This window comes from Pinus tabuliformis, chromosome 9, assembly GCF_031772625.1.
Source record: "Pinus tabuliformis cultivar Carrire ecotype Pingquan chromosome 9, CPIR1, whole genome shotgun sequence".
Classification (NCBI taxonomy): Eukaryota; Viridiplantae; Streptophyta; class Pinopsida; order Pinales; family Pinaceae; genus Pinus; species Pinus tabuliformis.
The window spans coordinates 968,487,451-968,631,629 of record NC_142307.1 but is presented as its reverse complement, the minus strand read 5'-3'; positions in this window follow the sequence as shown (position 1 = coordinate 968,631,629).

The window sequence follows — 144,179 nt, the reverse complement described above, 5'->3', positions numbered from 1 at the left end:
TCGAGAAGTACATCAAATCATGCACTGCCTGTGACATTGCCAAACCGACCATCAAGAAGCAAGGCCTCTATACCCCACTGCCTACCCCTAGTCAACCTTGGGAATCCATCTCCATGGATTACATGTCAGGCCTTCCTTCCACTAAGCATGGAAACGACTATGTTTTTGTGGTCGTCGACAGGTTCTCGAACATGGCCATTATGGCGGCCCGCAAGGATAATATCACAGCAGAAGCCACTGCTAAACTCTTGTTTGAACGAGTGTGGGTACACTTTTGGATCCCACAGTCTATCATCTTAGATCGAGACAGCAGGTTCCTTAGTACATTTTGGTCCAGTCTATGGTCGATGCTAAACACCAAACTCACTAAGTCCACAGCCTTCCATCCTCAAATTGATGGCCAGACAGAGGTTGTCAACAGGATGATTGTACACATTTTGTGCATGTACAACTCAAAGCATCCATGCACATGGGATGAGAGCCTCCCCTATGTTCAGCACAGCTACAACCGGGCTCTTCACAGCTCGACTGGCCATAACCCTTTTCAGGTGGGCTTGGGATTCCAAACATTATGTCCCCTTAATGTGGCTATGCCATTTGAAACTACTCACGCAGATTCAGCTCATGTCCATTCCAAAACAGATAAGGAAACCAGCTTCATTGAGCACATCCAACATACTCACCAGTAGGTCCATGACATTCTGGAGAAATCAAATGCCAAGTACAAGCAGCGACATGATCAACATCGGGTGCCACACAAGTTTCAGGTGGGTGACAAAGTCTGGTTGCATTTACAAAAGGAACGCCTTACTAGAGCCTATCGGAAACTGAGACCACTCTGATATGGTCCTTACACTATTACCAAGGTTGTGGGAGACAATGCATTTGAGCTAAGCATTTCCCAATTCCTTGGCCTGCACCCAATGTTCAATGTGGACCGCCTTCAGCCATACTTTCCACCATTACTAGACACATCCGACATTGTAGAACAACTCACACCCATAGAGTTAAATCTAGATTGCATGGAAAAAGCTGCAACTGATCGGATCATGGACACATAGATCAAGCTCACCAGGGACCAAGTTTAGCAGAAGTTTCCTCATCTCATGGAGGAACTCAATGCAATGGGGACCATTACTTCTTAAGGGGGGAGGAATCATCCAGGTGGATATTGGTGGCCACCTGCCAAGTCCACTTGGACCCCCACCATTGTTTCTTTCAGCTTTTCATTTTCCTTAATTGTAGCATAGTTTACTATTTTTAGCAATTTTTTGGGTCCTGAACTTCCGGAGCCATTTTGAGGCCATAAACGACATTTTTTGGGGGAAAATGGGAGCAACATGGGTCCCCAAAGTTGGATTTCTCGGATAGATCTTTCTAACGAGATATTGTGTGCATCAAACAGAGATCATATGCCAAAGTTATGACTCCGGGAAGTTGATGTACCAATTTACCCAAACAGGGCCCATAGTTTGGTATTTCATCCTCTAGGGTTAGGTTTTTGGATGTTTAGGGTTTTCCATTGTTTCTCAACAATAAATAGGCCTTCAAGCCTCATTGTAAGATAGTTCAGAGGCATGTAGCCGCTACATCTCTTCTCAGAGATAAGCTACCATCGCCCTAGCTAGTTTATTTCCATTGTTGTTTGTAAACATATTTCAGTATTTTACATTAATGAAATGAAGTATTATTTCCACTGCATCTTTGTGTTTATGGTTATCTCTGTAATTTTTTATGTTCCTGTTTAAATCCGGATCAACACAACACCTCTGATCTTTGACAACTACAACATGGCATCAAGACCATAGATAAGTATCCCACTCACTCACTCATATGCATCAATTTATCAAAAGTTGTAAAGGTTAAGAGGTAATTGGTTTTTAAGTAAAAAGGTGGCCAGTTAACTTGACCACCTTTGCTCAGTCATCACATACAAATCAGGATGTCCTCTCACATGTGGTTGCGGTCAACTCAAAGAATAGAGGAGTAGGACAAGAAGTGGTTAACTATGGATTTAACAACTGTGGGCACTGATTACAAGGAGTGGGAATGATGAAGTGGTATAAAGGGAAACAAAACATAGTTTGCATGCATTCATGCATTCCACCTCCTTGAAACTCCCTCACACAAGTAGCTCTCATAACTCTAGCCACCCACTGGAAGCAAGGATCCATTGTTCTACAAGAGAATTTCTATAGGAGCATGCACAGGAATTCCTATAGAAACAATATATAGAGGCAGTCTATAGGATAGGAAGAGAAGGGTTCAAGAGGAAATATCACCATTCTAAAGAGGTAGGATCTAAAAATCCATCCCCATTTACAAGCAAATGAACTAGAAGTTCTCTAAAAGCTAGTGGATTACATACACAAGAAACTCTGTTTTCTCTTGAATTTAAAATTCTTATGTCACACCTCTCATTTCCTCCTCAAGCCCCACAAGCAAGATGACAGGAGGGTTTAATAGGTGAAGAACCCACAGAGGATAAAAATGGAGTAAAGAGGGACAGTCTGCCATACCCATGGAGTGAGGTAGGCTACCAACTCATCAAATACATCTCATGTGAGGGTAGATACAATGTTTTTTATGGCTACCATTTTAGGATGCTTGAAGAATTAATATTTGGGGTAGAAACACCAGCTCACCAAAGACTCAAAATACCCTATTTTCTGATGCGATCACTCATGGACTCCAACCACAAAGTAAAGAAAGGAAATTCCCAAGAGTTAGCTCACCATGGGTTGATCAGGATCCTCATCAAGTATTCCCTCCAAAAACTCAGGATCCCTATAAAATGGTTAGTCTTTAGAGACTTACCAGCATAGGATGAGATGGATGAAGAATAAACTAATAGAGAGGAACATGGTGAAGCAGAAGAGAAGGAGGATGATGCTGAAACAGAGAGGAAGAAGGCATTGAAACAGAAGGGGAAGAACACAAGGAGGAGTCATCTAGGATATCTCTAGAGGCCCCTGAGAGGACAACTACATGAAAGGGAAGACCAACTAGCACATATGGCCAGCCTCTCCTTGGAGGCCATCCAGTGTAGGATTCCAGCTAAATCCTATGCTCTTTACCTCAAAGAACAATGGATGCAATTTCAGATTAAAACACTAGCATAAAGGGGCACCATGCCATTTCAGGACTATAGGCAATTTATTGATCTTTGTGATCAAAGTGCACTAGAGGATAGGGCAAAAATGGTTGAGTTTTACTTGCACAACATGGCCCTCATAGACATGAATATTTGGGATCCTAATGCAGAGCTGGGAGATCTACAATTAATGGCTTTCGCATCATTAATGAACCATGAGAAGTCAAGGGCTACAGAGATGAAAAGAATATTGGCCAGAGAGAAAAATGAACCTCTTTTCATCAGAGCTGAACAATAAAATCCCATGGTCCTAATCAACACCCATAATCTAATTGAAAATGATCCTCACCTGGCACCTAGATATCTTGCTGCCCAAGAGCAAGCAATTTCACATTTTGAGGATATGTTTAGGCTGCTAAGAGATGATAATATACATGCCTGCTAAAGGAGATGGAAAACACTGCTGCACAGCTTAAAGATCAGAGAATATCACTCTCCTCAAAGGTTGAAAGAGGCATGCAACATGACACCTATGTATAAGAAATCAATGCAAAGGTTGAAGGTCAATTGGATAGGCCTAAAACTCAGTCCACCACTACTCCAAGGGATGATAAAAGGGAGAAAAGAAGAAGAGGAAAAGAGGCAGTGGGAAGAAGTAGAAAGGAAAGAAGGCTTCTATAAACAAGAAGAAGAGACCACAACAGAAGTAGGGGATGTCAGAGAGGCTACCAGAGCCATGAAGGACATGGACATTGACTAAGCTACTTAGAGGATGAGCAATAGTTTCAGTAGGGGGTGATGATGAGCCTCATCATTGGGTAATTATATGGGCCTTAATTGGCCTTAATTCACCTCCTAGCTTAGTCAAACCAGCTATTATCACAACTTATTGCGTACTTTGATTATATTTTGTTTATGAGATGAGTTAGAGTTGGATATTTTCTTTGTGGTCTAATGTGCATGTAATGTAGGAATAAATGATAAAAGCAAGGGAAAATGTAGGAATAAAGAATAAAGGAAAGAAACTATGGAAAATACCTTGGTCAAAACTCGAATGGGATAAAGGAGAGGAATTATAGGAGGTAAATCCTCCTCATTTACTACCCCTCCATTCAAATATTCCTCCATCATCTCAGAGTGCAAACAACCAAATTATGAGGACTAAAAGACAGCCGAATAAGTGAAAGTGACAGAAACCAATTTATCTTGAGTGGGGAGCCAAGCCTCCCTAATGGGAAGGAAGTCATTAGAGACTTTCAATGTATAAGTAGAGAGGCCTAAGACCTCAATAGGATTCAAAATTCTATTGTAAAAACTCTACTTTATTTCTGAGCTGCAAGACTTGTGACAATTTGTTCTGTAATCCATGGTTTTCATAATGAGAACGAGTTCTGTTTTAAGCCAAATCTGAGTTAACTTTGAGAGCTGAAGCTCTTAGGTTAGGGCCCGACCCGAGCAGCCAAAGCTACTCTTCATTGTACATATTTGTTAGCATATATTTATATTCATTTGCTTAAGTAGTTTCATGGATTTTTGTTCATTTACTTAAGTAGTTTCATGGTTTTCTATTCATTTGCTTCAGTAGTTTCCTTTTCATTACAGTAGCATAGAATAGATCAGTTGTGTTGTAGTTTAATTCCATTTGTGACTTCTTTCAGTTTACAAGTTACCTAGGAGAAAAAGATCACCATAAGGTTGTGCGCAGGTGTCTCGACCTCATCTCCTCCCTCTGGGACCATGACTTGAGGAAGAGACCCTTCAACAACCCCAAAAACACAAGTTTCTGGTTCTCGCATGAGCCATGGAGTTTGTCGTTTGATGCAATTACTTGTTCTCCCTCACTGGTTTTTCTTTCGTTTTCGTTTGAAACCGCCTTCAACACGTTCTTCATACATAGCTTCTGCGCCATCCGATCCACAAAACACCTTCACAATCACCATCTAATTCATTTTTTTCTCCAACTGTTGCCTCGCATGAAGTCTTCCACTTACTTTATGCACTTTAAGTCCTCACTGTCAATCTGCCTCACTTGATCTGATGGCTATCACATCACCTCAACACTTTAAGCACTTTAAACCCCCTCCATCGATGTGCCTTTCTTGATCTGATGGTTATCGCTTCACCCAATCACCAACTAGCTTGGTCGATCTCCATCATTGATCAGCCCCGCTTGATCCAACGGCTATCACGCAATCTCGCGTAGATTCTCGCATGACCGTTATTTTCCCGAGACCATGCAAGAAAATTGGTTTTGTCGTGCTACGTGTCACGCAGTAAGGCTAATCGCGTGAAATTTCATAATTCCACTTACGACCTTGAGGGCACGCAAGAAACTACTTATTGCCTTAGAAACCCACTCCATCATTTCCACACATTTCTTTTTCCCGCGTATGATCTCCGTTGTCCATCTCTTGAATTAATCCACGCGATAAGATCTCAGTTGTTCATCGCTTCGTTACCTTGCCCATCCATCTCTTGACTTAATCCGCACGATAAGATCTCCACCGTTCATCTTGTTTGTTCATCTAGTTCATCCATCTATCCACTTAACCTCTACGATAAGACCTCAACTGTTCATCCTATGCATTCACCCTATTCATCCATTTTTTTGCTTAAGCCCCCACAATAAGATCTCCACCATCCATCTTTTGTTTGTTTATCGATCCAACGGTCACTATGCACTATTGCGACCTTACATCCTCCTTTCACCAATTTCGACCTCCGATTGCTCTTCCGCTTGAAAACCAATTTAGCTTAAGTTTCCTTTACTTGCACCTTAGTATAGTTTAATGCTCTTTACCTCTTCAACTTATATAGAAGCCTTAGGTTAGTGATTGTTTTAGCAATTCTGCTTATCATAGTTGTTTAATTGGTTAGTTAGGTTATGGTGTGATTTAGCATTACATGCTGTTTTCTTCATTACTGCAGTAGAGTAACTCTCTCTTAGAATAATTTTTCTCTTCTTCCATCAAATAATTAAGCTTCTTCTGACCCTATAGAAGTTTTGCTTGGAACCCCTAGGGTCTCTTTCCAGATAAACAGTGACAATAGGTAGGACCTTCACTTCTACTTGTGCATATACCACTTTCACCTCCAAGTTTGTACAAACCTCAGGTTGATAAGTAAAGCTGGTAGCCCTGGGAGTTGTAGCATTCGTGTTGCAAACCTAGGCAAAATCATGTTGTTGCTTCTAGCATTGTACCATGGACCATTGTTCTTCTTGAGGAAATCTTGAGCATAATGAACTTTCTTGATGATGCTCTATCATTCCTTTGATATCATAACATTCAATTTGAGATGATTCTCTATCATTCCTTCTCTTTGTATTTTGAGGAGGAGGCTTCCTTGAATTTGATGGACCTCCTTTTCCTTTGTTCTTCTTGTTTTCAGTGACAAATGAAATGGGCTCTCCTTCTTCATGCTTTTGTATCCTTCCTCTTGATATCATCCTTGATTCTTCTTGAGTGAGATTTCCAAAAATCTCATCAAATGACAGGAAGGAATTGTTGTTTCTTATAGTAGTAATGAAGTTTTCCCAGATGGGAGGGAGACCTCTAAGAGTTACAAACACTAATTCCTTGTCAGGCACATTTATCCAACTCTCTGTAGTTGATCTGTAAGATGATATACCCTCATAATTTATGATTGCACAAACTCTCCTTTGTTCATCTTCATGTCTTTGAGTTGATATTTCAAGGAGATGGTTTCATTCAAATTGTTGACTTCATACATGTCAGCTATCTTATCATACATGTCCTTAGACTTTATAAAATTTCCAACATGTAAATTATCTTGTAAACCATCAACTATAATTTGATTTTATTTTAACTCACCTTTCTTGTACATGTTCTTGGCAACAGTGGAAGCATTCTCTAGAGGGTTAAGTACTTTTCCTTGAATGTATTCCAAAACATCATTGTTATCATCTATGATCTCGAACCTAATCTTCCATGCAATAAAGTTAGATGATTCACCCAACTTCTCATGTTTCCTGAAGAAATAGGAAGACATATTAACTTGACCAAATAGGCTCCTTCAAATTTCCAAATATGATTAAATGAATGCTTGTCTACCTTTTGGCTTGTCCTTCACCTTAGCTTTGATACCATGTTAAAATTCATACTGCTCTATGCTATTTCAATCACTTTAGCCCAATGCAATTGCTCAATTAAAAATATTTTCAATAATAATTAATATTTCCAATCATCAACAATAATTGAAGATAGAACAGTAAATGCAATGAGAAAGGAGACAATCAACACATCAACAAGAGACACCAGATTTGGTCAAAGACCAAGAAGAAACCCCACAACGGGGAAAACCCTTTGAAAATTCTTCTTCTATTAAATTGTCATAAAATGTTAAACAAAGAGCACAATAAGCCCAATATAAAGTCATCTAGAAAAATTAACCCAATAATGTTCATAAATCTGTTTCCAGCATCAATATAGATCAGAGATAACTTTTCTTGTCTATGGTTAACTACAGTCAATTGCAGTCAAATGTCAAATTTCAGCCTTAGATCCCAACCACATGGAGGAAGAGGGATGTGGGTGAGACCTTCCAACCACCTCTTGAGCCTGCTAGCTTGTGGTTGTAGCCAAAAATTTACTGTGTGCATCCTACAGTTGTGACCCAAAACCCTAGAACATGTGTGAGATTTGGACCCTATAATTTCAGACATGTATAAGCCACTTTCGTCAACCCAGACTCATACTTGTGCAAACTAATCCATGAAGAAGAGAATAATGTGATGCTTGGTGATGTCCAAATGAGCTTGAGGTCACTTGTATTTATAGGCTTCCAAGGGTGACCAATTTCCTATTAGGGCCGACCTGTCCAAATGTGCATATGTGGGCTTTACTTCATAAGTACACTTTCGCTTGTCCAAATTGAGCACTTCAATAATCAAAATTGATCCTCTCAAAAAGAGGATTTTAGTCCCATGGTTGGAATTTGTCAATGAGCTTTCAAATAAAAATTCATATGCTTTTCTCCATAGTACGAACAAGAAAATATCCTCTGCTCCTTTTTAGCCTCACAGGGCCTCTTCCTACCAATGTCATCTTTCCTTTTTGAGGATTCAATTTGATATGTCATTTATTGAAACTATTTTTGTAGTTCAACATTCCACTTAGCCAATTATTGGTATTTCTTGGTGAGCTTTCTAAGTTCTTCCCTGCAGATATTTTTCTCATCTTCCAAGTCCTTTAGCTCAAGCTCCAAATTCCTGAAGGTTCTTTTCCTTTGGAGGGATTTCCCTCTTTCTTGTTCTCTTTGGACTTGGTCCATATCCTGTTGCACCATGCCATGATACATGTTTCCTTTCACTACCATTGAGTCTCGTTATGTTCTCGCACAGACACTCAATTGTTAGTGCATTAGTAGATATAAACAAATATACCAGTTTCCTTGCCCTGTTGTGCCAAGCATGTTGCCTTGCAACTGCACACATGTCTCAATTTACATATTAGTCACATGTCTCAAAATCTAGGACATAAATATCTCAACATAATTTTTCAAAAACCAAAATTTCTACATGCACATGCACATATAAGCTCATTTATAACCATGCTTTCAAAATATTCCAGTTTCTTTGTCAAGTTTATCTATAATTGGAAACCAACTACTATGCTAAAATCAACATTATTAATTTCTTTTGAATCAGTGATCGGAGAATCCACAGTATAAACATTTTTATACCAACGTTTCAAATCCCAAGTGGGATCCATCATCAGGGTTGAAGAATGATGATAAAAGAAGAGCAATAAGGCAGAATAAATACTAATGAGGAAGAAATTTAAGGAAGAACACACTGTCGGCTAGAATTTTTAATTTAATATAATTTTATTTTTATTCATATTAATTATTATAAATAATTAATATTTATAATAAATTAATATAATAATTCATACATTAATTAATAAAATAACTAATATATAAATTAATATAATATTAATATAATAAAATCAATTATTATATAATAAATAATTAATTATTATTATATAATAATAATTAAATATTATAATAATAATTAATTAATATATTAATTAATATAATAATTATTATATAATTTAATTAATATATTTAATTCATATTAGTAATTATAAATGATTAATATTTATAGTTAACTAATATAATAATTAACTAAATAATATATTTAAATCATTGTTTAGATAATCTTCGGCAAAATCACATAACCAATCTTTTGTCCACGCGTTTCGAACCAACCAGTGTGGTTCATCGTCAGGACAAGTTGAAGAACCAATCTGGCTTAGCTGATTAAATAGAGTGTGCAGAGACTCCAACGGCTATAATGCCAACGGCTAATTTTGACCTAATGATCCTAGTCAAACCACTAATTTAATTATTCCTATAAATAGCTAAAACAGGTAAATAAAGGAATTCATTTGTTAATTTAAATAAATGTATATGTATATCTAAAATTAATATAATTCATTATTATTAGCTCATATATTAAGAGAATTCATTTGATAAATTTGAGTATATCCAAAATTGAAAAATATAATATCCCTATTTATTATTTAAATATAATGGTCATTAATAAATTATATCTCGTATATATTTATTAAATAATCTATAATTATTATTATTCTAATATTATTTAAATACAAATAAATGGTATTAAATTACTATTACTCTTAGAATTTAGTTATATTAGGTAATTGTGTGTTTATTTAATAATAATTATTTAATGGTCCATTGGTAAGTTAGATCTTCTCTGTTTGTTCTTTAAAATATATCATTTTTATTTATTATTTAAATATAATGGTCCATTCGAAATTAAAATAATAAGTTATATACAATAATATATGTTTATTAAATAATCTAACTTATTATTTAATTATTATTAAATAAACTTACCAATGGACCATTAAATAATTATTATTAAATAAACACACAATTACCTAATGTAACTAAATTCTAAGAGTAATAGTAATTTAATACCATTTATTTGTATTTAAATAATATTAGAATAATAATAATTATAGATTATTTAATAAATATATACGAGATATAATTTATTAATGACCATTATATTTAAATAATAAATAGGGATATTATATTTTTCAATTTTGGATATACTCAAATTATCAAATGAATTCTCTTAATATATGAGCTAATAATAATGAATTATATTTAATTTTAGATATACATATACATTTATTTAAATTAACAAATGAATTCCTTTATTTACCTGTTTTAGCTATTTATAGGAATAATTAAATTAGTGGTTTGACTAGGATCATTAGGTCAAAATTAGCCGTTGGCATTATAGCCGTTGGAGTCTCTGCACACTCTATTTAATCAGCTAAGCCGGATTGGTTCTTCAACTTGTCCTGACGATGAACCACACTGGTTGGTTCGAAACGCGTCGACAAAAGATTGGTTATGTGATTTTGCCGAAGATTATCTAAACAATGTTATGGATCACAGAAGTCTAAATTCCTTAATATTTAAATCATACTAACTAATTAATATATTTAAATCATATTAGTAAATATAAATAATTAATATTTATAGTTAACTAATATAATAATTCAAATATTAATTAATATAAAAAACTAATATATAAATTATATAATATTAATATAATAATAATCAATTATTATATAATTGATTATTATTATATTAATAGGGACAAGAATTAATACCATATACTAATATCTATATAAATTAAATTAATATATTTTTAATCATATTAATTATTATAAATAATTAATATTTATAATAAATTAATATAATAATTCATATATTAATTAATAAAATAACTAATATATAAATTAATATAATACTAATACAATAATAATCAATTATTATATAGTAAATAATTAATTATTATTGTATAATAATAATTAAGTATTATAATAATAATTAATTAATTAATATAATAATTAATATATTAATTAATATAATTATTATATAAAATAAATTAATATATTTAAATCATATTAGTAATTATAAATGATTAATATTTATAGTTGACAGATATAATAATTAACTAAATAATATATTTAAATCATATTAACTAATTAATTAATTATTATTATATAATAATAATTAAATATTATAATAATTAATTAATATAATAATTAATATATAAATTAAATTAATATATTTAAATTATATTAGTAATTATAAATAGTTGATATTTATAGTTAACTAATATAATAATAAATATATTAATTAATAGCTATATATAGATAGAAATCAAATTATTATAGTACTCTAATGATATAAAACTGGGTCAAAAAATAGAATAAGAATAGGAGAGGGGACAACATACCAAAGGGATGCATTACCTGGGGATGGGTTGGCGACTTTTAATTTCTTTGATCAAGGGGACCCAGCTTCCGCTAATTTCCATACCATTGTCTCTGTTCAGATTCTGAGGATGCTTAATAATTTCAAGAGCTTCTCTGATCTTTCGTCTTTGATGATGTTCCTCTCTTGCGATAATAGATGCGTTTTCCAGGCAAATATGGTGCTTAGTCTTCAAGGAGTGTTCTGCCAATGCTGAGGTACGAGATCTTCCATTCCTGATATCAGCGCCATGTTCTTTGAGCCTTGTCTGGAGGGAGCGACGAGTTTCACCTATGTAGCTTTTTCCACAAGAACAGTCTATTTTATAGACTCCTTTAAGCTGAAGATTGTCAATATCATCTTTAACAGACTTCAAACCTTGTCTGATGGTACCGGGGGCTGAGAAATGAGTGATAATGTTTTTCTTTCTTAGGATTTTAGCGATTTTGTCTGTAACACCAAGGATATAAGGTAGAAAAATCTTACCCTGAGGTTGATCTTGCGCCTTATGCTCATGAGATGACAACTTTCTTTCAGCTCTCTCAATGGCTTTTTTAATCTCATGCTCTTTGTAGCCTATACTCTTAAAAGCTGAAACCAAATGCTTCTTTTCTTCATTCAGATGCTCTGAGTCGGAAATTCGAAGGGCTCTGATGGCAAGGGTGTTTAGAACACCAAACTTTTGGGCCGGGTGATGGTGGGAATCCGCATGGAGGTAACTTTCCGTGTGGGTTGACTTTCTGAAAACCTTGTGGCCTAGAGAGCCATCTTCCTTTCTGATGATTAGAACGTCCAAAAATGGGATGCTCATGTTTTCTTCAAGTTCCATCGTAAATTTTATTTCTGGAGAGATGGAATTTAAGTGAATGAAAAACTTATCAAGTTCTGCTTTACCATGCGTCCATTTTATGTTGGTGTCATCGACAAAACGCTTCCACCATGCCGGCTTTAAAGGATAAGATTCCAGGGCCTTCTTTTCAAAGTGTTCCATGTATAGGTTGGCTACGATCGGTGATAGGGGTGATCCCATTGCCACACCTGAAGTCTACTCATAAAATATTCCTTGGAAGGTGAACACTGTTGACCTTAAGCAGATTTCAGCCAGCTTTGCAGTCCCTGGATCAGTAACATCTTTTATAACCTGAATGGCTTCATCAAGAGGAATCTTCGTGAATAAGGATACCACGTCAAAGCTAACAAGAATGTCATCACGCTCCATCCTTTCATTTTTAATTAGATTCACAAAGTCCTGGGAGTCTTTGATGAAGGAATCAGTATTTCCGACAAGGGGTTTAAGGATTTTAGCAACATATTTAGCAAACTCATTATTAATTTCATTTAGTGTCTATACTGAGACCAAAGCAACAATATAAATTCAACCGTTATACCAAGGCTAGTAATTAGGGAATTTGCAATCTTAAGGAAATTAATTAGAAACCCTTTAACACATCAACATCATTTCATGCATAATCATGTCTTTACAGGATTAAATTTCAAACTTTTACCCAAAATTATCAACATTGATTACTATCAACCTCTTTACCGATACCCCCATTATCAATTGTTAAAAGCAACCTTTAAAATTAAAAAGAATGCTAGCCTTCATTGGCTTCATTCAGTCTCTTTACTGAGACTATCACCACTAATCAAGAGGTCAACTTTTCCCACAAGAAACCAAAGTATTATGTATATTCAACCTCTTTATTCATGGCCAGTAGCAACAACACATCTAATAAAATTGACTGTCATATGAAACAATATAATCAAAAACTTTAACTGTGTCCTCATACCTGAGCCACATTCTTCAATTTATTTGTTCATTATACTAGAAGAATACCTCATACAAACAAAATAAGTATTTATTGAAGAGGATGATGTAACACAAGGGACTCTTGATAATTCAAGATAAACTCTAATATTGTAGTCTCTTTCTCTAGCATAGCTACAAATTCTTCATCTATAAGGTCTACACAAGACCCTTGCCTTTGAAATCATCTAGTTGAGTCATTGAACATGGATGCTCTATATGATAGTGAGATAACAACCTTTACAGGATTCAACCAACCATTTTTGTATGCCACACCCCATTCCTTAAACAAGGGAGGCATTGACCATGAAGACAAGAATTCATAAGGAAAAAAACCACAATTATCATAAAGAAATAGTTGACCTCCATCGAGTTTCTTTTCCATATAATAATTAGGCAATTGGATTCCCCCATCCTAATCAATATATTGACATACATATACTTACATTCAATTAGAAACAAAAACCATGCTATCTAGGCTACAACAAAACAAGGATTCCCCCCACATCCTCATATCATAGGAACATTTACATGCACAATCATTCCATAAATGAAATATCACATCACTCAACCAGTAGTGATGGTATGATACAAATAAATATACTCACCGCCATGTAGGCAGTAATGCAAAATTATAGAAAATGAAATATTTCCAAGGTCAAATCCACTGGATGTCTAGAGCTTCAGGGTGCAAGATTTAGTTACTACACTTAGAGTTGATCTCCACTCACTTCTGGAGGTACAAGTGTTGAACCTGGAAATCTATGATACTATTTTGTAACACACCCCTTCCTAATCCCACCCCAAACATAGGTTAGAAAGAGGTTTTTACTATGCTGACACAACCACCAAGGTTCAGTAATGGAGACGGGGTTTAATTTTTTTATTTTTGATCTTTTTCAACTTCCTAAAAAATTCAAACGAATGACATTGTTGCATTCATCTCATCGAGAAAATTGTGATGATATAAATTTTGTCCCAATCTTACCTCTAGATCGAAAAGTAAAGCATTTAAAATCTGACCTATTAGACGATGTCATGTCACTCCGATTTGCCACATGTCACTTATGTGGTCCCCACGTGGCATCATTGATACATTCCACTTAGAAGTTTCTAATCCATTCATGCCAGGTCATGCCACATTAATTTGCAACTCATTCATAAAAGTCATGTAATAATCCACCAAGGGTCGCATATACAATGTTCGAAGGGTAAGCGAGCATGGGCCCTCGAAGGCTGTGTCACCTAGGAGATAACCATCTTGGGAAAAACCCATAATTGTGAGAGGAGTGTGAGAATGGACCATTCTTGTGGAAAATTATTATTGTCGAGAACTAACTCCCCATGAGGATCGTTTCCTCCAAGAAACATTACTGCAGAGAACCTTCATGCTCCCACTCTTACACAAGCACACCGTGCAGCCCCTCTCCATGTGTCCTTTCATGATAGGAAACAATAGCGGCACTTGGGCCCACTCCTAGCACATCATCCTGGAGCTATCCTTCTTGGAGGTTTCCCTTGGCTTGTTGAGTCATCTTGGAAGGAAAATCCTAGAAGAAACTACCTTCTTGGGAGAAAGTCAAAGAAAGCCCTTTCTCAGAAATAATTATCTCAGAGAAAACCCTTTCTTGGAAGAAACTCATCTTAGGGGAACTCCTCTTGGAGAAAACTCTATCTCGGTGAAAACTCTTTCTTGGAGAAAACTAACTTGGACATTTCTTCGAGAGACCATGCTCCAATTTTCTAAGACCGAGATTTTGCTGACAATTAAAATAGGAGCTATCATTAAGAAACAAATATCACTCACCACCATAGATTTTTGAAAATTCAAGACACATAGATAGGACAAAAGTGTTGCAGAAGACGAGAACTTTTTTCTGTTTCAGAATAGACTCTAAGAGGAAACCTCTTAGATATTTCTCTAAGAGATCTTTTGTGTAAACACTAAGACTCAAGTTTTGGGACCCTTCGGCCTTTGTAACTTTATATATCTATTTATATAAGCATCTACCTTCTGGAATCCAATGTCCTACACACCATTTAATCAACAATTGGTGTTAGACATGCTACCCTCAAAATCTTGGTTCTAGGTCAGTGTTCCCTACCACCGATCCAATGTTCTATGTTGTTAACATTTAGTCTGTGGTTAATATTTGATAGTGCGACCCTTGAAGCCACATTTTCCTAAAGATATATGTCTTGAAAGAGTCTTCTTCTTGGAAGAAACTGTGACCTCGAAAGAAACTTGCTCGGTGAAAACCCTCCTCGGAGGAAACACACCTTAGAGGAAATCCTTTCTTGGTGACAACCTTTCTTGGGGATTTTAGAGGAGCGACACTGTGAAAACTTCCACGATCCGAGATTCTAAGATTTTGGTCACCAATGAAAGGTCGCATGGGTGGTATTTTTGAAAGCATCGATGGCTAACCATAGTAGGTCTATGCCTATCATACATTATACACCACACTTACAAATAATTAGTCTACACCTCAGTTGCAGTGGTTCTATAAATGTCGAGCCTTCTCTAGGACTCGTTCCGTCTCCCTTAAGGTGATTATATGACCTACTTTGGAGCTATCTCTCCCGAGCTTTCCAAAGGAGTATTTCCTAGCCCATTCAACTTGTCTATATATATATGTACGCACACATACACTATCCTTCCTAATATTCACAATAATGAAACAATATCGACATAATGAACAAGACATGGACTTGTGCATTCAATTTCAATGAGGCCATTGAGAAATTATCGACCCATAACAACTCAAAGGTCTATGATCCTCTTAGGTTAATTGTAACAAGAAAAAAAATAGCATGACAACCAATAGGACACCATTAAATTCCAAAATTACCACAAGAAAATCATCATTTCACAGGCAGACATGAAATCTCATTCCTAATTCAATTCATAGACAACCACACATCTAAGCGTTAGCATCATTACAAAGTTGTAGCCAACATAGTGAACACATTTTAGACATTTAAATACAAGGGATAGAGAAACATTTATCTTATACAATGCAAAAGTGTTCCAATTGAGAGTGGGACTTCAACTCTCCATGCAACGATAAACAGTTGCACACAAGTCTTACTTGCAAATGTCACCCCTTTGCGAGATTCTAGTGGTTGAGGTGGAGTGCTTCTGAGAATTTTAACTAACAAAACAATCAAAACAAGATGTGATAAGGCCACACTTCCTTCATCCACCAGCTACTTGCATTAACATTAACGCTTTTCAGGCATATTCACATCTATGCCAACATACCACAACGCAGAGAACTTCAACTCACTTTTAGGAGAAGAGAGTCCACAATAAGGAAGGTTAATTAATGGATAAGTTGTTGATGAGTAAGGAAATCACTCTTCAGAGCTCAAAAACAATAAACTCTAGACAGGGAAAATTTTAAGAACCCCCCCTAAATTTATAAATATAATAAATGGGCGAATCTCCATGGTATATAGGAAAAATGGAAGGCGATTTTATCAATAATATAATATGTATATATAATTTTTTGGCGAATCTCTCACCAGGCATGGTGAATATTTTACTCAATTATAAAATCTTGTAAGATCTTGGCGAGTCTTTCACTAAATAATAAAACTTTGTAAAGTACTATTGAATCTTAGCATAGGCTACATGCTGGTTTAATTCCCCCATTTAAATAGGCTACATTCCAGGTGAATACCATGGGTCAATACCATGTGCCATTTTGGTGAATACCATGGGTCAATACCCTATGCCATTTTTATTTTTAATAATTCTAATATTAGGGTTAATAATGGTTTTTTGCATGGTATTAATAACAATCTAGTCCATTGTATTTGTCCCATAGTATTTTGGCCATAGGTTTCACCTAAATATAACCCATTTTTTGAGTGTTCGTAAATATAAGGTGAATTATGGAGTAAATATAAAAAAATGTTTTATTTGTTTACCATACCTCTCGTTTATTTATATTTTTATTAATTTACCATACCTCTTTTACAAATATGGTATTTGGCCCATAGGATTCACTTAAATAAAACCTCTTTCTTGAGCCTTCATAAATAGAACGAGGGTTATAGACTAAATATAAAAAGAGGTTTTATTTATTTATGATACGTCTAGTTTATTTATATTTTTATTTATTTACCATACCTTTTGAGTAAGTATAAAAAGACGTTTTATTTATTTACCATACCTCCACTTTACTTATATTTTTTTTTGTTTACACCCTTACATGTATATAAGGTGACTTATGGAGTAAATATAAAAAATGTTTTATTTATTTACCATACCTCTCATTTATTTATATTTTTATTAATTTACCATACCTCTTTTATAAATATGGTATTTGGCCCATAGGATTCACTTAAATAAAACCTATTCTTGAAAATGGGCGAATGGAAGGTTGTAAGTCCTAATTTCAAGGGCTAAATTTATCTTTTTTACCCTCTCCCTTAAAATAAGGTGGGCTATTTGAGGTGATTTGTAAAAATGTACTATGATACAAAATATTCGCCCACTAAAAATTTAAAACCCCTTAATTTCGCCAAAGGGCGAACATTCGCCCCTAAAATTATCCTTGACTCTAGATGTTGTATCCTATGTGTTCTCACCTCCCTCTCTTAGAGGATTTTTCCCTTTCTCACACAAAGTTCATGCAGAGGAATATTCATCTGCTCTGACACATTCTTAGAGAGCTTGTTATCCCTATGTATATCCCACAATGTTGGCATGTTCTTCTATTGAGAGAATTATCTCAAGAGCCTCTTTTCAATTTCATTTCCTTGTGCACCTTCCCTGCATTTCCTCCAAAATCTTGTTCTCACCCTCTCCATATGCCTCTGTAGGTGCCTAATATAGAGTGTTTGTATCCATCAAATCCCTCCTTTTCCCTAACAAGTTAACTACCCATTCTTTTCCATGATCACACAATAGTCCACCACCGACAACATAGTCCATGCTGCCCTTCAATGTTTTTGTCCTCTTCCTTGCTTATGGTTAGAGTTAAAGGACACCTACCCCAATCCTTCTTCTTTTAGTTAATTTATGGCATAGTCAACCCACTCAACCAACCAGGACTGATATTTAAAAAAGTAATTCCCTCAAGCAATCTCCTATCTCAAGCAATGGAATACATGTCCCACTCTGAGCCATTTAAAATAATTTCAAATATTTACAATAGAGAAATATTAACCAAAGGATGTGACGCATGATTCACATTATGATTCAGGGTAAGATGCACATTATGATTGAGGTAATAAGAAGCTAGGGTTGAAAGAGTAAAAGTTTAAAATAAATGGGCCATTAATTAGCTAATAATAAAAGTGGACGTTTGTGAAAAAAGAGCAACTAGCCCCTTGAAGATACACAAAATTATTGGTGAATCTCTAGCCCACTTTGTTACAAAAAGGAAGCCAAAGATATGAGACTCAAAAGGAGAATAACTGAGCTTGAAGAAGCTCTTAACCCAACACCTTTGGTCATGACCCCCTTAGCTATAAAAGCACCCAAATCTACGACAAATACACTTGACACATCCTATCAAATAAGAAAAATGACACACCTACTAACAATAATAAGGTCATACATTGTAACTAACATTAATAAAATAATGGAAATTGTTGTGCAAATATGGGAAATCACTTTTCACTTTAGGAATTTGGCACATCGAATTCATTCATTGACCGATTATCTTGAGAAGGATCTTGAAAATGATAAAAAAATGATTGATAATGATATTTCAACCTTTGTGAACAAGATCAACTTAGTTAGCGAATTCTAAAGGGCACAACAAAATCTTATAGGTCCTAAAATACTAAAGTAGATAAAACCTAGTTGGTTTGATAGAATTAAGCTGTTGGAGGAGGCTATTATTGATTGCTCAAACATTGATAGTAAAAGGAGCAATGCCTTTTTCATGGCTATTCAAGTTTTCAATGACCTCAAGGGCCCTTGCATTATCAAAGACTCTATGCTCATTTCTAAAAACGTACAACAAGAATATCTAGAGTTTATTAAGAATTCAATGGGTTCCAAATTTGAAAACTTGACCAATTTTCTAGAAGTTGGGATGAAAAAGTGGTGATGTCGATCTAGTCTTTCTAATGCCCCTACCTAACTTAGTGATCGATCTACTATACAAAGTTTTCAAAATGAAGAATACCCGAATGTAGGTCAAGGCTGACCTACTCCATTTACAATACAAAGTTATTACACAATCTTTGACTGGGCCCTACTTGGGGGTGGAGGCTTCTACAAAATATTCATACACTGTCACTCTGACAGTCTGGTGGCAAACGGATCCCAACTATCCTTATTTCTTATTCCACTACGTGAAGAAATTTCCTAATTTGCTTTGGTCGCTAATTACGAAAGGTTTTCTATTAAATATTGTTCCTACGAAATATTGTCATAATGGAAGAACCTAATGTTGAACTATTTGCAAAGGAATTCGAACTGTAATCCAAGAATACAATGGCTCCGTTTGAACCTAAAACTGAAACTTATATAGAGATATGAAGCAAATCTGTAATAAAAACTTGGAAGTAAATTAATTTAAAACATAGCACAATTAATTCAATAACAAAAGAGGAGAAAATTTCTTCTTTTATTCAGTCCATTTCTTCAAAAAACACACTTAAAACCACACTTACACACTTCCAACCCTCTCTAACTATATGAACCCTCTCGTAGCCTATAAAATATTTTTTAATACAACATAATAATCAGTTTAGATTCCCTAATTATGGATCTAATTTGTAACTCTAGAAAATATCTAATCCATTAAAACTAATTACAATATCTCTCATAAATCAACTACAAAAATTCCTATTTTATATAAGTACATAACAATTCTAGCTAAATACTATTTTTCCCTAAGTATTTCAAATAATTAAAATAAATTCACGAAACCCACTTCCTGTAGTAAATGAATTTTTTACCATCACGGTTAGAATAAATTTACTGATGGTGATGCTCTGACATCAGACTCGTAGGGAAGGAAAGTCTTCATAAGGATTTCCACAATAGTACCATTCTTCAAAATTTCTACCTTTGTCATCCAAGTAGAGTCTTCAACTAGTTGACTTTTCCACTTGATTAAATATTGATAATATTCTTTGCCTTTGGTTCTTTTCATTAATTTTTAGTCCAACACTGCTTCAATCTCCTTTGGGATTACTTTTGGCAGTTGGCTTTCCCATCCACGAGTCTGACTTTCATTACTAGCAGTTGCATCATTTCAAGTGTTGTTTACTTATTTGAAAGGACATAATTCAACTACATTGAAAATAGGTGAAATGCCAATATCTTGAGGGAGTTCTATTTCATATGCATTGGAGGAAAATTTCCTCAAGATTTTACAAGGACCAATCTTCTTCATTTTCATTTTATTATATGTTTTGTTGGAAATATTCCCTTTCTCAAATGTACCATGACTAAGTCACCAATATGAAATTTTTACTATCTCCTATTCATGTCCACCCACTATTTTTTTTTGCCTACTTTCTTGTAGTTGTTGTTTCACCATTTCCTGCAACTCCTGCATACTAATTGCAAAATATTCTCCTGTTACACTTCTAAATTATTGATTACCCAAATTTCTTAATTCATATACACCTCTAGGATGCATTCCATATAAAATTTTAAATGGACTCATAATTGTACTCTTGTTGGGTGAATCATTATAAGAAAATTCAGCTTGGACAAGTACTTGATCCCATTGTTTGGGATGATCACTTACCAAGCTCCTTAAAAATAATTTCCAGACTTCAATTTACCACTTATGTTTGACCATTTGTATGTTTGAGATGTTATGTTGAACTAAAATTTAAATTGGTACCTAGATTCCTCCATAATTTCCTCCAAAAATGGCCCACAAATTTGGTATCCCTGTCTGACACAATACTATGAGGCAATCCATGTCGTCTCATGATTTCTTTGAAAATAAATTTGCCACATTAGATGCATTAGTGGTTTTGGTGCAAGGAATAAAATGTGCCATTTTTTAAAAACGTCCACAATAAAAAAATAAATTCATTACCTCTCTCAGTTCGAGGCAAGCAAAAATAAAGTCCATGTTGATTGAATCCCAAAGCTTGCTGGAAATAGGCAATGGATGATATAACTTAATATTCTGACTTCTTCCTTTTTCCTACTAACAAATCCTGCACCTTTCCACAAATCTTTTCATATGCTCGAGTTTCCCACATCAGAAAGGTGCAGGATTGGATGGACATATGCTCAAGTGCAGGATTGGCTTTGGGCAGGATTGGATAGAAATATGCTCGAGTGAAGGACTAGATGGATATATGCTCGAGTACATGATTGGTTGTGGGTAGGATTGGCTGGAGTAAACTCCTGCAAATGAAACAATTTATGGAAATGTGTAGGATTGGTTGAACATATGCTCAAGTTTCCCACATCAGAAACATCTAGGCTAATTTTCTCTTCCTCGACCTCTACCTCTAGAGAATGATCTTCTCCCTCTCGAATCACCTCCTCTTGTTGATTGAATGTTGTAATTTCCATCATCTTCTCTTTTTGCAGAATAAATTATTCCTCTTCCAATCTTCTTTCTTTTTCCTCTTGCAGGACTCCTTCCTTGACTTCTCTGACTTTCTTTTCTAGCAAGATTTTCTTCTGCCTTGAAGGTAGTCTGATATGATTCTTCAACAATATCTAAAAACAATAAGCCAATTTCACCTTGAATATCAGAACTCAAGCCATTAATATATCTAACAACTTTCTCAACATTGTCTTCTACCTGACTAACTCTGATGTTTAATTTATAAAACTCCTTTGTATATTATTTAATTGACATGGAATTCTCTCTAAGATTCTGTGTCTGTCTGAAAAGATTAATATAATATTCTTTGGGTAAAACTTTATCTTTGAGTTTTTCCACCATTCTGTCCCAGTCTTTGATTTTAGCTTTTCCTTTCCTCTTCCATTCAACTTATACTTCATCCCACTAGAGTGTAGAATGACCCTTCAATCTAGTTATGACATACTTAACTCGCTTATCGACTTCAACATCTTCATAATCAAAATATTTATCAAGAGCATTTATCCAATCCATTAATTCATCAAAATCTAAATTACCTTCATATGTTAAAATCCCCATCTTTGGTCTGACAGATATCTTAGCAAACATCTTCATCATCCTTACATCTTCTAATTCTTTCGGCTCTTCATTACTAAAAGAATCTTCTCCAACATCACTAACATCTCTTGTGTCAGTTTCTCTCCTTTGTACAATCTCCATAAATGCTACTCTGTTATGAAACCAGCTCAAGAAAAGATAGAAAATATAGATCTACGCCTTAGAATTCAGCCTCTTCGAGGGGGCAACCTCCTTTACATTACATAAATGAACAATTCTTGGATGATTCAAATGACAAAACCTCCTTTCTATATATAGGAGTCTAAGGAGTCACAATATAATCCAGCCGACCTAACAATAATAATATAAAGCCACAAAAATAACAATAGAGGGATTCTATGGGGCACAGAAATAACAATATGGGGGTAATAGGGGCACAACAATATAAATAATGGGTATAACTACAATAGTAATGGGGTAATCACTAGTATTATAGGGACCCAACATGCCCCTCTCCTTCAAAAAAGTGTTGTCCTCAACGCTTGAGTAGTTCTGGATACTTCTGCATAAAATTCTCATCCTCCCATGTGGAATCTTCAGCGGATAAGTTCTTCCACTTGATAAGATACTCTGAAATTGATTGATTTCGTAGCTGTCGAGTTCTTGTTTCTGTGACTGCTTCCGGTTCCAATATAAATTTTCCTTCCTCGTCAAGTTCTGGCAATATTGTTTGAATTGGGAGCTTGTCACCTATAGCCTTCTTTAAACATGAAACATGGAAAACTGGGTGCAATCGAGAAGCTGCAGGAAGCTCCAATTTGTATGCCATAGTACCAATATTTTGCAACACCTTGTACGGACCATAATACTTTGGTGATAATTTATTATCCTTCTTAGCTTGCTTTAGGGACATTTGCTTATATGGTTGTAGCTGTAGGAATACCCAATCACCTACATCAAAACTTCTTTCACTACGATGTTGATCTGCCTGTTGTTTCATTCTATTTTGTGCCAACACGAGGTTATCCTTTAAGAGTTGGAGGACTTGTTGTTGATGTTCGATGTGATGTTCCACTGCCTGAACCTTAGAATTTTCTCTTAAATATGATGTGATGGATGGTGGTTGATACCCATAAAGTGCCATAAATGGGGTCATTTTTGTTGCTGTATGGAAGGAAGTGTTATACCACCATTCAGCAAGAGGCAACCATTTGACCCATTGTGTCTGTTTATCAGATACAAAGCAACGAAGATATCCTTCCAAACATTTGTTTACTATCTCAGTTTTCCCATCAGATTGAGGATGATAAGATGAGCTATGAGCTAACTGAGTACCAAGACAAGAAAATAATTTTGTCCAAAAATTTCCAGTGAAAATGGGATCTCTGTCACTTACAATAATCTTTGGGTTTCCATGTAGTTTTTGAACTGTTTCCATAAATGCAGTAGAAACTGTACTGGCTTTAAATGGATGTGATAATGCACAAAAGTGTGCATAATTGGTAAGTTTGTCAACTACCACCATGATGACACTCTTTCCCTCAGACTTGGGTAAACCTGTGATAAAATCCATTGAAACCTCCTCCCAACGTTGGCTTGGAATGGATAAAGGTTGTAATAGACCCGGTGTCTTAATTTTTTCAACTTTATTTTGTTGGCAAACCAAACATTCTGCCACAAACTTTTGAATATCTGATTTAAGGCCATCCCAAAAAAAGTCCTTCTTAACCCTGTGGTAAGTTTTTAAAAATCCTGAGTGCCCTCCTAAGGGAGAAGTGTGCAATTCCATAAGAATCTTTTGTTTTAGCTGGGAATTCTTACTGAGATATAAGCGATCTTTGTACCATAACGAATCATTTTGCCAGCTAAATGTATCAGAAGTACTGGAATCTTGTTGTAGCTTTTGAATAAGTGCCCACACTTCTTCGTCATTCTTCCATTCCTCCCTTGCTTTGTTTATCCAATTTGGTTGGATAATAGAAATGGCACACAACAATGCTTCCACATCCTCATCCTTTCTTGAGAGTGCATCTGCCACCACATTTTGCTTCCCTTTTTTGTAGATGATTTCAAAGTCATAACCCAACATCTTTGTGACCCACTTTTGTTGCTCTTCAGAGGATAATCTTTGTTCTAAAAAGTATTTAAGGCTATCATGATCCATTTTTACCTTGAAGTGCCTTCCCATTAGGTAGGGTCGCCATTTCTTAAGTGCATGGAGTATTGCCAACATTTCCTTCTCATAAATAGCTTTGCTTAAAAACTTTCCCTTGATTGGACGACTTTCAAAAGCAATGGGTCTTTCATCTTGCATTAGAACAACACCAATTCCATTTCCTAAAGCATCACATTCCACAATAAAGGTTTTTGTGAAGTCCGGTGTAGCTAAGACCGGTGCTTGGCACATTGCCTCTTTAAGATGTTCAAAGGCCTTTGTTGCTTCTGGAGTCCATGAAAATGAATCTTTCTTCAATAATGTTGTTAGAGGTGCTGCTATTCTCCCATAATTCTTAACAAACTTGCGATAATACCCTGTCAACCCAAGAAATCCTCGCAGATACTTTATGGATGTGGGGATTTTCCATTCCTTAATGGCTTTAATTTTGCTAGGGTCTACCTTAACTCCTTCATGAGATACAATATGACCCAAATATTCCACCTCCTGGACTCCAAAGAAACATTTGGATCTTTTTGCATATAATTGTTTCTCCTCCAATAGTTGTAGCACCCTGTCAACATGTTCAACATGATCCTTCCAAGACTTACTGTAGATTAGTATATCATAAAAAAATACTAACAAAAATTTTCTAAGGAATGGTTTGAAAATTGAATTCATCAAACCTTGAAATGTTGAAGGTGCATTGGTAAGGCCAAAAGGCATGACCAAAAATTCATAATGACCCTCATGAGTTCTAAATGTCATTTTCAGAATGTCTTCAATCTTCATTCTGATTTGATGATATCCCGAACGAAGATCCAACTTGGTGAAGTAAATTGATCCATGCAATTCATCCAGTAATTCATCAATGACAGGAATGGGGAACTTATCTTTAATAGTGAGCTTGTTGAGCTCCCTATAATCCAGACACATGCGCCATGATCCATCCTTCTTGTGCATCAATACTACTGGAGCTGAGAAAGAACTTTGACTCGGTTGAATTATACCAGCCTCTAGCATTTCTGCAACCATACGTTCAATTTCACTTTTTTGGACATAGGGATATCTGTACGGCCTGATGTTTGGAGGAACACTTCCTGGAATCAGATGAATAGCATGATCATGATCACGCATAGGTGGGAGACCTTTGGGAGTCTCAAATACCTTGGAATGATTGTCCAGGACTTTTTGGAGATCTGGAGAAATAGATGATTCCAATGTGGAAACATCTAGCGAACATAATTGTGCAATTACACCTCTTTGCTCCTTTTTTAGAAGCTTAGTCATGCCATTAGAGCTGATTATATTTCCTGGTTTCCCTGCAATACCCCTTAATTCAACTTCCTTTCCTTCCATAGAAAATTTGATGAAAAGTTCTTGAAAATTAAAAGCTATTGTACCCAAGGATTGTAGCCATTAGACTCCTAGTACAACATCAACACCTCCCATTGGAATGGAAAGCATTAGGCTAGTCAATACATATTCTCCCATGGATAGCTTGATATTATGGCACTTTCCAGAGCAATTTATTGTTCCTCCATTTGCAATCATCACTTGACAATCTGGTGCTGGATATAGGAAGCAATTCAATTCTTTTGCTACCCTACAATGAATAAAATTGTGGGTGCTTCCTGAATCAATCAACACTATTACCTTTTTCTTCTTGATTTTTCCTTCTATCTTGATGGTTTGAGGAGTGGTAATTCTCGCCAATGCATTACAAGATATGGTCGGATTTATTTTTTCTTCATCTAGGCTTTGTTCCTGGAGTATATCTTCTTCTTTTGACCTTTCTTGCTCCTTTTCTTCTTCCTCTTCACAATCTATGTAGAATAATTTCTTCTCAGCACACTTATGACCTTTTGTGTATTTTCTATCACAACTGTAACAAAGCCCTTGTGCTCTTTTTTCTTCCAATTGTTGTGGTGTCAACCTTGTAGGTTGTGGAAGACTAGGGGCAACAACACTTCCGTCTTTATAGTTGTGAGTGGTATGCTTCCTAGTTGCCATAATTTTGCTTTCCATTTTTCTTGCTAACCTGAATGCCTTCTCTATTGAATCAGGTTCCCAAAGGCAAACATCATGTTGGATATTATCCTTTAAAGACCCTATGAACACATCAATCCTATGCTCCTCTGGAATATATTTTACCCTTATGTTCAATTTTTGGAACTCCTCAATGTGCTCCATTATTGAACCCTTTTGTTTGAGACTTATCAATTGGCTAAAAAAAGTGTTGCTTTTTGTATCTTCATAATGTGCTATCAATTCTTCCGAAAAAATTGCCCAAGTGATAAATTGTTTACGAGAACAAAGCCATTGATACCATACAAACTGATTTGGTTCCAAATATACAGTTGCCATACGTACCTTTTGTGTGTTTTGCACATTATTGAGATCGAAGAATTGCTCCATCTGTAATATCCATGTGGCGGGATCCTTGCCATCAAACTTCAGCATATCGATTTTTGGAACATGGTGAGTCTTTGATCCAACATTAGAGTCTATGGAATCATGATTAACATTTCTTTTGTTCTCATCATGAGTTTCCTTTAGTACCCTTTCACCCTTAGTGACCATTTCTTGTAGCAACTTATTCATATTTATCTTCAATTCTTCCATCTTATCATCCATGCCATCAATTTTAGCGTCCATGCCATTCACCTTAGCTTCCATGCCATCCATCTTAGCTTCTACACATTTCTTTAAACCATCCATCTTAGCTTCTACATCTTTCCTTAAACCATCCATTTTAGATTCTGTTGCTTTTTGTGCAAGTGACACTCGTTGCACTTGTTCTTGTAATTTTGATATATCATATAGCATTTCTTCTTCTTCTTCATGAGTCATGCTAGAGATTTCAGGTTCCTTACTAGGTGTTTGCATTTTCTTTCCTCGGGGCATCAGTTACTGATAATAATTCTCTATTATGCCCTTTGAATTCCTTCAAAATAAATTTTCAAACCAAGCTTAAGCAAAAATTTAAGAAAATCTACACACCTTTTTTCACTTTGTAGGAGCTCAATATTGCCTCTGATGTATCTCTATACTTTTCGATCATCTAGTTCTGAATTTGTGACCTGTAGTAGCCCTCTGTGTCCTATTTCTAATGCCACAAGTCTGACCCAAATTGGATTCTCCAAGGAAGAGTTATGCGAAATCTCCCACAGTGACTTGATTATAGACTAGTTCAGTAGAGCGAACTTGTACGACGTGCCACGAGTCACTGTTTCGATCTTTGGATCTGAAAAATGCAAACAAGAAACTACAGTCCGTCCTCTTTCTGTACCTTCTTACGAAATTTCAATCCGATCCCCAGAGAGAAAGTTATGACGATTTTCCCCAGGTCACCTGTTTTGAATGTAATTCGGGAGTTTGAAAAAAGACCAACTTCCTCAGATCATATCTCCGCAAATATCGCACAAAAAAATCTGAAATTCAAACCCAAGGTTCAACGTGATTTCTTCTCAAATGGGTTTTTTTGCGACTTCTGAAACGTCACAGAAAAAAAAGTTATAGCAAAAATTCGACGATGACCTGTTTGGAGCAGCGAAACCCTAGAATCCAAAGCTCTGATACCAAATGTTATGAAACCAGCTCAAGAAAAGATAGAAAAGATAGATCTACGCCTTAGAATTCAGCCTCTTCGAGGGGACAACCTCCTTTACATTACATAAATGAACAATTCTTTGATGATTCAAATGACAAAACCTCCTTTCTATATATAGGAGCCTAAGGAGTCACAATATAATCCAGCCGACCTAACAATAATAATATAAAGCCACAAAAATAACAATAGAGGGATTCTATGGGGCATAGAAATAACAATATGGGGGTAATAGGGGCACAACAATATAAATAAGGGATATAACTACAATAGTAATGGGGTAATCACTAGTATTATAGGGACCCAACATACTCTCTCTTGAATTCTTCTTACTTAAGCTTGCAAAGTCACATTTGTTGCAGGTCTCCCTCGGTGATAATCCATTCTTCCTTTTAATTAAAAGAGATACGCTCTAATATCACAATTGATGCAGATATAGTCTTTCCGATGCCTCTACTTAAATCTTTGCCTCCAAAATACAATTATATGCAAATTCAATTTTATTAATTAAAATCAAAGAAAACCCTTTGAAAACCCACTTTTATTAAATATTATACAAAATGGATGATTTGTTGTACAATTTTATGAGGTCGGTTTGGGCTTCAAAACATTTTTTTTTCAACTCCCGATTAGGGTCAGGGATGACTTCACTGTAACTAGTCGGGGATTGATCTGATATACAAAGTTTTCAAAATGAATAAGGTCTAACTGTAGGGCGGGGCCAACCTACTCTAATTACAATACAAAGTGCTTACATGATCTCCAACTGGGCCCTACTTGGATGTCGACGATTTTGAAAAATTTTCATGCATTTTCACTCTGATAATTCGACTGCAAAGGGGTCTCGACTATCCTCGTTTCCTATGCTACCTCTTGAAAACTTAAGGAAATTTCTTGATATCCTTTGGGTGCTATTTACAAAAGGTTTTATATTAAACACCATTCATACGTAATATTGTCATAATGGAAGAATGCAACACTAGACTACCTATAAAGGAACTTGATCTACAATCCAAGAATATGGTATTTCCATTTGAACCTAAAAATGAAACTTAGATAGATATCCAAAGAAAACATATAACATAAACTTGGAAGAAAATTAATTTAAAATAGAGCACGAGTAATTTAGTAACAAAAAAGGACAATTTATTATTTTATTCAATCCATTTCTTTATAAAACACACTAAAAGCCACACATACACACTCGCATCCCTCTCTCACTATTTGAACCCTCTCTCTGTCTGCATAAGCTATTTTAATACAAGATAATAATCAATTTAGATCCCCTAATTGTGGGTCTAAGTTCTAAATCTAGAAGATATATAATCCATTAAACTAATTACAATATCTCTTGAAAATCAACTACAAAAAATTCCTATGTTATACAAATTCATAACAGTTCTAACTAAATACTAAATTTCCTAAGTATTTCGAATAATTAAAATAAATTAAGGAAACCCATTTCTTGTAGTAAATGAATTTTTGACCATCATGGTCAAAATGAATTTAATGATGATGATGCTCATGCATCAAGTGGTTAGTTACATTTGTAAATTATAATGAAGAATTTTTAGCTACGATTACACAGTTGCAAGAAGATTCTCTAAATATCTAGGAGGAAACCTTCGACTTACCTGTCAAAAAGGACGTAACGGTTCCTCACATGAAATAATATATTGAAGAATCGCTAAAGAAATCATTGCAATATATCACCAATTTGCAATAACTATCAAACAATTGGAGTGATGACTTGATTTCTTGGAATGAAACCTTGAAAAGATGATTAGTACATTATGCATTATTTGTAATTTTAAAAATGATAAATTAATGTTTCTCAGACTAGAAGCAAAGAACCTCCTTCTACTTTGGGATCACCAATTGTTTCATCTCCTTCCAAGAAATATTCATCTATTGATAAATCATCTTCAAATTCAAATAAGTCTATGATTAATATAAGCCTAATTGGGGCCTTGAATGGGTGATGATCCCATGTTGTAGGACAAATTATAAATGCTAAATTTGTAATAAAAAATTTATAAACAATCCAAAATTATTAAAAAAAAGTATAAAATAAACTATTGAAATGAGATGAACTTAAAAAAAACCAACATTCCAATGATCATAACAAAATCAAGGAAATATGTGCAAATAAAAATATTAACATGTCATAAGCCAAAATAGAAAGACAGAACTAGATTCTAAGGAAAAATCCTTATCTTTATGAAGGTTTGAACATTCAAACCTTTTGAATAAGTTCTTCCTTTTATAAATTTAAGATTGTGGTAGATAAATTTCCTTTTTTCTTTTTTCTTTTGTAAGTCGAAATTCTATTCATTCTTCAAAAATATGTACATCAATAGTAGCATCAAAACAAGTGGTCTCACCCCGACTTGGTTTTTTGACCACCACATACAACATATAACAGAAGTAAAAAAGGGAAACTAAGGACATTGTCTAAAATCGAGAAGGCCAAAGGCACTAGAAGACAAGTAAAAACACCTGTAGTCATGCTAGTCATCCGACATGATGGAGGCTGGGTTGTTCGGGGCTATCTCAGGAGGAGTTGAAGGTCGAAAAGAGCATTGGACGTGCTACTCAAAATGAGCCATCCAAGACTCCAGCTTCTCCACTTTATCCGATAACAAGTTTTTTCCTCGCCAGACCAACACAATACACTCTCGGATGTGGCACTGAAAGTAATGCAATTTATCCAAGGTAGCTCCTAATTCTGCATGTTCCTCCTTTCAGATCCTTTCAGTAGTTTCCAATCTCTCTAGCAGGGATTGAATTAAGTCTCTACAATTTTCAAGGAAACAATGTTGAATGACCCTCAAACCAGGAACCAAATATTTTTCACCCCCTCGCCGTCCTGAGCTACTATGCCACCGAGCCTCGTCCCTCGCTGGTGTTCGTGATGATCGACGCCCGCAACCTTTCGTCGACCTGCCATGCCCAAAACCAACCTGCACACCAAACACCATCCTTCAGGAGCTTTCCATCGACTTTCCACCTCAACGAGCCACAAACACCTCCACCCCTTGCTCTATGTTCTGTAATTGAGAAGTTCGGTTCCTACGTCCCACTAAGTAGGGCTTTGGAGGGAGGGATAACCACCATATTCTTGAGTTTGGATGCATCGACATTGGACTAGTAGCTTCACCTACAATGTAGAAGACCCTCCAGGAACTCCCGACCCACACCCACTAGGCCCACCGCACCTAGTGTAGAAACCAACAACCTCCCAAAGAGGACCACGGGCTTGAACCAACCAAAACCACACAACACCACACATACTAAGGAGATCTGCCACCCCACTAGTCGTGCCACCCTAGGCTCGAACATAGAGAGGTACTGAAATTTGAATAATTCGAACACAGGAGGGCTGGAAGAAGCACAAAATTGCCCACCACACTTTGAGGACCTCCCCCCAACCACACCAGCAACAAAAGATCACTTCTACCTCCAAGATTCTTGCTCCATTCCCCCAAAAATACACAGAAAACCTCATGTGGAGAATCTAAAAAATCCAATTATAGGTCCATAAGCCGAAAGGTGAAAGCCATCTACAGAACTACCACCCCTCCCAGGAGAAATGCCGCCTACGCGGTCCACTCCAACCACCAAAAGACCTGTAACCACAGAACACCAATACACAAATCAGCTAGAAGCTCTCGAAGTCCAATTCCACTGGGAAGCATATTTAGAAACCACTCAAAAAACACTCTTGCAGCAGAAAATTTACCAATTTACAGAGCCAACATCCTGGGGTTGAACCATGTTTCCAGGGGCGCCACCCTACCCAATAGAAGCGACGTTGCTTCCTTCTCTGATGAGAAAAGAACCAGGAAAGAACATGAAGCTGAAAAGATATATGAATGAAGTCCCCGTCAACCACCCTCAATATTAGAATGACATCTCTCGTGCTGGTCGAGGTGCTACTAAATTCCACACGCATACCATTAATCCTCCCCGTACACCAGGTAAAGAGAGAGGGAGGGGGGGCAACCCTCGACCCGCACGCCAGCTGTTGGTCATCATGGGCCACGAGGTGCCCCGTGCAATATCTACATCACCCCCATTGAGAAGTAGATAATTTTAGTTTTACAAAGGCATGCTATGTTTAATTAATTAGGCCATTTTTTAATTATTAAAAATGAACAAAATAAATTTAAAAGAAACTAGACAAATTTGAAAATAATTTGTAAACTAACTGTATAATTATGACATCAATTTTAAAATCATGAGAACCTCATTAATTTACTATAGACTAAAATCCCACAGGATGTGGAATAGACGATGATAGGGTGTTTCGTAGTGTAAAGGTCACCGATTCGAAACTCCATGGGAAAAAATCCAGCCATGGTAAGGGTTGGTGTGGTCCAAACCAGGTGTGATCCTCAAGTGATTTTGATGGCTTATATGCCCTTGGGTCGCAGCTACTCAAGCGATAGGTTAGGTGTGCTGGTCATCTTAGGAATCATGTAACCTAGCAAAAAAAAAACTTATTATAAACTAAAAGAGATTTGGAAAAATGTAATAGTGAAGTGTAAGCACAATTTTATTTCATTTAACTCTCATAAAAGTATTCTTGCTTCCTATTGTTGTAAAAGATCAATTATACTAAAACGTTTTAAGAAAAAATCCTTAAAAAATGTCAATTAAAAATTAGAAGGCTAAGTTAGAACTGGAAAATAAAATGTTTAATCAATATTTTTGTGAGCAAAACAATTAGCAACCAAGAGAGAGGAAGGATAAATGGGAACATTTTCTAAATATATTTCGATGAAGGTTTATGTTATGCTTGAAATTGATGTAGCAATTCATAGCTATTTATTTCTTAACAAGAACAACAATAAAATAATAAAACTGTACAAGAAACAAATTGAAACAACTAAGTAGTATCCTCCTAAACCTAAACTATAGTGAATGATAATGAATTAGGGGAAGTCATTTCCAATGTAGGCATTCATGTAACTCCAAACTTACAATCACATGTTCATCACAAATTATTAGTAAAAAATGGAGTAATAACAAACTAAAGGTAGAAAAACAAGAATATATACATCTATATCCATCATGTGCAAGATAAAAATATTATTTTTTTATAGGAAATCTTGCATGAATTTTTTGATCTAACCATGTTTCTATATTATCATGATATATACAATGATTGTTGTAGAGATATTGGAAGGAGCATACAAATGAGTGTTATACTAGATGAGAATCATGTGAAAAAATGCTTTGAATAATACCTTGTGGAAGAATATTTACATTATTGATATGATTTAGTTTAGAGATCGAAGCAAGATAATGAGAAATTGTCACAACCATTGGTTTAAAACAAAGTGCCTCATATTCTTAATAACTCTCTTTTCACTCATCTTCAAAATAAAAACTTGTGATGAATTAATACAATCAAACAACGTGTCTAGGCTATCTTGCACCATTATATAAGGTCTTTTGTTAGTTATTGGGTAGAAACCATTAATGCCACTTGTTTCATCTAAAACTTCAATCTTAACTACTCGATTACTAGAACATCAAGACTCTTTACTAATCATGTAGGCATTTGAATCAATAGAATATTCTTTTTAAAATATGTTTTCTATAGTAATTCCTTCTTTCCATGTAGAAAATTGATAAGCCTTAAAACCAAAAGATTCAATTTTTTTTTCAGCTCCTATATATAATTTCTTATCATCTTGTACCTTATTAGAATTTGGTAATGTAGAATGAAAGTCAAAAGGTTATGTAATGATTACTTGTGTAATAGAATCATAGAAAATATCAGGGTACAAAGAATAATACATGGAAAATGAAATAATATGGAAAATATCTCTTGAAAAAACAACCTTTTTGAAAGGTAAATTTTCTTCTATTAAGATATCTATGTTTGATTCTAATTTTGAATATTGTTTATTTACTTCTTCTCCTATATTTAGTTGATCAACATCCATGATGTGCTCTATATAATTATGTTGATTATAAAGAGATAAATGTGAGAGAAAATCATGAAACTTTTCTAAATGAGAAGGTTCAAGACTTAACTTTAAGAGAAAATCAATAAACTAATCAATGCTGGAGTTCTCAAAAAGTTGCTATGGAATCTCTTTAGTCAAATTAAGAGAAGATTTTTATCATGAACATAAATTTTAGATTCAATCTCTTTCATTCTTGAGGTGGTGGTTATATATTCTAGAATGTAATAACTTTCTTCATTACTACTCGAAATTTCTTCTTTCCTATGTTCACAGATAACTGAAAACCACATTGTCTAACAATACATTTCTTCCTCATCTAAATGATTATCTTAAGTTATATGTTGTTTAATTGAAATATCATGTTCCATTTGATCCAAATCTATTAAAGTGGAGAAAGTTGTTTGTTCACCTACAAATTCCAAATCCTTGGAATTTTCATGTAAATCCAAATCATCATATGAATGGTAATTAATACATGATTAAGCTTTATTAATGATTATTTGATATTGTTTTCTAGAAAGAGAAATAATATATTGAAACAATCACAAATTGAATGGATATAATTTAAATGAAATCTATAGGAAAGATGTATAAGCCTTATGGAAAAGGTTTTGAATGATTCATCTGGTTTTATCCCCAGATTATTAAATTCATTGTATAATTTATTACTATCATAATTCTCAAAATCAAATAAAAACTCATCTATAAATTTTTCCAATGTATGAATATCAGCAACTAGTAATATCCCACACTAACTCTTGGCCCAACCCTCGAAATTAAGAGTGAACAACCTGCACATGGCACCTTCATGAAGAATAGTATGAGAAATACAATTTTGAATAAATTAAAAAGCATGTTTAGATGTAGTTGGTTCACTTTCTCTATCAAACTTAACTTTCAACAAGATATTAACTATCTTTAAAGGAGTGTTGCATGATACATGTTCAAAAACACATCTCCGAATAGGCGTTTCGGAAGGAGCCACTAATAATAAAAAACATTAAAATGAAAAGCTCCATAGGGTCAACTTGTCACCTCGACCTCCTTCTAGAGACAATTGTTGATAGGTGGAAAAATTTATCCTACAACATGGGATCATCACCTGATCAAGGCCCTAATTAGGAGTATACTCCTTTGGTGTGGTGATGTCCATCAATATGTGGGCCCAGTTGCCATTGAATGAATTTCTCCTTGAAATAAGACTTTCAAATACGATTTTCTAAACCTAAATACAACCTGATCTAATAACAAAATTAAAACTAATCTATTTAAATATACCTCCTATTCTAAATCTAACTATCCCAATTGGGATCAAGAAGTAGTTCATAGTATCCCAATTGGGAGCAAAAGCACCTTAACTATAAGATGTTGAGAAGAAGATAAATTATTTTAGACAAGAAATAGTTCACTTCTTGAGAAATTTTTTAGGTAAAAGGATAATTATATTAGCATTTCAATATCTAAATATAATTAGCAAAAGGAAAAAAGGATAATTCAATTCAAAGACTGAAAATAGTTCATAATCTTATAAGTGAATATTATATCACATTTACAATAAAATGTGAGAATAGTCCAAACATCATTACCAAGAATATATTTTCATTAAACATAGGCTTTTAATCCTTTATTAAATTCAAGTAATAGTATACAAAAGTCAATATTAGATTCTTCAACCAAAGGGAACACTAGCAATTGAAATATACATGATAATAATATACAAGTCTGAGTTCTTCTATGTTTCCTTCCTTTTTAGGCCATTAAGCCTTCCTCTATCCTTGTTAGTAGTGCACAAGTCTCAATTCTAGATTTCAACCTTCAGCTATAGTTTCAAAATTAAAAATTCCATGATAGTGCAAGGTTCTCCTTCTCCTAGTTGAGTCTTCTTTAGGTATTCAATTATTTTCCTCTTCTTAACAATAGTGCACAAGCATGAATTCCATAATTTCCAATCTATTAACTCTAAAGTGATGGATTTTTTATAATAAAATAAAATGTTTTTCTTAAACCTTTTCTTCACACCCAAAAATGAATTGGATATTCATTAAATTAATTTAAGAGAGCTATATATTAAAAAGGAATACAATTTTAAATCATTGTATTATCAATCCTTCCTTTCCTTTCCAATTCAAGATTTAAATATTAATTGAAGATCTTCTAGTTGATAAAAATCACGTTCACATTAAATCATTAATACTTGAAATTTGTTTGAAAATAAAAACAAATTCATTAATTATAGACACAAAATAAATAACAAAATACTATAGTTAAGTCCCGAGGGTTATCTCAATTGGTCAAGTCCCTGTCATTAAAGAACCTTTGCTATTGAGAGGTCATAGGTTCAATTCTTTCGACACTCTCAAGGTTAGGTTGTTGATTTTCTAGTGCTAATTAGATTAGCATAATTTTTTACAACTGGTAATTACTTCCAATGATATATGATATTACTTTAACACACCCGAAAACATCATTAAGTAATTACACTTAGAAAATGACATCATTAAGCATTTACACTCAGAAAATTCAACTTATTAGAAACTTTGGCCTCTTCCTTAGATTAATTTCCACATGAGAGAGAGAGAAATATGTGATTGATGAGTGAGTCAGTAAATGAGAAGTTCAAGTCTCTTTGCAAATTAAATTTAAAAATAAATTTAAAATATATTTCTTTTAAGTTGCGTAGTTGGGGAAAACCTCCTACAACTACCCAAAAAAATAACACTCCCTCTTAGCTAGGGAGGTATTCACCTTGACTTCCTCAGATGTCTACCTCACTAAAAAAAAATTTCCATCTCAAGAAAAGATTGAATGAGCCTGCCATGTTAATGCATCCATCCACTTCATGCTCCATTCCATAGCCACATGGAAAACATCTTATATTAGCATCATGAAAATGATCTAGTCACCCACTATCCAAATACCCTCTAACAATATGGTCAAGTACCCCTTGACTGGGGTAAATCTAGCCTTGGGTCACCAACTAACCAAGTCGTCACTTGGAAATAGGTCAATTCTCCTTGACCAATGATGAAATCCTAGGCCCATTTACGATTCCCCCATGTCATTACATAACACGAATGGTAAAAATACTTGCTTGATGCTTTGAGGCACTTTACCCACTAGCCAAGAAGACCTTGGAAATATGGTCATAACATTTTGACCGGGGGACCACTCCAGGACTTGATGCTATCTGGGCCATTCTCCCTAGCCACATTACATGGCACCCATTCAATACCCTTGAACTAGGGATAATATTTGTCCTGATGCTACAACATCAACACTCCCTCTCAATGAGGGAGGCATTCTCATCCACTCTAATATTGTGCATGAAGTATAAAAAATTCATCTAGGATAGAGGATTTGTTATAATGTCAAAACCTAATTGTCCATATAAATGTATTGGAGCCTCACTACTCCCTGTTGTACCATGTCTCGTATGTAGTGGTACTTGATCTCAATGTCCTTCGACCTGTCATTTGAAATTATATTTTTTGAAAGCTTCACATAGTTTTGATTGTCACAATGTATCACAATTGTCTCCAACACCTGATTAAATAATCCTGCGAGCAGCTTCCGAAGCTACATTTCTTCACAACTTGCCAAACTAGCTGCAATATACTCAGCCTCTACTATGCTGAGTTCAATAGATGTTTTCTTCTTGTTCATCCACGATATCATAACATAACCCAAACTAAAGAAAAATCCTGATGTGCTCTTCTCGCCTTGGGCACTTCCTTCCCAATCAGAATCTGCGTATCCTTGCAACTATACTTCACCATATGAGTCATATCTCAATCCATAACTGAATTTACCACACAAATATCTCAACACATGCTTTGCCAAAATCTAATGTACATGCCTAGGTTCCACCATGAACTAGTTTAGAGTGTTCACTGCAAAGAAAATATCAGGTTTGGTATTAACCAGATACATCAAGGATTCAATCGATTGTCGATACATGGAGGGATTCACCAAAAATAAGTCAAATCCTCTCAACTTCTTTAGATTAGTCACCATGGGAGTGGCCATGGAATTGTAGGCCATCATCCAAAATATTTGAAGGATCGTAATAATATACTTCCCTTGACCAAATAATATCTCACCCATATTTTGCCATACTAATCCTAAGAAGTAATGCATCAAATCTAGATCCTTCTTCTCAAACTTGGAGGTCAACTTCCTCATACACTGATCAATGAGATTTTCTTTTCCTGGTGTCTAGATCAAATGTCTCTTCATATTCCTCTCCTCTTTTTGGGAGAAGCCTCTTGCCATTAATATTGCTTTGTACTTCTATTGTATTCTTTATCTTGTAGATCCACTTGGAAGTCACCATTGACTTTCCCTCAAGTCTTGGCACAATTTCCCACACATCGCTCTTCATGATGGATTGATATTCCTCCATCGCAACATCCTTGTGTGATTTCCTGGCTTGTTTCCTCCTTATAATTGGATGGCTTGAAATAAATGATGTGTCTTATTACACAAAAATATCGTCACTATGATTATTTACAATCAGTATGGGTCTATCATCACTTGTACTGTCCTCCTAAGCAAGTCTAAGACCTCAGCTCTTCAAATCAAGCTTTGGAAGTGGGAGAAAGACATTAAAAATCAATGTAACTCTGGTTCCGCACTTTCTCTCATGGTCACCTGCGGTCCCGCACCTTCTGTGTACAAAAGCTGCGTACCTACCCGCTCTGTCCCTAACGGTGTAGGTGCGGACCCCTGTGAAAGTCAAAAGGCGCAAGTTTTATCTTAAAAAACTCACTTTGGGTTAATTATAGAGTTTTCTAGAAGGAATTTTGACGTGGATTGTTTGCTCTGAGGTGGTTCATGCATCCCAAAAGAGAAGGAGCTAATCTCTTGACTAAAGGAGCTATCCCTTTGAAGGAGGGATTTATCCCTTTGAAGGAGGACCTAGTAACTTCCCTCCATTGCACTATAAATACAGGCATTGGGGTGAGGACTAGAGAAGTTAGAAGCTGAACATTTTGAGGGTAAATGTTGGTGAAATTAAGACTCTTTGGTTGAGCTTGAGAGGAGAGATCACATACCTCTTGGTTCCATTGGAGAGTGAGTGAAACTTGTCGAAGTAGAGGAGACATCTTGTTGGACCCTGGGAGGAGCTTGTACAACGTCAAGGCAAAGGTTGTAAAGTTCTTCTTCTTTTGAATTAATACAATCAAACTCATTTTTCTCAACAAGTATCTTATGTTATTTGTTTCATGGACTCCTTGACTTTCATGTTAAATATGTTTTATGCAATTGGTTTTTCAGGTGCTATTTAATTTGTTTGCCTTTTTTGTGTTTGCAGATTCGCGAAAAGGAGCTCATTTGGATCAAAGGAGCGAGGGCATCCACAAGCTTGCGTTGGACCAAAGGTAGGCCCTAAAAACACTTGTTTGCTATTGTTTATTGAAGCATATTTAGAGAAAGATAGTGTCTGGTTGGTTTGCTTGTCATTAGGTCTTCTTTAGATTCTAGGAAGGTCTATCTTGTCCGCAAGATCGACTCATTCCGTGCGACAAAATGGCGACCATACTGGGGACTTGATTGTTTTCCTTGTCTATACTTTGACCTGAGAAACTGTATTTTCTGTTTCTGTTTTTGACTTGATGATTGTGGGATTGGGTGAATTTAGTTAATTTTGAGTCAGTTTTTATTTTTCATAGTTTTGGGAGAGGTACGCACCCTTTGAGTTAAGCACAGTGCGTACCTGTACGCACTTTTCCTTTGTGCACAGAGCGTGGACGCACCTGTGTAAACAGGTTGCCTGCGTACCCTGTCAAAAATTTGAAAAATTTTAAATTTTTCTCTTTTTTATCAGTTTAGAATTTGTTTATAGGTTTTAACCATTGCCCAGACCTGCTTGTTCCCTGTCAAAAACTTTCCTTGGTTTAATTTCATTAGCTTTATGGTTTTAGGTGGAATTCCTAGGAATTTTTCTTGTTGAGTTTGTTTTTCGTTTTTGGTTGTGTAGTGGCTCTGAGCTTAGAAGCCGTAGGGACCTCAAATTACCTTGGTGTCTACCAGTCTTCTTATGAGTCTGACCATTTATGAAATCTCCCCTTGTTGAGGAATCCGCTTTGTGTTTTCTCATTTCAAAATTTCGAAAAACTTGTATTTGAAAGTTGGAATTTTCATTTTTAAAAAAGAAAAACGAAAGATTGGTTGTTTTTTGACTAATTGTGATTCTGCATAAATTAGTCCTTAGCTCACATTTAGCTAAGTAAAACATCCTCAAAAAGACTTTTAGTAGGCTTTGACTTCAAGTAGATTTTTATAGTTTGTAGCTCTCAAAGTTAGTCATTTTCATTAGTTTTGAGTGTTTTATTTACAAAATATAAAAAAAAAAATCTCTTTTGGAAAAAGTTTGTTTTTGTAGTGATTGGGTGCTTTGAAAAGAAAAGGGAAATTTTTGTGAAATAACTAGATGTCTCGTTTTGAGTGCTTTGAAAAGGAAAAAGCTCTTCTTTAAATTTGTTTAATTGAGAAAGATTTGTCTTTACAAAGTATTTGCATTCTCAAACTCTTTCTTAGTATAGAAGTTCATCGAAGAGAAAAGATTGTTTAAATCATCTTAGGTGCATCTTTTTAGTGATTTCGAGTTGAGTCTTTACACCACGAGTTTCATCTCCGCCACCTCTTGAATTAAACAACAACCACTAAAATTAACGCTTAAAGTAAAATTCACCTACTAACATTTTATTTCTAGGTCTCTGATACACCAACTTAGCTTAGGCTAGTGTCTTGGAGTAGGAGAGTAATTAACTCTCCAAGACAGTAAAAACAAACAAGTAGCTGTATCTTGTGGTAGGAAGAAATCCAATTGTTGCATTTATGCTATGGGAAAGCTCCTCTTAAAGGAGAAGCACGAGATCATGTCTGAACCAGTGTGGGAATCAATCCTTCCTCATTGGGAACGATGCCAGATATTCACGTATCAAAAACGGTAAACCTCAGATTAACCATTGTCGAGGAGCCTGGGGTCACTTGTTGGTAAACCTTGGATTATGTCAAGGAGCCTTCAAGGGGATTGAGCTTACTACTTTGCCCTTGCGTGCGTATCGGATCATAGACTGTTCCCCCAGGTGTATTTGTCTCAGTTGGTAACCTTAGTGGCCATATTCTTTAGGATTCTTCCTAAGGTGACAGTGGTGGGAAGATCCCACTGTACCTGGAGCAGACGTCGGCTAGACTCACTTGGATTTTCTGGGGGGTTCACTTCACTCGAGACGGTTAAGTGGAGGAACTTGGTCCAGTCTATTCATTAAGTAGGTTGCCGGGGTAACTATTCCAACTGCCATTTCTGTACTGAATTCTTCGACGTTGGATTTCATCACCAACTAGTGTTTTCGGTCCGGAAAGTTACTGTTTGTATGTGTTTGATCTCTAGATTCTTTAGGCGTGTGATTCAAATTTGTTTGGTTCTTTAGAGGCTTTAGGTGGTTTTCATTGAGATTTTACGTTGTTTGCATGTGAAGTAGTTAAAAGTTTTTAACTGTGGCTGAATTACCAAAACAATCCCGTAGACTTCAGGGCCAGTCTCCTGAGTTTGTAACCGTGGCTGATTTATTGAGGAAGTCCCGTAGACTTCGGGGCCAACCTCCTGAAGAAGTCCCGAGCCAGCTTGAAGGCTTGAAATTCCTCGTAACTCCTAGTGGTAGTAAAGTTGGGTCACCTGAAGAAGGAGAGTCTTCATTGGTTGTACATCCTGATTACCAAACTCTAGTAACAGGTTATAATCCTGAATCTATTTAGGTCTGCGAACTTGCTGATAGATTTTCATCTACTAGTGATATAGGTGAAGAACCTGAGATATCTAAACATGTTACTCCAACATCGGGGTTTGTCTCTCCAACTTCTAGTGGTCCTGATTCACCTAGGGTAGAAAGAGTAATTACCCAAGATCTTCCTTCTGGACTTATTGCTATTGAAGAACTTGCTCCGGAAGAAGAAGTAGGCATCCCTATCCCTGAAAATCAACCTGTTCTTGATCTAAGGGAGCGTGAATCAATTTTTTACAGTTCGCCTAGGAGTACTACTTGGTATCTTTCTTTGACTAATTATTTGGAAAACCCAGTGTTAAGTTTTTCACCACCTCGTGATCCTTATCATCCTAAAGGTTTTTATACTCCTGTAAATATGTCAGGTCAGTCGTCCATGTTTACTCAATCGCCTGAATCTTTTTTGTACGGTGGTCCTTCTCTTCCCTCTGGGTATCAGTCACTTTCTGGTACTTTTTCGGGAGCATCTCCTCAACCCATTGAGCAAGGGTTATTAATTGGAAACAATAGTACAAAGTTGTTGAGCGTAGAAGACATTCTTATGATGTCAGGTTCTATTCCCAATTCTCAACCTCAAGGTGGCCAGTTACCGCCTGGGGGGCAGCCTCAATTAACGCCTGGGGGGCAACCTCAAGGTACACAATTTGCATCTGGGGAGCAACCTCAAGGACAGTACGTACCTACGATACAGTACGTTCCTTAAGGTCAACCCCAGACTCAATATGTACCCCAACGTCAACCCCAGTATCAATTTATACCTCAAGGTCAACCCCAGTATCAGTACGTGCCTCAAGGGTATCTACCCCAAGGTCAGTACGTGAACCAAGGTTTCCAACCACCCCAAGGTCAATCTTATGTTCAAGGAACGGGAAATGTACCTGTCAATTATCAATCCTACCCTCAACCCGGTTATGGTCCTCAATAATCTCAAACTGTTATGGGTCAGTACCCCGGAATGAATATAGTGTGGGATCCATCGCAAACCCAACAGGTGTTGTAGCCAAGTGTACAGTTGTCGTCTCAAATTGGACAACCCTTAGTTTCTGGTACACCCCAGCAACCAGTCCAGTCTAATATTCAAACTTCTGTACCTTCAGTAGTTTCTCAGTCTGGGCCTACTGCGCCTTGTACTCCATCTCAAACGACTGCTGCAACTGCCGCAACATCTGTTCAATCTACCCCACCTACTTCTGGAGTATCGACAACTCCAGTTTCTACTGTTCCTGTATCTACTCCTCAGACACCTTTACCACCGTTTGGATCCACGATTCAAACTACGGTTCAAATGCCTGTAGGACAACCTGGTTTAAGTACGGTTGTCACAAGTCAACCACAATTCACCTATCAACCATATCAGGGACAGTACCAATTCGGTCCTACTGTCCAGCAGCCAGTTTATCAGTATCAACCGTATCCTGGGTACACTTATCAACAACCTCAACAACCCCAGTACGGTCCGGTTAATCCTAGTTTTCCGGGAGGATACAATATCCCGAACGCGATTCCTATTCCTAGTTATCCCGAATATCCTCCTCCTGGGGCTGGTCTCATGACCCAGAGTTTTAGGGATCCTAATCGACAGTTACCATTTATCGCAACTTTGGACTTACTAGACTTGTCGCGCATAACGAACGATCTGATTAATTATCTTCCGTTTTGGCCGCCAATGCCAAATACGTTGCCCAGTGACATTCCCAAGTTCGAAGGTAAATCAGGAGAGCACCCGTCGAACCATGTGATGACTTACCACCTCTGGTGTGCATCTAACTCCATCACAGATGATTCGATCCGTCTTAGACTTTTCCAGTGCACTCTAATTGGTCTCGCGGCCAAGTGGTACATTGAGTTACCACTAGGCACTTTTAATAATTTTAGTTAGTTAGCTACCTCGTTTTTAACTCATTTTCAGTTGCCAGTCAGATATGACAATGGAACGGAATTGTTAACTTCGCTAAAACAATCGACATCCATGTACATTTTAGATCATATTCATGAGTGGAGACGTCGACAACGTTTAGTGAAGGTATTTATTCTGGATCAAATCTTGGCTTAGTGGTTTGTAAAATCTTTGTTGCCAAGGATCACTGAAGATGTTGCTAAAGCCGGAGTTGTTACTGAGGAGCAAGTGATTGCTCAAGCACAGTACCTTGACTTGGTCTATACTCAGTCAAGTACGTTACACGAAAAGATCCCCGATCTTCCCAAGTCAAATCAAATCACTGCAGCTCCTTCGGGATCTCATGCCGCTGACGGTATGATTGGTACGGTTAACACTAAAAGTAAGAAGAAGTCTTCCAAGAATTCTTCTCCTATCATAACCTTGCCTGATTCCCCAATAGGAGATTCTTCTGCAGAGGTTTCCGCCGATATTCACGTTGTAGAGTCATCTACGACTAAATCAAAATCCGGTGGGAAGAAGAAAGGAAAGAAGAAGAATAAAACGGACAAAAGTTAAAAGGAGAAACCTGAAAAGGCGGAATCCAATGATGAAAAGCGCAAACCTCGTTATCCTTGTCTCATTTGTGACGAAGAACATTCTACAAGAGACTGCCCTCATCGTGTAGAGGTTGCGAAGATCGTCAAAGGTTCCCAAACTCCTGCTGTTTTGAAGGATCCATTTCCAAGTCAAGATAGCAAGATGATAGGTTCTTCCTTGAGTGCCAATGAAGAACCCATATTGATGATGTCCCATGTAAGGATTGCGACTCGATCGCAAGATTATGGCAGTAAAAGTCCTGTTGATGGTAAAGAAGCAGAATCTTCTCATTCTAATCCATCAACCTCAACTCCCGGTTCCGATCCACCACAGATCGAGAAACCTAATCCAGACTTAGTAATCAAACCACCCGCTAAGGGTATACTTCGAAAATCAACTTTCAATCCACATGCGAGAGCGACTCAGAATTATAACATTGTTGAGGATTTAGCTGTTTCACCCTCACCAATGTCAGCTTTGGAAGTGCTGCAATCATGCCCAACACAGCGTAAATCATTTTTGTCGGCTATAGGAGCTGTTGACGTTCAGGACCCGAACCTAATAATTTTCGATCTAGAAAATAGTACACCCCGTTTGCCTCATCAAATGGCTTTCCAGATCCCAGTGATAGTCAAAAACAGGTCTATCCATCGGACCGTAATTGATGAGGGAGCCTCAACATGTATTATGTTGATACAGTGTTGGAGATCGCTTGGTTCTCCTTCACTAAATCAATCCCCGACAATTCTTAAGGCCTTTGATGGCCGTGGGTTTCATTCTTTTGGCATTCTACAGGATTTGCCTATAGGGGTTGAAGGAAAAATCGTTAGTCTAGATGTGGAGGTGGTTGATGCCCCTCTAGACTACAACCTTCTCTTGGGTCGAAGTTGGTCTTACGCTATGACAGCGGTCGTTTCATCGGTCTTTCGAGTAATAAAGTTTCCACATAATGGAAATATCGTAACAATAGACCAGCTGGCTTACTTTTCATCCGACCCAGCCTCTTCAGAGAGTATTCAGCATGTCGGTAAATCGACTATCCCATATAAGGATGTTGGAGTAGGATTAGTTAAAGATGTCGGTTTACTGGGAACTTTTCCTTTTCCTCCAATCAACACATCATCTTCATTTGCAACCATTCATATGATTACATCAGACACCATTTTTTATGACGATCCTTGGATCGTTCCTTCTGAATATGAAATAGACTCATTTGGTAATTCCATGCCTTTGAGTCCATATGAAATTGCCTATGAAGCCGTGCAGTCTTTTGCCAACCCGTGTTCAACTGAAAATGACTTAATGAATGTGGTCCGTGAGGAATCACTTTTCACATCAACCTCGGATTTAACTACGTTTTCTGAACTTGTTCACTATGATGAGAAAAATCGTGAAATCTTATGTGTAGATGATTTACCATGGGAAGATCTCCATCACAGATCTTCGTTTTTACCTGAGGATGATCGTTTTGAAAATGATTTCTCATCAATCTTTACAACTGAATATGTCAAGGAACCTCAGAATCCAATGAAACATCCCGACTCAGAGTTAAATTTGGGAAACATCTCTCGAACTATCCCCATTGACATTTCGGTTAAGCCCAGAATTGTTGAGAACATTCATATAGGTGCCTCGTGTACAGATGACGAAATTCAATTATATAAGGCCCTATTTCAAGAATTCTGTGACGTGTTTGCCTGGTCCTATGAGGAAATGCCAGGAATTGATCCCGTGATTGTTGTTCATGAGATCAAGACTTACCCAGACGCTAAACCCGTCCGGCAACGTTTGCGTCAGATTCACCCACGAAAAGCTGCTGCAATTAAAGCAGAAGTTGAAAAACTGTTGAAAGCAGGTTTCATTTATCCGATCCCGTTAACGGATTGGGTATCGAATATTGTTCCGGTTAACAAAAAACAGGGAACAATAAGAATATGCATCGATTATAGGGACATTAATCGAGCCTGTCCAAAGGACAATTACCCAACCCCCTATATCGATCAAATCATTAATGACTGTGCCGGCAGCGAAATATTTTCCTTTATGGACGGTTTTTCCGGATACAATCAAATCAACATTCTACCTGCCGATCAACCAAAAACGGCTTTCATTTGTCCATGGGGGACATTTTCTTATTGAAAATTGCCTTTTGGGCTTAAGAATGAAGAAGCAACTTTTCAAAGGGCGATGTCTTATGCGTTTCATGACATCAAACACATTGTGCAACCGTATCTCGATGATTTGCCTACTCATTCATTACATCGAGCTGATCACCTCGTCCATTTACGAGCAATCTTTATGAGGTGTAGGCATTATCGTATTCGGTTGAACCCACACAAATGTGTCTTCTGTATAGAAACAGGTCGATTGCTGGGATTTGTAGTTTCGAAATTCAGCATTCGCGTTGATCCCTCAAAGGTCGAAGCTATCATCAAATTGCCTCCTCCTTCGAGTCTTCGCCAACTCCAAAGCTTGCAGGGGAAAGCAAACTTTTTACGACGATTCATTCCTAACTACACCGAAGTTACAAAGGGTTTACCCAGTTGTTGAAACAAAATACTCAATTCTCTTGGGATGAGATAGCTCAGAAATCTTTTGATGCACTCAAACACGCGTTGACCCATGCACCGTTGTTGCATCCTCCCAACTACAACCAGGATTACTTCTTGTATCTTGCCACCTCCCATTCCACCATTGGAATGGTCTTAGTTCAGGAAGATGAATTCGGAACGGAACATGTGATATATTACCTTAGTCGAACGTTAAATCCAACTGAGCTAAAATACTCACATGTGGAGAAATTGGCATTGGCAGCCGTTCAAGCTGTCCAACGTTTTCGTCACTACATTTTACTACGTAAAACTACGGTAATTTCGGATTGCAACCCTATGATCTACATTTTGACCAAACAATTGCTAGGGAGCAAGTACTCTAAATGGATCGTTATCCTGCAAGAGTTCGACTTGGAGTTTGAGAAATCTAAGTCTAAGAAATCTTTAGTTTTTGCAGAATTAATGTGTGACTTCCTGCGTGCTGACACGGAAACTGTGGCATAGGAGACCATTGCAGACGAATCTTTGTTTCTAATCAGCACTTTAGATCCGTGGTATGGGGATATCATCATCTATCTCCAGACCCAATCCTTTTGGCCAGAAATTTCAAGGTCGGAATGTCGGAAAATTCGATTCCAGTCCCAACAATTCAAAATTATTGGAGATACTCTTTATTGCCGTGGGGCGGACTCTATTTCGACGTTGCTTAACTCGCGAAGAGGCTGAAAGGGTTCTAAATGACTGTCACTCTGGAGCGTGTGGCGGTCATATGTTTGGGTATGCCACAGCCCAAAAGATATTGCGCACTGGCTATTTCTGGCTGTCCTTGTTTAAAGATTGTATTACGGCGATCCGAAAATGCCACAACTGCCAGATTTTTGATCGTAAGATGCGCGCTCCACCTGCTCCTCTCCACCCTATAATTGTCATTGGTCCTTTTGCCAAATGGGGTATCGATTTTATTACATGTAACCCTCACTCGACCGGGGGGCATGCGTATATCATCCTTGCGGTAGATTATTTTACTAAGTGGGCCGAGGCGATGCCTACATTCGAGGCAGACGGCAAAACAGCTGCAATTTTCGTGTTCAATCATATTATTTCTAGGTTTGGTGTCCCACAAGCGATAATCACTGATCATGGGCATCATTTTCGCAACGTTATGATGACCGAACTTACAGGCCAGCTTGGGTTACGTCACGATAGTTCAACCCCTTATTATCCACAAGCGAATGGTCTCGTTGAATCCATCAACAAAGTTTTAGTTATCATGATCCAACGAATCATTGGGATTCATCTGTCGAATTGGCACAACATGCTATTTTCAGTGCTTTGGGCGTACCGAACCTTAGTAAAAACATCAACAGGGTTCACTCCTTTCCAACTAGTCTATGGTTTGGAAGCCGTGTTACCCATTGAATGCGAAATCCCGTCACTGCAAATGGCCATTGAGTTACTTCTAGCCACTTCCGAAGAGGAGAAGCGACGTGATGCTGCATTAGCGATCGAGACTCACGCAAAGCGAATGAAAGCTCAGTATGATTGAAATGTGACCCCTCGAAATTTTTCAGAAGGGGATCTAGTCTTAGTTTATGATCAAGCTAATGATAAATTAGGCGCTGGAAAATTCGTTCCTATGTGGCATGGTCCCTATGTTGTCAAGCGAAAGCTAGCCAAAGGGGCTTATGAATTGGTAGACTTTGATGGGGACTCTTTGGGTAAACCCAGAAATGGCCTTTACTTGAAGAGGTATTATGCTTAAAAGAATGGGGTATGGAGATTTTTAGTTAGGATAGTTTTTCTTTCTAGCTGGTGTGTTTTAGTTTAAAAAAAAGTGTGCTTAGCTTAGAGAGTGTTTTTCCGTCATTATTCCTGCTTATCTTGGTTTTACTCTTGATATTGCAGATGTCGATGCCTCTCCAAACATACATTGGATTTGTTGATGGTGCTTGTCATAATACACGGAACATCTCTTCCGCAGCTTGGGTTATCTATTCGCCCTCTGACGAGTTAGTTTCTATGCATGGGGTAAGCCTCGGTCAAACAACAAACAACATTGCAGAGTACAGTGCAGTGATTGAGTTATTGTCTGAATCTATTTCATTTGGGATTCAGAGTTTGATAGTGAGGTTAGATTCTAAACTCGTTGTGTTACAGCTTAATAGAGTGTATGCCATTAGAAATCCAGTGTTATTAAGATTATTTTTGAGAGTGCGTCTCTTGGAACGTGAGTTTGATTATATTGAATATCAGCATATTCCATGGTCTTTAAATACATTAGCAGATGCAATTGCTTCTCGAATGTTAAATAGACATTTGCAATAATCATACATGTAAATTTAAAACCATTTCATAACAAGATTTACGAGATAAGCCAGTAATAGTGAGATATATATATATATATATATAGGAGTGTGTCAAAAAATACATCGTCTTCGATCATAGGTTGAAAAACACGTTATGATCAACAAAAATGATAAGTACAAAAAACAAAAATGTCACTTGTGCCCACAAAAGGCGATCATCCTATCACTGGTGATGATCTCTATAAGAAACCACTGCTCGGGCCACCTTGCAAAGGAACCTCCTAAAAGGTCCCGGGACTCCAATCACATAGCGCTGAAGTCGACGAGGAATGTCGTCTATAGTGGTCTCAGGAATATCCCCTGTCAAGCGCTCAAGATGACCCTCCAACTCGGCCAAAACCTCTGCTGATTCATCCTGTGGGGCTAGCGCGGGTGCAACTGGTTGCCTCCTCTCGAAAGGCCGGAGAGCGGCTGGTCGCTGTGGACCCACATCTGCATTTGAAATTTTTACTATTAGTTTTGAGACGAAGGAAAAATAAAAAAATTAAAATAGGAAAAGTTGAAAAGGATTTTACCTGACTCATCCCACTGCTCTCCTGGTGGAAAAGCCATGTCTGGGTCACCACGGAAATCTATCCCAGCGTAAGGGAAGTCCTGAATGGAAAAGACCTGACTTTCCAACCATTGGAAATACTCAGGTTTGAACCGAGCAACTTCTGTCCTCTCGTCCGGGTGACGGGCCATGACTGCGACCCATCGCATCAGTTTGGGCTCTCGAGGAAGCCCAGCTCCAACAGTAAGGTGCTGTGGGATAAGCATAGGAACCCTCTCCAGGCCAAAACTCACGACCAAAGCCCCATAACCAAAGGTCTTTAGTTGTCCGCTCTTGGCCCTGGCCAGTTGGCCTTTCACATTGGCCAGCACAGCATTGCAACAGTTGAAGATGGTGCCTCAAAAGCAATCAACTGCCATACGCATCTGGGATCTGGTGGCAATATGTAATGCGGCAGCTCCGCAAAGTCTGGTGACAGTAAACGCAATCACCATGAGCTCAGGACGGGATATGGTCTTTATGTCTATCCCTTTGTCTTTAGCTTGGCTGTTGCAGTACTCTAGCCGGAGGCTATCGACAGACTGGCCACCTGGCCTAGTCCTGTACAGAGTCAAGTCTTCGCCTCTCTTAGGCAAACCAGTCAAGAAATAAATGTCCGCCTGCTCGATTTCGAGCCGGTGGCCGCCAATGAAAAAACACTGGTCCTGTATGCTACATCTGTCAACCAGCCACTGTAAGAAATCCACCTGAGCCCTCATGCCAGGAATGGTCCAGAATTTGTATAGTCCGCATGCCCTCAAAGCATCAAGTGAAGGCTGATGATTCCATGCGGTAGTATCCACGTCCTCATGCTCTCGTTCACACCAATCTAGCATGATATACTCTCTGCATCAAGTATAAAGATTAATTAAATTGTTAGAAAACATTTTGATTGGTCCATTTTTGAGAATTTTTGGGTTCAAAACCATTGCGGCGGGGTACGCACCCTCCGAGTTAGACACAGTGCGTGGGTCTGCACTTTGTCTACACGGAAGGTGCGGACCCCGAGCTTTTTCCCAATGGAGAAAAAGTCGGGGTCCACGGGTCCGCAATGGTAAACCTACGGACCCCCGCGCACAGGTTTTGAGCCTAAAAACCCTCCCAAAAAATGAAATGAAGGACTAAATCAAAAAACTAAATGGTTGAAAATGAAGAGTAGGATGATGTGGATTACCTGGAGAAGGCGGCGCTCGATTCCGACGGTTGGATTTTCCACAATCTTCACGGGAAGTTTTCTAAGCAAAAGCAATATTTTCTCACCCAAACTCGAACGGTAAAAATGAATCGACAAAGGCCCTTTTTATAAGTTTTTTGAGTAAATAAATCGCAAATTTTTTTATGTTTCACTTTGAAAAGGTATTTTGCAATGCTTTTATGCATTTCAAACAGGTATGAGTAATGTTTGTGTTTTTGTGCAAAATAAAGGATTATTCAGGCGAAATCTATCATTTTCGATAGAAAAACATGTAGAGTCATCTTTAAGCTCTTTTCTGACTCCTAAAACATGAAAATATTGCCGAGTGTTTCTTTTAAACTCGTTAAAACGGAATTAAAAGACGGTCCACTTACAGCTCTTTTCCGACCGTAAAAACATGAAAAGATTGCCGGATTTTTGTCGTTTCGAATTCGATATTGGTTATAAAACGATGTGCCATTGATCGCTTTTTTACTTTTTCGGGTCAAGGGCACTATTAATGAAAAGTACTCCTTGGTCGTAAAAGATCAAGTGGTTCTCTCAAGTATTATTTTATACTTTTTCGGGCTTGGGAGACACAAATTTACGAAAAAGGTCAACCCTGGAGTCTTCTTACGTTTTTTCAGACTCTCTAAAATTGAAAAATGCCGAGTTTCTCCTATACTGGACTCGTTAAAATTTCACAGTAAAGGACTTGTTAAAATACAAACAGGAACGAACCACTCCTTCTTAGGGTTCGAATTTAAACTAAGTTGGACTCATCCGAAGGATGAGCTTATAATCAAGCAAATGTTATCCTCCTCAAGCTTGTCAAAAATAAAGAGGTACTTGCCAGAAATGGTGGGGGAAAAGAGAGAAAAATGAGTATGTTTGTCATACTTTGTAACCACTCTTGAACACGACACTTTTATTCACCTGGGTTGGGAAATGCTTTGCCTAACAGTTGATCAAACCACATTGAAAGTCTTCAGCCGGTTTCTGGGTATTAACTTTGGGTCAATTGTCACCAAGCCATCTGTCGTGTCATTATGTGTTCAAGAGGTCACTGCCAATAAGCCATTCATATGTAAAAATATCTGTCATCCATCTTGACCATCCCTGAGTCAGTCCTTGCAACTAAATTTCTTCAACTTGATCTATGATTTCGTGTTGTGGGCTTGCCTACGACGGATCGCTTTCTATCGACATCAGCTCATTATCTAGAAAGATGATCTGGGAATCGTCAGTACCTTGAGATCTGCATGCCTCAATGGCAGGTTTCTCGCCTTTGACGACAGTTTATATCATTGACTTTCGATCGAAGGATTCCGTGATATGTTCGACATCAACACATTTATTCACATCTCATGGATTGTACTGGGTACTTTGAGAGCCATTGACATCACTGGTGGTTTCTCTCACACTTGTTAACAGTTTACATCATTGACTGGTAATCAAGTGGTTTCTACCATGTTCGACATCAACACATTTATTCGCATGGATAGAATCGTACTTTTTCGGGAAGTAGAAATGAAGACCCTGGATCTAGTTTCTACCATCCAGGCTGCGAGGAATTTTGTATTCATTGTATTGTGGACTATTCATAAACAGATGGCTACGTCCATACTGTGTTCACATGAGTCTATACTTGTGATGTTTTACAAGGTCATTCCTATATCAGAGCAGTAGATAGTTTTCTAGTTAGTTTTGATCTGAGTATGGGAATGCCTACCTCAGCGATGATATGATCTCATATATATATCTTGCATTGAATGTTTTTACAGGTTCCGACCGGGCTCTCCACAAGATGATCCTCGAAATGATAAAGTACTTCACTCTTACTATATGATAAATGAAATCCTCATCTACTACAGACTTCGCACTTTAGGGGGCAATCTGTTACACAAAAATATCGTCACTATGATTATTTACAGCCAGTATGGGTCTATCATCACTTGCACTGTCCTCCTAAGCAAGTCTAAGACCTCAGCTCTTCAAATCAAGCTTTGGAAGTGGGAGAAAGACATTAAAAATCAATGTAACTCTGGTTCCACACTTTCTCTCATGGTCACCTGCGGTCCCGCACCTTCTGTGTACAAAAGCTGCGTACCTACCTGCTCTGTCCCTAACGGTGTAGGTGCGGACCCCTGTGAAAGTCAAAAGGCGCAAGTTTTATCTTAAAAAACTCACTTTGGGTTAATTCTAGAGTTTTCTAGAAGGAATTTTGACGTGGATTGTTCGCTCTGAGGTGGTTCATGCATCCCAAAAGAGAAGGAGCTAATCCCTTGACTAAAGGAGCTATCCCTTTGAAGGAGGGCTTTATCCCTTTGAAGGAGGACCTAGTAACTTCCCTCCATTGCACTATAAATACAGGCATTGGGGTGAGGACTAGAGAAGTTAGAAGCTGAAAATTTTGAGGGTAAATGCTGGTGAAATTAAGACTCTTTGGTTGAGCTTGAGAGGAGAGATCACATACCTCTTGGTTCCATTAGAGAGTGAGTGAAACTTGTCAAAGTAGAGGAGACATCTTGTTGGACCCTGGGAGGAGCTTGTACAGCGTCAAGGCAAAGGTTGTAAAGTTCTTCTTCTTTTGAATTAATACAATCAAACTCATTTTTCTCAACAAGTATCTTATGTTATTTGCTTCATGGACTCCTTGACTTTCATGTTAAATATGTTTTATGCAATTGGTTTTTCAGGTACTATTTAATTTGTTTTCCTTGTTTGTGTTTGCAGATTCGCGAAAGGGAGCTCATTTGGATCAAAGGAGCGAGGGCATCCACAAGCTTGAGTTGGACCAAAGGTAGGCCCTAAAAACACTTGTTTGTTATTGTTTATTGAAGCATATTTATAGAAAGATAGTGTCTGGTTGGTTTGCTTGTCATTAGGTCTTCTTTAGATTCTAGGAAGGTCTATCTTGTCCGCAAGATCGACTCATTCCGTGCGACATGTCTCATAAGTGTTACATATCCTAAGTACTTCTTAGGACATTTGATTTTCCTGAAAGGGCCTCAAGGAGTTGCATGCCCCGCTCCATCCTACAATGTACTTCGAAGCCATGTTGGCCTCTTCTTAGATTTTGGAACAACAACCCTAAGTGGTTCCACTAGCTAAATTTATACTTGATGATCTAAAGGATGTTTCGTAGATATAGAAGGACCTCCATCCACATCCTTGGGAGCCTTCTACTCCTCACCATCATGAGAGACCTTTTGGTTCTTTAGTATCTTGTGTCCTTCCACTCTACCTAACTGTCTACTTCCTCTAAACTAGAGCTTTTCTGTTCATCGAGCATAGTTCTAAATGTATGTACAATTTCTCCCTCTCGAACACAAATCATTATTGCTGAGTTTATGCTTTATCATGGGAGAATCCTATGAGATGCCCTTTAAACATCCTAGGTTAATTTCTTATGAACATTAATGGATCTATGTCGCTATTCACCCCACACATATTCTGCAACCATTTACTCATTAGTGCTATGAGGTTAAATCTATCCTCACATCAAAATTTGAAATTTACTTCATTGGAATTAGGCTATAATCCACCCACATAGTGTTTGAATTTGTTAGATTGTTCCACCATAATTTATGTGATTCTTGCATAAATTGAGGTAGAAGTAAATAGTAAATATGCAACACATTCTTTATATTTCAGTAATTAAACATATTTGCTAGGGTTTACTGCCCAACATAATTTATGAAGTTCTTTGCATAAATTTGGGTAGGAGTAAAAGTAAATATGTTGTACATAAATATTGTAACAAGCTCTGATACCATGTTGTTTTTCTAGTGCCAATTAGACAAGCATAATTTTTGGCAACTGGTAATTATTTCCAATGATATATTGTATTACTTTAGCACACCCAAGGACATCATTAAGCAATTACACTCAAAAAATTCAACTTCTTAAAAACTTTGGCCTCTTCCTCAGATTACTTCCCATGTGTGTGAGAGATACATATTTGAATTATGAGTGAGTGAGTAAATGAGAAGTTCAAGGGTCTTTTTATAGTGATTTTAGGGTGTCTTAAGAGGCAGGCCTCTTTTCAAATTAAACTTAAAATTAAATTAATTTTTCTTTCTTTTAACTTGTGTAGTTGGGGAATACCTCCCACAACTACCCAAAAAAATAAAATAGGCTACATGAAGTGATCCCTTCGAGTGGATTTGCCTGGTACAAATGTTATGTGGGTGTAGCAATCACCAATCTTCGGGGTCCGTGAACCACATAAGAAAAATAAACTATATAGTAAGAAATCACTAATTAATATGAAATAAAATTGTCTTTCTATTCTACATTTTGGAGATTTTTTTTTTTGTAAGGGATATTTTTTGGTCAATTTTCTCAAAATCCAGTAGATATTTATTAAAATTACAAATTTGAGTTGTCTAATTTGCACAATGTAGGTGCTCCAAGGGTTTTTTAGGGCGTTGTATCCATTTATGTGGTCAAAAAGCATTTTTAAACAACCAAAGATTAGAAATCTCGCCCATAATTGTAAGATTACAAACAAAAAACCCAAAACATAGAAATATAATTAGACAACCCCTAAAATAAAATGTAAAAGAAGAAAATGATGGACATATAGTTTAGTACTTTTTTAGTATAAGAGGAGAAGAAAAATTAATACAAGAGGAGAGGCAATAACTAATGGAAGCTAAGAAAGCATAGGTGGAGCTCAACAATACCTCAACAAAGCATCAACCATCACCAATACCTTATTTTTGTAATTTTGTTGCATATTTTGAAATATAAAGTTTTAAATCTCCCCTTTTCGGGATGAAGAAGGAACTAAGGGTGGGGGAGATGTTGGAGGGGCTAGTCGACCTAACCAAATAGACCCAACAAGTTGAGATATCCAGCTAGACTCTTTAGTCAACATACCAAGTTGTAAGTTGGGGCAACTTCCTTGTCAGGTTGACCAACTAAGTTAGATATTTAATTTGTTGTAACTATTAAAATATATTCTAAATATTCCAGTTGTGGATTAATATAAAAGGTGCTAATATTGGTTTACCACTACTTCTTGTTCTCTTCTATTCTCTCTTCCATATATGTCACATATATATCTTTATATAATATGTACTTGGTGTATAGATATGTTGATAACACTTGTATACAATTCACTAGCAACACTTATATACAATTCACTAAATTATAACAATTGTTTCTAAACTACTCTAATCTAAAATAGTCTATACAATAACAACAAAAATCTATTTAAACTATAATTATCCCAGACAATTTTTAACTATCCCAACTAAAAGCATAGATTAATTGTATTAGGTACAAGATAAAATAATAGCCTATTAGATTTATTGAAATACTCTTAAACTCAAATAAACTGTAAAACCATATATATATGTATAGATATATAGATATATATATATATCACTTTCAAATAAATAATTATTCAAAAAACAATATATACACTCTTATAACTCAAATGAAATCAATTGATAACTCAAACCGATTAAGGAAATAAATTTTCCATGAAAAGAGAATAAACATTAAACAACGTATAAACTCACGGAAATACTTAAATACAATTTTCTATTCATCCAAGGCAAAATTCACCACAATTTCTAGTTTCCAATATTATCTTCAAAATTGATAAAAGTATAAAGTCTTGATTACAAAGCTTTCGAACCCTTAATTCTACGAAGATAATTCATTTAATACATTATAAAATTAATTTCCAAAAATAATCTTCTTTCCTATTCTTCTTCAACGAACTCTCTTAAATATATAATTGATTTGTTATTATGCCAGTGAAGAGGGATATTTTTCTGCCAGTGAAGAGGGATATTTTTCTTATGAATTCACTTCTTTGCTCGTTTTATCTTCTTCTTTGATATATTGTTCCCATTGGTTGATTTTTTTTATCATATATGGAATAAATGGAGGATTTGGGATATCTTTACTTGTTTATCTTCAAGTTTAAACTTTGCAGAGAAATATAATAAAATTTTGGAACATTTAACATGAGTACAAATAAACCTTTTTGATTACCTTACTGCCAATTTGATTAATTTTCTTTGTGTCATCCTCTCTCCTAGAATTTTCTTTGTGTCATCCTCTCCTAGTATTTCAAATCTACGTTACATAACTCTCTTGGAACTACATGTCCTAGGAATTAGATATATAACACTTCAAAATCTTCATAATATCTATTGCAAAATCCATAGATCAAAACATGATTGCATGATTGATTGGTATTCCTAATTAGATCCTTAGATACTTGTAACTACATTTTATCTTCATTAGTTAATTTGAGAATTGTTTCCCAAGCTCTAACTTATTCTTGAGCCTTTTTATGTTTCTTAATATTTACTTATATATTATCAAAGAATTGAAGAAGAGTGTCATGTGATGCTTGAGTGAGACTCAATTTGTTATAAAAGTATTTTTGTAACTATTGTACTTTTGAATTAATAGAGAATACATCTGTTTTAATAAATTCCACATTAGCTTTTTTTACTTTATAATTATTGAACTTTCTCTTGTAATTTATTTAGCATTAATTTCTATTTGATCCTCACTTTGTTGTTTATAAAATCCTCGATTTTGGATATTTCTGTTTGATGTTGTTCAACAAGAAAATTCAATTGCTACAAATGTTCCTATTTCCTTGAGGCTCTTTGACTTTTAATTTATTTTTTGAAGAATCAATTTGTTCTTTTGCTTCTTTAGTTGTTCTTTCATATTGCTAATAGACTATTTATTTAGCAGAGGCTTCTAATGCATTAGTCATTTTTGTAGCAAAGTAATCATCATTGAATTTGACTGCATTCTACAATATAACTTGTTATATAGGAATTTCTTCAGATTATCCTATATTTCTCTTCTTAGATCTCCCTTTGATAATCGCTGCCTTTGAGTTGCTAAATAAATAATCACTTAATCAAATAATAGTTTCTTATATAGGCTCTAAGTTATGTAGATCCATTATTGTATACATGAATCAACAAATGAGAGTTGTATTTGGAGGATCTTGATTAGGATTACTTTGTTTAGTAAATTCATCTTTATCTCCAAGTGTTTGCAATCCCACATATTTTGGCTCATTAGAAACTTGAACTTGCTCTTCTTTATCTTATTTTGGATTAATTTGTTGATCTTTATTTCAATATTTAGCTTGACCCTATTAATCACTTATCACTAAGGATTTTATTCTCGTTTTGTTTAACATCATTAATTATGTCAGATCTGAAAATTATAAGTCCTGCTTTTTGGGGATCTTCTAAATTTTTCTCACTTCTTCAAAATTCAAATCTCTTTGAAAAAATATGTTAAAAGGAGAATCTTCATGAGTGTAGACTTAAAAAATTTTACTGAATTGCAATGTTTTTTAATAATACCTTTTAAATTGTTCCTCTTGAAATTTGCATAAGATAACTAAATATCCTTTAGTTTATTTTCTTCCATTGTAGCATGCTTAGGATTCAATAAGGAGTAAATTCACACTAGAATAGGTAAAATAAGCCAAATTTTCTTTTATCAATTGGCCAAACAGGTAGTAATACATATGACTATTGTGTGATATGATAGCTCTTACTACCAATCTTTTAGGGGTATAACTTGGTAGTATTTGAAGGTATGATTCACACCCATATATCCTGATATATGAAAATTTCTCATCCAAAAACTAGTCCCCTAATTCTTTAAGTGAATTCAAGGCCGCTTGTGTGAACGTAAGAGCTATCTGGTTATACATTAGAGTATACAAAGGAACTTTAAAATTATCAGAAATTTCATAAAAATAATTCTTGCATTCAAAATTCCACAACTTTGAACGATATATGTGCACAACAACTTGAGTTGATGACCAACTCCACTTCATTTGATTGGGGTTATACAAGGAATGAAATGAAAGTAAAAAAAGGAAATGAAACACACAGAGAAAAGTATAATAGAAAGTACAACGATATGGTGAAAATCCAACTTTTATTAATAAATGAAATAACAAAATACTATAGAACACAAATTGGCTAGAATGGTGGTAGCTATCTATGAACAAAAAATATGGAAGCTATGTGCATTCACCAAAGCTATTACAAGAGGCCACAAGGTTGGATTTTTAACATAAACAAAATAAATAAGCCTATAGGCACAAACCCCTAACCCTAGAATATGAAATGCCAAAAGTTTGCGGCCCTATAGGTGATTACTTGGTACATCAACTTCCTAGGGGCACAAATTTTGCATACAATATCTGTTTGGGTTGCATAATAGTCCATTGGAAAGAACCATATCAGGAATAAAAGTTTTGACCAAGTCCAGGGTATTCCATGGAAATCCATGGCTCCTTGAATTGCAAAAAAAAAAATCATTCAGGGCCTCAAAATGACCTTGAAAGCTCGAGACCCAAAACATATAAAAATTGACAAAACGATAGAGAAATATTGAGACAAAAAAAGAGGTAGGTGGCCATTAATATCCACCTAGATCAGTCCTCCCCCCTTAGGAAGCAATGGTATATGTCACATCAAGTTCCATCATCTTATGGGGAAACTTCTATTGAATTTGGCTCCTAGTGAGCCACGTACCTTGGTAAAGAAGTCACCCTGGTTTGACAACCTAGTAGAGTGGTATGTGTTGATGGCATATATCCTTTGTCCTGGTATCCATGATCCGATCTATTTTATCCTATTAAATGTATTTAGGATTGAGTTCTAAGGGGTCCAATTTCTCAGTTGTCTCTAAGGTGTCCAATAGAGGTGGAGAATATGGTTGAAGCATCTCAAGATTAAATGCTAGCTGCAAGCCAAGGAAAGAGGGAATACTTAGTTCAAAATAATTTTCAGCCATAACCTTTATGATTATGTAAGGCCCATATTAAAGTGGTATGATACTCCCATGGGGCTTATGAGGCACTATTTCTATAAATGTAACTACACCTTATCACCAACTTGAAACTTGTATGGAAACTTGTGATGGTAATGTCATTGCTTATACTTGACATTGGATTTCTACATGATGTCATGAAAATGTTGTTGGAGTTGTTGGATATTTTCAATGAATATTATTGTTCTACTAGCCTCAACTTAAGCATTGGAAGAATTTGCTAATGAAGATGCAATGGGCATAACTACATCAATTGGGGCCAATGGTTGGAACCCCAAGCACAGTTGAAAAGGATTATGGCCAATAAGGAAGTGGAGGGTTATGTCATAGCTATGTTGAACATATGGAAGGGTTTCTTCCCATGTATGTGGATACTTAGAGTTCTGCATGTGTAAGATATGAACAATTATCCTACTACCTACTTCTTTTCGTCCATCTGATTGGGGATGAAAGGCTGTCAGTTTGGTCAACTTGGTATCCATCATATACCATAGGTTGGACGAAAAGGTGATAAGTGTTAGATCCCTATAATACTAGTGCAACCCCCATATTGTAATTATTATGCCCCATAGAAGCCCACTATTGTTCCCTTACATTATTATTGTTATGTAGGCCCTAATTATATTTTGACCCCTTAGACTCCTATATATACAAGGAGGCCTTGTCATTTGAATCATCCAAGAATTGTTCATTTATGTGATGTAAAAGGAGATTCCCCCTTGAATAAGCTTATTTTCAAGTCGTTTATCTATCTTTTTTTCTGTTTTTGTGATCTAGTTACATAAAATTTGGTATCAAAGCTTTGGATCCTAGGGTTTTGTTGCTTCAAACATGTCATCTTGGTATTTTCATTATATATATATATATATATATATATATATATATATATGTATGTATGTATGTATGTATGTATGTATGTATGTATGTATGTATGTATACATACATACATATATATATATATAGATATATAGATATATATATATATATATATATATATATATATATATATATATATTATGCGAGGCTTAAGAAGCTAAAATTTTTACCACATGGATTCAAAATCTTGACAAACTTCATGTAAAAATTTTAGATCCTTTTTCACTATATTTTCGAAGATATGGTCCAAGGAATTTAGAGTTTCTGCATGCTCTAGAATTCAGTCGCAAATAGGTGACCTAGGGAAAATTATAATAACTTTCTCTTCGAGCATATGATTTGAATTTCGTAAAAATTGAATGAAATTAAACAAAATGTAGTTTATAAAGGATGATTTTCAAGGCCAAAGTTTGAAACTTTGACATGTGGCGGTTTGTACAATTTCACTATACTAAACGGTCCATAATCAGGTCATTGTGGGAGATTTGGTATACAATTATCTTAAAGAATCCAATTTTGGTATAAATTATGGGGTTGGAAGGAAGACCTAGAAACTACCTTAGGATGAAGTTTCATACCTTTAGGGGCCTAAATTACATAGATACAATAGTTTCAACATCGATATCCTAAAAGCAAGAAAAATGTGTGTATATTTTTAAATTTGCATATCTTTTGTTTGAGAAATAAGTTTGAAGTGATTCAAAGGGAATATTAAAGCATAGATATCATTATTTGGTTCTAAAAAGTCTCGAAACAAAAAAATGGATACACATAGTGAGCCAACATAAAGCTCTACTATGACGCATGAAGAAGAGGAAGAAATGCAACATGACATATCAAAATTACGTGATCAAGTGCAAAAAAATCTGGTCTCGCAAAGAGTAACCACAAATGAATTGGAACTGATGATGAACATTAAGATGGATGGTTTAAAAGGGGACATGGATGGTTTAGAGGAAAAAATAAAAATGGACATGGATGGTTTAGATGCAAAAATAAAAAGGGACATGGAAGGTTTGAAGGATGGTTTAAAAGCATAAATGGAAGGTTTAAAGGAAGGTTTGATAAAGTTGCTACAATAAATGCTTCCTAATGGCGACACGTATTGCATGAAACCCATGATGAGAACAAAAGGAATGTGAATCATTATTTTAGAGAATCTAACTTTGGTTTGAAGATCAACTACATTCCAAAGATCAATATAAGGAGGTTTGATGGTAAGGATGCAGTAACATGGATACTATAGATGGAGCAATTAATTGATTTACACAATGTGAAACACACAAAAAGGGTACACATTACATCTTTGTATTTATAACCCAATAAATTTGTATGGTATTGATGGCTTTATTCTCGTAAAGCACTAGTCACTTGGATAATTTTTATGGAGGAATTGATAACACATTATGAGGATACAAAGAGTAATACCTTCTTTAGCCAAATGATAAATCTTAAACAAAAGGGACTTTAAAAGATAACATCCAACATGAGGTTCGCCTTTGGGAACCTAAGTCATTGAAGAATGCATTCAGGGTGGCAATAAAAGTTGAAAGAAAAATTATGGCAACAAGGAGGTTTACCACTCACAAATATAAATATGGACATATTTCCACTCCTTTCTTCCCACAACCTACAAGGTTGACACCACAACAATTGGAGGAAAAAAGAGAAAAAGGGCTTTCTTACAGTTGTGATAACAAATACATTAAAGGTCATAAGTGTGATGAGAAAGAAATTATTTTACATAGAATGTGAAGAGGAGGAATAAAAGGAAAAATAAACATCAAAATAAGAATATATATACCAAGAACCAACCCTAAGGGCTGAAAAAGAAGAAATGAATCCGATAATATCTTGTAATGCATTGTCAGAAATTACTACTCCTCAAACTCTCAAGATAGAAGGATATATCAAGAAGAAAAATGTAATAGTGCTGATTGATTTAGGTAGTACTCATAATTTTGTTCATTGTAAGATAGCCAAGGATTTGAATTACTTTTTGTATCTAGAATCAGAGTGTCAAGTGATGGTTGAATGTAGGAACTATAAAATGCTCAGGGAAATGCCATAATATCAATCTAACCATGGGGGAATATGTATTGAATAGTCCAACGCTTTCCATTTGAATGGGTGGTGCAGATGTTGTTTTAGGAGTTCAATGGTTACAATCCTTGGGGGCGATAACTTTTAATTTTCAATAACTATTCCTGAATTTTTTATTGAAAGGAAAGGAAATTGAATTAAGGGGTATCACAGGGAAATTGAGGAACATAGTCAACTCTAATGTCATGAAACATATTTTTAGGAAGGAACAATGAGGGATAATTGCACAATTACATTCACTAGATGTTCAAACATCTAAGTCATCCATTTATCCAGATCTCTAAAGAGTCATTGACAATCATTCCAAGGCATTTGAGACTCCCAAAGGCCCCCCACCTATTTGTGATCATGATCATGTTATTCAATTGATTCCAAGAAGTGTTCTTCCAAATAATAGACCTTACATATATTATTATGCCCAAAAGAGTGAAATTAAACTTATGGTTGCAAAAATGCTAGAGGCGGGTATAATTCAACATAGCCAAAGTTCTTTCCCTTCTCTAGTAATATTGGTGCACAAGAAGGATGGATCATGGCGTATGTGTCTTTATTATAGAGAGATCAACAAGCGCACTATTAAAGATAAGTTTCCCATTCCTGTTATTGATGAATTTTTGGATGAACTACATGGAACAATTTACTTCACGAAGCTGGATATTCATTCAAGATATCATCAAATTAAATGAAGATAAAAGACATTCTGAAAACACTATTTAGAACTCATGAAGGCCATTATGAATTTTTGGTCATGTCTTTTGGCCTTACTAATGCACCTTCCACATTTAAAGGTGTTGTTACCCTAGAGACAGTTCTTGGTTGCAAGGGAACCAATGCCCAAGACATCTACAAGGATTTAATACAAAATTTTAAATAAATGTCTAGAGAAGGAAAAACCATGAGAGTTGCAATGATTTCTCTAATTCAAAAAGCTATCTTTCAAAACTAGCTTGTTCAAAAACAATGATGATTGCATAATATTGACTTAAAGAGATTAATAGAGGAAAATAAAGAGGGATAGGGATTTGTCTTAGGCATTCAAGAATATGAACTTAAACCCTGCTGAGAGAATGGTGGGAAGACCAGAAATGTGAAGGAATTTCTAGCGTGGTGGAGGGCCCATTAAGACTTTTTAAATCAGAACATGAGTACCTTTCCTAGGCAAACTCAAAATCAGACTTAAAAACCCTACACCTACATTATACTCATGCCAATAGAAGAATAAAATAATGAATACAAAGAAAAGAAAAAATTTATGCAATTTTACCAAGAGCTGGAACCAAAATTGGCTTTTATTATTTTGTCTTAGATGTATTTGGTGTTTTGTTGATCAAGGGTCCCAAAACACCTTTCCTTGTAGTTTGGTTGTCACCTACAAAGAGCATACAAACAATTGGGTGATGTTAGTGCTTAAATAAGAACCAACAAAGAATGGAATGAGATAAGAACAATGCATGAGCAAGATTAAACCAAAACTAAAACAAATAACATGAAACACTACTTAAATGAAGCAAAAACACATCAACAAAGGCATAAGAATAAAATTCCTTTTATTGATTGCTAGTAGAAGAGCTACAAATGATATATCCAAACACTTGAAGAGAGTTTTTTCTTGAGAAATGGTGCTCAAGAGCTCTCAACAAGGAACTCCTTTCTTCAATCTCCTATGAAAACTCACACTCTCTCAAAGAAGCTAAGAGAACTCTCAATGATGATGGAACTCTCTCAACAATGAAATGCAGGATTGCCTTGGGATAATTTTGCCAGCATAACAATGCTCAAACTTCTTCTTCTCCTTGGTCTTCCAATGCCTTGTTTATATAGAATTTGAACTCCTCTTTCCCTCCCTTGGCTCACTAATGATAAAATTACTTGATAAGAGGATGGGGGTTGAATATCTCAAAATCGACTCAAAATCAATTTCCTTGGGTGGTACATGTCAAGGAATCCAAACTCAACTCGTGTGAAGTGGCCTTACATTCTTGATTTGAACTTTGGGCTACCCACATGACTATCGAAAAAATAGCCGCACGATAGTGGATTTCGGCCTTTGAATAGCCTACGCGGGTTGATTTTTTAAATGTGACCTTGAAAAACCTTTGATTTTTAGCTTCTTATGATGTCTTCGACTGGAAAAGCCTCACTTGTACATGCTACTGTCTGATTCTGGGTGCCATATGACCTATTCAAATGTGTGTATGATTTTTCCATGCTAATAATTTCTCCCTGATGTATGAGGTTAGGAGTAAGCGTATAGCCAAAATACATCATGTTTTGTTGTTCTGACAATGGGTTTGATGCTATTTTTTAAGAGAGATGAGATCACTGTGGAGATGATTGGGGAGATGTCCTTAACTAAGAACTCATGAAAAACCAATTCTTTCAGGAAATGATAATACAAAAGTCTTTATACGAGGGGGGCATGTCCCATGCTTGTTATGATGACTAGGACTGGCATAGTACAAATGCACAAGAAAACATCCTGTCAATTCTACGATGAGATAGCTGACATGCTAATAGATGATGAAGATAAATGATTTTTCCCTCGGGGGTGTTTTCGAAAAACACGTTGATCTGGATGCCCCCATGCATCTTATTTAAGGCACTGTTGAAGGGGGGTGTGATGGGATGCTTGGGTCTTTGAATTAATGAAAGAAAATGCAACAATTACAATGTATGATACCACCCTGACATGAAAACTTTTATTGAGGTTGAATGTTAAGGAGAATGATGACATTAGTGGGAAAATCATGGTTTCCACTATGCCACCCGAGATTATCCCTATAGGGTGGGATTAACCAAGGCACTACTTCAATTTTCGAAGATGAGTGTTGGTGTTGACAAAATGAAGCATCAACTATTCGAAAAATGATTCGGGGTAATCCTCGTGAAATTGGTACAAATATTGCAATAGGAAGGTTCCATAGACATGATGGCGAGAATTGATAGTATGTGAGAGAGATGAAAAACCCACTCAAGGTTAGAGCGTTGATGCAATTGACAGAAATCAAAAACATAGTGCTGACGTAAGTCACCATGGAGTCTGTAGGGTGTCTAGGGGGGAAAAGATTGTTTTAATTGTCATGGTATGGTGTGAGAAAATGATGATCATTGAGATGGATATGAGATGTTTGAAAATCTAGCTCAAACCAAGGATGACTTAGGACTGTCGCTAGGTAAATGACACGAAAACATGGGTGATAATTTTGTTCCTTAATTTTTTTTGTACACTTGCCAAAATAATTTAAAAAGTGGTTTGGGATGTAAAAACATGGAGATGGTTTCCCCAAGAAAGTGATGGCCTACATGATGTTGCAAGTGGGTTTGTTGATGTGGGCGAGGGCCCCATTGGCTGGTCTCAGTGTGGGGTTGATGAGGCAGATGGAATGATGCATATGGTCTACTACAATATGGGTGGATGGTAGGCCAAGTGTAGCATGTGATGGTGCATTCACTTTGACTCATCTGTAAATAAGTGTTACAGTAAAATTTGTCACCATGACTATTTGTAGTTAGTATGGCTCCATCAACTGTCATACTATCCTCCTTGGTAAGCCTCATACCTCTGCTCTCCATGTCAAACTCCAAGAAAGAGAGAAAGTCATTAAAAATCTATATATCTCTAGGTACGCAGTTTCTCTTAGCCTTACCTGCGTGTACGCACCCCAAGTTCACAATACCTGCGTACTTGTACGCTCTGTCTATAAAGCAATGGGTGCGTACTCCTGTAAAGGTCAAAAGGCGCAAGTTTCACTCCCAAAAAGTTACTTGTGGTCATTTCTAGAGCATTCTAGAAGCTTGTTTGACGTGTATGAAGCGCCTCCAGATGGTTCATGTATCCCTACCAAAGAGGAACTTATCCAATCAAGAGGGGAGCTATCCCATCCAAAGAGGGGCTTATCCCATTGATGGTGGACCTGAATAACTTCCTCTAGAGCACTATAAATACAGGCATTGGGCCAAAGGGAGAAGAGGTTGAAAGCTGAACATTCCTAAGGGTAGATGCTGCTAGAATTAGGACTCCCTTGTAAAGCTTGAGAGGAGAGATTCCCATCCTTTCCTAGCCTTATTTGAGAGTGGGTGAGCTGATCAAAGTAAAGGAAAACTCTTGCTGGACCCTAGGAGGGACTTGCACAACACCAAGGCTCAGGTTGTAATGGTTCCTTTTGTTTCCTCTTAATAAAAATGAACTCATTTTTCTCAACAGATCGTTATTCATGATTTGTTTCATATACTCCTTGGTCTGTATGATGGATATGTATTGTTTTATGAGTTTATCAGGTGCTATTTAATCTTTTGGCTTGTTAGTGAATGCAGGTTTCGAAGAGAAGGAGGAGCTCATCCGAATCGGCGAGGCTGGACTACTACAAAGCGTTGGACTAAAGGTATGTTAAGTTTCCCTGATTACTTGTATTCTCAATGCATGTTTAGAGAAAGGTAGTGTTTATTTGTCTTGTTTGTCACTAGAAAGATTTTGCTTCTAGGGAGGTCGGTTGTGTCCACACTATTGACTCTTTCCGCATGACAAAATGGTGACTCCGCTGGGGAATCCATTGATGTGAATGTTTTTTCCTTTGTATCAAATTTTGATCTGAGAAAAGTCATTTGTTTTCTGGTTTTTGGTTGTCTGACTGTGTATTTGGGTGGGCTAGCTTAGGGTTAAATTAGATTTTAGTTTTTCTTTGTTTTGCTAGAAGTACGCAGCCTCTGAGTTGAGCATAGTGCGTACCTGTACGCACTGTAGCTTTGTGCACAGAGCGTACCCACACCTGTGCAAACAGGTCGCCTGCGTACCCTGTCAAAATTAAGAAAATTTCAATTTTCTTCTTTTTGCCTATAAGATTTTGTTTTTAATTTGTTTTTTCTGCCCAGATCCACTGGCTTTCTGCCATAAATCTTCACCTAAGCTTGTTTCGTCAGTGTCAAGAGTTTTAGTGAAATTCATAGAGGTTTTGCCTTAGGGTTTGATTTTTAACTGGTCCTGTAGTGACTTTGGCGTTAGAGGTTGTCAAACTTTGGATCTCCTTGGTTTTGTTCAGTCCTCTTAGGAGTCGGGCCTGTCATAGAATTCACCCTTGTGAGAGACCTACCTTTGCGTCTTCTCTTTGCGAATCTCGAAAAAGTTTGTTGTTTGAACTTTGAATTTTATTCTTGAGAAAAGAACAAAAGATTTTGATTTTTGTTTTTGACTGGTTTTTGGTTCTGCATTAACTAGTCCTTAGTTACATTTTTACTAAGTAAAACATCCAGGAATCATCTTTAGTAAGCTTTTGACTCGTTAGATTTACTTTTAGGTGCTTTTTCTCTTAGATTTGCTTTTGAGTGAAATTGAGTTGATTTGATTGCCATAGCTTTTTAACTTTGATTTTTGTTAAAGTAAGTTTTACATGCTTTATAAATTAGGGAAAAATACAAAAATATCTTTTGAAGGAAGGTTTGCTTTGGTAGCATTTGAGTCTTTGAAAGAAAAAGGAACTTCCGTGAAGTGATTAGTGGTCATGTGTCGTATGTTTTGAAAAGATAAAGAGTTTGTTTCTTTATTTTTCATTGCCAAGAAAGTTGTCTTTATATCAAGTTTGCATTCTCCAACTCTCTTAGCTAGGGAATTCATTGAAAAAGAAAAATTAGTATAAATCATCCTAAGTGCATCTTTTTAGTGGATTTCCTTCGAGTCTACACACCACCAGTTTCATCTCCACTACCTTTTGTCTTAAAGAAAGCCATAAAAATTAACGCTTAAAGTAAAATCGACTTAGTAACTTTTATTTACTAGGGCTCTGAAACACCAATATAGATCAGGCTAGTGTCTTGGAGTAGGAGAGTAATTAACTCTCGAAGACAGCAAAACCAAACAAGTAGCTCATCTTGTGGTAGGATAAATCCAACTGTTTCATTTGTACTCTGGGAAAGCTCCTCTTAAAGGAGAAGCACGAGCTCGTGTCCGAACCAGTGAGGGGATCAATCCTCCCTCGTTGGGAACGACGCCAGACACGCACGTATTACAAACGGTAAACCTCAGATTAACCATTGTCAAGGAGCCAGGGGTCACTTGTCGATAAACCTTGGATTATTGTCAAGGAGCCGGCAAGGGGATTGAGCTTGATACTCTGCCCTTGCGTGCTGTCGGAGCATAGACTGTTCCCCTAGGTGCATTTGTTGTTGTTAGTAACCTTAGTGACCATTATCTTTAGGATTCTACCGAGGTGATGGTGGAGGGAAGATCCCACTTTACCTGGAGCAGACGTCGGCTAGACTCACTTGGATTTTCCGGGGGGTTCACTTCACTCGAGACGGTTAAAGTGGAGGAACTTGTGCCGGTCTATTCATTAAGCAGGTTTCCGGGGTAACTATTCCGCCCACCACTTCTGTACTGAATTCGGCGATGTTGGGTTTCATCTCCAACTAGTGTTTTCGGTCCGGAAGGCTATTGTTTGTGTATGGTTTGACGCCCTAGATTCTTTAGGTGTGTGATTCAAATTTGTTTGGTTCTTTAGAGACTTTAGGTGGTTTGCTTTGAGATTTTACTTTGTTTGCATGTGCAGTAGTTAAAAGTTTTTAACTGTGGCTGAATTACCGAGACAGTCCCATAGACTTCGGGGCAAGTCTCCTGAGATTGTTATCGTGGCCGATTTGTTGAGGAAGTCCCGTAAATTGCAGGGCGAACCTCCTGAAGAGGTCCCGAGTCATTACGAAGGTTTGAAGGTCCTTGTAACTCCTAGTAGCAGTAAAGTAGGTTCACCTGAAGAAGGAGAATTGTCATTGGTAGTCCATCCAGATTACCAAGGTCTAGAAACAGGTTATAATCCTGAAGCTGTTGCAGTTTCTGAGCTTGCTGGTAGTTTTTCATCTACTAGTGATATAGGCGAAGAACCTGAAATATCTGAACCTATTACTCCAACTTCTAGTGTTCCTGATTCACCTAGGGTAGAAAGAGTCATCACCGAAAATCTTCCTTCTGGTTTGATAGCTATTGAAGAACTTGCTCCAGAAGAAGAAGTAGGTGGCCCTATTCTTGAAGATCAACCTACTATTGATCTAAGGGAGCGTGAATCTATCTTTTACAGTCCTCCTAGAAGTACTACTTGGTACCTTTCGTTAACCAATTATTTAGACAACTCAGGGATAAGTTTTTCTCCACCTCGTACTCCTTTTCCACCTGGAGGTATTTATACTCCTGTAAATATGTCTGGTCAGTCGTCCGTGTTCACTCAATCTCCTGAATCTTTCTTGTACGGCGGTCCTTCTGTTCCCTCCGGGTATCAGTCACTTTCTGGTACTTTTGCGGGAGCATCTCCTCAACCCATTGAACATGGGTTATTAGCTGGAAACAATGGTAATAAACCGTTGGGTGTAGGAGACATTTACATGATGTCAGGTTCAGTTCCCGGTTCTCAACCTCAAGGTGGTCAATTACCGCCTGGGGGGCAGCCTCAATTAACGCCTGGGGGGCAACCTCAAGGTACACAAATTGCGTCTGGGGGGCAACCTCAAGGACAGTATGTACCCATAGTACAATACATTCCTCAAGGTCAACCCCAGCCTCAATATGTACCCCAAGGTCAACCTCAGTATCAGTGTTTACCTCAAGGGTATCAACCTCAAGGTCAAGGTCAACCCCAGTATCAGTATTTACCTCAAGGTTATCAACCTCAAGGTCAATACTCGATTCAAGGTTATCAACCACCTCAAGGTCAATCATATGTTCAAGGTACGGGAACTGTGCCTTTCAGTTATCAATCCTATCCTCAATCCGGTTATGGATCTCAATATCCTCAACCTGTCATGGGTCAATACCCCGGAATGAACATAGTGTGGGATCCATCGCAAATTCAACAGGTATTGCAGCCAAGTGTACAGTTGTCATCTCAAGCTGGACAACCCTTAGTTGCTGGTCCATCCCAGCAACCGGTCCAGTCTAATGTTCAAACTTCTGTACCTTCGGTAGTTACTCAGCTGCCAATTGCACCTAGTACTCCATCTCAAACGGCTGCTGCAACTACCGCAATATCTGCTCCTTCCACCACACTTGCTTTTGGAGTATCGACAGCTCCGGTTTCTACTGTCTCTGCAACTACTCCTCAGACATCTTTACCATTGTCTGGATCTATGATTCAAACTACAGTTCAGATGCCTGTAGGACAACCTGGTTTAAGTACGGTTGTCACTAGTCAACCACAATTCACTTATCAACCGTACCAGGGACAATACCAATACGGGTCTGCTGTCCAACAGCCGGTTTACCAGTATCAACCGTATCCTGGGTACACTTATCAACAACCTCAGCAACCCCAGTACGGTCCGGTTAATCCTGGTTTTCCAGGAGGATATAATATCCCGAATGCGATTCCTATTCCAAGTTATCCTGGATATCCTCCTCCTGGGACTGGTCTTGTGACCCAGAGTTTTAGGGATCCTAATCGGCAATTACCGTTTATCGCAACTTTGGATTTACCAGACTTGTCACACCTAACGAACGATCCAATAAATTATCTTCCGTTCTAGCCGCCAATGCCAAATAAGTTGCGCAGCGATATACCCAAGTTCGAAGGTAAGTCTGGAGAGGATCCATCCAATCATGTGATGACTTACCACCTCTGGTGTGCTTCAAATTCCATCTCGGATGATTCGATCCGCTTACGTCTTTTCCAGCGTACGCTCATTGGTCTCGCGGCCAAGTGGTACATTGAGTTACCACGGGCCTCTTTTTACAATTTTAGTCAGTTAGCTACCTCGTTCCTAACTCATTTTCAGTTGCCGGTCAGATATGATAATGGCACGGAGCTACTAACTTCATTAAAACAGTCGATGTCCACTTATATTTCCGATCATATACATGAATGGAGACGTCGATGGCGATTAATGAAAGTTTTTATCCCGGACCAAATCTTAGCTGAATGGTTTGTTAAATCATTATTACCAAAGATTACTGAAGACGTAGCTAAGGCCGGAGTAGTTACTGAGGAGCAAGTAATTGCTCAAGCGCAGTACCTTGACTTAGTTTACACTCAGTCAGGTACGTTACATGAAAAGATCCCAGATCTTCCAAAGTCAAATCAAATCACTGCTGCTCCTTCGGGATCTCATGCTGCTGATGGCATGATTGGTACGGTAAATACTAAAAGCAAGAATAAATCTTCAAAGAATTCTTCGCCCATTATAACCTTACCAGATTCCCCGACAGGAGAGTCTTCTCCTGAAATTTCCGCCGATATTCACGCTGTAGAGTCATCTACGGCTAAATCAAAAAACAGTGGGAAGAAGAAGGGTAAGAAGAAGGGTAAAGCAGACAAGACTCCAAAGGAGAAAATAGAAAAGTCGGAAACCAATGACGAAAAGCGAAAACCTCGATATCCTTGTCTAATTTGTGAAGAGGATCATTTTACAAGAGATTGCCCCCATCGGGCCGAGGTTGTGAAAATCGTCAAAGGTTCCTTAACTCCTACTGTTTTGAAAGATCCATTTCCAAAGCAGGAGAGTAAGATGATAGGTTCTTCCTCGAGTGCCACTGAAGAACCCATATTGATGATGTCTCATGTAAGGATTGCGACTCGATCACACGATTATGGTAGTAAAAGTCCTGTTGATGGATCGAAAGAAGCAGAATCTTCTCATTCAAACCCATCAACCTCAGCTCCCGGTTCCGATCCACTACAGATCGAGAAACCTAACCCTGACTTAATAATAAAACCGCCAGCCAAGGGTGTACTTCGAAGGTCTGCTTTCAATCCACATGCGAGAGCGGCGCAGAATTACAACATTGTTGAGGATTTAGTTGTTTCACCCTCAGCAATGTCGGCTTTAGAAGTGCTGCAATCATGCCCAGCACAGCAAAAATTACTTTTGTCAGCTATAGGAGCTGTTGATGTTTAGGACCCAAACCTGATAATCTTTGATCTAGAAAATAGTACACCGCATCTCCCTCATCAGATGGCTATCCAAATTCCAGTGATAGTCAAAAACAGGCCTATTCATCGGACTGTAATTGATGAGGGAGCTTCCATGTGTATTATGTCGATTCAGTGTTGGAGATCGCTTGGTTCTCCTTCGCTGAACCAATCCCCGACAATTCTTAAGGCCTTTGATGGCCGTGGGTTCCATCCGTTTGGCATTTTACAGGATTTGCCTATAGGGGTTGAAGGAAAAACCGTTAGTCTGGACGTGGAGGTGGTTGATGCCCCTCTAGACTACAACCTTCTCTTGGGTCGAAGTTGGTCTTACGCTATGACAGCGGTCGTTTCATCCGTCTTTAGAGTAATAAAGTTTCCACACAATGGCAAGATCGTAACCATAGACCAGCTGGATTATTTTTCATCTGACCCAGCCTCTTCAGAGAGTATCCAGCATGTCGGTAAAACGACTATCCCTTATAAGGATGTTGGCGTAGGATTAGTTAAAGATTCCGGTTTACTGGGAACTTTTCCTTTTCCTCCAATCAACGCAGACCCTTCATTCGCATTCATTCATATGATTACGTCAGATACTATTATTTACGATGATCCTTGGATTGTCCCATCTGAATCTGAGATAGACTCATTCGGTGATGCAATGCCTTTGAGTCCATATGAAATTTCCTATGAAGCCGTGTAGTCTTTTTCCGACCCAAGTTCAACCAAAATCGACCAAATGAATGTGGTCCATGAGGAATCCCTTTTCGCGTCAACCTCGGAGTTAATAACGTTTCCCGAAGTTGTGTCATCTGACGAACAACTTTGTGAAGTCCTGTGTGTAGACGATTTACCATGGGAAGATCTCCATCATAGATCTTCGTTTTTACCTGAGGATGATCATTTTGAAAACGATTTCTCATCAATCTTTACAGCTGAATATGTCAAAGACGCTCAGAGTCCAATGAAACATCCTGATTCAGAGCTGAATTTGGGAAACATTTCTCGCACTATTCCCATTGACATTTCAGTGAAGCCCGGAATTATTGAACACATTCATATAGGTGCCTCATGTTCAGATGACGAAATTCAAACATACAAGGCCCTATTTCAAGAATTCTGCGACGTGTTTGCCTGGTCCTATGAGGAAATGCCAGGAATTGATCCCTCCATTGTTGTTCATGAGATCAAGACTTACCCGGACGCTAAACCCGTTCGGCAACGTCTGCGTCAGATACACCCTCGAAAAGAAGCTGCAATTAAAGCAGAAGTTGAGAAGCTGTTGAAAGCAGGTTTCATTTATCCGATCCCGTTAACGGATTGGGTATCGAATATTGTTCCGGTTAACAAAAAGCAGGGAACAATAAGAATATGTATCGACTATAGGGATATCAATCGTGCTTGTCCCAAGGACAACTATCCAACGCCCTATATCGATCAAATAATTGATGATTGTGCCGGCAGTGAAATATTTTCCTTTATGGACGGTTTTTCCGGTTACAACCAAATCAATATTCTACCTGCCGATCAACCAAAAACGGCTTTCATTTGTCCATGGGGGACATTTGCTTATTGCAAATTACCTTTTGGGCTTAAGAATGCCGGAGCCACTTTTCAAAGGGCGATGTCTTATGCATTTCATGACATCAAGCACATTGTGCAACCATATCTCGATGATTTGCCCGCTCACTCCTTACATCGAGCTGATCACCTTGTCCATTTACGAGCAATTTTTATGAGGTGTAGGCATTATCGTATGCGGTTGAACCCACACAAATGTGTCTTCTGCATCGAAGTGGGACGATTGCTGGGATTTGTAGTTTCAAAAGCCGGCATTCGCGTCGATCCCTCGAAGGTCGAAGCTATCATCAAATTGCCTCCTCCTTCGAGTCTGCGCCAACTCCAAAGTTTGCAAGGGAAAGCAAACTTTTTACGCCGATTCATTCCTAACTACGCCGAGATTACCAAGGGTTTTACCCGGTTGTTGAAACAAAATGCTCAATTCTCTTGGGATGAGATAGCTCAGAAATCTTTTGATGCGCTAAAGCACGCGTTGACCCATGCACCGTTGCTGCATCCTCCCAACTACAACCAGGATTACTTTTTGTACCTCGCCGCCGCTCATTCCACCATTGGAATGGTCTTAGTACAGGAAGATGAATTCGAAACGGAACATGTGATCTATTATCTTAGTAGGACGTTAAATCCCACTGAGCTAAAATATTCGCATGTGGAGAAATTGGCCCTGGCAGCTGTTCAGGCTGTCCAACGTTTTCGTCATTACATTCTTCTCCGTAAAACTACAGTCATTTCGGATTGCAACCCTATGATTTACATTTTGACTAAACAATTGCTAGGGGGCAAGTACTCTAAATGGATTGTTATCTTGCAAGAGTTCGACTTGGAGTTTGAAAAATCTAAGTCTAAGAAATCTTTAGTTTTTTCAAAGTTGATGTGTGACTTCCCGCGTGCTGACACGGAAACTGTGGCAGAGGAACCCATTGCAGACGAATCTCTGTTTCTCATCAGCACTTTAGATCCGTGGTATGGGGATATAATCGTCTATCTCCAAACCCAATCCTTTCGGCCCGAAGCTTCAAAGTCGGAACGTCGGAAAATTCGATTCCAGTCCCAACAGTACAAAATTATTGGAGATACTCTTTATCGTCGTGGGGCAGATTTGGTTTTTCGTCGTTGCTTAACTCATGAAGAGGCAGAAAGGGTTATGAATGACTGTCATTCTGGAGCGTGTGGCGGTCATATGTCTGGGTATGCCACAGCCCAGAAGGTGTTGCGTGCTGGCTACTTCTGGCCGTCTATGTTTAAAGATTGTATCATTGCGGTCCGAAAATGCCACAACTGTCAAGTGTTTGATCGCAAGATGCGCGCACCACCTGCTCCTCTCCACCCTATAATTGCCGTTGGTCCTTTTGCTAAATGGGGTATCGATTTTATTACATGTAACCCTCACTCGGCCGGGGGGCATGCGTATATCATCCTTGCGGTTGATTATTTTACTAAGTGGGCCGAGGCGATGCCTACATTCGAGGCAGACGGCAAGACAGCTGCGATTTTCATATTCAATCATATTATTGCTAGGTTTGGTGTCCCACAAGCGATAATCACTGACCATGGGCGCCATTTTCGAAACATTATGATGACAGAACTTACAGGCCAGCTTGGTTTACGTCATGATAGTTCTACTCCTTATTATCCCCAAGCAAACGGTTTGGTTGAGTCCATCAACAAAGTTCTAGTTATCATGATCCGACGAATCATTGGTATTCATCGGTCGAATTGGCACAACATGTTATTTTCAGCGCTTTGGGCGTACCGAACCTCAGTGAAAACATCAACAGGGTTCACTCCTTTCCAACTAGTTTATGGTTTGGAAGCAGTGTTGCCCATTGAATGCGAAATCCCGTCACTTCAAATGGCTGTCGAATTACTTCCAGCTACTTCCGAAGAGGAGAAGCGTCTATTATACTTAGCTAAATTAGATGAGACTCGACGTGACGCTGCATTGGCAATCGAGACTCACGCAAAAAGGATGAAAGCTCAGTATGATCGCAACGTGACCCCTCGTAATTTTTCGGAAGGAGACCTAGTGCTATTATATGATCAAGCTAACGATAAATTAGGTGCTGGCAAATTCGTTCCTATGTGGCATGGGCCCTACATTGTCAAGCGAAAGCTAGCAAAAGGGGCCTATGAGCTGGTAGATTTTGATGGGGACTCTTTGGGTAAGCCCAGAAATGGACTTTACCTAAAGAGGTATTATGCTTAAATGATGGGTATGGAGATTTAGTTAGGTTAGTTTTTTCTTTCTAGCTGGTGTGTTTGTTAGTATAGACAGTGTGCTTAGCTTAGAGAGTGTGTTTTTTGTCGTTATTCTGGCTTATCTTGGTTTTACTCTTGATATTGCAGATGTCGACGCCTCTCCAAACGTACATTGGATTTGCTGATGGTGCTTGTCGTAGTACACGGAATATCTCTTCCGCAGCTTGGGTTATCTATTCGCCCTCTGACGAGTTAGTTTATATGCATGGGGTGAGCCTCGGTCAAACAACAAACAACATTGCAGAATACAGTGCAGTGATTGAGTTATTATCTGAATCTATTTCATTTGGGATTCGAAGTTTGATAGTGAGGTTAGATTCTGAACTCGTTGTATTACAGCTTAATAGAGTATATGCCATTAGAAATCCAGTGTTATTAAGGTTATTTTTGAGAGTGCGCCTCTTGGAACGTGAATTTGATTACATCGAATATCAGCATATTCCAAGGTCATTAAATACATTAGCAGATGCAATTGCTTCTCGAATGTTAGACAGACATTTGCGATAATCATAAATGTAAATTTAAAAACATTTCATCATACATGTTTAACAAGATAAGCCGGTAATAATGATATATATATAGATAGGAGTGTGTCAAAAAATATACATCGTCTTCGATCATAGGTTGAAAAACACCTTATGATCGGCAAAAATGATAAGTACAAAAAACCAAAAATGTCACATGTGTCTACAAAAAGTGACTAGCCAATCACTGGTGGTGCTCTCTATACGACACCACTGCCCACGCTACCCTACACAGGAACCTCCTGAAAGGTCCCGGGACTGCGACCACATAGCGCTGAAGTCGGATAGGAATATCGTCTATAGTCGTCTCTGGTATGTCCGCCGTGAGACGCTCTAGGTCCTGTTCCAACTCGGCTAAGGTCTCTGCGGCCGCATCCTGTGGGGCCGGTGCTGGTGCAACTGGTACTCTTCTCTCGAATGGCCGAAGATTGGCCGGACGCTGTGGACCTACATCTGCATTTTGAAAATTGTCACTGTCAGTTTTGAGACGATATAAAAAACAAAAAAAAAAGTAAATAATTTAAAAACTTGTGAAAAATGAAGTACCTCTGTCGTCCCATTGTTCTCCCTGTGGAAGAACCATGTCCGGATCACCGCGAAAATCTACTCCGGCATAAGGAAAATCCTGGATCGCAAAGACCTGGTCCTCCAACCAGTGAAAGTAACCCGCAGGAAATTGGACAACTCCCGCTCCCTCATCAGGATGTCGGGCCATCACCGCAACCCATCGCATCAACTTTGGCTCCCGAGGAGGCCCAGCTGCAACAGTGAGATGCTGTGGGATCAGCATCGGAACCCTCTCTAGGGCAAAGCTCACAACTAGAGGCCCATACCCAAAGGTCTTTAATTGCCCGTTCTTTGCCCTAGTCATTTGGCCCTTCATATTGGCCAACACAGCGTCACACCAATTGAAAATGGTGCCTCGGTAGCAATCTATCGCCATCCGCATTTGGGACCCGGTGGCAATATGCAAAGCGGCTGCGCCGCAGAGTCTGGTAACTGTAAAGGCAATTACCATAAGTTCAGGCAGGGATATGTATTTGATTTCTATCCCTTTCTCCTGGTGTTGATTATTGCACCACTCTAGCCGGAGGCTAGCAAGGGATTGGCCACCCGGCCTAGTCCTGGACAGAGTCAGTTGCTCGCCCCTATTAGGCAAACCAGTGAGAAAATATATGTCTGAGGGCTCTATCTCGAGCTGGTGCCCTCCGATGTAGAAGCATTGATCCTGAACGTTCCACCTTTCAACCAGCCATTCTAAGAATCGCACCTGGGCCCTCATGCCAGGTATGGCCCAGTATTTGTAGAGACCGCATGCCTTCAAAGCATCAATGGAGGGTTGATGATCTATTGCGGCCAAATCGACATCTTCGTGTTCTCTTTCGCGCCAATCAAGCATGGTGGGCAATCTACACACCAGAAAACATTCATTAGAATTCATTAAATCAAAAATTAATGGTTTAGTTTTGAGATTTGGGGTTTTAAATTCACTTTGCGCGGAGTACGCACCCCGCTTTCAGAAAACAGAGCGTGGGTACGCAGCTGTTCTGAAGGTAGGCTGCGTACTCCTGCCATTTTCCCATTAACGAAAATGTCGGGGTACGCAGGTCGCCCATGGGGCACCTGCGTACCCCGAAAAGCGGATCCTAAAACCCCAAAGTCCCCAAAAAAATCAAACTAGGGCTTAAAATGAAATTCTAAACGGATGAAAACAAAGAGGAGGATGTTGTGAAATACCTGAAAGAGACGGTACTCGATTCCGACGGTCGGATTCTCCGCAAAGTCCACGGGAAGTTTCTTGCCAAAAGCCCTTTTCTCTCCCTCAACAGTAAAATGGTAAAAATGACATGGTAAAAGGTCTTTTTATAGGTTTTTTGGATAAATGAATGCTAAGTTTGTTTATTTTTCACCATGGAAGGATATTTCTCAATGCATTTTTGCTTATCTTAAACAGGTATGAGTAATGTGTCGTTTTTGTGCAGGACAAAAGGACTTTCAGAGAAAATTATCATTTTTTCACGAACCAAAACATCAGAGTCATCTTTTAAGCCCTTTTTTGACTCCTAAAACATGAAAAGATTTCTGAGCGTTTCTTTTACACTCGTTAAAACGGAATTAAAAGACGGTCCCCTTATAGCTCTTTTCTGACTGTAAAAACAGGAAAATATTGCCGGGTTTTTGTCGTTTCAAACTCGATACTGGAAATAAAATGACGTGTCCTTGATCGCTTTTTACTTTTCAGGTCAGAGGCACTAATCATGAAAGTACTCCTTGGTCGTAAGACTAAGCGGTTCTCTCAAGTATTATTTTATACTTTTTCGGGCTTGGGAGACACAACTTTACGAAAAAGTTCAACTTGGAGTCTTCTTAAGTTTTTTCAGACTCTCTAAAAGTGAAAAACGCCGAGTTTCTCCTATACTGGACTCGTTAAAATTTCACAGTAAAGGACCTGTTCGATTACAAATAGGAACGGACCACTCCTTCTTAGGGTTCGAATCAAAACTAAGTTGGACTCATCCGAAGGATGAGCTTATAATCAAGCATATGTTATCCTCCTCAAGCTTGTAAAAAATAAAGAGGTACTTGCCAGAAATGGTGGGGGAAAAGAGAGAAAAATGAGCCCATTTGTTATCCTTTGTCTCAGAAGAAGCCTTATTACCACTCTTGAACACGACACTTTCCATTCACCTGGGTTGGGAAATCCTTTGCCTCACAGTTGATTAAACCACATTGAAAGTCTTTAGCCGGGTATTAACTTTGGGTCAAATGTCACCAAGCCATTTGTCGTGTCGTTATGTGTTCAAGAGGTCTCTGCAATAAACATTCATCTGCAAAATACTCGTCATCCATTTTGACCATCCCTGAGTCAGTCCTTACAGCTACATTTCTTCAACTTGATCTATGATTTCGTGTTGTGGGCTTGCCTGCAACGGGTCACTTTCTATCGACATCAGCACATTATCTAGAAAGATGACCTAGGAATCGTCAGTACCTTGAAGTCTGCATGCATCAATGGCAGGTTTCTCGCCTTTGACGACAGTTTACATCATTGACTTTCGATCGAAGGATTCCGTGAAATGTTCGACATCAACTCATTCATTCACATCTCATGGATTGTACTGGGTACTTTGAGAACCATTGACATCACTGGTGGTCTCTCTCACGCTTGTTAACAGTTTACATCATTGACTGGTAATCAAGTGGTTTCTACCATGTTCGACATCAACTCATTTATTTGCATGGATAGAATCGTACCTGTTTGGGAAGTAAAAATGAAGACCCTGGATCTAGTTTCCACCATCCAGGCTGCGAGGAGTTTTGTATTCATTATACAGTAGACTAACTATAAACAGATGGCTGCGTCCATACTGTGTCTACAAAAGTCTATGATTATGATGTACTGCAGAATCATTCCTGTATCAGAGCAGTAGATAGTCAATTAGTTAAAGTTTTCAATTTGAGTATGGGAATGCCTACCTCAGCGATGATATGATCATATATATGTATTTTGTGTTGAATACTTGCAGGTTCCGACTGGGCTATCCACAAGATAATCCTTGAAATGATAAAGTACTTCACCCTTCCTAGATGATATGAAACCCTAACCTACTACAGGCTTCGCACTTTAGGGGGCAATCTGTTACACTAAAATTTGTCACCATGACTATTTGCAGTTAGTATGGCTCCATCAACTGTCATACTATCCTCCTTGGCAAGCCTCATACCTCTTCTCTCCATGTCAAACTCCAAGAAAGAGAGAAAGTCATTAAAAATCTATATATCTCTGGGTACGCAGTTTCTCTTAACCTTACCTGCGTGTACGCACCCCAAGTTCACAATACCTGCATACTTGTATGCTCTGTCTATAAAGAAATGGGTGCGTACTCCTGTAAAGGTCAAAAGGCGCAAGTTTCACTCCCAAAAAGTTACTTGTGGTCATTTCTAGAGCATTCTAGAAGCTTGTTTGACGTGTATGAAGCGCCTCCAGATGGTTCATGTATCCCTACCAAAGAGGAACTTATCCCATCAAGAGGGGAGCTATCCCATCCAAAGAGGGGCTTATCCCATTGATGGTGGACCTGAATAACTTCCTCTAGAGCACTATAAATACAGGCATTGGGCCAAAGGGAGAAGAGGTTCAAAGCTGAACATTCCTAAGGGTAGATGCTGCTGGAATTAGGACTCCCTTGTAAAGCTTGAGAGGAGAGATTCCCATCCTTTCCTAGCCTTATTTGAGAGTGGGTGAGCTGATCAAAGTAAAGGAAAACTCTTGCTGGACCCTAGGAGGGACTTGCACAACACCAAGGCTCAGGTTGTAATGGTTCCTTTTGTTTCCTCTTAATACAAATGAACTCATTTTTCTCAACAGATCGTTATTCATGATTTGTTTCATATACTACTTGGTCTGTATGATGGATATGTATTGTTTTATGAGTTTATCAGGTGCTATTTAATCTTTTGGCTTGTTAGTGAATGCAGGTTTCGAAGAGAAGGAGGAGCTCATCCGGATCGGCAAGGCTGGACTACTACAAAGCGTTGGACTAAAGGTATGTTAAGATCCCCTGATTACTTGTATTCTCAATGCATGTTTAGAGAAAGGTAGTGTTTATTTGTCTTGTTTGTCACTAGAAAGCTTTTGCTTCTAGGGAGGTCGGTTGTGTCCGCACTATTGACTCTTTCCGCATGACAATAAGAGTGGTGGCCTAGGAGTGGGGGTAGTAAGAAATGTGCGAAGAAGAGAAGTATGAGGCTGATCTTCTAGACATGCATATGAAATGGCTCTTAAGCTTGGGGGGATTGACATGGATACCAATAGTGTGAAGGGAACTATGAACTAGGGTAATCCATGTGGGTGAGGATATATCGACTGACATGGAAGTTTACCATGTGCAAGTGGAAGGTGATGGTAACATGGCCGAGATGGTGAACTCTATGGTTTATTTTAGAGAAATGATGGTAGGATATGCAAAGCTTTGGAGGAAGCATATCATGCTGAGTGAAGAATTATACCTTAACTGTTGATTTCGACTAGGGGAATTGGCTTGCTATGAAGGTGTTGATATCTTGAAACTTCTAAAGCCAATAACCCAAGTGAAAACATCCATCTATAAAAATATGGAAACTCGAAAGAAAGATGTAAAAAAAACATAGGAAGGCACACCTGATGGGTTCTCTAAATGGGTGGATATGACGTTGCTTTTTCCTAACTGGGTAAGAAGCAGGCCATGTGTTGGTGTGGTGCTCCATGATCGAAGGGCTGATACTTGGCATCTCAGAATATGACCATGCAAACATTTCCCTATATTCATGTAACAAGGCTTTGGAGGAGGCAATTTCTTCAGGAGAACATGTCGACCCCAACAATATTTCTTTGAATATGCCCGGTTTGGTGGATATGTCTACCTTGATGGTAGGGGAGATGTTGGACAAGTTTCACTCCTCAAACACATTTTTTGTGGGGATGGGATTCTTGAACCAATCTACCTACCCTGTTGATAGGAATTCACTTGTTTCTATTGAGCAAATATTATGGAATAGTGCTTCAGTAGGTGAGATAGTTTTTTTAGGTAAAAATAAAGAGTGATGGTGCATGGCATCCCAAGGACACTTAGGTTCCGTCATGGACTCCATAATATCTTCGTATGAATGAAAAATATTTTCTAATGGTGAAAGCGGGTGTGAGGGGTCATGAGGCTGAGATTGGCACCTAGTGGTGCTAGTGGACAAATAAGAGAATGATACAATGGTTGCTTCCATAGAACCCAATGATGTGGACAAAGCATAGATTAAATGGGCCTGCATAGTCATGAGTGGTGCAAAATTCAAAATGGGTGAAGCTGTCTCGACACCAAAAAACAATGAGTAAACGACATGAATTAGGGTTCCTACAGATGAGGAAATGAATTGTATATGGTGTTGGGTGTCATCAACACTAGGTGGTGGGAGAATCTCCATGATGGGTGCCTAAGAGTACCTGGGTACTAGGATCCAAGAAAGTTGGATTGAGAACACTTGTTCTTATGTGGTATATTGTTTGTGTCCCAACATCTCTCTTAGCTGCTAACAATGGCCTTGATGGGGTGCTAGTGTAAGGTACATGCCACTGACTGGTATGAGGTTTAGCATTAGTACGAAAAGGTGCCTAGGTTCTAGAGTCATGTTTCTACAATAGAACCATACCTCTCGGAATCGAGGGATGTGTGGGAAAATCCAAGTATGATGGTTTCTCATGCAAATGTGACAACTATTTTGTTTTCACCTATGTCTGTTTGTATGGACAACCTAAGGAACCTGGTGCCACTTCTTAAGTTTCCATAAATGGGAACACTAGTTAATCAGATGTCTAAGTTCGTCACATAAGAAATAAGTGCAGGTAGGTTCAAGTGGTATTAATTCTAGTTTCCTCCTTGTATGATGGGATTTTGTATAAAAATTTGTGCAAGGGGAATATGAGCATGAAGCTTCTTCCTCGAAGACACAATAGATGGTTTGAGACATATTGTCTGCCACTAGGGTGTTGGGGAGTGATGGTGTGATAATATTAGTTTGGGCAATGTCTCCCAATGCATCTCAATAGCAAGGGAGTTTTGTACAATGACATGTGTAGTGTCCATGCTATGTGCATATAGTGCATGGATAGTTAGTATGTAATTCCTTATTATGTGTCGGTGTGACCTTATCTCTTGGAGGTGGAGGTGGGGCCCCTAGTGTTTGAGGCACATGAAGAAGGGCTTTTAACTCTTCCAATTCTGGGAAAAAATTGGTAGGGTGCCCTGATACCTCGCATAATTCACATGGTGGAGGTACCCTATATGATCCGTAAACTGCCATGGATATTCCACTGGACAGTTCGTCACATCAAATCTTATAATAATATATGAAAATATTAAAATTTTACACTATTACAATTTTATTAAACTTTAAGATCTGTGGATTTAACTGTAATTAGTGCATGCATGCGAATATAAATTCTGCATAAAAGAGAATGACAAAATGAGTTCACACACACACACATAAGACAAAAGATATGCTCTCTGGGAAACCCGTCTGGGAGAAAACCCAACTGGAAGGTGAGGCCACTTCACTCTCTTTCTTTGTTTGGAAATATGGTTGTAGGTACAAAGAAGTAATTCTTGTGGCCCGTGGGCTGCTACAATGCACATATCCTCTTTGTTTTCTCTACCTCCTATCTCTCCTAGATATCTTTTCTCAGCTATGGAACAAAATTCTCTCGAAAGAATGGAATGCCTCTTCCTCCTAGTGGCCCGAATATAACACATCCCGATATCCTACTAGTGGTTAATTTTGACTACATCAACTCTTAATTAGAGTTACAATATAGAATCTTCTAGAGTATTTTACATAAGAAACAAGTGGCTAGCCATTTTTACATGAATAATTGGGGCTGACGCGACATCCTCCCAAACTATAGGTGTGAAAACAAGAAGGTCAAGTTCAGAGTGGCATAAATTTTGCGTACAGACTTCGTTTGATGCACTTCTTGCGCCATTGGAAACATATCTATGTGTAGAATAACATAAAAAGATTCTAGGCTAGAAAAATAAATTTTTACCCCCAAAAAACATCATTTTATGCCTGAAAACGCTCTCGGAAGGTTTCAAACCCTATTTTTCCAAACTAGGTCCCGCCAGTAAAAACAGAGTCGTGAGCTGATTCCTCCACTTTTTCCTCTCCAAATGCATCGATATGGATGAAAAACAATATAATTATCCAATTCGGATCACTAGAAGATGAATTATCCAAGGTTTCAACATTTTTACCTTTTTTGTCTCCTTTTTGGTGGCCCTTACTGGTGTTGCCACAGGTGCAGTTCCTTAAGGTGTGGCTAAAGCAATTTTCATTCCTATTAAATTGATACTCGGGCTTGTTGACATGGCTTGCAGGATCAAATAATAATCAGGGATTTCAAGAGCCATATTGGGCAAGGTAAGTGTTTCCATGACTTGGTGTGAGACAAGACCGGGTGGGGGATACAAGAAAGGCATTTGGATTATTGCACATGGTAGGAATGTTCATGAGTTTGGGAATCACACCAGGGTGATGGGAACATGTTTGATTAGAGGTGGTTCTCTCGGGTATGTTCCCAGGAGTGATCGTTTTTTTAATATCCCTAGGCCTGCTTCAGTGTAGGAAGGGATGGACTCGTTTTGGGATGTTATGAGAGGTAACACACCATCAAGATTAGCAAGTGTCTGTTTCTTGTAGTATGTGAGTTGATCGATGGTGATGATATTTCCTTCATGGGAAAACATCATGATGTAGAATATTGATGATGCTATTGTGGTCATGGCATGCATGTAGTTGCAGCCTGTAGAAATTTTGAATAATATGACACATATTCACAGAGATTATCCTGATTATACACTTATAAGCGGAACATGCATAATACATAACCTCCTCTACGTTGATCATCAATTTACAGAATCAGAAACATTCACAGGCGTACATAGAAGCATCAATCAAACTCATTAACACAGTATGTATCCCGGGGAAAGCAACTCGCTAAAAACCCCAACTATCTGCATATTATATTGATTGAATCATGTAACATTACAAAGTATAATGCTTATCACAAGCAATCCAGTACCAGCTCCACCTGTTACACATAATACATCTAAGATCTGATCTCCAAATCTATTCCACTGCTTGCCTGCCTCCACAGCTCAATACCTACTCAAGGATGAATGAGAATGGTTTAATACTAGGAAAGACGTGAGCAGAGGCTATAATACTTGGTATTGGCCAATTCATTGGCATACTCAATCCCTTTGATTATGCAAATCATCATGCACAACTATAGTCACAACTGACAGCAATCTGATCCTCTAACACCTGTCCCTCCTGAACTGAACATGTACCGACATGCAACTGAGTTAACTGATGCATTCTATAGTTGCATTATGATTTAATAGTTCGTTTAACAACTCATCATTAGTCTATTTTCAGTTAGACTAATTACAACTAGTTTAACCAAGTCAAACTGAACACAACTTCATTAACTTTACAATCAACTCCACCAAACTCAACTGCTTGAGTTCTAACTGAAGTCATGCATGCAACAACTCAACTGACCCACAAAGAAAAATGTATTTCCTTCTGACAGCTGCATGTGCCACATTTGTAGCTCAAACTAAAGTGCTCCAAGAAAATAAGATTAAGTTTATAGTCCAAATATTATTATTATGAGACAATAATATTTGACTTTTCTATTTTTGACAGCCAGTCTAAAAATAGACTTTGATCACTCCTGTTGTGATCACTCCTGCTGTGATCACTCCTACTATGATCACTCCTGCTGTGGTCACTCCTACTGTGATCATCCCTGCTGTGGTCACTCCTGCTGTGATCATCCCTGCTGGGATCCAAAAATAGAACTTGCGCCATAATTTTCCTGCGGGCCCACTTAGTGAAGGTGACTCTTTTCACTAAGCTCCATCATCTTGTTGCATTCTCAACAAGCATTTCTTGTTGCACACTTTTCAACACTCCCTCTCAACAAGAAAGGCTTCCTCTCAAACCCGATCCTGTAACTCTGGAATGTTTTCCATGCAACACATTTGGCCAGTCCACTTGCTCTGTCATCAAAGTCTCTGACTGCTATTGCCTCTGTCGACTGAAAACTCTGCATCTCTGTTCTCTTCAGTATCTGACTGCTCTAGCCTCTGTCACTTTGATCTCTGACTGCATCTTTGCTGCTGCTAGTTCTATCTCCCAGCATTGCATCCGCACTGCATCTCCCAACTAACCTCCCTGTTGGGCTAGAAACACCCTCTGATGCTGAAGCTCTACCTGCTACTGACAAGTGCTCCCTCTATGACATCTGCGTTACTACAACATCTCCATGCATCTCGCACCATTGCACACCTCTTTGTGCCACCTAGCACTGTGCAAAACACTTGTGCCTCTCGCATTGCTGCAACCTGCTAGCTATGCACTGTCCTAGGATTCCCTGCACTGTCGCTCTCTCTGCCGCTCCATCCGCATCTATCTCTACCCAATCAGTCAGTTCCTGCTACTCCACATCAGGGCTCCTGTAGCAAGGTCTCATCCAAGAGGTTGGGTACCTCAAGGATTCAACCCCTCCTCCTTGGGACGATCACTCTATATCGCCCCACCTCCTACCTGGAGGTATGGCTACATGTGATCCCTCAGCCCACCTGGCTCGAAGTTTCCCCCTACTGGAGGTCTCTGCATGAGTAGATGTCTCTACTCGATCTCCTCTCAGCTTCCCTTGTTGTGGCTCCTCCACAACCTCCTGAAGTTGCTGCACCAATCGTGGCTCCTCCACAATCGTTTGAGACTTCTTCTGGCTCTGCATGTTGAAAGGTAACATACCTTCCCTCTCAACCACCAAGTCTCCATCAATTGCCTCGGTGCTCAAGGCTTTGCATGCATCTTGAACCTCAAGAGCATACAGGTTCTTGACCCGTGAACCCTCCTCATGACAACGAAAGCATCGCACTTTCGATTTGTCAACCTTCTTCCCACCACTGGAAGAACTGGATTCGGAAAGAGAACCCTTCTCCTTCCCCTTCTTCACCTTACTCACTAAGGCACAGTTCTCCTCATCCTGCATGGATGAAGAACCGTCTCTGGTGCTCCGTCTAATCTCCTCCTGCACAAGATCCGACCAAAGTCTCTCCCAGCCTGGCAATTTCTCCCTTCCATTCACTGAGTCCTGGTAGCTATGCCAACTCTTAGAAAGGTCAAGGAGTGCTAGACTCACCATCCTCATCCGACAGTCACCCCCACATTTCCCAGCTCATCCCGACATTGGGTGAACTTCGTGAAATACTAGGGCATACTGTCTCCATTCTAACACTTAATGTTTCTGAGTTTTATCTCTTGCTTTGGAATTAAATTCTAATTCCACCAGCTCAAAAACTCAATCACTTCCGATCTAGAATTCGTGAGAACAAAGTATTTCTTGTACAGAGATCATAGAAAATTTTAGCGGCAAATGTTCGCCCTTTGGCTAAATTAAGGGGTTTTAAATTTTTAGTGGGCGAATATTTTGTATCATAGTACATTTTTACAAATCACCTCCAATAGCCCACCTTATTTTAAGGGAGAGGGTAAAAAAGGTAAATTTAGCCCTTGAAATTCGGAGTTACAACCTTCCATTCGCCCATTTTCAAGAATAGGTTTTATTTAAGTGAATCCTATGGGCCAAACACCCAAATACCATATTTATAAAAGAGGTATGGTAAATTAATAAAAATATAAATAAATGAGAGGTATCATAAATAAATAAAACATTTTTTATATTTACTCCGTAAGTAATAAATAAAATGTCTTTTTATACTTACTCAAAAGGTATGGTAAATAAATAAAAATATAAATAAACTAGACGCATGGTAAATAAATAAAACCTCTTTTTATATTTAGTCCATAACCCTCGTTCTATTTATGAAGGCTCAAGAAAGAGGTTTTATTTAAGTGAATCCTATGGGCCAAATACCATATTTGTAAAAGAGGTATGGTAAATTAATAAAAATATAAATAAATGAGAGGTATGGAAACAAATAAAACATTTTTTTATATTTACTCCATAAGTCACTTTATATTTACGAACACTCAAAAAATGTGTTATATTTAGGTGAAACCTATGGGAAAAATACTATGGGACAAATACCATGGACTAGATTGTTATTAATACCATGCAAAAAAACATTATGAACCCTAATATTAGTATTAATACAAATAAAAATGGCACATGGTATTGACCCATGGTATTCACCAAAATGGCACATGGTATTGACCCATGGTATTCACCTAGAATGTAGCCCATTTAAATGGGGGAATTAAACCAGCATAGATCCATCTTTACTCTGGATCTACTAACCCCCGAGAGGTATCAAATATCATGATATGCAAACAGCATAGAGTGAAAAAATATTTGATCCCATCAAGAGTAAAAGTGGATGTTGTAATTTAATGTATGTTAAACATTTTAGATTGGTTAAAATAAAAAATAAAATAAAAATCAACTATTAATTTTATTAATTTTTATAAATTACTAATAGTAATTTTTAAGCTCCAGGTTTATGATAACCCATGGTATTGACCCATGGTAATACCATGGTATTCATGTAAGCATAGACTATTTAAAGGGGAAATTCTATCATCTTAGATCCATCTTAATTCTGGGTCTACCAAGTGCTCAGAGGGATAAATAGATTTCACCCCCCAAGTGTGGTAGATGTGGAGTTAAGATGGATATAGGTTGGTTTTTATGATAATGAAGATATTAAATAGACTTAGGAAATTATATTGTAAAAACATCTTAAAGTGAATGGTTAAAGCATAGACGTTGGACAAGTATATTTGTATACTTCTATTTTAAACTGAAACAAATCCAGGGCTAAAAGAATGGATTGATTGCACTAGTCATCCTTATATAACTTTCCAACATACGCTGGAGTAAACATTGTAATTCGAGTAATTTTTCTAATTGCAAACAGAAACATAATTGTGTATTCGCAGGGTGGTTACGAGGTCCCTAGAAGTGATGAATTTGAATTTTTCTTGGTTTTATATATAGTATTAGGTTTTTTCTCATGCTTTTTGTGAATGGCACGGGTGAATTTTATCCTACACCCACTAGGTTATCGATATGTAATTTCGGTAATTTTGATTTCACAAGATATTTTAAAGAAATGCAATGATTTCATTTGTGTATTCAATAAACACAAGATTTTATAACTGAGTAAAATATTCGCCATGCCTGGTGAGAGATTCGCCAAAAAATTATATATACATATCATATTATTGATAAAATCGCCTTCCATTTTTCCTATATACCATAGAGATTCGCCCATTTATTATACTTGTAAATTTAGGGGGGGTTCTTAAAATTTTCCCTAACAGAGATTGACTCTCTGGGCATTCACCAAATATCTCACCTTCCAAAATAAGGATGAATCCAGAGGCTACTTGGCCCGATTACAGACTCTGCCTGAAGAAATAAAATGTAAACACTTTCTGAATAATAGATCCGATGATCAATCCTCGCTTGATATCCTGTAAAAATCTCTTCTACAAATCAAACAGCTCTGATACCATGTAGAAATTTTGAATAATATGACACATATTCACAAAGATTATCCTGAAATACACTTATAAGCGGAACATGCATAATACATAACATCCTCTACGTTGATCATCAATTTACAGAAGCAGAAACATTCACAGGCGTACATAGAAGCATCAATCAAACTCATTAACACAGCATGTATCCCGGGGAAAGCATCTCGCTAAAAACCCCAACTATCTGTATATTATATTGATTGAATTATGTAACATTACAAAGTACAATGCTTATCACAAGCAATCCAGTACCAGCTCCACCTGTTACACACAATACATCTCAGATCTAATCTCCAAATCTATTCCACTGCTTGCCTGCCTCCATAGCTCAATACCTGCTCAAGAATGAATGAGAATGGTTTACCAAACTCGTATTTAACCTCCAAAGAATCACTCAAACTACGAAATAAGTGAGAAGAGGCTATAATACTTAGTATTGGCCAATTCATTGGCATAGTCAATCCCTTTGATTGTGCAAATCATCATGCACAACTATAGTCACAACTCATAGCAATCTGATCCTCTAACACCTGTCCCTCCTGAACTGAACATGCACTGACATGCAACTGAGTTAACTGATGTATTCTATAGTTGCATTATGAGTTAATAATTAGTTTAACAACTCATCATTAGTCTATTTGCAGTTAGACTAATTACAACTAGTTTAACCAAGTCAAACTGAACACAACTTCATTAACTCTATAATCAACTCCACCAAACTCAATTGATTGAGTTCTAACTGAAGTCATGCATGCAACAACTCAACTGACCCACAAAGAAAAACGCATTTCCTTCTGACAGCTGCATGTGCCACATCTGTAGCTCAAACTGAAGTGCTCCAAGAGAATAAGATCAAGTTTATAGTCCAAATATTATTATTATGAGACAATAATATTTGACGTTTCTATTTTTGACAGCCAATATAAAAATAGACTTTGATCACTCCTGCTGTGATCACTCCTACTGTGATCACTCCTGTTGTGATCATCCCTGCTGTGATTATCCCTGCTGGGATCCAAAAATAGAACTTGCACCATAATTTGCCTGCGGGCCCACTTAGTGAAGGCGACTCTTTTCACTAAGCTCCATCATCTTGTTGCATTCTCAACAAGCATTTCTTGTTGCACACTTTTCAACACTCCCTCTCAACAAGAAAGGCTTCCTCTCAAACTCGATCCTGTAACTCTGAAATGTTCTCCATGCAACACATCTGGTCGGTCCACTTGCTTTGTCATCAAAGTCTCTAACTGCTATTGCCTCTGTCGACTGAAAACTCTGCATCTCTGTGCTCTTCAGTATCTGACTGCTCTAGCCTCTGTCACTTTGATCTCTTACTGCATCTGTGCTGCTGCTAGTTCTATCTCCCAGCATTGCATCCGCACTGCATCTCCCAACTAACCTCCCTGTTGGGCTAGAAACACCCTTTGATGCTGAAGCTCTACCTGCTGCTGACAAGTGCTCCCTCTTTGACATCTGCGCTACTGCAACATCTCCATGTAGCTCGCACCATTGCACACCTCTCTGTGCCACCTAGCACTGTGCAAAACACTTGTGCCTCTCGCATTGTTGCAACCTGCTAGCTATACGCTGTCCTGGGATTCCCTGCACTGTCGCTCTCTCTGTCGCTCCATCTGCATCTGTCTCTACCCAATCAGTCATTTCCTCCTACTCCACATCAGGTCTCCCATAGCGAGGTCTCATCTAAGAGGCTGGGTACCTCAAGGATTCAACCCCTCCTCCTTGGGACGATCACTCTATATCGCCCCACCTCCTACCTGGAGGTATGGCTGCATGTGATCCCTCAGCCCACCTGGCTCGAAGTTTCCCCCTACTGGAGGTCTCTGCATGAGTAGATGTCTCTACTCAATCTCCTCTCAGCTTCCCTTGTTGTGGCTCCTCCACAACCTCTTGAACCTGCTGCACCAATCGTGGCTCCTCCACAATCGTCTGAGACTTCTTCTGGCTCTGTATGTTGAAAGGTAACATACCTTCCCTCTCAACCACCAAGTCTCCATCAATTTCCTCGGTGCTCAAGGCTTTGCATGCATCTTGAACCTCAAGAGCATACAGGTTCTTGACCCGTGAACCCTCCTCATGACAACAAAAGCATCACACTTTCGATTTGTCAACCTTCTTCCCACCACTGGAAGAACTGGATTCAGAAAGAGAACCCTTCTTCACCTTACTCGCTAAGGCACAGTTCTCCTCATCCTACATGGATGAAGAACCGTCTCTGGTGCTCCGTCTAATCTCCTCCTGTACAAGATCTGACCAAAGTCTCTACCATCCAGGTAGTTTCTCCCTTCCATTCATCGAGTCCTGGTAACTATTCCAACTCTTAGGAAGGTCAAGGAGTGCTAGACTCACCATCCTCATCCGACAGTCAACCCCACACTTCCCAGCTCATCCTGGCATTGGGTGAACTTCGTGAGATACTGGGGCATACTGTCTCCATTCTAGCACTTAATGTTTCTGAGTTTTATCTCTTGCTTTGGAATTAAATTTGAATTCCACCAGCTCAAAAACTCAACCACTTCCGATCTAGAATTCGTGAGAACAAAGTATTTCTTGTACAGAGATTGACTGTCTGGGCATTCACCGGATATCTCACCTTCCAAAAGAAGGATGAATCTAGAGGCTACTTGGCCCGATTATAGACTCTGCCTGAAGAAATAAAATGTAAACACTTTCTGAATAATAGATCCGATGATCAATCCTCGCTTGATATCCTGTAAAAATCTCTTCTACAAATCAAGCAGCTCCGATACCATGTAGAAATTTTGAATAATATGACACATATTCACAGATATTATCCTGATTATACACTTATAAGTGGAACATGCATAATACATAACCTCCTCTACGTTGATCATCAATTTACAGAAGCAAAAACATTCACAGGCGTACATAGAAGCATCAATCAAACTCATTAACACAGTATGTATCCCAGGGAAAGCATCTCGCTAAAAACCCCAATTATCTGGATATTGATTGAATCATGTAACATTACAAAGTACAATGCTTATCACAAGTAATCCAGTACCAGCTCCACCTGTTACACACAATACATCTCAGATCTGATCTCCAAATCTATTCCACTGCTTTCCTGCCTCCACAGCTCAATACCTGCTCAAGAATGAATGAGAATGGTTTACCAAACTCGTATTTAACCTCCAAAGAATCACTCACACTGGGAAAGACGTGAGTAGAGACTATAATACTTGGTATTGGCCAATTCATTGGCATAGTCAATCCCTTTGATTGTGCAAATCATCATGCACAACTATAGTCACAACTCATAGCAATCTGATCCTCTAACACCTGTCCCTCCTGAACTGAACATGCACTGACATGCAACTGAGTTAACTGATGTATTCTATAGTTGCATTATGAGTTAATAATTATTTTAACAACTCATAATTAGTCTATTTGCAGTTAGACTAATTACAACTAGTTTAACCAAGTCAAACTGAACACAACTTCATTAACTCTACAATCAACTCCACCAAACTCAACTGATTGAGTTCTAACTGAATTCATGCATGTAACAACTCAACTGACCCACAAAGAAAAACATATGCCTTCTGACAGCTGCATGTGCCACATCTGTAGCTCAAACTGAAGTGCTCCAAGAGAATAATATCAATTTTATAGTCCAAATATTATTATTATGAGACAATAATATTTGACTTTTCTATTTTTGACAGCCAGTCTAAAAATAGACTTTGATCACTCCCACTGTGATCACTCCTGCTGTGATCACTCCTGTTGTGGTCACTCCTACTGTGATCATCCCTGCTGTGGTCACTCCTGCTGTGATCATCCCTGCTGGGATCCAAAAATAAAACTTGCGCCATAATTTGCCTATGGGCCCACTTAGTGAAGGCGACTCTTTTCACTAAGCTCCATCATCTTGTTGCATTCTCAACAAGCATTTCTTTTTGTACACTTTTCAACATAGCCTAGTAAGATATTGTAATCTAACTATGCATCGAGGACTTCGATGTCTATGAGCACAATTTTACCAGCAAGCTCCATCAGTACATTTTTGAAAAGTCCGACGGGTACAGAGGGGCGTCTGTCATAAGCCATTAATGTAATGGGGGAAGAAGTAAGCTCAGGGGATCCTAGTTTCTGCCAAACTGATTTTGACATTATACAGGTGGATGCCCCTTAATCTACGATGCATCTATGGATGGTGATGTTCGGAATGGTGACCAATATCTAAAAAGAAATGATAGATGGGAGTAATGATGAAGCATTTTCCAAATCAAAGGCCATCAATCACGAATCAGAAGGGTCGATTATGCCTAATGCAAAAAGTAGGGCTTTCCATTGAGTTGGAAAGGTTTGCAAGACCTCTAATGCTGATAAAGTTGAAGGAGAATATGATAAACCATCAACGATGTTATAGCTAGTGGTTGCCTTTGAGTTATGGGCATTATGGCATAATGGTCCTTTGACCATTCATGGAATAGGTTCAATAGGGGGTTGTAGTATCGTCAAATATGGCATAGTAGCATTGTTAGATGATGTGGATGGATTAGTTTTCGGGGGATTTCCATAATCCTAGTTTCGTGTTTGTAGGAGAACATCTGTCCCTGCCATGAAAATTTCATGATTGGATGGGTCTTGAGAGCTGCCCCCAGAAGGGTTGTGGTACTGGAGAGAGGTGGGATCATGTTGCATGCCTACTACCCCTTGGTGGGGCAATGGGTTTTGCATTATTGTAGGTTGTCACGTTGTGCCCCCTTTCCTCCTAGCCTCTTTCATCCTTTTCAACTCTAGTAGTCGAGGACAATGATGGGTGTATTGCCCGTATTCCCCACAAAAAGTACAAGAATGGTCGAATTGAAGATTAACATTTTTATTTGACTTTTGTGGGTTGTTGGTACCCTGATTTTGAGTTTGGTTTTGATTGGGGGGGTTACCCCCAGTTGGTTCACATGGAGGTTGGTTGTTCCCCCCTTTGTAAGTTCCCCTTTTGGTTTTTTCTTTCCTTTTCTCTTGTTGGTGTTTAAGGGATTAACAGTGTCGATACTTTCAAATGCTTGCTATTGTTGGGAGAAAGAAAGTTGCAAAAAATTAACCCTTGCATTAGGTTGAGGTGAGGGGTTAGTTTTTTGAGGTGCAGGAAAAGGGTTATAAGGGTTGCCTTGTCCTGGGTTGATGTAAGGGGTTTTGGGAGTCGACACAACCTCTGTAGTGTGTGGAGGATAGTTGCCAACTTGCATGGGATGGTACTAGTTACTTGGTATAGTAGGGTACTAGTTCCCCTACATGGGAGGATTTTGGGAATGTACGTGATGATTAGGATAATATCCCATGCTATATGGAATTTGGGTTGCGGGTGGATCCCCAAATGATTGGAAATGGGGTGGTCCATTGTACACGTATTCAGATTGTTGGAATGTGTTACTAGGTTTATTTTGGGATATGATTCCAATCAAATGGTCTGCAACATTTGATGCTCCTAGCTTGTATTGGGAAAAATAATCATATGGGGAGAATTAGGTAGGACAATGCATATGTATCTTGAATGAGTGTAGATGAGGTCAAACTCCTGAACTTTGGTGATAACTTATTCCTCTATCTGAGGCATTATTGTAGTCACATATTTTGCAATCGCTGATAGAAAATATTTCAAAAAGAAATCCAGGCGAAGGTCTTATGTTACATTGACTTTATAGAGGTTATGACACTTTCACCAATCATGGATATGGTCTGAAATATGAGTGGAGGTGGTTTTCTAAAAGTGGGTTAGTAGTTCTAGCCTAGTGTCATGTCACACTGGTAGTTGGAAAAAAGTGAGGAATGAATGAGCTAGGGATTCAAACGTGTGATGGGAATCGAATGCCTCACTCACATACTATTTCGCGGCAGGGCCAATGAGGGTGCATTGAAATATCCTCAAACGAACATATTCCTCAATGATGTTGTTAGATGAACCCCATAAGTGATAGGTCATGATGTGGTTAGCAGGATATTCTCCTTGCTTTCCTTCAAACTTGGGAATGTCTGAAGGCAACTTGGTTGGCATGGGAGGCCAAGTTTTATTATGGGTAATTGGATCATTGGTGAGCTTAGTTAATTATAGTAGGTTTAAAGAAGCAAAAAATGGGATCTTGAAAAAAGTTCCCTTTGAGAACCAGTAGGGCTACTTGGAGGAGTAGTATGAGGACTCCCTACAAGGGTAGTAAAAGGGTTTCCTTTATGGGGAGGTGTCCCCAACAAGGTTGCTCCAATAAAGGGTGACCCAATCACAGTGGCTTAATGGTGTCTTCTATGCCTTGATGGTGAGAGACCAAGAAAACCTCCCGGTAAAGGGGGGAGGTTTAGGATGTGACAAGAGCAATGGGTAACCCTTAGTTACCCTATGGTGCCCTTTTTGGGTGAATGTTACTTTATATTGTGAGAGGGGAAATTTTATCAAATAAAATGATCCACATACATACAACTAAGTGAAAATGAAAGATTAATTCTCCTTTTGACTTTATGATATGCGATCAATTAAGCAAAAAATGGTTTCATGTTGTTTGCGTATGAAAAAAATTCATAGTAAGACCTATGCATCCTTTCCTCTCAAAAGTAACTAGGCCTTGAGAGGATTCTTATGGAAGGCTATTGGGGCCACGTCCCAAAAGTACTAGCGATGCTTCTAGCAACAAGAATCAAAAAAGGTATCAAGAGGTTTTAGTGCTTCCCACACCTCCACCTATAGGGAAAGATGACATAAATTTTTTGCCACTAAATTTACCTTCGTCCCATGGGGGGTAGTCAAGTCTTGAGGTTCTTGGTAGTTAGTCAACAATGTGGAGCCCTAAACGAGTCAAGTAGCCTCATAGAGAACCACACAGACTAATACCTAAGCCTAACTCCCTCTAAATCGGGTTTCTGGCATGCCCGAGTATTCTTTTCCATGGGATGATGAAGGATTTTAAGAACCCTATGAGACAACTTCTATGTTTCAAAATGTAAAAAATCAAAACAGCTTATGGGATGCCTAGCCTTGTGGTCAAACCTGAACTATAAATTATTTTGTGACTGTTATGGGTAAGTTAATGTGTTTAAGTGTTAGAGTTGTTTTTAACGAGGCTTATTCACTTAGGGTGTGAAAATTGTAAGCTTCCAAGAAATTAAGTGTCAAGATTCCAAAAGGTGGATACCCTTGATACAAAGTTTAGATGTGCTTAGTGTGTGAGGTGAAAATGTGTGCAAGTGAACTTGTGAGAATAAAAGAGTGTGAGGCAAAGAGGATATGTGGTGGTCCTTTACAACTTCTCTAATTATGCTATGTTATGGTTGTTCATTGCAAGAAAATAAGTCATGTGTGGATGATGGAAAAATTGCTTCTTTCCTAATTACACCATGTGAGCATATCATGAGATGGAAAATAAGTGCTTTGAGAAATCCTTCAGATGAAAACTCAGGATCGTTACAAGGACACAAGGGAAGCAGGGGCTACTCCCTTTCTTACTAACACTTGTTCCTAGTCTGAATAGTAACATTTGAAAATTGAAAATATTTGGTTAGTCAAAAAGATGTGTGGATAATGGGCCACTTACTCTTCTCCTAATTAAGCTATGTGTGATGATTGAATTGAGAAAAACAAGATAGAAAAGATGTGTGGATTAGGGCCACTTACTTTCCCCTAGTTAAGCTATGTGAGTTGTAATTTTTCTAAGTAAAAATAAGAAATTACCTTACTAATAATGGTTAGCAAAGTAATTAAGCAACCTATCTAAACTATGAAAAAATATAGGAGTGTAGGAAGTTCATTAGGTGCTTCCAAAACACTTAGGAAAGAAAATGTACAATGATTTTTTCATCACTCTATGAACAATGTGGGTTTTTCTATATACAGATACACGACTCGTGCGTCTATCTGTTGTAAAATCTACACAACTAACTCGAAAATCAAATTGAGGTACTTTTCGGGCCGCGAAAAGGTCTGAGTGGGACTTGCAAAATTTTAGAGAAATTATGGATGCTAAAAACAGTGAAAATGTAGAGAGAGAGGATCTGCAACACAAACAATTACATGAAAGAAAGTCATGCACTATGGTTGCCATTTTGTATTTGGTGTTTTATTGATCAAGGTTCCCAAAACACCTTTCCTTATAGAACATACCAATAATTGGGTGATGTTAGTGCTTAAATAAGAACCAACAAAGTATGGAATGAGATAAGAACAATGCATGAGCAATATTAAACAAAAACTAAAACAAAGAACATGAAACAATTCTTAAATGAAGCATAAACACATCAGCAAAGACCTATGCACATAATTCCCTTGATTGATTATTGGTAGAGGAGATACAAATGATATCCAAACACTTTAAGAGAGGTTTTTTCTTGAGCAATAGTGCTCAAGATCTCTCAACAAGGATCTCCTTGCTTCAATCTCCCATTCAAACTCACTCTCTCTCAAAGAAGCTAAGAGAACTCTCAATAATGATGGAACTCTAACAACTATGAAATGTAGGATTGCCTTGGGGAAATTTTGCCAGCATAACAATGCTCAAAATTCTTCCTCTTTAGTCTTCAAATTCCCTTTTTATATAAAATTTGAACTCCTCTTTGCCTCCCTTGGCTCATTAATGAGAAAATGACTTGACAGGAGGACACGAGGATTCCCTTGGGGTTGAGTATCTCCAAATCAACTCAAAATTGACTTTCCTTGTGTGGTGCATGTCAGGGAATCCCAAATCAAATCATGTGAAGTGGTCTTAGACTGTTGATTTGGACTTTGGGCAACCTGCACGACTATCGAAGAAATAGTCGCATGATAGTGAATTTTGGCCTTTCAATAGCTCGCATGGGTTGATTTTTTAAAAGCGACCTTGGAAAACCTTTGATTTTTAGCTTCTTATGATTTCTTCAATTGGAAAATCCTCACTTGTACATGACGTTGTTTGACTCTGAGTGCCATCTGACCTGTACTATTGTTTGTACAATTTTTCCACGTTAACATCAAAGATATATTTCTTCATTAAATTTCTCCTTGGAATCCAAAATCCAAGCTCTTACAAAATCTAATTCTCTTACTTTTATATTTACCTTGGTCTAACTGTTCTTGAATCAGTTATAAAATTGTTCTTGAATTAGTTATAAAATTGATTTGGTTAAAAAAAAACTGAATCTTTATATTTTAAATAATCCCCTTTTTTAAAGATAGTAATAAAAAAAAAATGAGTTATTAAAAATAACTCATGTAAATTTTTAATCAAGCCATTAGAAGTGGAGCCCGCCCGTTTATAATAACATTTAAAAAATATACCATCAAATTAGATCTCAAGCTTTCGAGTCTATCATAAAGATACAAAACATATCAAACCTTGTTTAATACGAACTGAATAATGATGTGGGCTTCCATCTTGTCGTTATGTGTGTCAGCAAGCCATGCGTGGTTTTAAAGAAACTGGAAACCACTTTGTGAAACCTTCAACAACAATTTTGAAAGGAGTTGTCTAATGAGGCGAAGGAATTGCCCGAACGGCTAAAAGTGGTCGGAGTCCGGGTAAAAAAATTTCAAAAAATCTTGTAGAGGTAGTGTTTGAATCATGTTTTTGATGGTGGAAATGGATTCAGCACCATCAAAAACATCTAAGACACCTAAAATTTTAAAGTTTAACAACTATAACTTGGATTTACAAAAATCCTTGCCGGATTTTCTCTAAATATGACTGGAATTTCCATAACTTTCTGGGCAACTCCTCCGCCTCGTTAGACTACGCGATTTTGAAAAAGTGAGATGGGGATGGAGGAATGAATCTTGATGGTTGATTACTGTACTAGGCAATTTTATGAAACAAAATTGTGACACCTTCCCATCCATTAAATTTTGGTCGTGTAAACCCACCGCAATTTGTTGATCTAGAGAAGGAACACTATGGGCTGTCGATTTGTGTTTAAATGTACATGGATCATAAATAATTAGGACATGTCAAAGGCTCATTTATAACCTTTCCCAATCTCCGCCAATTAAATAACATTCATCCATAGTGACAAGGTACACTTGCTAAATAAATTTTCATCTTCATGATAAAATAATTAACTCACCATGACTTTATCAGTGGTATTTTTATGACCTTCTATCTTCTCCAAACTCTAGTCACTTTCAAATTGACCTCGTAGACAATCTTGCATGAACTGGTCCTTTCAGAAATTTTGGCATAAAAATGAATTTTGTTGTTATATGTTGAATGTGACAAGTCTATACACTTTTATTTATAACAAATTAGAAGGCTCCATTGCATACAGTGACCAATTATGAAGATGTAGAGCATATTAAAAACAAGTTTTGCAAATATCCCTCAAAATAAAAGAACTTAGTTCCAACAATAGAAAACTCTGTCCATGACCAAATTTTTTCCTTGTAAATTTTGGTTACAACATCGGCTCTATATGTGGATAATGTTTTTCTTGCAAAATAATGATAACTATAGGTTAGTAGCTTAGTTGGACATGGAGTCAAATTTGAAATCTGCTATAATGTGAAATCTCTTAGTAAACTTATTCTCTAAATAATGACACTTTATCCATAAAATGAAAATACTAAACTAAAATCTTCTGCAAAATGAAAATTGAATGCTTCGTTTCTGAGCTTATTTATGTACAAATATTTTATGAACAAGTTAACTGATTTCCATAAAGTGAAATCAATTTTCCAATGATACCATTTTAACATTCGAGTACTTGCCCTCATTGCAGCTCTTTGTTGAGATTTTAAAATAACTAAAATATATTTATTAAAAGAATTTGATGCATAACCGGAAAGAGACACTAGTTTCAAAATATGAATTTTTTTGGGTTGCCAATATACTCCATATATTTCACTATAGGATCATAGAAAGAATGAAGACACATGTCTTCTTGTTTAGCAGCTTTAAGATTTTCCTTGCGTTGTATGAAAAGTGGTTTCTTTGCAAAACCAGATAAAAAGGATTTTGCTTCAGAGATGTGCTTGAATAACTCCTTGTTCAATTTCTCACACACCTCTGCTGAAGCCAAATTAATCTGAAAAGAAAAATTTAGAGAATCTGACACGTTCTCTTTCTCACCAATTTGCAAATTAGCAATTTTTCATCACTGTCAACAAAATGCTCTATACAATGTGACTATGCACCGCTAATTTCAGTAGCATCATCTTCAAGAAACCCAATGTCAAAACCATTCATCATTTCATGAAAGGGAAAATCACCTACTGCACATGTAAAAGTATCTCCTTGGAAAAAAAAACTTGACTAAGAAAAAGATGATTTGCAAAGTGTTAGATTAGAAAAATGGGAAATGCTTGAAGATGGCGCATCTTTATTTTTAAACACATACAAACTTAAAATCATATGGTTATTGTTTAGATTCCTTCTCTTGTTGGTTTTCTTCTAGATTTACATGCAAATTTTGACCTGGAAACTTCCCACAAGCCCAGAAGTTATCCTAAATATCTTGGGCATCAATCAACATCTACTCCAGAGAGCAAGGCCTCCTCTCCCTGAGATAAAGTGCCAGATTGAAATGATGGGCCACTGAATAATATACCATGGCAACAACTTTAGGAGGGTGAATTTATTTTGGCATGCTGAAGTAAATTTTTTGGAACCTCCTATTGAATTTGGTAATTGATTCAGTACTGTTCCTTTGCATAGTCTAAAATTATAAGAGATATTGTTCATAGGGCTTATGCTCACCCCAATACATAAGAAAAATATCTTGAAAATCCTGCAATGAACTAATGGAACTAGCCCTTAAAGATTGGAACCATTGTTGAGCATATTCTTTTAATGAATGACAAAACAATTTCAAAGCTATATCTTCATAAATAATACCATCCATAAAATATTCAAATTCCAAGACATGTTGTTCTGTTGTACCATCATTGTTTTCTCTCCACAAAAATTTGGTAGAAACTTGAAACTTTTTGAAGGATAATCATGAAGGATCATGTGCAACTTTAGGGGTTTAAATATTTCCCTGATTTTGGATTGAATGGCAGTGGGTTGTTTGCGAAGAAAGGTAGTGATTGTCGAAGGAGATGAGTTATAATTTCTATGTTTATATTGAGAAGAGTGGGCATGTTTAGGTGGAATAATAATGCAAACTTCATCTTCCTCTTTGGAGTTAGGAAATGAAATCAACCGAAGATCAATAATACATGAAGGGGGAAGATCCTTTTTTAATGAAGAATTTAGACTTTGGGTTTTATGTTCATCTAAGAATACGAAGTAAGACATTATCTTTTTAACACGTAGAGGAAAATAGATGACAAAGATGATAAAAAAGAAAAAGAATTCTTTGAGAAACCTTAGCATCTGATACCTAGTATTTCCTTGTCCATTCATCATTTCTATTTACAAGATTTAGTTTCCAATGAAGTCTTTGCCAATGTGATCACCATATGAATGATTAACTACCAATAATCTAAACCTTGTTCTCTTTCAAGTGTAGGTTTTAACCCTGTACAGAAATTACCTGCATACGAATTCTTAAACAAAGAAAATAAAAAATGCGAGAGCATGATCCATAAAACACATATGTACAGAGATTTTTCCCTGGATCCCAAAACCGGGACTACCAGCTTGATTTTTCATTATATTCCTTTCAATGTTACAATACATATTTATACATGCCGAAGCATCCAATACCATGGACTGAATCCATCGCGTCCAATACCATGGACTGAAAACCATCGCGTCCAAAAAACATGTGCGAAAATCATGCACAAAACCATAGGTGGGTCCGCCCAACCTAACATATGGTCCAAAACCAAAATTTTCCGGGGCACTGCCCCGGACCCCATAAAGTGGGGTTACAGGTGCCCTTCAAACCCCCTATTAACTACGTGGAAAGAATATAACACAACCCAACAATCTCCCACTTGTTGTTTTCTTTCCACAGGGGGCCACAGGAGAGCTTAGTCATTTTTTTTTTCAGCCCTGAGATTCCCATTGCTTCTCTACACCAAGAGAACTTCTCAGAGCTCACAAATTTTTTCAATGCATCTGCAGTATTCTCCAAAGTGTCCACCTTTACCAGCAACACTTTTCTGTCTTCTATCATATCCCTCACAAAGTGATACTGAACATCAATGTGCTTTGTCATTGAATGATAAGCAGGTTTCTTTGCCAAGAAAATTGCACTTTGGCTATCACAGTCTATTCTTATAGCTCCCTGTACTAACCCCATACTTGAACACAATCTCTGCAACCAAACTGCTTCCTTGCTTGCATGAGTGGTTGCCATGTATTCTGCCTCTGTAGTTGATAGTGCCACTACAGATTGTTTCTTACTCATCCAACTGACTGCACCTCCAAATAGGTTAAACAGATACCCACTTGTACATCTTCTCTGATCCAGATCTCCAGCCTAGTCTGCATCAACAAATCCATGAATATCCAACACTCTGTCCAATCATGGTCTTCCTTGGTAGCACAAACCATAATCACTAGAGCCACGCAAATACCTGAAAACCCGCTTCACTGTTGTCCAGTGCTCCTTCCCAGGTTTTGACATAAACCTGCTCAATACTCCCACTGCATGTGCAATGTCTGGTCTAGTACAAACCATTGCATACATCAGGCTACCCACTGCACTTGCATATGGAACACGAGACATTTCCTCTTCCTCTTCTTGTGTCTTGGGACAATGTTTAGCAGATAACCTCACACCTACAGGAATAGGAACCTTCACCGGTTTACTATCCTGCATATTAAACCTCTGTAGTATTGTCTCGACATACTTCCTCTGGTTTAACCAGAGCTTCTTCTTTGACCGATCTCTTTTAATTTCCATGCCCAAAATATAGTTTGCAGCACCAATATCTTTCATGTCGAATTTGGAGGATAATTGGGTCTTCAAATCCTAGATAATTTCTTTGTCATTTCCAACCAGCAACATATCATCCACATACAAGACCAGATAAATAACACGGTCACCAATTAATTTAAAATACACACAATGATCTGCTTTGCTTCTGGTGAAGCCAAGTCCCCGTATAAATGTATCAAATTTCTGATACCACATCCTTGGTGATTGTTTTAACCCATACAGAGACTTCTTTAACTTGCATACCAGTTCTTTCTTACCCTTCACCGCAAAGCCTTCGGCTTGCTTCATGTAGATTTCCTCTTCCAAATCCCCGTGAAGAAATGTTGTCTTCACATCCATCTGTTCTACCTCAAAATCAAAAGCAGCAACAACAGATAAAAGTAATCTAATAGAAGTTACCTTGGCAACAGGAGAAAAAATATCACCAAAATCAATTCCCGGCACCTGGGAATAACCTTTTGCTACCAACCGAGCTTTATATTTCTCCACCTTTCCTTCCGCATTTGTCTTCTTCTTGAACACCCATTTGCTGCCAATGGGTTTCCTTCCAGCCGGCAACTCCACCAGATCCCAAGCCTCATTTTTGTGCAAAGATGCCATTTCATCAACCATGACCTCTTTCTAGAATTTTCCATCCTCTGAATCCAATGCTTCCTTCACAGTTCTGGGATCATCATCAGTAACAGACAAAGCAAAAGCAGATGGACTATACCTTTCTGGTTGCCTTCTTTCTCGAACTGATCTTCTCACAGCCGGAGTTTGTGGCTCTTCATCTTCTGATTCCTCCTCTGCTGTAGAGTCTGATTCTTCCTCCTTTGGCTCAAACTCTATCTTCTCAGGCTCCTTTGGTTGGACTTCATGTTGAATAACATCTTTTACCTCTCTAAACACCACATCTCGGCTGTACACAACCTTCCGTGTGACTGGGTTCCAAAGCTTATAACCCTTTAAACCATCCTTATACCCAATAAAGATGCACTTTTCAGATTTACTATCCAACTTGGTTCATTTCTCCTTTGGAACATGTACATATGCATCACATCCAAATACCCTCAGATGTGAAAGAGAGGGTTTCTTACCAGTCCATACTTCTTGTGGAGTCTTATCCTCCAACGCTGATGAAGGTGACCTGTTGACCAGGTAACATGCAATATCCACCGCCTCTGCCCAGAATTCCTGTCCTAATCCAGCACCACTGAGCATGCTTCTTGCCCTTTCCATCAACGTCTTGTTCATTCTTTCTGCGACTCCATTTTGCTGAGGTGTATATGGAGTAGTCTTCTGTCGTGCTATACCACACTTCTTACAGAATTCTTCAAATTCCTTGCTGCAAAATTCTCCACCATTATCTGTCCTCAACACCTTTATCTTCTTCTCTGTCTGATTTTCCACCAGAGCCTTAAATTCTTTAAACCTGTCAAAGACTTCAGATTTCTTCTTAAGGAAATATATCCATGTATTCCTTGAGAAGTCATCTATAAATGATACATAGTACACAGACTTACCCAGTGATGGAACCTTCACAGGTCCAAACACATCACTGTGCACAAGCTCTAATATCTGTTTCGTCCTCTTACCACCAGAGGGGAAACTCACCCGATTCTGCTTCCCATATACACAATTTTCACAGAAATCAAAATCCAGAGAGCTATTATTCATACCTTCTACCATACCTTTACCATGAAGTATTCGAAGGCCCTTCTCTCCAATATGTCCAAGCCTTTAATGCCACAACATGGTCTTCTCTCCAGAGACCACTAGATTCTCTACTCCATTTTCAGGAACCATAGAACTATTGCACCCATCAACAACAGTGCTACCTTGCAGCTTGTACAGAGTTCCAATCCGAACTCCCCGCATTAATATCAGTGCTCCTCGAACCATCTTGCAGGTATCTTTCTCGAACACCGTCTTTACACCTGCATCATCCAACTTGCTTATAGAAATCAGATTTCTGGCCAATGCAGGAATATGTAGAACACCCAGAAGTGTTCTAACCCTTCCACCTTGCAACTTCAACTTTACTTTTCCCCGACCAATGATTCTAGCCTTCCTATCATCTCCTAAGAAGACATCACCACCATTGTATTTCTCATACTCGCAGAACCACTCTCTATGGGGAGTGAAGTGAAAGGATGCACCTGAGTCAATCAACCATGCCTCATGATCTACATGTGTACTTAAAGAAGCCAAGTACACATCCCCACCTTCATCTGAGGTGGTTTTCGCCTCTGCAGAAGGAGCATCATCAGATCCCTTTCCTTTATCAGGAGCTTTAGATTTACAATCCCTTCTGAAGTGCCCTTCCTTTCCGCATTTCCAGCACACCACCTTTGTAGGTTTTCATGGAGATTTAGATCTCCCTCTAGATTTAGATCTCCCACTCGATGACTTATTTTTGTTTCTGTTCTAGGACCGTCCTCGTACAGACAAGGCATCACCATTTTGGTTGTCCATATTTTTTCATCTCATCTCCTCCATCAGCAAGGCTCAGACTATTTCATCAAACTGCAAAGCAGTTGCATTGCTACCTATTGCAATAACCAGACTATCCCACGAATCTGGTAGAGAACACAACAGACTGATGCACTTATCTTCATCTAAAATTTTAATATCAACAGATAATAACTGACTTACCACAGTATTAAACGCATTCAGATGCTCTGTCACCGAGTCTCCATCTTTCATCCTCAGGTTATACAGCTTTTTCCGCAGGAATAGTTTATTCACCAGAGACTTAGATTGGCACAAAGTCCCTAACTTGACCCACAAAGCCTTTGCCGTAGCTTCCCCTGATACATTTAGCAATACTGAATCTGAGACACACAATCGTATTGTGCTCTTTGCCTTCCGATCCAACTTCTTCCATTCTTCATCGGTCACTCTCGATGGTTTAGTACCCAGATCTACCGTGATCCACTAATCTTTATCCACCAACAGATCCTCCATCTTGAGTTTCCACAACTCAAAATTCTGACCATTGAACTTCTCAATCTATCTTTCCACTGCTCGCCATCTTCTTTCACCACCAGAATCGATCTCGCAGATCTCTTATTGAACAGGGTCTACCACAGGCCCGAGCGAAACCCCTCAGCAACAAAGGCGTCCCCTTGAAGCCAAAATAGCTCTGATACCAAATGTAGGTTTTAACCCTTTACAGAAATTACCTGCATACGAATTCTTAAACAAAGAAAATAAAAAATGCGAGAGCATAATCCATAAAACACATATGTACAGAGATTTTTCCCTGGATCCCAAAAGCGGGACTACCAGCTTGATTTTTCATTATATTCCTTTCAATGTTACAATACATATTTATACATGCCGAAGCATCCAATACCATGGACCGAATCCATCGTGTCCAATACCATGGACTGAAAACCATCGCGTCCAAAAAACATGTGCGAAAATCATGCACAAAACCATAGGTGGGTCCGCCCAACCTAACATATGGTCCAAAACCAAAATTTTCCGGGGCGCTGCTCCGGACCCCATAAAGTGGGGTTACGGGTGCCCTTCAAACCCCCTATTAACTACATGGAAAGAATATAACACAACCCAACAATCTCCCACTTGTTGTTTTCTTTCCACAGGGGGCCACAGGAGAGCTTAGTCATTTTTTTTTTCAGCCCTGAGATTCCCATTGCTTCTCTACACCAAGAGAACTTCTCAGAGCTCACAGATTTTGTCAATGCATCTGCAGTATTCTTCAAAGTGTCCACCTTTACCAGCAACACTTTTCTGTCTTCTATCATATCCCTCACAAAGTGATACTGAACATCAATGTGCTTTGTCTTTGAATGATAAGCAGGGTTCTTTGCCAAGAAAATTGCACTTTGGCTGTCACAGTCTATTCTTATAGCTCCCTATACTAACCCCATACTTGAACACAATCTCTGCAACCAAACTGCTTCCTTGCTTGCATGAGTGGCTGCCATGTATTCTGCCTCTGTAGTTGATAGTGCCACTACAGATTGTTTCTTACTCATCCAACTGACTGCACCTCCAAATAGGTTAAACAGATACCCACTTGAATATCTTCTCTGATCCAGATCTCCAGCCCAGTCTGCATCAACAAAGCCATGAATATCCAACACTCTGTCCAATCCTGGTCTTCCTTGGTAGCACAAACCATAATCACTAGTGCCACGCAAATACCTGAAAACTCGCTTCACTGCTGTCTAGTGCTCCTTCCCAGGTTTTGACATAAACCTGCTCAATACTCCCACTGCATGTGCAATGTCTGGTCTAGTACAGACCATTGCATACATCAGGCTACACACTGCACTTGCATATGGAACATGAGACATGTCCTCTTCCTCTTCTTGTGTCTTGGGACACTGTTTAGCAGATAACCTCACACCTACAGGAATAGGAACCTTCACCGGTTTACTATCCTGCATATTAAACCTCTGCAGTATTGTCTCGACATACTTCCTCTGGTTTAACCAGAGCTTCCTCTTTGACCGATCTCTTTTAATTTCCATGCCCAAAATATAGTTTGCAGCACCAAGATCTTTCATGTCGAATTTGGAGGATAATTGGGTCTTCAAATCCTGGATAATTTCTTTGTCATTTCCAACCAGCAACATATCATCCACATACAAGACCAGATAAATAACACTGTCACCAATTAATTTAAAATACACACAATGATCTGCTTTGCTTCTGGTGAAACCAAGTCCTCATATAAATGTATCAAATTTCTGATACCACATCCTCGGTGATTGTTTTAACCCATACAGAGACTTCTTTAACTTGCATACCAGTTCTTTCTTACCCTTCACCGCAAAGCCTTCAGGTTGCTTCATGTAGATTTCCTCTTCCAAATCCCCGTGAAGAAATTTTGTCTTCACATCCATCTGTTCTACCTCAAAATCAAAAGCAGCAGCAACAGATAAAAGTAATCTAATAGAAGTTACCTTGGCAACAGGAGAAAAAATATCACCAAAATCAATTCCCGGCACCTGGGAATAACCTTTTGCTACCAACCGAGCTTTGTATTTCTCCACCTTTCCTTCCGCATTTGTCTTCTTCTTGAACACCCATTTGCTGCCAATGGGTTTCCTTCCAGCCGGCAACTCCACCAGATCCCAAGCCTCATTTTTGTGCAAAGATGCCATTTCATCAACCATGGCCTCTTTCCAGACTTTTCCATCCTCTGAATCCACTGCTTCCTTCACAGTTCTGGGATCATCATCAGTAACAAACAAAGCAAAAGCAGATGGACTATACCTTTCTGGTTGCCTTCTTTCTCAAACTGATCTTCTCACAGCCGGAGTTTGTGGCTCTTCATCTTCTGATTCCTCCTCTGCTGTAGAGTCTGATTCTTCCTCCTTTGGCTCAAACTCTATCTTCTCAGGTTCCTTTGGTTGGACTTCATGTTGAATAACATCTTTTACCTCTCTAAACACCACATCTCGACTGTACACAACCTTCCGTGTGACTGGGTTCCAAAGCTTATAACCCTTTAAACCATCCTTATACCCAATAAAGATGCACTTTTCAGATTTACTATCCAACTTGGTTCATTTCTCCTTTGGAACATGTACATATGCATCACATCCAAATACCCTCAAATGTGAAAGAGAGGGTTTCTTACCAGTCCATACTTCTCGTGGAGTCTTATCCTCCAACGCTGATGAAGGTGACCTGTTGACCAGGTAACATGCAGTATCCACCGCCTCTGCCCAGAATTCCTATCCTAATCCAACACCACTGAGCATGCTTCTTGCCCTTTCCATCAACGTCTTGTTCATTCTTTCTGCGACTCCATTTTGCTGAGGTGTATATGGAGTAGTCTTCTGTCGTGCTATACCACACTTCTTACAGAATTCTTCAAATTCCTTGCTGCAAAATTCTCCACCATTATCTGTCCTCAACACCTTTATCTTCTTCTCTGTCTGATTTTCCACCAGAGCCTTAAATTCTTTAAACCTGTCAAATACTTCAGATTTCTTCTTAAGGAAATATATCCATGTATTCCTTGAGAAGTCATCTATAAATGATACATAGTACACAGACTTACCCAGTGATGGAACCTTCACAGGTCCAAACACATCACTGTGCACAAGCTCTAATATCTGTTTCGTCCTCTTACCACCAGAGGGGAAACTCACCCGATTCTGCTTCCCATATACACAATTTTCACAGAAATCAAAATCCAGAGAGCTATTATTCATACCTTCTACCATACCTTTACCATGAAGTATTCGAAGGCCCTTCTCTCCAATATGTCCAAGCCTTTGATGCCACAACATGGTATTCTCTCCAGAGACCACTAGATTCTCTACTCCATTTTCAGGAACCATAGAACTATTGCACCCATCAACAACAGTGCTACCTTGCAGCTTGTACAGAGTTCCAATCCGAACTCCCCGCATTAATATCAGTGCTCCTCGAACCATCTTGCAGGTATCTTTCTCGAACACCGTCTTTACACCTGCAGCATCCAACTTGCTTACAGAAATCAGATTTCTGGCCAATGCAGGAATATGTAGAACACCCGGAAGTGTTCTAACCCTTCCACCTTGCAACTTCAACTTTACTTTTCCTCGAACAATGATTCTAGCCTTCCTATCATCTCCTAAGAAGACATCACCACCATCGTATCTCTCATACTCGCCGAACCACTCTCTATGGGGAGTGAAGTGAAAGGATGCACCTGAGTCAATCAACCATGCCTCATGATCTACATGTGTACTTGAAGAAGCCAAGTACACATCCCCACCTTCATCTGAGGTGGTTTTCGCCTCTGCAGAAGGAGCATCATCAGATCCCTTTCCTTTATCAGGAGCTTTAGATTTACAATACCTTCTGAAGTGCCCTTCCTTTCCGCATTTCCAGCACACCACCTTTGTAGGTTTTCATGGAGATTTAGATCTCCCTCTAGATTTAGATCTCCCACTCGATGACTTATTTTTGTTTCTGTTCTGGGACCATCCTCGTACAGACAAGGCATCACCATTCTAGTTGTCCATATTTTTCCGTCTCATCTCCTCCATCAGCAAGGCTCAGACTATTTCATCAAACTGCAAAGCAGTTGCATTGCTACCTATTGCAATAACCAGACTATCCCACGAATCTGGTAGAGAACACAACAGACTGATGCACTTATCTTCGTCTGAAATTTTAATATCAACAGATAATAACTGACTTACCACAATATTAAACGCATTCAGATGCTCTATCACCGAGTCTCCATCTTTCATCCTCAGGTTATACAGCTTTTTCCGCAGGAATAGTTTATTCACCAGAGACTTAGATTGGTACAAAGTCCCTAACTTGACCCACAAAGCCTTTGTCGTAGCTTCCCCTGATACATTTAGCAATACTGAATCTGAGACACACAATCGTATTGTGCTCTTTGCCTTCCGATCCAACTTCTTCCATTCTTCATCGGTCACTCCCGATGGTTTAGTACCCAGATCTACCGTGATCCACTGATCTTTATCCACCAGCAGATCCTCCATCTTGAGTTTCCACAACTCAAAATTCTGACCATTGAACTTCTCAATCTATCTTTCCACTGCTCGCCATCTTCTTTCACCACCAGAATCGATCTCGCAGATCTCTTACTAAACAGGGTCTACCACAGGCCCGAGCGAAACCCCTTAGCAACAAAGACGTCCCCTTGAAGCCAAAACAGCTCTAATACCAAATGTAGGTTTTAACCCTGTACAGAAATTACCTGCATACGAATTCTTAAACAAAGAAAATAAAAAATGCGAGAGCATAACCCATAAAACACATATGCACAGAGATTTTTCCCTGGATCCCAAAACCGGGACTACCTGCTTGATTTTTCATTATATTCCTTTCAATGTTACAATACATATTTATACATGCCGAAGCATCCAATACCATGGACCGAATCCATCGCGTCCAATACCATGGACCGAAAACCATCGCGTCCAAAAAACATGTGCGAAAATCATGCACAAAACCATAGGTGGGTCCGCGCAACCTAACATATGGTCCAAAACCAAAATTTTCCGGGGCGCTGCCCCGGACCCCATAAAGTGGGGTTACGGGTGCCCTTCAAACCCCCTATTAACTACGTGGAAAGAATATAACACAACCCAACATCAAGAAGTAGATTTTAAATACCCAGGGAGACTAACTTCATTTCTCCATTCCCCACCAACAAAACCAATTGGTGTTGTTACCTTAGAGACAATTCCTGGTTGCAAGGGAACTAGTGCCCAGGACATCTACAAGGATTTAATAAAAAAATTTAAATAAATGCACGGAGTGGGAAAAACCATGAGAGCTACAATGATTTCTCTAATTCAAAAACCTATATTTCAAAACCAGTTTGGAAAAAAAATGAGGATTATAGAATCTTGAATTAAAAATATGATTAAAGGAAAATAGAGAGGGACAGGGTTTTAGCTTAGGCATTCAAGAATCTGAACTTAAACCCTGCTAAGAAAATGGTGGGAAGACCATAAATGTGAAGGAATTTTTGGCGTGGTGGAGCACCCATTAAGACTTTTCAAATCATAACACAAATACCTTTCCTAAGAAAATTTATAATCAAGACTTAAAAATCCTGCAACTAGCTTACACTCATGCCAATAGAAGAAAACATTAATGAAATAATGAATACATAGCAAATAAAAAATTTATGCAAATTTCCCAAGAGATGGAATGAAAATTGGTTTTTGTTCTTTAGTCTCAAAAAGAAATTTCTTCATTACATTTCACCTTGGAATCCAATCTCGGAACCCAACAAAATCTAAGTCTATTACTTTTATCTCTGCCCTGGTCTATTTGTTCTTGATTTTGTTATAAAATTAATTCGGTTAAAAAAAATGTTTCTTTCTATTTTTAATAATTCCCTTTTTTTAAAGATTGGAATACAAACAAAATGAGTTATTAAAAACAAATCATAGTTAAAGTTTTAATCGATCCATTAGAAGTAGAGCCCGCCCCTTTATAATAACATTTACAATATACACCATCAAATTATATTTCGGGCTTTCGAGTCTATCATAAAGATAAAAAACATCTCAAACTTTGTTTAGTACGAATTAAATAATGGTGTGGGTCTCCGACTTGTTTTTATGTGCGTCAATAAGCCATGTGTGGTTTTGAATAATCTCGAAACCACTTTGCGACACCTTCAACAACAATTTTGAAAAGTGAGGTAGGGGTGGCACAATGAATCTTGACCATAAGTGGTTTTATGAAACAACTTTGTGACACCTTCCCCTCCATTAAACTTCGGTCATGTAAACCCATCGCAATTTGTTGTTCTGGAGAAGGAATACTATGTGTTGCCTATTTGTGTTTGAATGTTCATGGATCATCAATAATTAGGACATATCAAAGGTTCGATTATAACCTTTCACAATCTCCACCAATTAAATAAGGATCATCCACAATGATAAGCTACACTTTCTAAATCAGTTTTCATCTCCATGATAAAATAATGAACTCACCATGACTTCTTCAGTTGTATTTTTATGACATTCCATCTTCTCCAAACTCTGGTCACTTTCAAATCAACCTCGTAGACAGTCTTACATGAGCGGGTCCTTTCAGAAATTTTGGGATAAAAATTAAGTTTGTTGCTATCTATTGAATGTGATAAGTCTATACACCTTTATTGATAAGAACTTAAAAGGCTCCATGGTATACAATGACCAATTCTAAAGATGCAAAGTGTATTACAAATACGTTTTGTAAATATCTCTCAAAATAGAAGAACCTAGTTCCAAAAATAGCAAATTCTGTCTATGACCAAAATTTTGCTTTGTAAATTTTGGTTACAATATTGGCTCTATTTGGGGACAATGTTTTGCCTGGAAAACACTGAGAACTGTAGGCTAGTAGCCTGGTTGGGAATGGAGTCAAATTTGAAATCTGCCTACATTGTGAAATCTCCCAGTAAACTTATTCTCTGAACAATGGCGCTTTATCCATAAAATGAAAATAATGAACTAAAACCTTCTGCAAACTGAAATTAAATGCTCTATGTCTGAACTGTACAAATATTTTATGAACAAGTTAATTGATTTCCATCAAGTGAAATAAATTTTCCAATGATACCATTTTAGCATCTAAGTACTTGCTCTCATTGCAACTCCTCGTTGAGATTTTAAAATAATTAAAATATATTCATTAAAAGAATTTGATGTGTACCCAGAAAGAGACACCAAATATAAAATAGGGATATTTTTTGGGCTGCAAATATACTCCATATATTTTGCTATAGGATCATAAAAAGCATGAAGAAAAATATCTTCTTTTTTAGCAGCTTTCTATTTTTTCCTTGGGTTGTATGACAAATGGTTTCTTTGCACAATCGGAAAAAAATGATTTTCTTTGGAGATGTGCCTGCATAACTCCTTGTTCAATTTCTCACACACCTCTGTTGAAGCCAAATTAATCTAAAATGAAAAAATTGGACAATCTAACACGTGTTATTCCTCACTAATTTGATGATGTGATAAAATTTTGCGAGAAACAAGGAAATTTTCATCACTGTCACAAAATGCTTTGTACAGTGTGACCACGAACCACCAATTTCAAGAGCATCATCTTCAAGAAACCCCATGTCAAAAACATTTATCATTTCATGAAAGGGAAAATCATCTATTGCACATGTACAAGTATCTTGCTAGCAAAAATTGCTTGACACCTTGGAAAAACCTGATTTGCAAAGTGTCAGATTAGAAAAGGGGAAAGTTTGAAGATGGCGCATCTTCATTTTTGAACACATAAAAATTTAAATCAGATGGTTGTTGTTCAAATTCCTTCTCCTACTGGTTTTCTTCCAAATTTAAATTCAAATTTTGACCTAGAAACTTCCCACAGGCTGGAGGTTATCCTCAATCTCTTGGACATTAATAGATATATGCTCTAGAGTGTAAGGATTCCTCTCCCTGAGATGAAATTCCAGATCAGAATGATGGGCTGCTGCATAATATACCATGGCAGTAACTTCAAGAGGGAAGATTTATTTTGGCATGCTAAAGTAAAATTTCTGGAACCTCCTATTGAATTTGGTAATTGATTCACTATTGTTCCTTCGCATAGTGTAAAATTCTAAAAGTGGTTGTTCATAAGACTTATGCTCACCCCAATACATAATAAAAATATCTTGAAAATCCTACAATAAACTAATGGAACTAGCCCTTAAAGATTGGAACCATTGTTGAGCATCTTCTTTTAATGAATGAAAAAACAACCTCAAAACTACATCTTCATAAATAATATCAAATATGCCTATAAAATACTCAAATTCCAATACATATTGTTCTACTGTACCATCATTGTTTTCTCCACAATTTTTAGTAGAAACTTGAAACATTTTGAAGGATAAACATGAAGGATCGTGGGAAACTTCATGGGTTTAAATATTTCCCTGATTTTGAACTGAATGGCAGTGGGTTATTTGCGAAGCAAGGTAATGAATATCGAAGGAGATGAGTCATAATTTTTATGTTCAGATTGAAAATAGTGGGCATGTTCATGTGGAATAATAATGCAGACTTCCTCTTCCTCTTTGGAGTTAGGAAATGAACTCATCCCAAGATAAATAATACAGGAAGGGGAGAATCCTTTTTTTAATGAAGAATGTAGATTTTTAATGTGTATAGGAAAATAGATGACAATATTGATAAAAAATAATAATAATTATTTGATAAATCTTAGCATCTGATACTTGGTCTTTCCTTGTCGCTTCTTCATTTTTATCTACAAGATTTATTTTCCAATGAAGTCTTTGCCAATGTCATCGCCAGGTGAGTGATTCACAACTAATAATCTAAATCTTGTTCTCCTTCAAGATGTATATTTTAAATACCCAGGGAAAAGTAGCTACATTTCTCCGTTCCTCGACAACAACACCAACCAATTGATGTTGTTACCCTGGAGACAGTTCCTGAATGCAAGGGCACTAGTGCCCAAGACATCTACAAGGATTTAATATAAAAAATTTAAATAAATGTTAGAAGAGGGAAAAACCATGAGAGCTACAATGATTGCTCTAATTCAAAAACCTATATTTCAAAACTAGCTTGACAAAAAAAATGAGGATTGCAAAATCTTGAATTAAAAAAATGACTAGAGGAAAATAAAGAGGGATGGGTTTTTAGCTCAAAAAACCTATCTTTCAAAACTAGCTTGGCCAAAAACAATGAGGTTGTAAAATCTTGAATTAAAAAGATGACTAGAGGAAAATAAAGAAGGACAAGGTTTTAACTCGGGCATTCAAGAATCAGAACTTAAACCCTACTAAGAGAATTGTGGGAAGACTAGAAATGTGAAGAAATTTCTAGCATGGTGGAGTGCCCATTAAGACTTTTCAATCAGAACATGAGTACCTTGCCTAGGAGAATTCATAATCAAGACTTAAAAATCCTACAACTACATTATAATGATGCCAATAGAAAAAACCATTAAAGAAATAATGAATACACATCAAACAAAACATTTCTAAAATTTTCCCGAGAGTTGGAATCAAAACTGGTTTTATTGTTTTGTTTCATAGAGATATTTCTTCATTACATTTCCCCTTGGAATCTATACTTTGAACACCTACATAATATAATTTCTTACTTTTATCTATGCCCTGGTCTAACTATTCTTGAATCAATTATAAAACTGATTTGGTTAAAAAAACTGTTTCTTTCTATTTTTAATAACCCCCTTTTTTAAAGATGGGAATACAAACAAAATGAGTTATTAAAAACAACTAATATTTAAAGTTTTAATAGACCCATTAGAAGTAGATCCCACCCCTTTATAATAACATTTACAATATACACCATCAAATTAGATTTTGGGATTTCTACTCTATCATAAAGATACAAAACATATCGAACTTCGTTTAATATGAATTGAATAATAGTCGGGCCTCCAACTTGTCATTATGTGCATCAATAAGCCATGCGTGGTTTCGAAGAAACTGGAAACCACTTTGCGACACCTTCAGTAGTGGTTTTCAAAAAGTGAGGTGGGGGTGGCGCAATGAATCTTGACTGTCGATTAGTTTTCTACGTGGTTTTATGAAACACTTTTGCGACACCTTCCCCTCCATTAAAATTTGGTCATGTAAACCATCACAATTTGATGATCTGGAGAAGGAATAGTATGGGTCGTCGATTTGGAGCTCATCGATTTGTGTTTGAATGTACATGGATCATCAATAATTAGGACATGTTCAAGGCTTGATTATAACCTTTCACAATATCAGTGAAAAGGTACACTTGCTAAATCAATTTTCATCTTCGTGATAAAATAATTAAATCACCATGGCTTTTCGATTTTATTTTTATGACATTCCATGTTCTCCAAACTCTAGTCACTTTCAAAATCACCTCGTAGATAGTTCTGCATGAGCTGGTCCTTTCATAAATTTTGGCATAAAATGAAGTTTGTTTCTATTTGTTAAATGTGACAAGTCGATACATCTTTATTGATAACCACTTATAAGGCTCCATTTCATATGGTGACCAATTTTAAAGATGCAAAGCATATTGAAAACAAGTTTTGTAAATTTCCCTCAAAATAGAAGAACCTAGTTCTGTGACCAAAATTTAAACCATTAGAAAATTTGTGTTAGTATTTTTTGATGATCTACTAATCTATAGCAAGTCTTGGAAATATCATGTTCAACCGTGTTGACAAGTTTCTCAAACTATTGGAGGAGAAACAATTGTATGCAAAATCATTTAAATGTTTCTTTGTGGTAAAGGAAGTCAAATATTTGGGTCATACTGTATCGCATGAGGGTGTTAAGGCAGACTCTAACAAAATTAAATACATCAAGAAATGGAAAATACCCACAACCTTAAGGCATCTTCTAGGATTTCCCGGGTTGATAGGGTATTATCACAAGTTTATTAAGAATTTTGTTAAGATAACAACACCTCTTAATACATTACTGAAGAAAGCTACCTTTTTTTGGACTCCTGATCCGGATTTAAACAGGAACGCAACAAATTACAGAGATAACCATATACATAAAGATGCAGCGGAAATAATACTTCATTTCATTAATGGAAAATACTGAAATATGCTTACAACCAGAAATGGAAATAAACCAGCTAGGGCGATGGTAGCTTATCTCTGAGAAGAGATGTGATGGCTACATGCCTCTGAACTGTGTTACAATGAGGCTCGAAAGCCTATTTATTGTTGAGAAACAATGGAAAACCCTTAACATTCCAAAACCTAACCCTAGGAGATGAAACGCCAAAACTGTGGGCCCCGTTTGGGGTAAGTTGGTACATCAACTTCTCGGGGTCGTAACTTTGGCATATGATCTCCGTTTGACGCGTACAATAGCTCATTAGAAAGATCTATCCGAGCACTATCATTTTGGAACGGGCAACATTGGGGACCCATGTTGCCCTTGGATTCCCCAAAAAACGTCGTTTAGGGCCTCAAAACGGCTCCGGAAGTTCAGGACCCGAAAAACTGCTAAAAATAGTAAGTTGTGCTACAATTAAGGAAACTGAAAATGCTGAGAAAGACAATGGTGGGGGTCCAGGTGGACTTGGAAGGTGGCCACCAATATCCACCTAGATCATTCCTCCCCCCTTAAGAAGCAATGGTCCCCATTGCGTTGAGCTCCTCCATGAGATGAGGAAACTTCTGCTGAACTTGTTCCCTGGTGAGCCACTTGCCCTGCTGAAGGAGTTGGCCTGCTTTGACAACTCGATACAGTTGGATATTCTGTTGGCGAGTGTTCTTGATCTGTGTGTCCATGATCCGATCAGTTGCAGCTTGTTCCATGCAATCTGGATTTAATTCTGTGGGTTTGAGCTGTTCTGCAATGTCGGATGTGTCTAGCAATGGTGGAAAGTATGGCCGAAGGCGGTCCACATTGAACACTGGGTGCAGGCCAAGGAATGGGGGAATGCTGAGCTCAAATGCATTGTCTCCCATAGCCTTAGTAATGGTGTAAGGACCATATCGGAGTGGTCTCAATTTCCGATAGGCTCCAGTAAGGCGTTCCTTTTGCAAATGCAACCAGACTTTGTCGCCCACCTGAAACTTGTGTGGCACCTGATGTTGATCATGTCGCTGCTTGTACTTGGCATTTGATTTCTCAAGAATGTCATGGACCTGCTGGCGAATATGTTGGATGCGCTCAATGAAGCTGGTGGCCTTATCTGTTTCGGACTGGACATGAGCTGAATTCATGTGAGTAGCTGCAAGTGGCATGGCCACATCAATGGGGCATAGTGGCTGGAATCCCAAACCCACCTGAAAAGGGCTATGGCCAGTGGAGCTGTGAAGAGCTCGGTTGTAGCTGTGCTGAACATAGGGGAGGCTCTCGTCCCATGTGCGTGGATGCTTTGAGTTATACATGCGCAGAATGTGCACAATCATCCTATTGACAACCTCTGTCTGGCCATCAGTTTGAGGATGGAAGGCTGTGGACTTCGTGAGTTTGGTGTCCAGCATTGACCAGAGACTGGACCAAAATGTGCTGAGAAACCGACTGTCCCGATCTGAGATGATAGACTGTGGGATCCCAAAGTGCACCCACACTCGTTCAAAGAAGAGTTTAGCAGTGGCTTCTGCTGTGATATTCTTCTTGCAGGCCACCATAATGGCCATCTTCGAGAACCTGTCGACGACCACAAAAACACAGTCATTTCCATGCTTAGTGGAAGGAAGGCCTGACATGTAATCCATGGAGATGGATTCCCAAGGTCGACTAGGGGTAGGCAACGGGGTATAGAGGCCGTGCTTCTTAATGGTCGGTTTGGCAATGGCACAGGCAGTACATGATCGGATGTACTTCCCAACATCCTGTCGAAGATTCGGCCAATAGAAATAATTTTGCAGTACTGCCACTGTTTTCTCGACCCCGAAATGCCCAGCAGCCCGACTGTAGTGTGCTTCCCAAATCATCTTGGCACGCTCGCTTGAAGGAACACAAAGGTGACCGAGGTGGCATAATAGGGCATCCTGGAGGTGAAAATCTGCAACCTGCCGACCCTCCAAGAGTGTCTGGTATGTGTGGCCGAATTCTGGGTCGCTTTTGTAGAGAAGTGGCCAATCAGAAGTCTCGTGCCCACAAGAGTTGAGCACGGTGGTTAGCGCCATGATCGGTGGTCGACTGAGGCAATCTGCAACATTATTGGTGCTGCCCTTTTTATACTTGATATTCAAGTGAAACTGTTGCAGGTATGTAGACCACTTCTGATGGCGATCATTCTGCAATTTCCCTTGGGTCTGTATGAACTGCAGAGGTCGGTGGTCTGTGTGGATGACCGTTTCCTTCCCCAAAATGTAATGCTTCCATTGTCGGCAGGCCTGTACAATGGAATACATCTCTTTATCATAAGTGGGGTACTTCCGGACTGTGTCTGAAAGTGTTTCACTGTGATATGCCACTGGATGTCCATGTTGAGTAAGGACTGCCCCAATAGCATAGTCAGAGGCATCTGTCTCGACCTCAAATGGTTGTTGTAAATCTGGTAACGCGAGCACTGGTGCCGTGCAGAGGCGATCCTTCAACTCCCTGAATGCCTTCTGTTGAGATTCAGACCAAAAGAATTTTGCTTTCGCCCCGCCCTTGGTGACTTGACTCAAGGGCCAAGAAATATGAGAAAACCCCAACACAAACCTGCGGTAGAAGTTGGCAAGACCTAGAAAGCTGCGGAGCTCTGTTAGAGTGGTTGGAGAGGGCCAATCCCGAATGACTTGGATCTTGGCTGGATCGACATGCACCCCTTGTTCATCAATGATGTATCCCAGATACTGAACCTGGGTCATGCCAAAAGTGCATTTCTCCAAATTGGCACATAGCTTGTGTTGCCGCAGTGTTTGGAGAACCTGTCGGATGTGGTGGAGGTGCTCTTCCCAACTCTGGCTGAAGATCAGAATGTCATCCAAGTATACTACTACAAAGGAGTTGGTGAATGGCCGCAAGATGTCATCCATTAGCCTCATAAAGGTTGCAGGAGCATTCGTCAATCCGAAAGGCATGACCAACCATTCGAAGAGGCCCTCCTTGGATTTGAAGGCAGTCTTCCACACATCTGAGGGTTCGATTGGTACCTGGTGATATCCTGACTTCAGATCGATCTTGCTGAAATATTTTGCCCCCTTTAGTTGGTCTAGGAGGTCATCAATCCGCGGGATCGGGTACCTATTACGGACAGTGATCTTGTTCAGCGCCCGATAGTCAATACAGAGTCTCCACGTCCCATCCTTCTTCTGTACCAACACGATCGGGCTCCCACAGGGCGATGAACTCGGACGGATGTGACCTTTCTGCAGGAGCTCCTGAATCTGCCTCTTGATTTCATTGTTCTCCAGAACGGAGCGCCGATAAATTGGTCCATTGGGTAGCGGCGCACCTGGGGTCAGATCGATGGAGTGCTTGACTTGACAGTGCAGAGGAACCCCTGCCGGGGAGGTGAAGATGTCCTCGTACTCCTCCACAATCTTGTCCATCTGTAGTTGTCATGCAGAGGGGCCCCGTTTGGAGGCCGCGGCCACTGTCTTCTTCTTTCCTTGAGGGCGTATCATCAGGAAAACAAATTTCCTGGTTTTGGAAATGATCTTACTGCATTGTTTTGCAGTAATCAAAGAGATGGCGGCAGGTGGTGCTACCTCTGGTATCCTGAACAACTTATTTCCCAATGTAATAATAACAGCACGGGGCCTTGATTCATACACAACATGTCGCTTCCACAAGTATGGTTGTCCTAGTAATACATCACAAACTTCAAGGGGAGCAATGTCACACAATACCTCATCCGTGAAGGGCTTGATGTTGTATGGAAGGCGACACTGCTGGCTCACGCGAAGATCTCGTCCTTGGTGAAGCCACCCAATGGTGTATGGTTGTGGATGTGCTGTGGTCGATAAGCCCAACCGCTTCACGACCTCTGCCGAAATGAGGTTCTTTTGACTCCCGCTATCAACAATGAACTGTATCGGGGAGCCCTTTACCCACATCTGGGAGTGGAAGAGACGCTCCTCCTCCTCTGGATCTTCGGGTTCATTTTTCTGGATCTTTGCGGTAGCAACAGTGGCGCTGGGTCCGCATCAATGATCTGCTTCCCTTTTTCATACCCCTTATCGGGTTCTGACTCAGAGTCGGAACATGCATCTGATTCTGAAACCTTTAGCTCAGCCACCAGTGACTGCTTGGCCCGACACTCACTTGTGTTGTGAGTGGAGCTCTTATGGAACTCGCACCATTTTCCAGTGTCCTTTCTCGGCTTCGCGGCACTGTTCTTTGCTTGCAGCTTCGGCTGGTTGTCTTGGGCTGTCCCGCCTTGGCTTTGTCCTTTGTTCTGTGGTTTGGGGGCACCTTTCCCCTGCTTTGGATTCGCAGATCCAAAGTCTCGCTTCTTTTGTTTAAACTTCTGCTCGACCTTGACGGCATACCGGTATGCTGCGCCGAGCGAGGGGATGTTCAGGAATTGTATTTCTTCCTGGATGTACTTGTGCAGGCAGCCACGGTATTTGAGTATCAAATGTTGCTCCGAATCCTTGATACCCAACTTTGTGCGAAGGGTATGGAAAAGATTGGTGAACTCCGGCACGTCTTGGTCCCTTCCCTGCCGCAGCGTGGTCCACTTTATGTATTCATCCTCATAGCTCCCGACAGGGTAGTACTGCTCCTTGATGGCATCCCGGAACGAATCCCAGGTGGGTGCGGCTGAAAATAGTGAGCCAGTACTTTCATCCTTCTGCTCGCAGTAGGTTTCCCACCAGTCCTTGACGTGGGGGGCTGCTTTGAGGAGAGCAAAAACAATCTTTTCCCGACTCGAAAATTCATGAACAGAAAAATAACCCTCTAGCAGATTTAACCATTTATCTACGGCATCTGCGTCTATCTGACCCTCGAATATGGGGATTTCAAAATTAACTTGTACCTTAAAGGGTGTGGCGTTTCCAGAGTAGCTGCTGGAAGCCGATGCGTTGCTTCTGGGTAGCCGCTGAAGGATCTGGGCAAAGTTGTCCATCATCGCATTCCGTTGTCGCTCGAGGGCCTCTTCGAGCAAGATTTTGATGGGATCTCCTGCCCCCTCGTCTTTCTTCTCGTCCGCCATGGGAGGCCGTCGGGATTTGCGAGGCTGGTCTTGCAAAGGTTCAACCAGTTCAAGCCCTAACTCCTTATATCCCGACCTTGTTGGGGACATGCAAAGAAAAACAGAGAAAAAGCAGACCGCTCTGATACCACTGATCCGGATTTAAACAGGAACGCAACAAATTACAGAGATAACCATATACATAAAGATGCAGCGGAAATAATACTTCATTTCATTAATGGAAAATACTGAAATATGCTTACATCCAGAAATGGAAATAAACCAGCTAGGGCGATGGTAGCTTATCTCTGAGAAGAGATGTGATGGCTACATGCCTCTGAACTGTGTTACAATGAGGCTCGAAGGCCTATTTATTGTTGAGAAACAATGGAAAACCCTTAACATTCCAAAATCTAACCCTAGGAGATGAAACGCCAAAACTGTGGGCCCTGTTTGGGGTAAGTTGGTACATCAACTTCCCGGGGTCGTAACTTTGGCATATGATCTCCGTTTGACGCATACAATAGCTCATTAGAAAGATCTATCCGAGCACTATCATTGTTGGAACGGGCAACATTGGGGATCCATGTTGCCCTCGGATTCCCCAAAAAACGTCGTTTAGGGCCTCAAAACGGCTCCGGAAGTTCAGGACCCGAAAAACTGCTAAAAATAGTTTGTGCTACAATTAAGGAAACTGAAAATGCTGAGAAAGACAATGGTGGGGGTCCAGGTGGACTTGGAAGGTGGCCACCAATATCCACCTGGATCAACTCCATAAGCAACTAAGGCCTTTGAACATATTAAAGAGGAAATTTGCAGAGTGTTGGGTCCTTCATTTTTTGGGAATGAAAATTTGGAAAATTTTTATCGAGTTTTGACTAGAAAATGGTTGCGCAGGAGACTGCCAAAGAAAGGGAAATGAATAAGTCAAGAACATCTAGCTGTTGAGGATGATTGGAAAAAGGTGTGCAAAGGGAATGAAAAGAGTAGTCAAGGTAGAGTTCATAGAAAGTGCCAAAGAAAGATAAGCGTGCAAAAGAGTAGTCAAGGTGGAGTTTGTAGAAGCTGCTAAAGAAGAATGGGTGCATTGGAGTTTGAAGGAATCCAAGACGAAAAGGTCCAAATCAAGCGAGTGGGACCACATAGGAGAATCTATAAAAGTTGAAGGGAAGATAGCAGAAAGGGAAGGTTTTTGGGGGTCCATGTTGAAATGTTGCCGCTATGTGGTTGCAGAATTCTTTTCTATTCATAATCCCTCTCTCTAAACTCTATTATGTAATCTAATCCATGGGAGATTGATGCTCTTACTATGATGAAGATGTTGTTGGGATGTAATGATGAAACAATTCATTATTTATAAAAGGGAGTTGCAGTAACTCTCTGTGTTCTTGAAATGTGATGGAATGATTGACCCCTTTTAAATTTTTTCTTTTAGAGTAAGCCATAACGTTTTTTTCCCCTTGGAAAAATTAGTAAGCCATAATGTTATTTTATCTTTATATTTATTTTGTGGATCTATTCTTCCTGCATGATATATTTATGTTGATGGGGAACTTATGTTATGATTGCATGAAACATATGATCTATTGCACTGTTATTTGATGCCTCTCCACAATCCCTTATTTCATTGAGTCTCAACACACCTCGGGTGAGATGCTTCCCTTTCTTATTAAGTGAGGTGAAAATTCCAACATAATGATAGACTACGGTGAACTACATTGCAAGGGGATCTACCCAATGTGAAGTCCCAACAAGACCTCACACCATTTGGTGTAGGAGTCCCATATGGTCATACGGTTCAACCAATGTTGAAAGGTTTAAAGATATGCCTTGGTTACAACCCAACACAAGAGAACACAACACCATTTTGGGGAAACAAGAATGTGAGTTTTGTACACACCCAATGTAAGGTGTATGAGGGAGACTTTCACAGTTGGTGAGAGAAACGAGCCACCAGTTACAAAATTAATAGCACTATCATAAATGGGGACCCAAGAATATAGGGAAAGGCTTGTTGAATACTTGTAGATTATTCAACATAATAAATAATAATTATTAAATCATAACAACACTCATTCAATAATAGGCATAGTTAAGAAACAAAATAGTTCATTAAATTAGTATGTAATTATAACAACATATACCATAAACATAACTAGAATAGTCCAACTACATCTATGATACATGTATGAAGAAGTGACAATTCATTGAGCTTTTGATTAAAGGTTCAAGATCCCAAGTACAATGTAACATAGATGAAACACTGCATCCAATAGTGGAACATGAAGCCACAACTTGCTTCTCCAAAGAATGATCTATCTCTTATGTCTTACCAGAGAAGCCAAGCAATACCTCTAGAATCTAAGCCTTCCAAAAGCCCTTTGCTTGAGTTATGAGGAGATATTTATAACAAATAAAAATGAACTTTGAGCTTCCTCATGACCCTTTGAATTCTATAACTATTCATATTATATACATGACTCATTACATTCCAATGCGTGGTTGTTCACATTCCAAATGTGTCCCTTGGACTTCATTACATATAATTTATTACATAAGACAAATTACAAATGAGAAAATGACTATATAAGACAAAAATGATAATGGGACAAAGAATCATCAAATGGATAATTCATTTGCTTCTACATGGAGCTCAGTTGTAATGTAAGTGTGCCAAAACTCAATGGAGATGTATTTGACCCAAATTGGCAAGTCCCCAGTGTAGTGCATCTTAACCTCCAATGCCTTTGTCAATATGTTCTTGGAGTTTGACTATACATTATTCCACAACCATGAGAGCTTCATATGAGATTTGGTTGATGCAGTGGTGTACTGCAGAATAATGTCTTTGGTCCTCCAAGACTTCCCGTTCCATTTCCTACTTGATCTGTTCAATATATTGCTGGATCTCCAAGAAGATGATCTCCCTGCTTCTCATTGTTTCAAGTGTACCAATCGAAGGTATCCCAAGCTTCTGTGTTAGAGAATCAAAATAATTGTTCAGTCGATTATATGCAACAATAGTACTAATTGAGTATTCTCTAGGGTGCATCTAGTTCTGTTTATGGAGTTTCAACTGAACTCTATCCATCTCTGCAGAAATCTTGTCTTTCTTCTCCTAATGTTGTGGGAAATCTGGATACTTGGCAGTCCACTCCTAAATATGATTGACTGCTCTATTTTCTACCTTCAATAGTTTCACCACTTCATGTGCCTTCTTCAATATTCCAACAAGAGGAGACACCACTTGTTGTAAAAGAATCATCTCATCGTATAATCATGCTATGGTGTCCTCCATTGGCCCCAATTCCTCCTGCATGGATGCTGCCACTCAATGGTAATGTATATTTGTGATTATAACTATTAATTCTCCGTTGCAAGTTGTTCTACCTATTGCTTCACGACAATAAGTTCTCTTCTCAGCTCGACATTATCATTCAACAAATACTCAGAATGATCTTGCGTTGTTCTAGTGAATGCAACATTTGTTGCCATAATAGCTCTGGGATTCCTTTAGGTGTTGGAGGTTATCACCTTCTCTGTGGAAATTGAGACTTGGTTCTAAGGATCATTCAAGAAATACCTCTTCCTTTGCTTCATGATCCTCTTCTTTATCTGATCAAATGTGATACTACATACATCCTTGACTCTGTCAGTTGGTGGAGGTGTGATCCCCATTTCCCCAAATAGAAGATGACCACTTGTGAGGGGAGGTTCTTCTAGAGCTAGAAGTTACATTCTTCCTCTAATGCTTCTTCTTCCATTTCCTGAGTCAACTTCTCTTATTCCAACCTCTGCGCTGCTTCATCCTCCTAGGACTTCCTCTATTGTTCTTCCTCTATCCTTCTCCTCTCTTCTTCTTCTTCTTGTTACTTCAGGAGCAACTCATCCTATTTCATCTTCTCCTCTTCTTCTTCTACTTCTCTCCTCTCCTTCTTTTCTTGAATAGCTCCTGATTTTAAAGGACCGATTTTGCATTTCTTGCTACTCTCACTTGTTGAATCATATATGATCCTTTTCTTGGGAGCGAGTTTCCTTACTTGAGGGGTTATTTGTTATTCCTCCTATATCGGCAATTCATAAGTTGGTGGATCACGGGGTGAACTATTCTCCACCGTTGGATGTGTCTTCATGTTTGCATTGTACCAGTTGGACATTGATGAGTACCCTGTATTGTGACTAATCCTTTGACAATGTTGCTTGACAATTCGCTTGGGATCATATCCATGAAAGTTTTTAGTGGAAAAGTGTCGGCGGTCCAACTCTTGTATCTCTGAAGCTATCTCTTTGTGGCTCTTTAAATCATACAATCTAATCTCCAATGGAAATATAGGCCAAGGGGATTTCTTCCTCCTGTGAAGAATTCCTGACAATCCCTTGTCCAACTGATTTTCTACTTCTTGCATGACCACCTTGTTGGTCACATATCATGGCATAAGATGATGGGATATTTGACAACTGACGTACCTAATGTATGTACCCTTGGGAGCTTCAAACGAGTTTGTGATATATCAGACTGAATCCTTTACCTAATTGGTCATGCAAGGAGGATTGATCTCAAATATCATGTGAAAGATAACTGCAAATAAGTGCTAAGATAATTTTACATACACACCTCTTAAGCTTAGTTTTGATAACACTCTTCAGTGGAAGTAAATTAGGAACTTCTCCTCAGGGGTCCAGTTCCATTTCATTCCTGGGAACACATATTGTGCATAGAATCCATCTAAGATAAATGCATACATGTAAAATTCTCATGCTTGAATCACTCTCAAAGATGTTTTTTCCTGCCCCACCTGACATTGCAACTCATATGATAATATATCCTCCCAATTAAAAAATTGGCCGCGTGTCACCACTATATTGAGTGTATGTATACAATTATCCTTGAACACCTCAGTGTTCTTGTGCCCATACAACCAACAATACATGGATATCAAATACTGATATACATCTATGATAATCTTTGTCAGATACACTGCAGATGGGTGATGGGGAAACTTTGAAAGCTTTCAACACCATGATTTGATAACGCCACTATTGTCAAGGGTTTCCCATCTCATGTAGAATTTGTCATTTGCATATTGATTGGACTTGAGCATCTTCTAATATGTCTGCATGCCTTCACCAAAATAGGTGGTGAATTGATCGCCACTCTCACTACGTAGCACAAGGTGAGATTCATCCATATGTGTAATGATCCATTCAATAACCTTTGTACATGGCATGACTGAGAATCTGCATGTGATCTTATGCATCATGGACTTCTTGATGTTGACATATGCATGCAAAACTTATAAGTCCCTAGTAAACTTTTCCTGCATGGCTGAGTTGTATATTTTTCTCCATGTTTTTAATTTTTTAAACTAGGGTAAATTTCCACATTGGAAAACTCATGTGACCGAGATGATGCTTGCATTAAATTCCTCTTTTAGAGAGGACCAGAATTGACCTAAATATCATCCTATTTGGTTAAGCGAAAGCTAATTTTTGAATTATTTTATTAATACATATATTATGGAATGGGTTGGCCCTAGGCACATGTGAAATTGGTTAGGTTGGCCTCAACCCCAAGTGGACCCTCTGGAAAGCCTATAAATAGAAGAGACCTCAAGTTCATTTCATCACATTGACCAATCCATCTTCTATTCTTCTCTTTTGTCTTGGTTCACACAGGTCTATCGGAAGGAGTTCACGTAAGGGTCCAAAATCACAGGGGTGAAGCTCACTCTGATCTAGGGTTTTTTGTTTCTTGGACATTGGCACAGAACTGGTAATTTTAGTCCCTAGACGCTGGCACACATTTATCAAGACAACATCTAGAGACCCCTAGACACTGGCACATAAGCTTAAGGGAGCGTCCATGGTTTCAGAAGTAGATGTAAAGGTTTTGATCCCAAAAAATTCGCACAGAGTGGTCTTGAGAGCATCCAGGCAGTCCCAGTTGCACACACATAGTCTTCCTAAGAGCGTCTGAGCAGTCACAAATGCCCTCACACAGTATCCGAGAGAGCATCTAGATAAATTCAGATGCACACCATCAGTTCTGTTGAGAGCGTCTAGGTTTTTGACCTTAGGTTTGACAGTTGGCTTCATTGATCTGGTAGTTTTGGGTTTCTCTCTGTTTTATATAGATTTGTATATCTGTAGATATGATTTTTAAATATCTGCTACAAACATATGTATTGGGCTCATTGTACTCTTTGTTGAATTTTTTTTATGACGGTCTATTAAAGAAGAAGATTTGAAAGTGTTTCCCCTTGTGGGGTTTTTCCTTGGTCTTGGACCAATCTGCTGTCTCTTATGGTTGTGCTATTGTCTTCTTTGTCATTGCATATATTTTTCTATCTTCAGTTACAGTTTATGGTTGGTTACATTGTTATTAATTGGATGCATTATTAATGAAGAAGTAAATTGGGCTAAAGTAATTGATACAACATAGAACAATCACAAAAATTAACATGGTATCAGAGCTAAGGTGAAGGATAAGCCCAAAATAAGACAAGCATTGAAGCCCTCTTTATCAGAAAGAAGATTTCCTAGTCAAGGTCAAGATGTCTTCCTCTACCTTCAAGGAGCATGAAAAGTTGGGTGATGCATCAAACTTTGCTGCATGGAAAGTCAGATTGGAGATCATAGATGACAAAAATGATGTGTTGGAATACATCTAGGGAAGGATGCGCGAGCCTCCAGAAAACAATTCCTTTTGCCTCATGAAAAGTTACAAGAAAGGTGAGTCCAAAGAAAAACAAATTATAGTTGATGGTTTACAAGATCATTTACTTGCATATGTTGGGAATTTAAGAAAGTCTAAAGAGATGTATGACAAGATAGCTGACATGTATGAAATCAACAACTTGAATGAGATCATCACCTTGAAATATCAACTCAAGGAAACCAATATGAACAAAGGAGAATATTTTAAATCCTATATTATGAGGATCTCTCACCTTAGAGATCAATTGCAAAGAGTTGGAGAAAATGTGTCTGACAGGGAACTAATAGTTGTGACTCTTAGAGGTCTCCCTCCTATTTGGGAAACCTTCATTACTACAATCAACAATAACAATGTCTTTCTGTCATTTGATGAAATTGTTAGGAAGCTTACTTAAGAAGAATCGAGGATGATAACAAGAAGAAGGATTCAAAAGCAAGAAGAGGGAGAGCTCGCTGCATATATCACTCATGACAAAAGGAATAAGGAAAAAGGAGGTCCATCAAGGAAGCCTCCTTCTCAAAATACAAAAGGAAGGAGTGAAAAATCATTATCTCATATTGAATGCTTCAATTGCCACAAGAAAGGTCATTATGTTCGAGACTTTCCCAAGAAGATAAAGAGGCCATGTTACAGCACTAGAAGCAACAACAATAACAAAATAATAAAATCAAATCAAAGGAATAACCATAATAGAAGATATGAAAGAAGAAGAAGGGACTCCTCAAGCAACCATGAAGAAGATCATCCTCCTCAAAAGAAGTCAAGGGCTCCTAGGTATGAAAGTAATGCTTTAAATAAATTTGAATACATTCTTATTTATGCCCTTAATAGTTCTTATCCACCAGATTCCTGTGATAGTTTGTTAGTTGATAGTGGGGCCACTCATCATTTCTCTGGATACAAGGAAGTCCTCTCTAATCTGGTAGAGAGGGAGACAAAGTTGAAGATCATTCTTGGAGACAACTCCACTCATCCCGTGAAAGGATTTGGTTCATCAAATTTCGGTTGAATTTTGGAGAATGAATTCTGCTGCATGATGTTATGTATGTACTAGGATTAATGAAGAATCTGGTATCTATATCTGCATTGGAAGATAAAGGGATGAGGGTTGCATTCATCAAAGGAAAAGTTTTAAATTGGCCTTCTGATTCACCTATGAGAGATGCATTCACATTAGGATCAATATTTCATAGACTCTATATAGTCATTGGAAGGCCACTTCTAGCATTGTTTCATAATACCAATCATCCGAGAGCGTTATGTCACCACAAACTGTCTCATATACACTATGATGCAATTTTAAAGTTGAAGAAATTGGTCTCAAGTATCCCCGATGTTCAAGCTCATCATGATGGAGCTTTTCCAGGTTGCGCGAGTGGAAAGAAAACGAGGGGAAGAACAAGACAAATGACATCCTCCATCTCATTCATTCTGATATTTGTGGTCTGATGCCTATGCATTCTATTGGTGGTCATATCTACTACATCACCTTCATTGGCGACTTGATCCAGATTTAAACCAGAACGCAAAAAATTACAAATATAACCATAAATACAAAGATGCAGTATAAATAACACTTCATTTCATTAATATCAAATACTGAAATATGCTTACAAACAGAATGGAAATAAGACTAGCTCGAGCAATGGTAGCTTATCTCTAAGAAGAGATGTGGTAGCTACATGCCTCTGAATTGTGTTACAATGAGGCTCAAAGGCCTATTTATTACTGAGAAACAATGGAAAACCCTAAACATAAAAAAACCTAACCCTCGGAGATGAAGCGCAAAACTATGGGCCCCATTTGGGTAAATTGGTACATCAACTTTCCCGGGTCTTAAATTTGGCATATGATCTCCATTTGATGTGCATAATACCTCATTAGAAATACCTATCCGAGGACTACAAATTTTGAATGACCAACTAGACCTAGTTTTCCAAAAAAACGTTGCTTAGGGCCTCAAAACGGCTCTGGAAGTTCGGGACCCCAAAACTGCCAAAAATAGTAATTTGTGCTACAAATAAGGAAACTAGAAAACTGAAAGAAACAATGGTGAGGGTCCAAGTGGAATAGGCAGGTGGCCACCAATATCCACCTAGATCATTCCTCCCCCCTTAGGAAGCATTGGTCCCCATTGCGTTGAGTTCCTCCATGAGATGAGGAAACATCTACTGAACTTGGTCCCTGGTGAGCCACTTTCCCTAGTTAAGGAGTTGGCCTGCTTTGACAACTTGATATAGTTGGATCCTTTGCTGTCGAGAGTTCTTGATCTGTGTTTCCATGATCTGTTCAGTTGTGGCTTGTTCCATGAAATATGGATTTAACTTTGTAGGTGTGAGTTGTTCTGCAATGTCTGATGTGTCTAGAAATGGTGGGAAGTATGGTCGAAGGCGGTCCACATTGAACACTAGGTGTATGCCGAGGAATGGAGGAATGCTGAGCTCAAATGCATTATATCCCACAACCTTGGTAATGGTGTAAGGATGATATCATAGCGGTCTGAGTTTCCGATAGGCTTTGGTAAGGCATTCCTTTTGCAAATGCAACCAGACTTTGTCGCCCACCTAAAACTTGTGTGGCACCCAATGTTGATCATGTCGCTACTTATACTTGGCATTTGATTTCTCCAGAATGACATGGACCTGTTGGTGGATATGTTGGATGTGATCAATGAAGTTGTTTGCCTTAGCAGCTTCTGACTAGACATGAGCCAAATCTGCATGAGTAGCTACAAATGGTATGGCCACATCAATGGGACATAGTGGCTAGAATCCCTAGCCCACCTAAAACGGGATGTGGCCAATCGAGCTATGGAGAGACCGGTTATAGTTGTGCTAGACATAGGGGAGGCTCTCATCCCATGTGCATGGATGCTTTGAGTTGTACATGCACAGAATGTGTACATTCATCTTGTTGACGACCTTTGTCTGGCCATTAGTTTGGGGATGGAAAGATATGGACTTAGTGAGCTTGGTGTCCAGCATCGACCAAATACTGGAAAAAAATGTACAGAGGAACCCATTGTCTCGATCTGAGATGATATACTATGAGATCCCAAAGTGTACCCACACTCATTCAAAGTAGAGTTTAGCAGTGGATTTTGTTGTGATATTCTTCTTGCTGGTCACCATAATGGCCATCTTTGAGAATTTGTCGACGACCACAAAAACACAATCGTTGCCATGTTTAGTAGAAGGAAAGCTCGACATGTAATCCATGGAGATGGATTCCCAAGGTTGACTAGGGGTAGGAAGCGAAGGATAGAGTCCTTGCTTCTTGATGGTCGGTTTGGCAATGGGGCATGCAGTACAGGATCTGATGTACTTACTGACATCCTATCGATGATTCGGCCAATAGAAATAATTTTGTCGTATTACCACTATTTTCTCAACCCCGAAATTCCCAACGACTCGACTGTAATGCACTTCCCAACCATCTTGGCTCGCTCACTTGAAGGAACACAAAGGAGTCCTAGGTGGCATAGTAGGGCATCCTGAAGGTGAAAATCTTGAACTTGTTGACCCTCCAAGAGCATCTGGTATGTATGGTTGAATTCTAGGTTGATTTTGTAGAGAAGTGGCCAATCAGAAGTCTCATGACCCCAAGAGTTGAGCATGATGGTTAACGCCATGATCGGTGGTCAGATGAGGCAGTATACAACATTATTGGTGCTAGCCTTCTTATACTTGATATTCAAATGGAATTGTTGCAGGTATGTGGACCACTTCTGATGGTGATCATTCTAAAAATTCCTTTGCATCTGTATGAACTGTAGGGGTCAGTGGTCTGTGTGGATGATCGTTTCCTTCCCCAAAATGTAATGCTTCCATTGTTGGTAGGCCTGCACAATGGAATACATCTCTTTGTCATAAGTGGGATGCTTCCGAACAATTTCTCAAGGTGTCTCACTGTGATATGCCACTGGATTTTCCTATTGAGTAAGGAATTCCCCAATAGCATAGTCAGAGGCATCTTTCTCGATCTCAAATGGTTGTTGCAAGTCTGGTAAAGTGAGCATTGGTGCAGAGCAGAGGCGATGTTTCAACTCTGTGAATGCCTTCTGTTGAGATTCAGACCAAAATAATTTGGCTTTCACTCCTCCCTTGGTGACTTGACTCAAGGGCCAAGTGATATGAGAGAATCCCAACATGAACTTGCGGTAGAAATTGGCAGGACCTAGAAAGCTACAGAGCTCTGTTAGAGTGGTTGGGGCTGGCCAAATCCGAATGAATTGGATCTTGGCTAGATCCTCTTTTTCATCAATAATGTATCCTAGATACTGAACCTGGGTCATGCCAAAAGTGCATTTCTCCAAATTGGCACACAACTTATGTTGCCGCAGTGTTTCGAGAACCTGTCGGATGTGGTGGAGGTGCTCTTCCCAAATCTGGTTGAATATCAGGATGTCATCCAAGTATACTACTACAAATGAGTTGTTGAATGGCTGCAAGATGTCATCCATCAGCCCATGAAGGTTGTAGGGGCATTCGTCAACCCAAAAGGCATAACCAAACATTCAAAAAGGCCCTTCTATGCTTTGAAGGCAACCTTCCACAAATCAGAGGGTTTGATTTGTACTTGGTGATATCTAGACTTCAAGTCAATCTTGTTGAAATATTTTCCCCCCTTGAGTTGGTCTAGAAGGTCATCAATCTGTGGGACCAGGTACCTATTCCAGACAGTGATCTTTTTTAGTGCCCGATAGTCAATACAGAGTCTCCAAGTCCCATCCTTCTTCTGTACCAACACGATTGAGCTCCCACAAAGTGATGAACTTGGCTAGATATGACCTTTCTGCAATAGCTCCTGACTCTGCCTCTTGATTCGCCAATCTCCAGAACAGATCATCGATAGATGGGTCCATTGGGCAATGACACACTTGGGGTCAGATCGATGGATTGCTTGACTTGACGGTGTAGAGGCACCCCTTCGAGGGATATGAAGATGTCCTCGTACTCCTCCACGACCTTGTCCATTTGTTGTTGTCATGCAGAGGGCCATGTCTGGAGGTCGTGGCCGCTGTCTTCTTCTTTCCCTGAGGGCATATCATTAGGAAAAAAGATTTCCCGGTTTTGGAAATGAGCTTACTACATTGTTTTTCAATAACCAAAGAGATGGCAGTAGGCGGTGCTATCTCCAATATCCTGTACAAATTATTTCCCAAAGTAACAAAACGAGCGCGAGGCCTTGACTCATACACAACATGTCACTTCCACAAGTATGGTTAGCCTAATAATACATCACAAACATCAATGGGAGAAATGTCACATCATATCTCATTCGTGAAGGGCTTGATGCTGTATGGAAGGCGACACTACTGGCTCACACGAAGATCCTGTCCTTGGTGAACCACCCAATAGTGTACGGTTGTGGGTGTGTTGTGGTCGGTAAGCCCAACAAATTCATGACCTCTACTGAAATGAGGTTCTTTTGGCTCCTAGTGTCGACAATGAACTGTAGCGAGGAACCCTTTACCCACATCTGGGATGGAAGAGGCACTCCTCCTCCTCTGGATCTTCAGGTTCCTCCTTCTGGATCTTCTTGGTGGCAACAGTGGTGTTAGGCTCCGCATCGATAATTTTCTTCCCTTTGTCATTTGCCTTGTCAAGTTATGACTCAGAGTCAGAACGTGCATTTGATTCTGAAGCCTTCAGCATGGCCACCGATGAATGCTTGGCTCGACACTCACTTGTGTTGTGAGTGGGGCTCTTATGGAACTCGCACCACTTTCTCGTGTCCTTCTCCAGTTTTGCAGTGTTGTTCTTTGTTTGTAGCTTTTTTGGGTTGCCTTGGGCTGCCCTGCCTTGGATTTGTCCTTCGTTCTGCGGTTTGGGGGCACCTTTCCCTTCCTTCAGATTCGCAGCTCTAAAGTCTCACTTCTTCTGTTTAAACTTTTGCTTGATCTTGACGACGTATTGGTATATTGTTCCGAGAGAGGAGATGTCCAGGAACTCCATCGCGTCTTGGATGTACTTGTGTAGGAAGCCACAATACTGGAGTACCAAATGTTTCTCAGAATCCTTGATACCCAACTTCGTGCGAAGGGTATGAAAAACATTGGTAAACTCTGACACATCTTGAGCCCTTCCCTGTCACAGGGTTGTCCACTTTATGCATTTATCCTCATAGCTCATGACAGGGTAGTACTGCTCCTTGATGGCATCCCAGAATGAATCCCAAGTGGGTGTGGCTAAAAAAAGTGAGGTCGTACTTTCATTCTTCTACTCACGGTCGATTTCCCACTAGTCCTTAACATGGGGGGCAACTTTGAGAAGAGCAAAAGTAATATTTTCTCTGCTGGAAAAAATCATGAACATAAAAATATCCTTCTAGAAGATTTAACCATACATCTACAGCGTCTGCATCTATTTGTCCCTCAAATATGGCAATGTCAAAGTTGAATTGTACCTTAAAAGGATTGGAGCCTCCAGAGTGGCTGCTGAATGTGGATGTGCCACCGATGGGTAACCGTTGAAGGATCTGGGAAAAGTTGTCTATCATCACATTCCTTTGTTTCTCGAGGGCCTCCTCGAGCAATATTTTGTTGGGATCTCTTGCCCCCTCTTCTTTCTTTTATTTCCCCATGGGCGACTGTCGAGGTTTTCGAGGTTAATCTTGCAAAGGTTCAACCAGATCGAGCCCTAACTCTTATATCTCAACCTTGTTGGGGACATGCGAAGAAAAACAAAGAAAGAGCAGACCGCTATGATACCACTAATCTAGATTTAAACAGGAACACAACAATTTAAAAATATAACAATAAACAAAAAGATGTAGTATAAATAACAATTCATTTCATTAATATCAAATACTGAAATATTCTTACAAACAGAACGGAAATAAGACTAGCTTAGACGATGGTAGCTTATCTTTGATAAGAGATGTGGTGGCTACATGCCTCTGAACTATCTTACAATGAGGCTCAAAGGCATATTTATTATTGAGAAACAATGGAAAACCCTAAACATCCAAAAACCTAACCCTAGGAGATGAAGCACCAAACTATGGGCCCCGTTTGGGTAAATTGGTACATCGAATTCCCGAGGTCGTAACTTTGGCATACGATCTCTGTTTGACATGTAAAATACCTCGTTAGAAATATCTATTCGAGGACTACAACTTTTGAATTCCAGTTTTCCCAAAAAAACTTCGTTTAGAGCCTTAAAACAACTCTGGAAGTTCAAGACCCGAAAAAACTGTCTAAAATAGTAAATTGTGCTACAAATAAGAAAACTAGAAAACTTAAAGAAACAATGGTGGGGGTACAAGTGGAATAGGAGGGTGGCCACCAATATCCACCTGGATCATTCCTCCATCCTTAGGAAGAAATGGTCCCCATTGTGTTGAGTTCCTTAATGAGATGAGGAAACTTCTACTGAACTTGGTCCCTAGTGAGCCACTTGCCCTGGTGAAAGAGTTGGCCTGCTTTGGAAACTCAATATAGTTGGATCCTCTGATGTTGGGTGCTATTGATCTGCGTGTCCATGATCTGATCAGTTGTGGTTTGTTCCATGCAATATGGATTTAACTATGTAGGTGTGAGTTGTCCCACAATGTTTGATGTGTCCTACAATGGTGGGAAGTATGGTCGAAGGCGGTCCACATTCAACACTGGGTGCAGGCCGAGGAATGGAGGAATTCAAACTCAAATGTATTATCTCCCATAACCTTGGTATGGGTGTAAGGACCATATCTGAGTGGTATGAGTTTCCAATAGGCTCTGGTAAGGCGTTCCTTTTGCAAATGCAACAAGACTTTGTCTCCCACCTAAAACTTGTGTGGCACCCGATGTTGATCATGTCACTACTTGTACTTGGCATTTGATTTCTCCAAAATTTCATGGACCTGTTGGAATATATGTTGGATGTGCTCAATGAAGTTTTTTGCCTTATTGGCTTCCTACTAGACATGAGCCGAATCTGCCTGAGTAGTTGCAAATGGTATGGCCACATCAATGGGACATAGTGGCTGGAATCCTAAGCCCACCTGAAATGGGTTGTGGCCAGTCGAGCTGTGGATAGCTCGGTTATAGTTGTGCTGGACATAGGGGAGGCTCTCATTGCATGTTCATGGATGCTTTGAGTTGTACATGCACATAATGTGTACAATCATCTTGTTGATGACCTCTATCTGGCCATCAGTTTGGGGATGGAAAGTTGTGGACTTAGTGAGCTTGGTGTCCAGAATCGACCAAAGATTGGACCAAAATGTACTAAGGAACTTGCTATCCCAATCTGAGATGATATACTATGGGATCCAAAAGTGTACCCACACTCATTCAAAGAAGAGTTTAGCAGTGGCTTTTGTTGTGATATTCTTCTTGCAGGCCACCATAATGACCATCCTCGACAATCTGTCGAGGACCACAAAAAACACAGTTGTTTCCATGCTTAGTAAAAGGAAAGCTCGACATGTAATCCATGGAGATGGATTTCCAAGGTCGACTAGGGGTAGGCAGCAGAGTATAAAGGCCTTTCTTCTTGATGGTGGGTTTGGCAATGGCGCAGGTAGTGCAGGATCTGATGTTCTTCCCAACATCCTGTTGAAGATTTGACCAATAGAAATACTTTTGTAGTACTGCCACCATTTTCTCACCCCCAAAATGCCTAGCAACCCAACTGTAGTGCGCTTCCCAAATCATCTTGGCTCGCTCGCTTGAAGGAACACAAAGGTGCCCCAGGTAGCATAACAGGGCATCCTAGAGGTGAAAATCTAGAACTCATTGACCCTCCAAGAGAATCCGGTATGTGTGGCTGAATTTTGGGTATCTTTCGTAGAGAAGTGGCCAATCAGAAGTCTCGTGCCCACAAGATTTGAGCATGGTGGTTAACGCCATGGTTGGTGGTCGAATGAGGCAGTCTACAACATTATTGGTGCTACCCTTCTTATACTTGATATTCAAATGGAACTGTCGCAGGTATGTGGACCACTTCTGATGGCCATCATTCTGCAACTTCCCTTGTGTCTGTATGAACTACAGGGGTTGGTGGTATGTGTGGATGACCGTTTCCTTCCCCAAAATATAATGCTTCCATTATCGACAGGCTTGAAAACTGGAATACATCTCTTTGTCATAAGTGGCATACTTCTGGACAGTGTTTGAAAGTGTCTCACTGTGATATGCCATTGGATGCCCTTGTTGACTAAGGATTGCCCAATAGCATAGTCAGAGGCATCTGTCTCGATCTGAAATGGTTGTTGCAAGTTTGGTAAAGTGAGCACTAGTCCAGAGCAAAGGCGATATTTCAACTTTGTGAATGCCTTCTATTAAGATTTAGACCAAAATAATTTGGCTTTCGCTCCTCCCTTTGTGACTTGACTCAAGGGCCAAGTGATATGAGAGAATCCCAACACAAACCTGTGGTAGAAATTGGCAAGACCCAGAAAGCTATGAAGCTTTTTCAGAGTGGTTGGGGTTGGCCAATTCCGAATGACTTAGATCTTGGCTAGATCCACATGCAGCCCCCATTCATCAATAATGTATCCTAGATACTGAACTAGGGTCATGACAAAAGTTCATTTCTCCAAATTGGCACACAACTTGTGTTGTGGTATTGTTTGGAGAACCTGTCGGATGTGGTGGAGGTGCTCTTCCCAACTCTGGTTGAAGATCTGGATTTCATACAAGTATACCACTACAAATGAGTTGGTGAATGGCTACGAGATGTCATCCATCAGCCTCATGAAGGTTTGAGGAGAATTCGTCAACCCAAAAGGCATAACCAACCATTCGAAAAGGCCCTCCTTAGATTTGAAGGTAGTCTTCCACACATCAAAGGGTTTGATTGGTACCTGGTGATATCCGGACTTCAAATCGATCTTGCTGAAATATTTTGCCCCCTTGAGTTGGTCCAGAAGGTTATCAATTCATGAGATCGGGTACCTATTCTGGATAGTGATCTTTTTCAACACCCGATAGTCAATACAGAGTCTCCAAGTCCTATCTTTCTTCTGTACCAACATGATTGGGCTCCCACAGGGTGATGAACTTGGTCGAATGTGACCTTTCTGCAACAACTTCTAAATCTACCTCTTGATTTCGTCGTTCTCTAGAATGGATTGCTGATAGATGGGTCCATTGGGTAACGACGCACTTGGGGTCAGATCGATGGAGTGCTTGACCTGACATTGTAGAGGTACCCCCACGGGGGAGGTGAAGATGTTGTCGTACTCCTCCACGGCCTTGTCCATCATTTGTTTTCATGTAAAGGGGCCCTGTATGGAGGTCATGGCCACCGCCTTCTTGTTTCCCTTAGGGTGTATCATCAAGAAAACAAATTTCCTGGTTTTGGAAATGAGCTTACTACATTGTTTTGCAGTAACCAAAGACATGGTCGTAGGCAGTGCTACCTCTAGTATCCTTTACAAATTATTTCCCAAAGTAACAATAACAGCGTGAGGCCTTGAAACATACACAGCATGTCGCTTCCACAAGTATGGTTGGCCTAATAATACATCACAAACATCAATGGAAGCAACGTCACATAATACCTCATCCATGAAGGGTTTGATGCTGTATGGAAGGTGGCACTACTGGCTCACGTGAAGATCCAACCTTGGAGAAGCCACCTGATAGTGTATGATTGTGGGTGTGTTGTGGTCGATAAGCCCAATCGCTTCACAACCTCTACCGAAATGAGGTTCTTTTGGCTCCTGCTATCGAAAATGAACTATAGCGGGGAACCCTTTACCCACATCTAGGAGTGGAAGAGGCACTCCTCCCCCTCTGGTTCTTTAGGATCCTCCTTCTCAATCTTCATGGTGGCAATGGTGGCATTGGGCTTCACATCGATAATCTGTTACGCTTTATCATTCCCCTTGTCGGTTTCTAACTCAGAGTCAGAACATGCATTTGATTCCGAAGCTTTCATCTCGGCCACCAATGACTGCTTGGCCCGACACTCACTTGTGTTGTGAGTGGATCTCTTATGGAACTCGCACCACTTTCCCGTGTCCTTCTTCGGCTTGCTGGTGTTGTTATTTGTTTGCAGCGTTTGCGGGTTGTATTGGGTCTTACTTCCTTGGATTTGTCCTTTGTTCTGCAGTTTGGGGGCACCTTTCTCTTGCTTTAGATTCGTAGATGCAAATTCTTGCTTCTTCTGTTTAAAATTTTGCTCGATCTTGATGGCGTATCCATATGCTATGTCGAGAGAGGAGATGTCCAGGAACTTCATCTCATCCTGGATGTACCTATGTAGGTAGCTGCAATACTTGAGTACCAAATGTTTCTCACAATCCTTGATACCCAACTTCGTGCGAACAGTATGAAAAAACATTAGTAAAATCTACCACATCTTGGTCCCTTCCTTGCCACAGCATTATCCACTTTATGTATTTATCCTCATAGCTGCTGACAGGGTAGTACCGCTCCTTGATGGCATCCTGGAATGAATTCCAAGTGGGTGCGGTTGAAAAAAGTGAGGTCATACTTTCATCCTTCTCCTCATAGTAGGTTTCCCACCAGTCCTTAATGTGGGGGATGGCTTTGAGAAGAGCAAAAGTAATCTTTTCTCGGCTGGAAAAATCATGAACAGAAAAATATCCTTCTAGCAGATTTAACCATTTATCTATGGTGTCTGCATCTATTTGGCCCTCAAATATGGGAATTTCAAAGTTTACTTGTACCTTAAAAGGAGTGGAGCCTCCAGAGTGGCTGTTGGATGTGATGCGCCAACGGAGGGTAACCGTTGAAGGATCTGGGTAAAGTTATCCATCATCGAGTTCCTTTGTTTGTTAAGGGCCTCCTCAAGCAATATTTTGATATGATCTCTTGCCCGCTCGTCTTTCTTTTCTTCCCCCATGGGTGGCCATCGGGGTTTGAGAGGTTGATCTTGCAAAGGTTCAACAAGATCGAGCCCTAACTTCTTATATCTCGACCTCATTTGGGACATGAAAAGAAAAATAGAGAAAGAGAAGACCGCTCTGATACCACTAATCTGGATTTAAACAAGAACACAACAAATTACAAATATGCAGTATAAATAACACTTCATTTCATTAATATGAAACGATAAAATATGCTTACAAACATAATGGAAATAAGACTAGCTCGGGCGATGATAGCTTATCTCTGAGAAGAGATGTGGCAGATACATGCCTATGAACTGTGTTACAATGAGGCTCAAAGGACTATTTATTATTGACAAACAATGGAAAACCCTAAACATCCAAAAACCTAACCCTAAGAGATAAAGCACCAAACTATGGGCCATGTTTGGGTAAATTGGTACATCAACCTCCCGGGGTTGTAACTTTGGCATACGATCTTTGTTTGACACTTACAATACCTCATTAGAAATATCTATATGAGGACTACAAATTTGCAATGACCATTCTATATTTCCAAAAAAGCATTATTTAGTGCCTCAAAATGGCTACTGAAGTTCAGGACCCGAAAAACTACCAAAAATAGTAAATTATGCTATAAATAAGGAAATTGAAAAACTGAAAGAAACAATGGTGGGGGTCCAAGTGGAATAGGCGGATGGCCACCAATATCCACCTCAATCATTCCTCCCCCCTTAGGAAGCAATGGTCCCCATTGCGTTGAGTTCCTCCATGAGATGAGGAATCTTCTACTGAACTTGGTTCATAGTGAGCCACTTGCCCTGGTGAAGGAGTTGGCCTACTTTGACAACTTGATATAGTTGGATCCTTTGTTTTCGGGTGTTATTGATCCATGTGTCCATGATCCAATCAGTTGCGGCTTGTTCCATGCAATCTAGATTTAACGTTTTAGGTGTGGGTTGTTCTGAAATGTCTGATGTGTCCAACAATGGTGGGAAGTATGGTCGAAGGTGGTCCACATTGAACACTAGGTGCAGGCCGAGGAATGGAGGAATGATAAGCTCAAATGCATAGTCTCCCACAACCTTGGTAATGGTATAAGGACCATATCAGAGTGGTATGAGTTTTCGATAGGCTCTGGTAAGGCATTCCTTTTGCAAATGCAACCAAACTTTGTCGCCCACCTGAAACTTGTATGGCACCCGATGTTGACCATGTCGCTGCTTGTATTTGGCATTTGATTTCTCCAAAATGTCATGGACTGGCTGGTGGATATGTTAGATGTGCTCAATAAAGTTTTTTTCCTTATCGGCTCCCAACTGGACATGAGTCGAATCTGCCTGAGTAGATGCAAATGGTATGGCCACATCAATGAGACATAGTGGATGGAATCCCAAGCCCACCTTAAACGGGTTGTGGCCAGTCGAGCTGTGGAGAGCTTGGTTATAATTGTGCTAGACATAGGGGAGGCTCTCATCCCATGTGCGTGGATGATTTTAGTTGTACATGACCAAAATGTGTACAGTCATCCTGTTTACAAACTTTGTCTGACCATCAGTTTGGGGATGGAAAGTTGTGGACTTATTGATCTTGTTGTCCAGCATCGACCAAAGACTAGACCAAAATATACTGAGGAAACCGTTGTCCTGATCTAAGATGATATACTATGGGATCCCAAAGTGTATACACACTCATTTAAAGAAGAGTTTAGCAGTGACTTTTGTTGTGATACTCTTCTTGTAGGCTGCCATAATGGCTATCTTCGAGAATCTATTGATGACCACAAAAACACAATTGTTGCCATGCTTAGTAGAAGGAAGGCCCGACTTGTAATCCATGGAGATGGATTCCCAAGGTTGACTAGGGGTAGGCATGGGAGTATAGAGGCCTTGCTTCTTGACGGTCGGTTTGGAAATGGCGTAGAAAGTGGAGGATCTGATGTACTTCCCAATATCCTGTTGAAGATTCGGCCAATAGAAATACTTCTGTAGTACTGCCATTGTTTACTCACCCCTGAAATGCCCAACAGCTAGACTGTAGTGCGCTTCCCAAATCATCTTAGCTTTGTCACTTGAAGGAATAGAAAGGTGTGCCAGGGTGCATATCAAGGCATCCTAGAGGTGAAAATCTGGAACTTTTTGACCCTCCAAGAGCGTCTGTATGTGTGGACAAATTCTGGGTTGCTTTTGTCTAGAAGTGGACAATCAGAAGTCTCGTGCCCACAAGAGTTGAGCACAGTGGCTAACACCATGATCGGTGGTCGGCTGACGGAGTCTGCAACATTATTGGTGCTACCCTTCTTATACTTGATATTCAAATGGAATTGTTGCAAGTATGTCGACCACTTCTAATGGCGATCATTCTGCAACTTCCCTTTTCATCTATATGAACTGCATGGTTTGGTGGATGACCGTTGCCTTCCCCAAAATGTAATGCTTCCATTGTCGGCAGGCTTGAAAAATGGAATACATCTCTTTGTCATAAGTGGGATACTTCCAGACTATGTCTAAAAGTGTCTCTTTGTGATATGCCATTGGATGCCCTTGTTGAGTAAGGACTGCCCCAATAGCATAGTCAGAGGCATTTGTCTCGATCTCAAATGGTTGTTGCAAGTCTGGTAAAGTGAGCACTAGTGCATAGCAGAGGCAACGTTTCAACTCTGTGAATGCCTTCTCTTAAGATTCAAACCAAAAGAA